This window comes from Coturnix japonica, unplaced genomic scaffold (genome assembly GCF_054131305.1).
Source record: "Coturnix japonica strain WE unplaced genomic scaffold, WE-NBRP24 Scf046, whole genome shotgun sequence".
Classification (NCBI taxonomy): domain Eukaryota; kingdom Metazoa; phylum Chordata; class Aves; order Galliformes; family Phasianidae; genus Coturnix; species Coturnix japonica.
In genome coordinates this window covers 2,258,208-2,398,043 of record NW_028188949.1, presented here as the reverse complement: position 1 = coordinate 2,398,043, position 139,836 = coordinate 2,258,208, and the positions used below count along the sequence as shown (strand labels likewise).

The 139,836-nt window shown below is 44.4% G+C and overlaps 4 protein-coding genes across 6 annotated transcripts; 1 reads left to right on the top strand and 3 right to left on the bottom strand.

The window, feature by feature from the left end:
• Positions 1-3,745: 3,745 nt before the first annotated feature.
• LOC107308840 (uncharacterized) lies at positions 3,746-6,073 on the bottom strand. The gene is made up of 5 exons (XM_015853013.3): positions 5,742-6,073; positions 5,356-5,481; positions 4,868-5,029; positions 4,671-4,760; positions 3,746-4,309 (listed from the first exon to the last, which is right to left on the bottom strand). The coding sequence occupies exons 1-5, from the start codon at positions 5,811-5,813 to the stop codon at positions 3,761-3,763; spliced, it is 999 nt and encodes a 332-aa protein (XP_015708499.2). The 5' UTR covers positions 5,814-6,073; the 3' UTR covers positions 3,746-3,760.
• A 16,558-nt stretch (positions 6,074-22,631) lies between these two features.
• On the bottom strand, positions 22,632-25,046 carry LOC146752367 (uncharacterized). The gene is made up of 2 exons (XM_085531971.1): positions 24,935-25,046; positions 22,632-24,516 (listed from the first exon to the last, which is right to left on the bottom strand). Exons 1-2 carry the CDS (start codon positions 25,025-25,027, stop codon positions 23,170-23,172), a joined length of 1,440 nt encoding a protein of 479 aa, XP_085388097.1. The 5' UTR covers positions 25,028-25,046; the 3' UTR covers positions 22,632-23,169.
• A 951-nt stretch (positions 25,047-25,997) lies between these two features.
• LOC146752365 (nuclear pore complex protein Nup153-like) lies at positions 25,998-114,917 on the bottom strand. Of its 3 annotated transcripts, none has more exons than XM_085531969.1 (15): positions 114,663-114,917; positions 44,278-44,494; positions 41,701-41,943; positions 40,931-41,070; positions 40,720-40,848; positions 38,974-39,087; positions 38,815-38,859; positions 38,673-38,726; positions 36,915-37,061; positions 35,912-35,964; positions 33,067-33,196; positions 31,206-31,332; positions 28,814-29,182; positions 27,237-27,500; positions 25,998-26,685 (listed from the first exon to the last, which is right to left on the bottom strand). In XM_085531969.1, the coding sequence occupies exons 2-15, from the start codon at positions 44,474-44,476 to the stop codon at positions 26,522-26,524; spliced, it is 2,178 nt and encodes a 725-aa protein (XP_085388095.1). In that variant the 5' UTR covers positions 44,477-44,494; positions 114,663-114,917; the 3' UTR covers positions 25,998-26,521. The 3 variants fall into 3 exon arrangements, with proteins under 3 accessions (XP_085388095.1, XP_085388096.1, XP_085388094.1); XM_085531970.1 differs by having other exon boundaries at positions 44,278-44,491; XM_085531968.1 differs by lacking the exon at positions 114,663-114,917 and adding an exon at positions 54,817-54,942.
• LOC146752366 (uncharacterized) lies at positions 77,479-78,716 on the top strand. The gene is made up of 2 exons (XM_085531995.1): positions 77,479-77,582; positions 77,767-78,716. The coding sequence occupies exon 2, from the start codon at positions 77,859-77,861 to the stop codon at positions 78,714-78,716; it is 858 nt and encodes a 285-aa protein (XP_085388121.1). The 5' UTR covers positions 77,479-77,582; positions 77,767-77,858.
• Positions 114,918-139,836: the final 24,919 nt, after the last annotated feature.

Sequence of the window (139,836 nt, the reverse complement as noted above, 5' to 3'; positions counted from 1 at the left end):
TTTGATGAGCACATCAGTATTTCATGCCCTTCATTCCATCCAGACAGAACCTGCCTGAGGAGCAAGCTGATGGCTGTCAGCTACAGGCAGACCTAGCTTAGTATTGCATTTCTTAGAGCAACAACTGTTGCTTTCAGTCACTGAATATGAATCCTTGGGACCTGATGAGGTGCATCCATAGGTGCTGAGGGAGCTGCTGGAGGTCGTTGCTGAGCCGCTCTCAGTAATCTGTCAGAGGTCTTGGAGAACTGGGGAGGTGCCTGAAGACTGGAGGACGGCCAGTGTAACTCCTGTCTTCAAAATGGCAAGAAGGAAGACCCGGGTAATTATAGGCCGGTCAGCCTCACCTCTGTCCCAGGGAAGGTGATGGAACAGCTTGTGCTGGATGCCATCTCCAGACAACTGGGAGAAAAGGAGGTTATCAGGAGTATTCAGCATGGGTTCACCAAGGGGAGGTCATGCTCGACCAACCTGTAGGCCTTTTATGAAGATGTCACTAGCTGGGTGGACAGGGGGAGAGCGGTAGATGTAGTCTACCTTGATTTCTGTAAGGCTTTTGATGCTGTCCCCCTTGACATCCTTATAACAAAGCTGAGGAAGTATGGGAAAGATGAGTGGACGGTGAAGTGGGTCGAGAATTGGCTGACTGGCAGAGTGCAGAGGGTTGTCGTTGGTGGTGCGGAATCTGGCTGGAGGCCTGTAACTAGCGGCGTCCCCCAGGGGTCTGTGCTGGGTCCGGTCTTGTTCAACATCTTCATCAGCGACCTTGATGAGGGGATAGTGACCACCCTCAGCAAGTTTGCTGATGCCACGAAGTTGGGAGGATTGGCTGACACGCCTGAAGGCTGTGCTGCCATTCAGAGAGACCTGGACAGGCTGGAGAGCTGAGCAGTAAGAAACCAGATGAGGTTTAACAAAAGCAAGTGTAGAGTCTTGCACCTAGGGAGAAATAATTGCATGCACCAGTACAGGCTGGGGGAAGAGCTGCTGGACAGGAGCTCTGCTGAGTGGGACCTGGGCATCCTGGTGGACGACAGATTGACCATGAGCCAGCAGTGTGCCCTAGTGGCCAAAAAGGCCAATGGCATCCTGGGGTGTATTAAAAAGAGCATGGCCAGCGGGTCGAGGGAGGTGATCCTCCTCCTCTACTCTGCCCCGGTGAGGCCTCCTCTGGAGTGCTGTGTCCAGTTCTGGGCTCCCCAGTACAAAAAAGACAGGGATCTCTTGGAAAGAGTCCAGCGGAGGGCCACTAAGATGGTGGAGGGCCTGGAGCATTTCCCCTATGAGGAGAGATTTAGCAAACTGGGTCTGTTTAGCCTTGAGAAGGGAAGGCTGAGAGGGGATTTGATCCAGGTTTATAAATACCTGAGGTGTGGGTGCCATAGTGGCGTGGCTGGTCTCTTTTCAGTAATGTGTAGGGACAGGACTAGGGGTAATGGGATGAAACTTCAGCATTGGAAGTTCTGCACGAAGATGCGGAAGAACTTCTTTACGGTGAGGGTGACGTAGCACTGGAACGGGCTGCCCAGGGAGGTGGTGGAGTCTCCTTCTGTGGAGATATTCAAGATCTGACTGGACGCCGAGCTGTGCGACGTGGTGTAGGGAGCCTGCTTTCCAGGAGGGTTGGACTCGATGATCTCTAGAGGTCCCTTCCAACCCCTGCAATTCTGTGATTCTGTGAGGCAACCACAGCCTCACTGGGAAGACTGTTCCAGTGTTTCACCACCCTCACAGTAAAGTTCTTCCTGGTATGTATTCTAAATCTACCCTCTTCCAGTTTAAAACCATTTCCCTTCATCCTGTCACTACATGCATTTATAAAAAGTCCCTCCCAAGCTTTCCTATGCACTCCCTTCAGATACTGGGAGGTTGCTATAAGGTCCCCCTGGAGCCTTCTCTTCTCCAGGCTGAAGAGCCCCAGCTCTCTCAGCCTGTCCTTCTAGGGGAGGTGCTCCAGCCCTCTGATCATCTCCATTTCCCTCATCTGGACCTGCTCCAACAGCACAGTGTCCTTGTGTTGGGGTCCCCTGAGCTGGACGCAGTACTCCATGTGGGGTCTTACGGGAGCAGTGCGGAGGGGCAGAGTCGCCTCCTCGACTCGCTGGTCACACTTCTCTTGATGAAACCTGGGATATATTTGGCCTTCCAGGCCGCAAGCGTACACTGCCACCTCGTGCTGAATCATCTGAGACCCCCAAATCCTTCTCCTCGGTGCTGCTCTCAAGCCATTCTCCACCCAACCTTTATCTGTGCTTGAGATTTCCCCAACTCAGGGCACTTGTCCTTGTTGAACTTCATGAAGTTGACATGGGCCACCAAGTTTGTCACGTCTGACTTGCCCATGGTGAAACCATTTTGATTACCACCAGCCACCTTGTCTTTATTTTTCCGTGTGGTGCAGTAGGGCCTTCAGTTGGATCTACCCCGCGATCTTACCAAGCACAGAGGTGAGACTGACTGGCCTGTAGTTCCCTGGATCTTCTTTTTTCCCGATCCGGAATAGGGGGGTTATGTTTCCCCTTTTCTGATCAGTGGGAACTTCACCAGACTGCCATGACCTTTCAAATACGATGCACAGCGGCTTGGCAAGTTCATCCACCAGTTCCCTCAGAACCTGCGGATGGATCCCTTGGACTTGTGCAGCTTCAGATTCTTTCGATGGTCTAGAACCTCATCTTCACTTACAGCACTTACAGATCCACCTTCTCCAAGTTTTACTGTTGCTTTCTGCAGTTTGGGCTCTGGGCCTAGAGCACTTGCCAGTGAGGCCTGAAGCAAAGAAGTCATTGAGCACCACAGCTCTCTCTGTATTCCTCATGACCAGGCCTCTAGTTGCCTTCCAGAGAGGGCCCACATCCTCGCTTACCTTCTTTTTAATCACTGATATACCTGTTCCCCTTTCTGTCCCCAGCTAGATTTAGTTCTGCCTGGGTTTTAGCTTTCCTAACCTGATCTTTGAGGTTCCCATACTACTTGGAAGAGGAAGTTATCATCAGCACATTCCAGAAACCTCTTTGATTTCTGGTGCAATGCTGTGTTGTCCCTCCCACAGATATCAGGGTGGTTGAAGTCCCCTGTGAGGACCTCATCCTCCATGTCCTTCTTGTAGTGAGGAGCCCAAAACTGAACACAGTACTTGAGATGCGGCCTCACCAGAGCTGAGTACAGAGGGATGATCACCTCTCTGCTCCTGCTGGCCACACTGTTTCTTATACAGGCCAGGATGCCCTTGGCCTTCTTGTCCACCTGGGCACACTGTGGGCTCATGTTGAGCAGAGCATCGACCAACAGCCCCAGGTCCCTTTCCTCTTCACAGTCATCCAGCCATTCTGTCCCAAGCCTGTAACACTGCATGTACCCCCAGCAGAGAACAACTACATCCCCCAGAGGATTGCTTGCTGCTCTGTCACCCTTTATGTTCAGTGCAAAAGATAAAAGCCATCCGTATATCACTTGATCTCCCCTTTCCTTTTTGATCCCAGCAGCACGAGAACTCCCTGGGTTGTCTCACCTCGGCTTTAGAATAAGGACTTCAGTTTTCGGACACACTTTGTAATGTTATTTTTTTAATTTTTTTTATTGGTTTTAATTCTAATTCTGATACTAATTATGATATATTGTACTGTAGTGTGTTATCTTGCATTCTGGTATCATCTTTGGTCAATTAATTAAACAAATTAAAACGAATTAAACAAATTAAAATTAATTAAGCCAATTAAAACTAATTTGTTGCCACTGTTTTGGTTTTTGGCCAATCTCTCTACTTGTTTTCCCCTTTTTTTCCTTTTCCCTTCACTGGGGCCTGGATGCTTCTAGGGACTCTGGAGTTTGTTTTTGGGTCAGAAGCAGTACGAATGCTTCTGGGGAGTTTGGAGTTTGTTGTTGACGCAGAAGTAGTCTGGATGATTCTGGGGACTCTGGAGTTTGCTGTTGGGTCAGAAGCAGTACGAATGCTTCTGGGGAGTTTGGAGTTTGTTGTTGACGCAGAAGTAGTCTGGATGATTCTGGGGAGTTTGGAGCCTTCCCTGCCCAACGCAGGTTTGGGTGACTTCTCAGGCAGCTTCATTGCACGCCCTGTGCTCCATGAGTCTCCCTGAAGGCCACGCTCCATCAAAGCCACATTCCTTCTGCATTGTCCAGACAGAAGATTATAGCATGAAGGAGAGGGGCCAGCTGGTTTATGAAGCATTGTGGGTCTGATTTTCGAACCCGCAATGTAATCCACGGGACCGGGCTGGAACTTGTCCCTGGCCATCTGTAGTCTGTGGATCGATTTCTTCAAATTGGAAATCTCCCGAAGAAGCTCATCCTGGAAGGGAACAGAGGGTTTATGCTTGGTCTTGTCTTAGAGAGTGCTTCCCACCCTAAGTACTGCTGCTTTACGCAGAAGAGGGCAAGCACACTGCTTCAGCCTTGCAATGAGGGCAGAAGAGAACGGCTGCCACAGTGCTCTGCTTGTAAGCAAGCAACTTTCCAGGCTGCCTTCACACCAGCACGCTGTGCTAGCTCAGCTCTGAGCTGAGCTGTCCTTTCCATGCCTCAATGCCTAGACCACCAGCCCGCCCCTCACCTTTTCTGCTTTCCCCATCTCCCTCAGATCCATCAAGTAAAGCCCGTGCCCTCAGTGCCATGCTGCTGACACGTGCCTACCAATACTGGGCTTTGCCTACCTCTTCTCGCCTCTTTGCTTGCTTTTTCTCCAGCTTCAGCCTGGTCAGGTACTGCCTGTACTCGTTGAACTCCTTCAGAGTGCAGACAACCTACAGAAGAGACAATGACAGATGGCTGTAGTGTCAGGCCCCTGCCTGGCAGACTGGAAAGCCCTCCTGAGGAGACCCGTGTTGGTCAGCCCAACAGCCAAACTTACGTCGCCATCCTCGGTGACCAAGCCCCGTTTCTTCAGGTTCCGCAGGTTGTTTTTGCGGTTGTGGAACTCCCGCAGATGCGGGTCATGCAGGCTGTTGTACTCTGTGCACAGATTGCGACTGTACGGATCTCTCGGGTCAAACTGAGGAGAAGGCTGGTGGAGCTGGAAGAGATGTGTTGTAGAGTGTGAATGGGGAAGGAGAGAGCAGCAAAGAGACAGAGACACTTCCAAGCTGCTCACACCCACAGGCTGGCCTCTTGCCTCTTTCCCAAACAGTCATGTCTGGGTTTTCCTAAGTCCTCCAAGAGGGAGAGCAGAGGGTTGCACCCTCCTCCAGGAACGACCCAGTCTCCACATTTCTGTGCCTGATGGATGCCTGGCCCCAGCATCCCAACACATGGGATTGGCATCCCAACACAAGGCCTCCTTGGCATGGCGGCAACCCCAGGAAACAAGAGCCCTTTTTGACGCTTCCTTACTCCTCTCACCTTTTCCCCCAGCTTTCTCCTGGCGAAAAGGAGCTTGGTGCCGGGCTGCACAGGGATTTTAACCCCGAGTGGAAGGTCCAACAGCCAGCTACCTCCTGCTCCAACTTCCTGTCCTCTGGGTCGGAGCTAGAAAGACAAAGACACGCTTGGACACTCAGACACTCCATTCCCCTCTCCAGCCCACCTCCGCTCCCTTTGGCAGCTCCCTCCCCACTTCTGTAACCGATGCTGGGATGTGCAGAGAGGTGCGATTCCCTGCAAGCCTTCTCCAGCACCAGCATGAGGAGAAGTGTCCCTCAGCCTCTGGAGAGCATCTACAGCCCCAGAGCAGCCCTGCATACCCCAGGCTACTGCACTCAGCCCTCTCTTGATGTAGCAGCGCTCACCTTTCCGCTCTTCCCCGCTCTGCTCAGAAATTCATCTGGATTTCGGAATCCAGCACTGCAACAGCACTCCATGGCTCCTGGTAGGAACTCTCTGAGAGCTGCAACCCTCCGCTACCACCTCTCGCTCCAGCAGCAGCGAACTGAGGCCACCCCAGCCGGAGTTCCAGCCTGCAGCTTTATGTCACGCTCACCCACTGTTGCATCACAATGACATGCAATGACATGCGGCAAGCCTGCAGCTGCATGGAGGCCCTTCTGGGTGCACTCGTGGTAAGCTGCTCCAGCTGGCCCTGCTTTGAGCCAAAAAGGCTTGCTGAGTCCTGAGGCCTGCTGTAGGCTTCCTTGGTTTCTATCACAGGTGATGCTGCACGTGGAACAAATACCTTCTCGGGTTGTCCCAGAGCTTGTTTTATAAGTAAATGACACTGAAACAATGTGGGAGAGCTGGCCTGTTTTTCTGTCCTAGAATCTTAGAATGGTTTGTGTTGGAAGGGACCCTTAAGATCACATCGTTCCAACCTGCTATAGACAGGGACACCTCGCTGTAGACCAGGTTGCTCACAACACATCCAGCCTGGCCTTGAGTGCTTCCAGGGAGAGGAGGGATGCTGAGGAGGTGGAAATAGTGAACGCCTTTTTTGCTTCTGTCTTTAGTGAAAGGGCTCTCCCTCCGGAATCCCAGGCCCTGGAGGTTAATGAGAGAGTGTGGGGAATGGGAGATTTCCCTTTAGTCAGGGAAGAGGTGGTCTGTGAGTGCCTAGGAAACATTAAGGTCCATAAATCCTTGGGACCTGATGGGGTGCATCCACAGGTGCTGAGGGAGCTGCTGGAGGTCGTTGCTGAGCCGCTCTCTGTAATCTATCAGAGGTCTTGGAGAACTGGGGAGGTGCCTGAAGACTGGAGGACGGCCAGTGTCACTCCTGTCTTCAAAATGGCAAGAAGGAGGACCCGGGTAATTATAGGCCAGTCAGCCTCACCTCTGTCCCAGGGAAGGTGATGGAACAGCTTGTGCTGGATGCCATCTCCAGACAACTGGGAGAAAAGGAGGTTATCAGGAGTACTCAGCATGGGTTCACCAAGGGGAGGTCGTGCTCGACCAACCTGTAGGCCTTTTATGAAGATGTCACTAGCTGGGTGGACAGGGGGAGAGTGGTAGATGTAGTCTACCTTGATTTCTGTAAGGCTTTTGATGCTGTCCCCCTTGACATCCTTATAACAAAGCTGAGGAAGTATGGGATAGATGAGTGGACGGTGAAGTGGGTCGAGAATTGGCTGACTGGCCGAGTGCAGAGGGTTGTCGTTGGTGGTGCGGAATCTGGCTGGAGGCCTGTAACTAGCGGCGTCCCCCAGGGGTCTGTGCTGGGTCCGGTCTTGTTCAACATCTTCATCAGCGACCTTGATGAGGGGATAGTGACCACCCTCAGCAAGTTTGCTGATGCCACGAAGTTGGGAGGATTGGCTGACACGCCTGAAGGCTGTGCTGCCATTCAGAGAGACCTGGACAGGCTGGAGAGCTGAGCAGTAAGAAACCAGATGAGGTTTAACAAAAGCAAGTGTAGAGTCTTGCACCTAGGGAGAAATAATTGCATGCATCAGTACAGGCTGGGGGAAGAGCTGCTGGACAGGAGCTCTGCTGAGTGGGACCTGGGCGTCCTGGTGGACGACAGATTGACCATGAGCCAGCAGTGTGCCCTAGTGGCCAAAAAGGCCAATGGCATCCTGGGGTGTATTAAAAAGAGCATGGCCAGTGGGTCGAGGGAGGTGATCCTCCTCCTCTACTCTGCCCCGGTGAGGCCTCCTCTGGAGTGCTGTGTCCAGTTCTGGGCTCCCCAGTACAAAAAAGACAGGGATCTCTTGGAAAGAGTCCAGCGGAGGGCCACTAAGATGGTGGAGGGCCTGGAGCATTTCCCCTATGAGGAGAGATTTAGCAAACTGGGTCTGTTTAGCCTTGAGAAGGGAAGGCTGAGAGGGGATTTGATCCAGGTTTATAAATACCTGAGGTGTGGGTGCCATAGTGGCGTGGCTGGTCTCTTTTCAGTAATGTGTAGGGACAGGACTAGGGGTAATGGGATGAAACTTCAGCATTGGAAGTTCTGCACGAAGATGCGGAAGAACTTCTTTACGGTGAGGGTGACGTAGCACTGGAACGGGCTGCCCAGGGAGGTGGTGGAGTCTCCTTCTGTGGAGATATTCAAGATCCGACTAGACGCCGAGCTGAATATACCAAGGCCAATTGCTATGCCAGGCACATTTATGGCATCAGTGAACAAATAATGCCTTAAAAATTGTAATAGACAGGAGCCATCTATTCTTTTAAAACTAGGTGACCAAAGAAGAACAGTCCCTCTAGAGTCAAGCTGTTAAGAACTAACAGCATCAATCAATATCACATAGATAGATTACTTCCCTGCCCTAAGACCATCTTGTGACCATTTGGTGCTCCTAATTAAGCCCTCTTGATGGCATTTTGTCTGAGCCATGTGACATTTTGTGATAGGAGTTACTGCTAGTGTTCCCTTCACCCTACACCAAAGTAGGAGGTATCCATTCTCAGGGAATCATGCAGGCTTCCTCTGTATCTGATGCTCAGAGACAGCCCCAGAACTTTTTAAATCTTAGCTTAGCTCTCATCCAATAATGTTCATCAAACAGTGCAACTTGTCCTTTGGGGATGCCTTTGTTCTGCATCAACCAGTTCCAACGGAGTCTTCTTGGCTTGTTTTAGATCAGTTTGTCAACAGATAAAGCCAGGGTCTTTGAATTACAAAGTGAAATTGCAGAATGCATGATTCTCAACCAAACAGAACAGGAGGTGGGATGCAGGGTGAATACCTGAGCCAACACCACCTGCAAGCAATCCTTCAATATCTTAGGAATCTCTAGCCATCCCAAATCCAGTGTTGTGCTTGATCTATCATCTCTGCTGAGTTTTTAGCTAGCTGATGGTGAGCATCATGGTGGTGATGGGTGAGCAGTCGGACTAGAGGGTCTTAATCAACCTTAAGGATCCTGTGATCAGAGGAATGTGAATGTGCTGTTAAAGGTCACAAGCGCTGCGCTGCAGCATGAGCATACACAGCGAAAGGCTTTCCGTAGAGCTTCAGTTCATAAATGAGGACTGGGTTATGGAAAATAGGCTCAAGATAGAAACCAGAAAACAGATCTTAACGCCAGGTTCTGTGAATGCAGCCAGCTGAATTTCACAGATATTGAATTTCAATGACAATTTCTTGTGTTATTTTACCCTCCAGCTCCACCCTGAACATGAACATGTCAGTGACAAGCATTACTCCTCCAGGCTTGACCTGACAGTGCTTTACTTGTACTATGAGCTAATGCCAGGAAGAGCAGGAAAAGAGTTTCATCCACGTGCCTTCTCCTTCCTTAGTAAAACCAGTGTGAAACTGCAGCCACGTCAGGCTGAAGGAGACGTCTCAGATGTCCTGCCTGGATGCAGGAGCTCACGTGTCAGAGGATGTCTGGCACGTCAAGTCTCATGGCAGTGCAGTGCATGACAAACTGCAACAACACTTTCCTGTGGGCTCCTTTGGGCACGAGGCCCAGCGGGTGACACACCTCTGGCTGCAGCTCTTCAGAGCCTCCCAGCAGCCACGTGATGCCCATGGGAGAGACACAGCTGACCCGCACAGCAGATGATTTACCAGCTAGCTCTGGTTTACAGCAAGAGAAGATACAAGTGGCGATGCTGAATGGTGAAATACTGCGAGTGTGTGGCATGGGTATAAGATTTGTGAGCCTGAGGATGTTCAAAGTCAGGCTGGACAGGGCTCAGAGCACCTGATGGAGCTGCGGTGCCCCTGTTCATTGCCAGGCAGTCCAACTAGCTGACCCTTAAGGGTCTCTTCCCTATCTATGAGATACACGAAAGCTGATTCTGCAGTAACCAAGCTACCAACAGCAGTTGTTTGTCTTACAGCTTGCCAACACAGGTTTTAAAATAACAGCATTGATTACTCATTTGATAGTCACATTACAGTGCAAAGCACATGGAAACGTCCATCAGCTAATTCAGTTAATTCTGGGGGCAGACCTGCCAGTATGAAATATTATGCTAACATGACTGAGAGAAGAAAAGCAAAATTAAGACTAGCTGACAAGCCTTGGCAGGAAGTTCTGCTCTCCATCAATTTAGTCCCATTATTCAGTTCTGTTTGGAGCTTTCTCCATGTCTCTCTGGAGTTTGTTCTTTGAGAAGAAGCAATTAAGTAAGCTCTCCAATGCCAAAGTGAATACACTAGGGCTTTGTTGTTTCTCCATGGATCAACAAGGGTGACAAGCCAGCAGAATATGATGAAGAGCCTCATGCATACTCAGTGTGAAAAAAAAAAGGCAATTGTTGCTGGGAAGAAGGTGCATTTGCATTTGTGTCATCTGCAGAGGGTACTGCAGAAATGGAAAGTCTTCCACTGGAGAAAACAAAGGGCTCTCATTTATTGCAATCAAGGCCCAGCGTGTGGATCTCAGAGATCAGACCTACACCCTGCAGCAAAACAGAGACCTGCGTGGGAAAGTTAAGTTTCTCTCTACATCTGTGCAAGAAAAAGCCCACCATGGAATGACAGCTAAGTAAACATCCCTGTGACTCTTCACAGGTCTCTTCTACATTTGGGATCACTGCTACAAAAAGAGCTGTTTACACCATCTCTCGTGGCCACCCTGGGAGAAGAACAGGAAGACTGGGATGCTCTTTTTCCTATCTTTCCCTTGATTTCCTCTATATCTTAGGGACGAATCACAGGACAGAACACAGAAATCAAATGGCTCTACAAAGCAGATTGGCCAGTTCAAGTCAAAACAGCCACTGAAAACACCCCAGATGCTGTCTGACAACAGCTGGACTGTCGGGGAGTCAGGTGAATGCAGTCTGCTGGCCCTGGGCAGGAAGAGGACAGCCCAGACTGTCACATACCTTTCACTGAAAGCTGATAGAGCATTTTATCCCCCTCACAGATGCACTGATAACTTGCAGCATCATCCATGGAGACGCTGTGAATTTTCAGGGTGTGTTTCTTCCCCACAATGTGCAGTTCCTATTTTTCACTGGCCTTGAGCTCCTTCCCATCCTTCATCCACTCCACAGTAGCACCTGTGTCTGAAAGCTCAGCCTGCAGTTTGGCTTCCTCACGCAGCAAAGCAGAGATCTTTTCTACATCTTTGCTCTTCTTGGTAAATCTCACTGCAGCACCTGTCAGGAGCAAAGGCCTCGTTATTTCAATTGATATCAGGCTAACGTGGTCAATGTTTGCTGCAAGATCTCTGAAAAAGTATCACCTTCTGTTCCTGCACTCATAACTGGGTCAGTGCTGAGCAATTCAAGATATTTAATTTGTTCTTCTTGCCGGATTTACTAAGTAAAAATCAACCAAACATCTCCTTCTACTGATTAATAATGCTCTAAACATGCTTCTGCGGAGGTTTCCACCCAATGACAAACAGCTCCTCCCATAATGAATCTTTATTTGTTTTATTTTGTCATGCAAAGCTGATTGATAGAGATATTATTGGAATGATTGCTCCCCTACTTCTAAACTATTCCAGTGCAATCAGAAAGGCTGTCTGAACCTGGAGCTGAAAGTACTGCTCTATGGTGATGCAGTGGTAAACCTGGTGTCTGAAGGCACTGACCAGTAGCTGTGAACTGCAGACATTCATCAGCTGGCATGGAGCAATCTGGTTCAGATACCAAGCAGCTGGGTAGATTGGCTTACCCTACACTCAGTGCTATCATGTTTAGGTCATTACCAGGACTCACGTCAGTCCATGGGATGCAATTTCAGGTATTTGGTACAGTCAGTGAATGCCTGCAGCCCCAGTTCTAATCATCAGATCACAGCAACTATGCCTTGACTGTAAGATGAAAGGAGAAGGATCAAAGCAAATACCTCTCACTCTCATCTTGGTGCTGACATCAACATTTTTGGCAACAAATTTCACTTCTGCTCCATCATCCTTCTTGGGGACGTTCTTTATGATTAGGCTGTGAGTAGTTTGGGTTCTCTTGATGATCCAGGTCTCGCTTTCCTGTAAGACTTTACCATTGAGGTACCAAGTGCCGCAACACGTTGTTGTAAGGTCAATAGTAAACATGGCATCCCCTCCAGGTACAGCTTCACCAGTTGTTAGGGGGGATTTCACAACCAGGACTGGTTCTGAGGAAGAACAACATGGATGTCTTAATGCTCTTTAGATGCAAGTCTGGTATCTCATTTAGAGATGGAAGATTAAATCATAGGGACATTTCTACTTCTCCCTTTGCATGAGTGCTGGAAGAAGCACTTCTATGCTTAAGATCTGTTACAGATCTTGCACATATGAGATATCAAAAGATAAGGATATTCATGTCCCTGTCACAGAAACATAACTTGTATCACTTTAGTGGTAGCTGGAGGTTGATATGAGATAGGAGAACTAGGAATAAGGGAAAGCCTTTGGTGTGTTAATGCACTACTATCCTTAAAGTCAAAGGAAGCATCTTTAGGGAACCAACACAGCTGCTCAGCACACACTGACCCATTTCCATTGGGGTTTTTGTGCTTACAAAGGTGCACGCTCCCTGGGAATTCCAGAGACGGGCTCTGTCCATGCGCATTGACTGCAGACACTCGGAACTGATCATCAGCTTCTTCAGACAGATTGCTCACCGTGAACTCTGGGACGGGGACATGAGACTCGTGGCACCTCACCCAGGTGAAGCCAGTTAGTTTATTGGGTTCCACATGTAGCCATTGATTGGAATGGGGCAGTGCATCTTCGGAGGGGTCCATGCCAGCATCACTGAGGTTTCTGTTTTATTTTTCACCACGGGGTCAACTGGGGGCTGGGTGGGAGGTTTTCTGGGAGCTGAACAGAAATAAATACAGAAATATTAGCATAAGGTCATGTAGGCTGGAAAAGATCTTCAAGATCAGCAGACTCAACTTTCAGCATGACCTACTGAGTCCCACCATTAACTACTGTGGTACCTGAGGACATACATGACAAGCTTATTCCTGCAGGTATTTGCATAGTGAATATATTCACCCTCTGGTTGCTTTGGAACATTTTAGAGGTTAAAATCCCATCAGACTTTTTCACTGTGTGCAGCCACTGATACAGGCAGGAGGCTGGGAATTACCTGATGGGCTCTAGTTACAGACTACTGACACAGTAAAGGATTGATTTCATTTAATTTTGGCCATCAGAAAGTTTGGTGTCTGGTTTAAGTCACCCAATTATAATTTAAGACTCCAAATATAATCATATGAAGAACAGTGCATTTAGGAGAACTCATCTCATCTTAATAAACCTGAGTGAAATCACAGAATCATAGGATCATGGGAGGGCTTGGGTTGGAAGAAACCTTCAAGATCATTAAGTGCTAGATGCCAAAGGTCCCACTAACACAGCATGAAGCCGAAAGCTAGACGCTGGTATCAGATCTCCTGACCTTACCATCAGAAATTGAGATGTCATATTTTGCTCAGAGGTGCCTGCTTGTAGGAGGGACAGCTTCCGAGCTTTTTCTGCTCCAGGAACCAGCTCGAGCTTCAGAATTTAAACAGCAGTCAGAAATTAAACTGAGCTTTGTCACCTCCATCAAATAGAAGGAGTGGTTGGGTGGTACAGCTTTCCAAATCACTTAGAAACTGTCACAACAATCAGATGCCTACCTTTTCTTTTTGAACTTGTTAATACATAGAGCTTAATAGCATCAGAATGCCCCAAGCACTTCAGATAACAGGACAGCTGTAAACCCTTCTTTAAGGATTCCTTTGTTTAATCACTGAGTAACTGTAATTCAGTGGTGCTGGTGGGAGAAGTGAAGTCTTAATCTTCCCAGATGGAGAGTAGAGTTGATATTCACGTGCAGACTGGTGCTGCAGCAGAGCCAGAAACCACTCATTTGGGAAACACAGCACCAAGAAAATAATGTGAATAGCTTCATAAAATCAGGCAGCTTCACCCAAATTTCATGGCAGGTCCATTATTCTTCCTATTTTCAGGAAGAAATGTTTTCCCTGTTTCTTGTAGTTTTATTTTCTCTTCCTTTCCAGCAAGCAGCTTTGTAGCTTACAAATTGTTTTCTAATCACCTCCTGGTGTGGACAAATCACACAGGTTTGACTCCATGTTTTACATAGTTAGCATTTTATATTTGTTCCAGTATGGAACTGTACAGTCATAGAATGGCCTGGGTTGAAAAGGATCTCAAAGATCACAGAATCACACAGAATCACAGAATCCTTCTGCAAAAGAAAACACAAAAGCTACAGGGACTTGGAACTACTTTGTATATCGAGATCAGAAGGAACTGAGAAGTTTTCAAGTACAAAGAACTTACTTTTCCAGATTGCCTTTTCCAGACTGCTGTTCCAGCAGTGACAACAAGCGCAGGCAGCCCGGAGGACATGGCTGACATCGATGATCGGCTGGCATGGATCAGCGAGGATGAGTTTGGGCACAGCACAGCTGGCAAGGGATGCTGGGGTGGCTGCAGCAAGACAAGAGCTCCTCCAGCCTGAAGATCTCCATCACCAGAAGAAAAAGGACAGGGTGAAAGTAAGGAAGACGCGCAGACGAGAAGAGCAGAAAGGGAGATGAGGAGGGAACTTGGTGCGGTGGCAATTCTGGGGGAGAAATTGTACTCTGATAATGTTACACTCTGAAATTCAGTGTTGCAATTTGGAGGAAGGAATTATTGGGGTGGGAATCTGGGGGGCCATTGTAATACCAGAAGAATTTTACAGAGCAGCAGCCATGCATCAAGAGAAGGGCTTCACAGAGCAGCAGCTGTGGAGGGAGAAACAGCATGAGAACCAAGGACACCTCTAGGAAAAGAATGAGTAGCTCGGGGCTTTCAACGGGGGTTTTAGGGTTGTTATTGCAATAGCTTTCCTTCAATTAGTGTGTGTGGTTTTTAAATGCCCTCGTCTGTCTGCTATAAAAGCATGGCTTTTCGGGCAGTTGATGGACACAGCCATATTTAACCATACTGCTGTCTGGCTGTTTGTCCTAGCGGGCTGACCTTTTGCCTTCAGGTTCGCCAACTACTGTCTCAGGAACCAGAGTTATTAGGCATTATCCAGGTTATCTTGTGCTTCTACTATGTTAATAGATTGGATGTGAATCCAATGGGGTCTGATGTTACAAATGGTGCTGGAATCTGCGGGAATAATCATTGAATGTATTAGTAATGCTCGGTTATGATGCTATTACCTCTCTTATATCCAACTAATTTGGATTTTTCAAATATGACCACGCATCACTTGAGAGGAAGGCGCACGCTCATAGAACTGAATGGGGGAGTTGATTTCATTTTCCAAGCAGGTGTTCCACTTGGGCTCTGTATCACACACTGGCCATGCGGATATGGAGTACAACTGGAAGAAATCCCTCAGACCCTGAATGCAGGAGAGAATGTGTGGTGGGTGAGAGAGGAAAGGTGCACTTTGAAGCAGGGGACGCCCTGCTGGCACTGCCTGCCGCATCCACCACCAACACGGTTTGCTCTTTATCCTGCTCCACAGCTGCTGCTCTGTCAAGTCCTTCTCTTGATCCATGGCTGCTGCCATTCTTCTTGGATTACAACAGGGGGCTGGGAGGTTTTTGGCAGAGGGAGGGAAGTTGATTGGGGGTGGGAGTTTGAGGGGGTGGGATCAGAAAGGATTGTTAGGATGGGAAATGGTTGGGAATACTGTCATTTCTTGACTGTTTGCTACGTTCAATGATTACATGTCTTTGCCATATTTCTGCCTGCCTGCGGCCGTTCCTTCAGTTACAAAGCCCACCTCCCCAGGCCCCCGGGCCCACCTTCAGGGCAATGTGAAAGGGCAGCAGAAAGGGCAGTGTCCCAGATCTGCCACCACCATTGGACCCATCCCTCCCCTCCTCAGTCAGTTCTGCGTGGGAATGGAGGGATGAGAAAGGGGGATGGACGGGAATTCTGGGAGAGCTGAGTGGCTCAGCCTGGAGTGGAGGAGGCTCACTGCCATCCCAGACACAGCCATCAGTCCCCAGGTGCAGAGAGGACTGAGCCAGGCTGCACCCTGCAGCACCCAGCAGCAGGATCCCAGTCTGAGGCCTGCCTAGGTCGTGTGGCTGCGCTGCAGGCTGAGCTATGGAGAAAGCCCCACTTGGAGATTTCTTCGCTCCCTGAATGTTCCCCCCTTTCTCCATCTTGCTCTGCTCCATCCCCAGCCGCAGCCCGGCGTCCCCGACATGTTGCTGTGCTTGCAGAGCTGGACTTGGCCCTTGACCTGTACAGGCCCCTGTCCCCACCTGTCGGATATCCACCTTGCCTTCTCACCCCTCTCTCTAGATCCAGTTCATGCCCCATCTATCTCACCTCCATGTCCCACCTACGTCCTCTCTACGTCTTTTGGTCTCCCCCAAACCACCCTCACGGTGCCTTACCTCCTGGCAGGCTCAGGGAAGGAGCACCCGGTGCCCTGAGCCCACAGGCCCAGCCCTGCACAGCACTGCACACAGCACTGTCATGGCGGCGCCCGGTGCTGCCGCACAGCATCCTGGGAGTGGTAGTTCCTGCGGGGCCTGCAGCTCCCAGCAGGCCCTGCAGCTCCCAGCAGGCCCGGGCGAGGGCAGAGGGGAGCAGTGCTGTCAGCCGGGAGCTCGCCCAGAGAGCCCGATGTTCGGAGCACTTCACACCAGGAACTTTGGACTCGGCTGCTTCTGTCCACAACGTCCCTGAGCTGCTCAGGAAGCACAACTGTCTCACCCTCTGAGAGCTGGGCTGTGCAAAGGAGGCTGCAGTTGCAGGCTCAGCTCTGCCCTGTTCCAGCAATGCACTTCCTTACAACTGGAGCACTGTCACGCTTGCTTCTTGCTTCAACGGAGCAATCGCCCACCGCTTTGCACACCTCTGTGCTCGTGCAAATGGCCACCACCCCATCCCTGCACACACACACACACACACACACACGTACCACCCCATCCCTGCACACACACACACACACACACACGTACCACCCCATCCCTGCACACACACACACACACACACACACACACACACACACACACGTACCACCCCATCCCTGCACACACACACACACACACACACACGCACGCACACGGACCACCTCGTCCTTGCACACCCTCCCACATGCGTGCACAAATCTCTGCAGTGCATGGACACACCCGTGCACACCCACATGTGCAACCCCAGCACTGTCCACAGCTCCGTGCACGCTCATTTGTGCATGAAGACGTGCACAGCGTTGGTCACAGCCATGTGCATACACACAAGTGTGCAAGAAACACAGCACACCTGCAAGCACCTTTTTGCACACATGAATGTGCAGCGCACACCCTGACATTCAGCCCCATCCTTGCACACATACACGTGAAAGAACATCCCTTCACACACTGCTTAGGCACGTGCATCCACATGCTTGCAGACGCTCTGCACATCCACATGCAAATACCATCCAGGAACACTTTTGCGTCTTCACACATGTACAACCCCACCCCTTTGCACACCCCTCTGCTCATACCAATGTGCACAACCCCATCCTTTCACTCCATGCACGTGCATGCACACACATTTCCCACCCATCCCTGCACACACTCACACTTGCACTCACACACTTTTGCTACCCCACTTCTCCGCACACTCCTGTGTACACGCACTTCTGCAGCTGCTTTTCCCATCCAGCAGCCGGCAATGCTCCAACCTGAGGCGTGCCTGGCTGTGAGAGGAACGTCTCAGTGGAAGCGTGGCTGTTCCTCCCCTCTGACGGGGCAGATGGTGTGGGATAGAAGAGGAAAGCAGAATGTGCCCACACTTTCTTTGTGGCTCCTAGTTCCTGTCTTATGGTGGGAAACGAGCTGAGCCTCTCTGCCTCTCTATGATGCTCAGCTCTGTACCTCTGCCATCATCTCTATACACAGATGTTTCTTGATGCAATGCTCCACACAATGAGCCTGCAGATCCCAAAGGAATCCTTGGCTGCTCTCCCCCACATGGAGGTTGCAGGGTGCTGGGCCTCCTGCCTGTACTTCCTTCCTGGCATCATTTGCAAGACCCTGTATGTAAAAGGGATATCGAAAGTTTTCCTTCACCAGACACCAGCCGTACCAGCACCTCAGTGTACCGAGGTACCACTGGGACAAGGACAAATAGGCTGTGTAAACTCCCCACTCACTAGTGGAGAAGTCAGACATTTTATAAAGGAATTGAAATCCTCGACTGAAGATCCTATAAGAGAAGCAGAACAATTAGATCAATTTCTGGGGCCAAATTTGTACTCGTGGATGGAAATGATGTCTATTATGGATATGTTGTTTACTGGAGAAGAAAGAGGCATGATTAGGCGAGCAGCTACACAAGAGTGGGAAAAGAATAACCCTCCTGGGCGTCCTGGAGTGCAAAAATAGCCAGTGGCAGACCCCAGCTGGGATAGTAATAATGCACAACATTGGCAAAATATCGGTGAGACATAATAATGGCTGGGATTAGGGAGGCAGTACCCAAGTCCCCGAATCTTACCTAGGCATTTGGGATTCAGCAGGATAGGGAAGAACCCCCCAGTGATTTTCTGGAAAGGCTTAGAGATAAAATGAGAAAATACTCGGGAATGAATCCTGAGGATCCTGTAGCCCAAGGGCTTCTAAAAGTTAACTCTGTAACCAAGGCGCAGCCAGATGTGCAAAAGAGGCTTCAGAAGACAGAAGGATGGAGTAAGAGGTCTCTGGAGGAGATCTTACGAGAGGCTCAGAGCGTGTACGTTAGAAGGGGAGATGAGAAGGAAAAACAAAAGGCAAAGTTAATGGTTTCCATGGCAGAACAGGTGGTGAAACAAAGAATGGGTAATAGGGAAAAGAAAATTGGAGGAAGGTTGTGCCCTGGAGGGAGGCAGGGAGAAGGAAGATCCCAAGGATATCCAGTGAGGCCCCAGTTGCAACCAAGTGTAGGGAAATGCTTCTGGTGTGGTCAGCCAGGACACATAAAGAAAAACTGCCCAGAACGGAAGAGAGAGGAAAAGTTACCAGCTGCTTTGAATTCAGAATAGGGGGGTCCGGGGCTTTCAAAACTGTGGTCCCACCAGGAGCCCCTGGTAAATATAAAAGTGGAACCTGAGGGGGAAGAATTTGTGTTTTTACAGGGCCAGCTTGTTCATCGCTGGCCCATAAGGTGTCAGGACTCAAATTAAGAAATGAGACCTTAAAGATAAATGGGGTAGAGGGAACTGGGATGAAAGTATCGAGTTGAAACTGGGGTTTAAAGCAATCACAGGACAATTATTCTACGTACCTGATGCAGGGACTAACTTGCTGGGGAGACATCTCATGATGAAACCAGGAATACAAACAACAACATGTAAAGATGGAATTACTGTATCAATAAATGTATTAACTGAGGCAGATGAGAGAGGGATAGACCCTGTGGTTTGGGTCAAAGAAAGAAATAGAGGGGGATTAAAAATAACCCCTTTGAAAATAAAAATGCAAGAAAAATATGAAGTCATAAGACAGAGACAATATCCACATCCATTTGAGGGACGTATTGGCCTTAAACCTGTAATACAGTGATTACTAAGGGATGGGTTGCTGGAACATGGCTGTCACCTTTCAATACCCCCATTTTGCCAGTTAAAAAAAACCGATGGTTCCTACTGATTAGTGCAAGATTTGAGAAAAATTAATGACATAGTACAAAATATAGTGGCTCCAAACCCATATACCTTGATGAACAAAATCCCAAATGGGAACAGGCGGTTCAGTGTTATAGATTTAAAGGATGCCCTTTTGGTCTTGTCCATTGGATCTGAAAGCAGAGACATATTTGCCTTTGAGTGGGAAGATCCTGAGCGTGGGCGGAAACAACAGTATTGGTGGACAGTTCTAGCCCAGGGGTTCACAGAGTCACCCAATTGGTTCGGGCAAACCTTGGAACAAATATTAGAACATTTTCGGCCACCAGAGGGAGCATAACTCCTACAAGATGTAGGTGACCTCCTGTTGTCAGGGTCAGAGAAGGTGGGAGTAAAAAGAGCCACAAATGAACTGCTAAACTTCCTGGGGAAACAAGGACTGAGAGTATCAAAGAATAAGCCACAGTCTGTGGAAAGAGAAGCCAAGTCTTTGGGACACCTGGTCTCTGAGGGAATGTATAAAATAACCCCAGGGAGGATTCAGGGAGTTATCGAGCTACCCATGCCCAGAACAAAGAGGAAACTGAGAAAATTCCTGGGGGTAGTAGGATATTGCAGACGCTGGATAGAGGCATATGCTCAGAATATCAAGGGCTGATACCTTAAGTTATTAGATGAAGAACCCAACATGCTTCAGTGGACTACTGAAGAGAAGGAACTAAGAAAAGAATTAAAACAAGGCCAAATTACAGCCCCAGTCCTAGCTCTTCCTGCCTTGAAGCCCTTCCAGCTTTTTGTTACTGTAGATCGAGGGGCAGCACTGGGAGTGCTAACCCAGGAATGGGGACATAAGCGTCAACCAGTGGCATACCTATCTAAATTGATAGATCCGGTATCACGAGGGTGGCCAGAGTACATCCAAGCCGTAGCAGCAACCGCCCTTTGGGTAGAAGAGAGCAGAAAATTGACCTTTGGAAGGCAATTGGTAGTCACAGCCCCAGACCAGGTTAGAACTATTCTAACTCAAAAACTCATCCTCGCGCTCCCCAGCTGCATGCATACATGCACCACCATTCTTGCACTCCCTGCCTGCACACACACACACACACACACACACGTACCACCCCGTCCCTGCACACACACACACACACACACACACACACACGTACCACCTCATCCTTGCACACCCTCCCACATGCATGCACAAATCTCTGCAGTGCATGGACACACCTGTGCATACCCACGTGTGTGCAGCCCCAGCACTGCCCACAGCTCCGTGCACGCTCATTTGTGCATGAAGAGGAACGTCTCAGTGGAAGCGTGGCTGTTCCTCCCCTCTGACGGGGCTGGTGTGGGACAGAAGAGGAAAGCAGAATGCGGCCACATTTTCCTCGTGGCTCCTAGTTCCTGTCTCACCATGGGAAACAAGATGAGCAACTCTCCCTCTCTGTGATGCTTAGCTCTGTACCTCTGCCATCATCTCTATACTCAGATGCTCCTGCATGTAATGCTGCACACAGTGAACCTGCAGGTCCCAAAGGAATCCTTGGCTGCTCTCCCTCACCTGGAGGTTGCAGGGTGCTGGGCCTCCTGCCTGTACCTCCTTCCAGGTGTCATTTGCCAGACCCTGTATGTCCAGCTGGTTGGAACTGCAGTCAGCTAACACAAACAAGGTGTATGAAAGTAGTCTTTCCGTTCCCCAGGCATTCGTCTTTATAAAAACATGTTGTGCTGTGAAGCACAGCAGGAAGCAACTCAACTGTGCAACAAATACTTGGAGCCTTGTTTCATCCCTCTCTAACCTCACTGAAAGGCTGACTGACACCTGCTTGCCAGCGGTGACTGTGGGTCTTCCCTCAGAGTCCAGAGCACATTAATCTCTTCTGAAACTCACACTCATTCGTGTTTCTTTTGTAGTTGCTGTTGCATTCATCAGGAAGGAAATGCACTGCGCTTATTCTGGTGCATGTGCAGGCTCACTCTGCAGTGCCCAAGATGCCTTCATGAGGAGGAAAGGCAGCAAAGCCCTCTGCCAGCAGGGCCATGGAATCGTATGTCTACGGCATGACATCTCAGCAGAGCACTCACTGCACCTGCTCCTCCCTTCTGAAATACACGGCCACCTCCACAAAGCTTGAGTCTCCTGCAAGCAAGCAAGAAACGCCAGTGCCAGTGGCTTTTCTGTCCCCAGCACACAAATGCTGGCTGAGAGCATCTCGCTGTCTCCCTGCGCTCCCATCTCTTGCCCCTTGCCTTCTCCAAAACCTTCCCTGGAGAACCAGGCTGATCAAGTCCATGCTCATCAGCATCTCCCACAGGTACTGTTCCAGCTCTTGCTGTCTTTTTGGCCTTCTCATCCACCGGCATCCCTCTGTCTGAGTCTCACCAGCTTTGTCACCAGAAGAGATTTCAACACTCGAGAATGAAGAACGCACATCTGGCTCCAAGGAATGTAACTCTCCTATCTCCCAGAGATCCACGCCCTGTGTGTGCCATCTCACCTGGTCGTGAGCGTCCCTCACAGCCAGCCAGAAAAGCAAGCAGAGGCTGAGACCAAGAAACCCCTCCCTGATGTGCAGCTCTCTGACAGCTTCTCTTTACACAGAGTGCTGGCCGCAGCCGTGTGCATTATCAAACACACTTGTATGGGCAGTTGGTGTCTAGACGTGAAGGAGTCTTGCTAAGTGCCCTGCTGACATGTAGGGACAGAAAGAAAATTTCAAGGGGGAGCTGGAGCATGTATATAAAGGATGTACGGACCTACAGTTAAGGATGTGGATTTGCATCTGAGTCCGTGCCCGCAGACGATGCAAGCACTATGCATTGTCACCCAATGGAAATGATCAAACAGCTGCTTTGGGACAGACTGTCTGTAGGGCTCAGGAAGTGCGGCCTTCCAAGGTGCTTAAGGTGTCCCAAAGAACAGAGGCAAGCAGTGATGATTCCTTTCTCTCTTCATTCTAATACTTGTAGGTAGAGCGCTTGAGAAAGACTTTGGAGGCTTTCCTCAGCCTCTACCTTTCCTTGTACCTTTACAAAAGCAGACTGTCTAAAAACAAGAAGACTGGACACACTTTTTGGGTTTGGTTATTTTTATTAGTATTTTTTTAATATTATAATATATATAATATAATATTATTTATCATTGTATTTATTATATTATATATATTATGTATATAATGTATATTATGTATATTATAATATATATTATATAATCATATATTATAATATATATAATATATAAATAACATATAATATATAAATTTTTTAAAATTGTTTTGGTGTTTTTGGTGTTTTTTGTTGTTTTTTGTTGTTTTATTAAAGTCCAATGTAATAAATTCTCAGTCTTACAAGGGATGAATTTTTAAGGCCTTCCTGCTGATGGACCACACTCCACTTGAACATCAAGTGGAGCATGAGGTAGCCTTCATCCAGAAAGGTGGAATCTTGATGGGATGTTGCTGTCTTATGGAGAGGAATCTTGGCGTCCCCCAGGCTGAGCCAACACACGGACACAGATTTCTGGATGGTGACCATCACTTTCTGCCCCTGCTCCTGCTGCCTGGTCTCTCTTCATCATCGGTATCCAGCAGGAGATCACGAAGCCCTGGAGGCACGGTGATATCCAGGTCATCGTCTGAAACTTCTTCCACCAGATTGGAAGGGACCAGTCCTCTTGTGCCGTCCGTCAGCTCTCCCAGAAACCAGCCATCCTCATCCATGTCTCCACAGATGTAAACGTATTGTCCAGCTGTCAGTGGAAGCTCGTTTTCTGGGTCCTCATTAGGGCCCTCATAAGGATTTTGTAGCTGTGACGAGCTATGAATCTTCGTATTGGTGGTGATGGTCTGCGAAAATGTAGATGCAGACTGCCACTGGCCACTCTTTTGACTCCCCCGGCTTTTCCTGGGGATTGGGGCATTCCTGTTTGGGATTTCTGTGTGGCCTCAGCTTTTTCCCCATCTCCTGGAGCTGTGTGCATTTTTCCTCCAGACGCTTGCTGAGAGCTCCAAGCTTGATGTCAGCCTGCTGGAGGTCTCTCAGCAGGTGGTTCTGGGCCTTCAGGGCCTGGCAGTGACTCTCCAGGTTGCTCAGGGCTTGTTGGAGGTAGCTGCACTGCTCCAGCAGCTTGCTGCTTGTGCTGCCTGGGAACCCCGGGTCTTCCTTGGCCATCTCATTCTCCTTTTCCAGATGCTGTCCCTGCAGCTGGTTGATGTCCTCTGCCTTCTCTGTGGCCTCTTTGGATGTGGAAGAGGCCTCCTTGAGCTGCTGGACTATTTCCAGCAGCTGCTGGGTACGGAGGCAGAGCGTACGCATCTTGTCCTTGAGCCACTCCACCTCCTCCCACATCTGCTGAGAGCTTCTGCTCTTCTCTTCAAGGAGGCTGCACCGTCTCTGCAGCTCCTTCAGCTTACTCAGCAGATGGGTGTTCTGCTCCTGCTGCTCCCTGCGCTCAGGTGGGCAGGCCTCTTGTTGCTCTGTAGCCTGAACACCCACCTCTGCTACAGCCCGATGGCAGGCCCTGGCCCTGTTGAAGAAGACGCGTGGCTGCCCCTCCACGTGCTCCAGGATGTACTGCAGGAAGCGTCTTCTCTGCTCCTGCAGCTCACACTGGAGGCGCTTGCTCTCCACGGCCTGCTCTGCACGGGACTTCCAGCAGAGCTGCCGCTGGACTTCCTGCTGCATTCTGCGGTCCGCTCTGCTGCTGTCGCTCCTCAGCAGCGCCTCCGCCAGTTGCCGCTGCATTTGCCATGCCTGGCGGATGGTGTTGTTGCGCCGCTTCTGCAGCAGCTCCTGCATCTGGTGCAGCTGGGCCTCCTTCTCCTGCAGCAGTTGGCAGATCTCTGCTTGCCACTGCCTCAGGCTCTGCTCCTGCAGGCGCTGCAGCTTTGACACCCGCACCCGCTCCCACTTGGAGCGCAGTTTGTCGGCCAGCAGCTGCCGCTCCCGCTCTGCCGCCTCCTGCCGCTCACGTCTCTCAGCAGCGCAGCGGCGCTGCAGCTCCTGGGAGCGGAGCCGCTCGCCCTCCAGCTGGGCCTGCAGTGCCTTCAGCTCCTGCCTCTTCTCCTCCCGCTGCGCAGGGCAGGTGGGGGGCTGTGCCGGGCCCCGGCGGGGAGAGGGCCGGCTGCCCGGGAGCCCCAGGTCTTCCTTGGCTGTCTCTGGCACCTAGAACCAGAAAATCATAGAATAACAGAATGGTTTCTGTAGGAAGGGGCCTTCAAGACTCTCCCGTTCCAAGCCCATGCCAAGGGCAGGGACAACTTCCACTAGGTCAGGTTGCCCAAAGGTGCGTCCAGCCTGGCCTGGGGCACTGCCAGGCGTGTGGCAACCACAGCCTCTCTGGGCAGCCTGTGCCAGCGCCTCTGCCCCCTCATGGTGTCCTGTCTTATTATATCTCATCCAGATCTCCCCTCTTCTACTTTCAGGGCATTGTCCTTTGTTGTATCACTACCCTCCCTTACAACCAGTACATCTCCAGCTTTCCCCAGTTCTCCTTCAGGCACTGGAGGGCCGCTCTGTGGTTTCTCCAGAGCCTCCCCTCCCCAGGCTGAACAATCCCCACTCTCTCAGTGTGTCATCTCACCTGGACATGAGCATCCTTCACGGCAAGTCGACTGGAGCCCTGCTCTGCACGGTGGCAGTGCAGAGCTCCCTCTTTTTCCTGGGAGCAGGACATTGCGTTACGGAGCACGTCTGCCCAGCTCCCCAAGATGTAATAGGTGAAGAGCCTCCTCTCCAGCTCCAGCTGATGCTGGAGGTGGCGGATGCAGGCGGGCTGCTCACCATCCGTCTCCCAGCGCAGCTTGCTGAGGACGTCCTGCAGCTGGGCATGGGCCGCCTCGCTGCTGGGGGGGTTCCTCAGCACCTTGGCCAGCTGCTGCTGCAGCTCCCGAGCCTGGCGCAGGGCTGCATCGCAATCACGCTGCAGCTGCTCCTTTGTCGCGCGCAGCTCGGCCTCCTTCCAGAGCAGCAGCTGACGGGTCCCCGTCGCCCGCTGCCGCTGCTCCCACTCCTTCAGCTGCTGCTCTTCCTGGGCCTGCTGCTTCTCCCAGGCACAGCGCAGTTGGTCGGTCAGCAGCTGCCGCTCCCGCTCTGCCGCCTTCTGCAGTTCACATCTCTCGGCAGCCCAGCGGCGCTGCAGCTCCTGGCAGTGGAGCCGCTCGCCCTCCAGCTGGGCCTGCAGCACCTCCAGCTCCCAGCTGTTCTCCTCCTGCTGCACAGGATGAACGCACATAGTGGTGCAGATGAAGAGGTATTGTACAAGCCATTCACTGTGCGGGCTATATTCATCTCTATAGCCGAACCATGCCAAGTCAGTGAAAGAAGTAACTTGCTGGATTCTAAAATAGTTTTGCTTGAGAACGGTGCTGTTGCCAACTCTAGTTGTTACAAAATGAACTACACCAGAGAGAGAAGGAAAGGGCAGCAAAGTTTTATATTTCTTTAGGCAGATCTGACTTCAGCTAACCCAGCACGAGGTACGATCCCAACAACTGAATAATGCAGGGCAGCAGCTGCTTTGAAAGTTGCTTTACCAATCTGCCGATTACTTTTTACGTCTAATTGCAGTCTTTATCTTCCGACCGGGAACTGAAGATCCGGAGGCAGAGAAAATATTTTTTCCATCAGTCCTATGAATAGAAACCGGTAGCACAGAGTTAGGACAACGCAGAGTTAGCGCAACGACACATCATCAGTAGGGTAAAACTAACCTGTCTCACGACGGTCTAAACCCAGCTGACGTTCCCTACTGTTAGCTGACAGTTCAGTAGCAGCACTGAGCAGATATTCCAGAACAACTGTTTTATCATCTGGCTGCTCACTGCTCAGCAGCTGGCAACAGACAACGTATGATGAACGGGAAGAGAGTTCCAGAAACCAAAAGCAATGAAATCTCTCTCATTCAGCAGGTAAGCAGCAGCGTAACAGCTCAATTCAGATCTTATTTTTCAAGAACACTTCTCATGGCTGCATGATATTTCTGAGAGCTGTGCTGCTATAAAGCCATCGTTGCCTACTTAGCCAGTCACACTAACAGAGCGAGGAGAGATGCTGTCCTTAGACATAAATTCCGAAGTACATCTGAGCACCTCACAATTTAACATCAGTAGAGGCTGCCTGCGCTCCACAGATAGTACCAAAAGCTCAAGTGAAAATCTGATTTGGTCTCTTACCCCACTGTAAACGTTGCAGGTTGGCTGAATGAAAATCCTGAAGAGCCGGAAGGTTGTACTGATGCTGCCGGTGCAGGAGGATTTGCACCAAAAGTAAATACTTCTGGGTTACTCGTGAAGTTGAAATTAGAAGTACTACTCCCAAACTGGAATACGGGACCTGAGAAAGACAGGGTAGAAGGAGAAGGGAATAAGAAAGTTGAAATTTGAGTTTGTTCTTTCCAGGAAAGTCCTCCCCTCCTTCCTCCCACCACCTCTAACATACATTGCTTAGACCTTGCTCAAGGCGGCACAGCTTGGGGTGGGAGGGAGGTTTACCAGAAATGCTAAGTTACAACAGGAACAACACCTAGACAACATCATTTGTTTCAGTAGAGCATCATAAAGAGATTTTTAGACTGCTGGCAAATTGCTAAGGAACTGTCTGCTGCTACCTGTACTGCCATTAGTCTATGGCTGCATGCACACAATATACAACAATGTACAACCTATTGGTGAAGGTAGTGTACCTCTCCGGCAGTAAGGAATCAGATGCAAAATACTTAACCCTGTGTCTACTCCCTCTATGGAGAGCAATTCTTACAGTAGAGTATGTACAAAAGGCAGAAGTAATTTCATTCACTAAACTTCAGCTGCACTTCATGGAAACCAACTCACTGACTAACCAAGCTCTCTTTGAGACCTGAAACGAAAAGGATGGTCAACACTCACCAGCATTGGAGGCGCCGGAGCCAAAACCTGGCTGTTGGCTCGATTGCTGTCCAAACACAGTACTGCTTGTCACAGAGCCGAAGGCAGGAGGCGCAGGCTGAGAGCCAGATGAAAACAGTGATGTCGACAAGGATCCAAAGCTGGGAGCATTTGGCTGGCCAGGGCCCTGGCTCTGGCCAAATGCTGGTAGCTGACTGGCACCAAATGCTGGTCCAGCAGCAGGCGCTGAAGACCCAGACCCAAAGACAAATGTAGAGGATGACCCTAAAGGAAAAGAAGAGAAATTTCAGTATGTGCTGAGTTGTTTTGTTTGTTACAGAGCTTTATGTTTGCAGCCAAGTAGGTAAAACAACAAACAGCACCTCATTCATGATAGGAATCCTACCTTTTCTTGTAAGTTACATGAAAAACAGCATACTTAAAGGAGTCAGACAACGCACACCTCAAACACGGGTTGTCTAGACTCAAATTACTGTTAGCCATTCAGGCTCTAGAAGCAGGCTCCCACAAATAGCACAGGCTGATTTGTATTACTAAGATTATTTATACCACGGGTAAAGAACACTCACTCACTTATTTGTATTATTTTAAGCGTTCAAAACACAGCTCCTGATCTACTAGAATGAGGAGAACACCAATCTTTCCTCTCATAAGCAACTGCACCCCTTCCTCATCCAAATGTTTACAATTATCAATTTCTGGAGACCACATCAGGCTTGCAGGGACCTAACTGAGCTACCAGAATAATTCTGTCTCTCCATATAATAGCAAACAAGCTCATTCAATTAGCTGCTTTGGTTCTGCATGGCCAGCAGAAATAATGAGAAAAAAATACAGGACTGAGCTGTGACTTCAAACATACACATTTCTGCTGAGCAAAAAGAGACCTTCTAAATAGCGCTATTAATCTAAATGCAATTTAAGCAGACGTCACGCAACATAAAAATACCAACTGCTGCAACGTAACTCGGAATGGCTGATTGTTTTTCCAGGAAGGAAAACAGAAGTTAAGATGGACTAAAAGGCATTCCAGTACTTTTATGAAGATTTGAAGATTATGAAGACCAAGAAAATGAAGGACTGGCTATCGTGCTCATTAGAAGTCACGCTTTACAAAGCAGCAGCTGCATATATCAATACTGTGTTTGTAATATACACTTGTGAAGGGTGGATAGTACAAATCTTGATGTTATTTACAACGCTTGAAGAGTTTTAGGTATGGGAGAGAAAAATTCAAGTTAAAACTAACTTTTAACCTTCAGCACTGGATGGATACTGAGAAGAGGGAAATTCATTCTCACAATGACAAGTTCCTATGCAAATGAAAGCCAGTAAAGGATTATCCAATGCACAAAATATCACCACAGCCAGTTGATCCCTAAACTGTATTTCCCAGACTGCCTCAAAACTTGACCTGAGCCCCAAGCAATAGCACTGTTTATATATTGTTGGATGTAAATATTCACTACTTTTCTCAATTTCCACGCATTTTCCCTACCTGTTCTCCAGGAAACACTCTTTCCCTGCTCCACTTTTGTGATCTAAGAGCAAAAACAAAAGCACCTGCTTAAATGTACCTGTTGAACTCGATGTGGCCGTGGCTCCAAAGGTAAAGCCAGAACTTGCTGCATTGCTACTGTTGGCTCCTGAACCGAAGACAAATGGATTAACTGCTGCACCAGTGGTGGAAGATGTGGTGGTGGGTTTGTTTTCTTGAGAGAAGCCAAATGACTGAGATGCTGTAGATTCTGCAGAATTGCCAAAAGCGGTGCTGCTCACAGTGTTGCTGGCTTGCCCAAACACAAAGGGAGTGGGAACTGGTGCAGGGTTGGAGGAAGAAGTGACGCTGCCAAACAGGCTGCTGCTGTTGGCTGAAGTGGCAGGTACGGCTGCGCTGGAGGAACTAGAGCTCAAGAAGCTGAAGGATGGCTTTGCTGCTCCTTGATCTGAGAGGGAGAACAGAACATAAAACGCTGCAAGACGGCAAACCAAGCGCAACAGAGAGACCCTGTTCCAGCCACTGTACAAGGAGAAATGCTGGACGATGTCTCAACTATTATCCAGCTACTGTGGATTACATAAAATCCAGGTTTAATACACTGATCGCTGCCATGTGCAATTAAAGGAATGGGAGAATTGTGAAGAATGATGACACCACCACAGTTCTAGGCTTTAGTAGTTACGGACACCAAGCACTGGCTATAACAACTGGAACCAGAATGAACCAGTACATCTCAGCTCCTCAAACAAAACTATTCTTCAGATGCTCTGAGAAGAACAACATGCATTACCTGCAACACTTCTGTAGTTTGCTAAATAACACAGCAAAAAAAAAACAACCCACAGTGGTACAGCTGCTTTTGTAGCCTCTCCTGAAATTACAGCCCTGTGCCTACAGCCCTAAAGCTGGCTAAGCCCATCATCCTGCAGCCTCACTCTTTTGGCTTAAGCTCACTGTACTTCAGTACTTTCAAGACCTGCTTTTGGGAGCCACAGAGAACAGCCCCCTGTTACAGAACTGTCACAAAGTACTGAGTGCAATTTTACATTTAAAGTTATCTTTTAAAGTATGCAGTTCTTCAGCTTTCCCTAAGCTTCTGCTCTCTCATTATTACACCTGACCCTGTTCTTGATTTCCCACTGCTGTTTTTCCAGAAGTTACGGACCCTTTTCATCTATGCCACTGTCATGGTTTTGTAATTTTGTAATTTTGCTATCAGTATTCCACATCATAACATCATGTAAAGTATGGATACTTCTATTGAATGTGCAGTCCACAGAAGAAGACTACATATCCCAGAGAACAACAGGGTTAATGATAAGTCACGGGACCAGGACGCTGTATAATCTCGTTCCCAGGCTGGAGTGCCCTCCTTCTTCTCTCGAACTTCTCGGAGAGTGGGAAGCGTTCCAGCCGTGTCGCCTAGAGTTCACAGTAGGCCTCTCGGTTTTCGGGGACTCTCTCTCTCTGTTTTGTTCAATTTGTTAGCCTCAATTATATTATATTGTGTTATCTTGTATTTCGGTATCATATTTAGTAAAATAAGTTTTTCCTCCTTAGATTGTCGCTGTTTTATCCCACTCCCTTTTTCCCCCTCCTTTCCGGGCCCCGGGAGGGGGCCCACGGGGTGGCTTCCCCTGTCACGGGCATAGGTAAATCTAAGTAACCCGTGACAGCCACTTTTAAGGGACTCTCTACTGTGCTGAAGAAGGCTCGTTAAAATCTCATTTTTACACAAGGTGTTTCATCAAATTTCCATGGTTAAATCAAACTCCAGAACTTCAACTCAATCATAAGAACCATAACCCCATGCGTTGCTTTTATTCTCTCTGTTCCTTCCCTTATAACTTCCAAAGTTAGTAGAAGTGAGTAATGAACGCTGTTCTGCAAACCATGGCTGATAAGTCATGAAATCAGAATCAGAATTCTTCCACATGGCAATTGTTACTAAAATCTTTCAGCCCGCTCTTTCAGAAGGTTAAAGATGCACAAAACTGTGTAGTACCTATTAAGCAATTTCCACACCTTCATGGCAGTAAATTGCAGCAGCACAGCTGCAAGAACACATGAATGAGACACCTCCTCACATCCCCTTTCACTATGAAAACCATCGCATGAGGCCTCTGTCACCACGCTTAAGACTGTACCACCAACTATGCTGCTAGCACAGAAACCATACAAACCATCCATGCTCATGTGGGATGCAATACAGGTTCCTTAATGTGTGACAATATGTATATATTTTTTGTCTAAACCTAGTCTTAAAACTCACTGAAATCAAAACAGGAATTCTACTAATTGTCTATACGTCAACAACTGGAACACAAATCACACTGCACAGAGTAATTAAGCTTTTTCTAAAGCTCCAGTACATGAACCCAGCAACTCCTACAGATTCTGTAACTTATGACTTCAGAGGTACCATCTGAGGGACTTAGACAACTGAAGACAAAAGATATTCTGCTTACCTGAAGTATTGGCTTGGGCCCCAAATGAAAAAGTTGGCTTTGCCTGCTCAGTTTCTTTCTCCGATGGTTTAACAAAGCTGAAGTTGAACATAGGTTTTGCTGTGCTTTCTTCTTTGGTACATTCAGGCTGCCCAACGGAAAAGACAGGTTGTGCCTTTGACTCTTCATTCTCAACTTTCTTCCCAAACAGTAACGGAGGAGCAGAACTGACAGAATCCTGTTTCTCTTCTGTCCTTCCCAAAACAAACTGCGAGGCAGGAGCCGACTCCACGTTACCAAAAGAGAAGCCTCTCTTTGCTGCAGGAGTTTCGTCCTTTTTCTCATCTGATTTCTTAAATGCAAAAGAAGCTGATGCAACTTCATTTTCTGCCACAGTTCCAAAACCAAACCAGACATTTGCAAGTCTAAGACTGACAATCAAAAAACTGCATTTTTCTCTCCAAACTGCAATACAGCTCTGACTTACTCAACTCAGTATGAACTAACACCAGTTAATTTCATGAGCACCACAGAAGTTAACTTGCAAAAGAGCAGATACAGACTCATACAGGAAAGCATTTATAGCATACAACATAGATTCAACTTGTTCATCACTGATGTTGAAACAGTGCTTGGTGACGATGAGACAGTACTGCTAGTCAGAAAACTAAAGTTGAATGGAGCCAGAGATGCAGTACTGATGGGTAGGGATATTTTTGGGAGTACCGGTTCCTCCACTTCCTAGAGTTGTAAAGTAAAATTTTTCTCTTTTACAAAACATGCTACTTTCTCATCCTGCTCCGCTCTGATTCGCTACAACAACGAATTTGGAACAAATATAACATTTAAAGTATTGTGTACTGAACCCACACAGCAAAACACAAAATACCTACAAAGAAAACTACAGATGAAAGAACATTTACTCTGGTAAATCCAGCCTATACCACATGTAAGGATGCAAATCATATATCAGTACATCTTAAAAACAACAGCGTTTGTTCTTGCCTTTTAAGCTATTTGATAACCAAGACTGAATGAGTTAGGGTTTAAATGAGAACTGCTAATCTAATCACAGGCTGCACAGAAGCACCAAGATCTAAATAGAAATGAATGACTAAGCAGAGGGATAAATTGGTACTACAGACATTCAAGCGTATCCTACGACTTACAAGTGTTTCACTATTATGGTCTGAAAAGTTAATGGAACTTAGCTATTTTTATCTGCATCACTATTTTATTTGAATTACATAAACATACTCCATTGTTTATGATTTCTTTATATTGCATCAGCTAAAAGACCAACATAAAGACTGACACTAAAGATACAGTCATAGGCAGCTCAGATAACATCCAATCAGAAAAATAATCTTGAATATTTGTGGCTACAGTTTGATAAAATAGATCTTTTCCCCTTAAAACAGGAAAAAAAACCTTTCACCACAAGTTCAGTAAGTATCAGCAATCCTAAGTCATCATTAGCAGACATGCAGAACACCATTTTCTAATTCTCTTTTGGACTCCTGGCCCGTACAAGACTTAAACAGGAAAGAATAAATTCAATAAGCTTTGTTTACATACTTGACACTTGTTTCAAGTATCGCTGCATTATAGAAACCATACAAACCTCCACCAAAACATTCCTACTCTTAGGATTCATTCATTTAACTGCTAGTGGGAAACTTCCTAGTACGAGGAATCTCCAGCGTAGCAGAACTACCAATTCAGAACTTCATAAGCAAGGTTCAGAGTAAGTAAATACGAGTTTGCTCTGAAACCCACAAGAAAAAATCCTAAGGCTGCATTCTTATCATTTACTATGAGGCAATAAAACTGATATACTTCAGTCATCTCAAAGACAACAATCAATGCAAGAGTCACCTACCTGTTCTTGTCCAGACTTTGACACGTAGTGCACTCCTCTTACCCTTCTCATCTTGCCAACACCACTTACTCCTGAAGACAGACCATTGGATGCAGGAGTACTGAATTTGGGGTAGGTTGAATTGCTAGCACTGAATAACAACACATGGGATGGGGTTTAAAAAAAAAAAAAAAAGGAAAGAAAAATAAGAAAAAATTGTCAATTTCTTTTTGAGCTATTGTAGCCATCATTAGTCCTTGAAATGAATCCTCTTCATCAGAATCAGAAGAAACAGTTAAGCTGCTTCAAAAGTTCCTAAATGCCGGTAAATACAATTACTGCTATATAGAAAATCAAGTTTTAAAAAAGAACAGGAAGGAAAATGACATACATAAAGTTGCAACATCCATATGGAAATAATGACTAAGCCAGAAGACCTGAAATAGAACAGCTGATTCATATCGATAATTTCTAATGTTTCTTTTAATTAGCCCAGACGTGGACTGGTTCTCCAGTTCTGTGATAAACATTAACTCTACAAGGATATAAAAAGAACAACTCATGAAAATACACAAAAAGTGCACATATGCACATAAGGGAAACACCGCCAACAGCAGAGCAAGCCTTTAAGATGGCAAGAAGTTTGAGAAGCAGCTCAGGCTTTTATGTGGCCATCAGCAGGAACAGCAGAGGTGTTTGGCTATGCCAACATTCCAGAAGTCTTTTCAGACACGAACACAGATCCCTTTTGTAATGCATACAAAGGCATTTCTCTGTTTATTATGAAAGCCTAGATCAAAACCAGAAAGATTTCCCAATGCAAGTGGTTAAGAGAAGAAAACGTACCCCAAACCAGAAGTGAAATAAGAAATAACATCAGAAGTACTGTGGCAACAAAATGAAATATCCCTGGGAAAAAAAAATAAATCATTATATCAATGCTTATCCCATCAGTTGTTAAAGTAATCTATTAGTTGACATTGGAAGACACCAGGTCCAGTTTCTGGAAGACTGAGGAAAAGAATCAGTCTAAACTTGTCAGACACTTGAAAGCAGCTTGATTAGCACTGTAACTGTTGAGGGGAAGCCAGATCCCTAAGGCCATAAAGCTCAGGCTTTTCTCTAAACCAAACTGTCAGTCAATCAGAATTCTGAAAAAAGTCTTATGTCAAAATAGATATTTGTACAGACAACTATAGCCTGCATATAATAGTCTGTTTCCCTCTTTCTCTTAACACGTATCAGCTTCAAGGGGCAAAGACATTTGTCAGGCTTCAAGTAAATCCATCCCACAACCAGGCAAGTTTAAAGAACAAATAGCCCTTTGTAAGTTGAAAATAGTTTAACCAGTATGCCAGCTTATCTACTCTATGGACAAAAAGTAAGACACTGCAACATTGCAATAGTGCAATAAACATTGCGTACAAAATAAAATGCAGTATGTATTCTGAATCTCTACATGGAGGAGTAGAATGGATTTCAACAAAAGACGATTCAGAGCTGTTTGGAATGAAACCACAAGTCAAACTGAACGCCTCTTTTCATTAAGACCAAAACCTTAAAGCCAACCTCTCACACCCCTGACAAGGCAGCTGCTGTGAAGTCATACTTTTAAATGCTAAATCAAAGCGTTGAGGTGTTGTTTTGTTGGTTGTTTCATTTTGTTTTTTATTATGAGCCAAAGAATGCCCCAGGCCACACTGGAATTGCTTGGCAGATGAACAGAGCCCTGTTACTGTTGTTTGAAGAGAAAAATCCACACCCTAAAAGGTAACCTTAGAGTGCAAAGTGCCTTCAGTCAAGCTTTACAGAACAAACTATTAGTCCAGAAAGGAAAGCTATTGACGTTATCTGGAGAACTCATCCTACCTACCTAAACCAAGTAAGCAGTATAGCACAGATCAATCTCCTCTGGACAATTACAACTGTTAACTCCCTGAGAACTTCGTTTTAGGAACAAGCTGGCACTTGGCCTCAAAAGGTTCTGTAAAGCTCCGGGTTCTCATCCTAACTAAAACTAATAGGTCTTACTCCAGAGAATATCAAGATGGATAAATGGTTCCATTGCCAATAAGTAAACTGATAAACTACAGAATATCTGCCAAAGTGAAATTTCTTACATTGTAGACTTCATTGAAGTGAAAACTAAACTGTCTTTACTTCCTAAAGAAAAAAAGGCCTCCAATAGCAAATACTCTTTCTGCAGATACAGCATCGTAACTATAATGCTACAGTGCAATGGAAAACACAGCAATGACAGCAGGGTAGCTAAGTTCTAAGCTACAGAAAGTGAAGATAATCCCAAATGCAGCAGCCATGGATGTAGAAACAAAGTAAAAAAGCTGCTTGCCCTTGGAAGGCCTCAGGCAGGCAGGGATCTCCAGCAAGATACCCTCACCTCCACTGCCAACCCTTAAATAAGGTCTGGCTCCACACTCCTTCTGGTCACTGAGGTGCACTGCAGGTACCTGAGCTCACCTGGGTTGGCCCTGCCTCCCCCATCAGGTGCTCAGTCACTGCTTCAGGCTGTGACTTAGCATTTCCACTACAATGACATACCTTGTTTCCAATCTTCCTATCCTACTAAGGATATAGACATGGGAAAGAAATAATTTCTGATACATCACTGATAATCTAATTTTCTTCTTGTTTATCTTCCTTCCAATCTTAAAAACAAATTTTTTTTTCAAACTTATATTGATCTTCAAATGTGATTTAGACTTTACAGCTCTCAAAATACAGAATTCTTGTTCCCATTACTGAGAACTGTTACTGCGTTTTCTAAGAGACATACAGGCAGAACATAGTGACAAAGGAGACAGTTTTCTTCATACAAGTTAGTCTTAAATTAATAGATCTGTCATACCTTTCAGATGGTTCTACACGCTGTTCTAAAGGCAAACTCTTCTCTTTCATTTCCTGCAAATTATTTCAAGATTTAGCTGAAGATATATACTATATGCAAAGTAAAGACAATGACTCGTATTTTTTTTTGTATTTTTGTTTGCTAGCTTTTTAATTTATACCACTAAATACACCTCTAGCTAATAAATCTCGTTCCCTAATTCAGTATTCTAGGTACAGCTCAGCTACATTTGGGGGCTAAAACAAGTACTGCTGCTTCTCTTTGCATCGAGGATGAACTGACAGAACAGTTAACCACATCTGTCAAACTCTCTACCAAAGAACATAATTAAACAAAACATAACGATAATAGTATTGCATGGTAGGGAATCAAATCAAGTTGTTAATAAAGCTAGTGCTAGTTTACCGACCCTTAAAAAGGGCTTCAGTTATATCATTTATCAAAGAACAAAACAGAACAGTACAACCTTCCCTCCCCAAAAAAACCCAAGCAGTTCCAGCTATGCTCTTTTTTAGAACTCTTCTAAAGAAAGATTATGCTGGCTAAATGATACAGAGATTGAGAGGTTTCAAAGCAGTAATTAATCAGAAATGACCGTCCACTTTCATCTCTTCCCTATAAGGTCCACAGATTTAACACCGGGCCATTTTTACACTCAGACCAATACTGGGAATGCGGTGGTTTTTCAGAAAGAAAAACATAAAGAAAACTTTGTGTACAGGAGGATACAAAAGGAAAATGTCGCTTCTGTCTTTTAATATTCTTTCACTGAAAACAACCTGATCCTACAGTACATCATTACATTGTGAAACAACCACAAGCCACTTAATCATTCCAAAAATGTAATTTAATCCAGAAAAACTCAACCTATTTCTCAGTAGTTCCCACAGTTTTAATGCATATCCCAAATGTACTAGCAGTACACTCTGCAAAGAAAGAACATCTCGGTATAGGAATTGGTCAGAAACATTCCAGGCAGGTAAGGGCTGCAAAATTTACTTACTTTGTGCTTTGTATCTACTCTCTGGTGAATTTTGCTACAATCAGCAGATGGAGTCAGAGATGGCTTGACATAACGGGCCAGAACTCCTGACAGAGAGATTGCCTTTGGTGTCACCACTCTTTGAACAGGTGGATGCTGAGATTCCATCTTAGAAAGGGAAGCGATAATCAATTTATTCTTTCATGCACCAAAACTAACTGCAGTATTTATGGATGAAAACATTTACAGAACTATAAACATCCTATTAGTCTTGGAACTCAACTCTAAATGCATTCAACTCACAGAGGGAAATCACCAGAAAACCAGAGATCAAGTCCAGAAAGCTACACAGAAGCTACATAGAAGTAGCCAAAGCTTGACTAAATCTCATTTCAAACTTTGGCACTTAGTTTCATAGACAAAACAATTCACACTACCATAACCAAAATAACTCATGTTCCTACAATACTCCCCTCTCTTCCTCTGCCTACACTGTGATAGTTTTTACTAGCTTAACCCATTGATTTATCATTCAAAGCATTAAGCAACTGATAGGGCCTTCTGAGCTACATACTACATAGATTTTCCTCCTACAGAGCCAAACAAACAGTAGAGCAAAAAGTAAAAAATGTTGTCAAATAATATTAAATTAATCTCATTCACTAATATGTCATCTAACATTTTAGATTTGTACTAAATAGATTTAAAGTACTTTAACTTCCCTGTTCAAAGTATTGCCCAGTTAGCTGTTCAGTACACCAAGAGCTATTCTGTCTGGTGCAGATCCTTGAAATAAGTGAAATGCCACATACATCACTGCTACCCACTGCAAAAGTTTTGCCTGAGCGTACAAGAGCTCTGTCAACCACACGCTCACTTCAGCAGGAAAACGGAGAGCCATGTCCTTCACAAATAATTGTTTTCATCACGGGCCACCCTTCTCCTGCCAAATATTATGAATCCTAGTATTGTGAACAGACAGTCTATCTCCTTTTACCCAGTGACAGCTGTGTGCAACATTCGTTTACTGCCTGACAACTTCAAGCTCCCTGTTGCAAATTTGGCAGATCTTTCTTAATGCCTTATCACAGGTGTGGTTCTACAGTTTGACTGAGAATTCACACCAGATTTGCTTGCAGTTAATTGGGTAACAAGCTGTACTTTATTTTCAATAATCTTGCAATTTAGCACACGACAAAAAGAAGGTGCAGGAAGTCTCAGATGTTTGGAAACTCTGAAGTGATTGTAAACTTAATTATACACCGATCAAGGGATTGTATAAAGGACAGAAATTAACAGTTTTCTTTCTCGTTATCTGGATGGTGATAGTAAACAGAAGTATTCTTTTTCTGTGCTTGAATCAACACAGAAGCCTGCACAAAATCTGTATGACCACTCAATCATTACTTTGCTATCTGTGATAATTTCTTTAAGATCAAGCTTTCCTAAATAGGAATTTTAACACACAGCTTCACTCCAAGATGCAGAACAAGACAAAACCACTTTATGCACTCTAGGAAAGTTGTTTCTTCATTTGACATATCAAGACACCACCACACAAAGATCACATAAATGTTTAACCTGAGTAATCTTCACAGCTCTTCATTTAGTGCAGGCAGAATGGCACTTTTTAGCTACACAACCAAGACATGAATTTATAACTGTAATGCTAACATTAACTTGTACTCATGCATACATTGCCACCGAGGTTTGTGAAATTTCTTGTGATAGCACTGAAGCAAAGACAATTTCTCAGCTTAAGACGTTCCTGGTTCTTACCTGTTTTCGTGGGGAATGGAAGCCCGTGATACACAGCACGCTTCTGTCCACAGGCTAAGAGAAAAAAAGAACGCCCAAATATTAGAGTTGTTTTTTTTCCCTGAGAGAGGGTTTCATGCAATAGGTTTGGTGGTCAACTTACAGAAGACAGTGGACTGGTAACAGAAGATGGAATTCTTTTAGCATCCTGTGGAAAAAAATAATGCAATAAATTAAACAGGGCTCAACATAGGGAAGACTTTCATTCTTTACTGGCACATCTACTAAGTTTTACTAATATATTAAAAGGAGTGCTGCTTACTGCCAGAGGACTTGACATCTTCTCTAGTGACTGCAGGATGCGCCGTGCTGTGGAACTCGTCACACCATAGGATTGCACGTTTGCTTGTTTAGCTTTCATTTGCCTTACTGGTGTCTGAAAAAACAACATTGTAATTGTCATGCTGTTCAATTATGAGTTAAACACACGTGTATTTTATGGCCCCAGGCTACACGAACAATATAACCAATATTCTCCGATGACAGAGAAAAACGCATTCGCTGGGAGCTCAAGACAATGAAAAAACATTCTGAGTTATAGCAGTTTAACTGGGTCTCCAATACATCTTGCACACGGGATAAAACAAAAACAAGAAGCCCATATGTGTAGAAAGTAAAGATGGAAGATGTTATGACTGCCGGTGTCTCTGAAGCAGTAATTAGGAAAACTGAACTGAAGCAAAGGCTTGTGATCCAGACAGCGCTTTCACTAACAACACAGACCTCAGGAGTTTCATGATGGTACAATACCATCTTTAAATCAGTTTATATAACCGCAACCAGGAGTTTTTAGTTCTACTTCTCTCTTGCCTGCATCCAGACATCTTAGGGAGACCTCCAAGGAAGAGACTCGACAGCCTCTGAATAGCCTGTATCAATGTTCCATCACCTGCACAGCACAGAAGTGCTTCCTGGTATCTACATGGAACCTCCAGTGTTCCAGTTTGTGCCCAATGACTCCTGTCCCAGCACTAGGCAACACTGAAAAGAGACCAGTGCTTCACCCTTTTGGCATCCGCTCTTCAAGGATTTACAGACACTGATGAGATCTCCCTAAACAGGCCCGGCTCTCTCAGCCTCTTCCCACAAGAGAGGTGTTCCAAACCCCTCATCACCTTGGTGGCCTTCTGGACTCTCCTCAGTATGTTGCTGTAATCCACAGCATACAGGAATAAGTAAGCTACTGTCTCCTTTAAAAGCCTAATATTTTGGTTCCTATTTTCAGTATAACCTACAGTTACACTGCAAAAAGTTTAAATAACTGATCATAGAGGGCTCCCAGCTTTCAGGAAGTTTTAAAAACAAGTTTTCAAGGTTTCCCATACATCAGAAACTTGCACTCTAGCTATTAAGAGTTGTCAGCATTCATTTACAGCTTCATTTCAGAACACCAAGAACTCTTATGGGCAAATAACTCTTTTCAAGAACAGTGCGAAACATTAAAAGAAAAAAGAATGCTACTGTTCACCTCGAGATTGGCATTTAGTCCTGCATGCTCCTCTCAGTATTAGAACAAAGGATCTGTAATGCTAATTCTAGATACAGTAAAGAGCAAACAGCCTCATACAATTTATTCATAGCATGAGCATAGATATGATTGTGTAATTTCTACAGATAAATATCAGACAGGTCTGACCACTGCAGCTTTTGCTACTATAAGCACAAGTTTTCAGTGTTGTGCTGTCATTGTTCTAATTGCATGACGTTATTTTAACATGATACAGTTAGAGGTATACAACAGCACTCAAATGGAATATTTTTAAAGACTTAACAGAGGAAATCCCAACTACAAACATCTAGCTTTAACAGTCATTCTCCTTCATTCCAACAAATACTTACATAATAACCATTAAAATAATTTGAATAACAATTGCCATTTAAACTTCTGCTCTTGTAGGCAAAGAGGGAAGAATAGGAGCTGTTGCCACATTCTTGGCTCCCCTCTCAAAGCTACAGTGCTACTTTAATATTTCAACCACAATTTCTTACCACACTGATTTTCTCTTACCTGATAAGGAGCAGCTCGCACTTTTGTCTGCCTTGCAGCTGCAGCCCTTCCACCATAAGTGGTCTTTCCAGGGTAAAATGGAGAGTCTCCAAGCTGGCTTGTCTTAAAGACAGAAGTGTTTCCAAGCGTCTATAGAAACATAGCATGGTAACTGGTCAGTAAAATGGGTATGCATTTCAAATGATTAAAACAAATACTGTGCAGTACTTACAGGAGAGAGAGCTCCAAAAGCAGATAAATTGAATGCAGGTTTCTTTGAATTAGACGCAGAATGTTGGGTGAGGGAATGAGATCTTTCAGCTTCTGCGGACCAGAGCAGTGGTGCTGAATTATTTTTTGAAACTGCGGTATCTGCCAAAAAGACAAACACTGGATATAAAAGCCTCGAGGACAAAAAGAACTCCCGTTATTAAGGATCACACTGACCTAAGCTCTTTAATACAAAAATCATTCCTTAGTGAACTCAGCATAAAACACGGCAGCACTGACAGCTGAAGCCTTCTTTCAAGAAAGGCCAGAAAAGCAGCTCAAAACTTGCACAGTCAGAATAGTTCCTTTATCTGCTCTTTGTGGAACACAAGAAAACAACCTGCATTGCCATTTGTCACCTGTAGTTACTCACTAGCTGTCTGTTGGACAGTAGCTCTTCCTTCTAAGCAATAAACCTAGTTGTTGAGCTAAAGCAATTCACTTCCACTTGCTACCATCCCAGTTCAATATTTACATACAACTAGCTGAGAGTGGGTAAATCAGAACTGATTTTTTTTGTAATACCAAGGTCTCATAATGCACTTCTGAACACAGTTACATTAAAACGTTGACTGAAACAAATACTTATAAAACACTAAAAATAAAATGCAATTCTCACTTCCAAAGTTGACATTCACTTATTTACTAAGTTGATGAGGAATATGAATGGATGCAAAGTATTTCACATGATGTAAAAATTACACTAAAGCCTAAAAAAAATATGAAAATTACCTTTCTCAGATGCTCTAGAGGAGAAGCCACTAGTTGTTGCGATGTTATCATCATCGTGCTGAGAGGTAGAATCTTTTATTTCTTTTACTAGAGACAGTCCAGGATTGCCAATGCCAAGTGAAGAAGATGTAGAGGGCTGACAGGGTGGCACAGTGGAATCTGACACGTTACAGTTCAAATGGCCCCAATGAAGAGATGTTAATACAGATGAACAGTTCAGTGCTGATCTATTCGTGGATGGTTCTAAATACAAACAGGGAGACGATTAGCTTTCCTATAGACGAGCTCATAGAAGACAAAATCTGTTTTCTATCAACAGTCAAGCTATTGCCAAGATCTAAGCACAAAAATAGAGAAGCCAAATTTAACTTCTTCCTCATCCAGATAGAGTTGCAACTGTGTGACTATAACAGCAACACTACTTGCAATTCTGAGTATTAATATCACATTAAGAAGAAGTTAATTACGGGGCTTTACAACACCGGGCCCTGACTTCATGCTCAAGTACTTCAACACTGGATCTTTAACTAAATCAAACATACAGACTCCTTCCTCTTGCATGAAAAGCTTGCAATAAACTTTCCAAAATTTGAGACCATGCAGCAAATTGCAGACAACACTGCCGTTTACATAATCTCAGTACATTAGTTTGAATACAACATGAAAATGAATGTTTGCAGTACTTTTTATTTTTCCTTCCCAAACAAATCTACAAATCAGGTCATGCCACATGTAAACATTATCTCCTATCCATAAACTTTGGAGATTTTAAGTCAAGAAACAAGTAAGCATGTTTTCCTCTGGAACCAAAGGGTCAACAAACACTGCCAGTGGCCTGGAGGGGGTGGCCTCACAGCTCCAAGTTGCTGAATGAACAGGACTACTAATAAATATCTTGCCTGATGAAAGTTCACTCTCTCAGGAATCCTGGGAATTCAAAAGATTCTGAGCCGCTCTCCCCTTGATACTTGCACTGAAGCTTAAACTAGCTAGTTCAATCCTCATTACCACTGCTGTAGCACTAATCAGTTCTCTGAAACATTAGCAGATTATGAGGACAGTATTGCTTGACAGTTTATTGGCCAAGCAAGGAATACATGCTGTAGCACGTAGGTATCTCAGAGCTGAAGAAATACATATTTCTAAAATTGCAGTAATAACTAATCTTAAACAAAAAACTGAAATATAGCAAGTAACATACACAGACAGCAACATAAGCTAGCAGAGGTCCCACACGGTCCACCTGCTTCCGATATTCTGGACTTAATAAGTTTGCTGTGCAGCTGTTCTTACTAACAGGTCCTTTCACACAGTCCTGTAGAAAAGCCAACACACGCTCCTCAGTCATGAAGACATTATCTATCCCTTTATTCATACTTATTTCCTCAGGTCCTGTTTGTCGCCTGGGAGAAGAGGCCAAACCCCTCCTCATCACAACCTCCCTTCAGGAAGTTGCAGAGTGCAATGAGGTCTCCCCTGAACCTCCTCTTCTCCAGGCTAAACAATCCCAGCTCCCTGAGCTGCTCCACATAAAACTTGTGCTCCAGACCCCTCACCAGTTTTGTTGCCCTTCTCTGGATGTGTTCCAGGGCCTTGATGTCTTTCTTGTAGCGAGGAGCCAAAAACTGAACACAGTACTCAAGATGTGGCCTCACCAGTGCTGAATACCATTGTTTACAATTACATGGCATTGTAGGCAAAGATACTTCCTCATTGTTTTTGACTCTGACAACAGAAGCAACCGACTTTCCACATTATCTACGATTACCTTTACATGCTCAGACTAAACTACTTTCCTTAAAGAGGAACCCAACTGAAAGCACACGCAAATTCACACAGCACGACTACAGACTACAGAATCAGGGAGGAACCTGATTTAAAACAAAGATGAATTTTTAACATAGTACAGAGGCTGCAAGTCTCTGCCAAGAGTCCAAATATCTTTTCAAAGACAACAGCCTAGATACTAACACATATCTTAATTTTACTGAATATTCTAAAAATAATGTAATATATCACATGCATGAGTTCCCCAGCTCGCTATTAAGCTAACAAGGAGCTTTACTAAATCGATCAAAGTCCAAAAAGTAATAAACAAATAAAAAAATAAATAAAATTCTAAAAATCAAGACATGAGAAGAAATGTTTCCTCTGCCATTCTGGAATCTACTTTTTGTTTTCAGGACTTCAAAACAAATTAATGTTTTTAACTGCCTAAGGCAGTTAGACAAAGTCTAACAGGTCTTCTAAAAAATAAAACAGAAAATACAATTTAGCACACTTGTGAGTATTTTCAACGTTTCCTCCCTGACTAATAGAGTACATGAAGTCAACGGACAGCTTCCAAGAGTTGTAAGTTCTGTGCTTTACAACTGTATTTACAGTTTAAAGCTAAGAGACAGTTTCACAAACTGTTGTTTTGAGGTTTGGGTGGGTTTTTTGTTCACTTGCGGAGGAGGGGCTGATTTTAATTACATCAAAAACCCTCTTAGCAAATTCCTTTGGTTATTTAGATTTGAAACCAGAAATCTGTGAGGAAATAGAGATAACCAGAACACTACATGATTTTTCACATACCTTCCAGGTTAATTCCTGCTGGTTCAGGCGTGACTCTCCCATCGGTCATTATGGTATCTTCATCTCCACAATCGTGATGATAATTTACTAGATTCTCTTCCTGGTTTGTAGATTCATTTGTATCTGCACATTCATCTTCACTTTTATTAAAATACTTCTGTAGCCATCCTGGTACAATGTTTTTCACCGACTCCGTCATTCTGCTAATGATTCCCTGCTTGAAAGAAGAAATGCTTCTTTAATTACAGAAACAGACAACAGCATATGCTGGGATACAATCTTCCACAAACCTCAAAGACAAGAGTAAGATGCAAGAGTTTGATCCTAAGTGTAGGATTGCTATGCTTCTGGGATGCCTAAAATTTCCCTAATATTAATTTCTGACTAACTATTAATATTCAAAGTTCCGAAGCTTCCATCAGAGTCAATTCACAAGGCCACCAGGAAACTATTTCTACATAACTCCTCATCTACATACTTGTTTCACAACTCTTCCTCCACACACTCCATTGGAAACCACCTAAAACAGAAGCTTAGCAGTTATCTGCAGTGATAGTGAGGATCATTGTATCTGCTATCATTCCCTGAAAACTTTAGCATCCCTTTCTGTCAAATCTCAACCACAGGCAGACAATCACTTGCAGCACTCCTTCTCGCACTGCTGACAACCATGGAGCTGCTTGGCTCCTTACACTAGAAGCAAACATGAAGGCTGAATCAGCAACTCCAACACTGAAAACCAAGAAGTGACACAAGAGTGAATGGAATTTAGCAAAAAAAATCTGTTGCTAATGGGTACATCCAGGTTTTGGCTGGTTCTGTACCAACAGGCCTGCTCTACCACTTTTCTGGGTTTGGGAAATAGAATTCTCCAGCTGAACTTGTTATTTGGGTGTAGAAAATTGATAATATGCTTTGAACGTGCTGAAGCTAGCTACAGTCTAACAAAATTCTGAGATAACAACCATGCACACACATAACAACACAACAAAAAACCCAAATAACCAAAATAAAACCCTGTATCATTGAAGTATTCCACAGAAGACAGTGCAAAAACCGAGATACAAGAATTATAAACACCGATACATCCTTGAATCCAGAGCTGAGAGGGAGGTAAGAGAAGAGGAAAAAGTAGAAAACAAAAAGCCTTTTCGCAGGAAGAAAGTCATCCTAATTCACAATTAGACATTTTTCCTAATGATCTGTAATTCTATTGTTTATTTGCACAAGGACAGAATAAATACCCGTGGACAGTTTGAACCACACAGGATACCATGGAATGAACACATCCATCACAATTACTACCTTAAAATGCACACGACTACGAAATGCTCAGAATGATGCTATTCTCTTATATGCTAAGCCTCAGCTTCCCTGCAGAAACCACAAATGCAGATGATGCCAGAGTTCACAAGCAGTTCAACGCAAGGTGTCAGCAGAGCGGCTCCTTCTAATCCCCCAGCCCCTAATTTACACCCTTTTCCCTGACACACTTCACTTTTTACCAGGGCTACCAATGAAAGAGCATTGGGACAAATCAGATGGGATAATATTTGCAAAAAAGAGCAAATGCTCAGGACACAAACAGCACCCAGGGCTGCGTTCCTTCACAAAAGGCACTGCTTCATGTAGTCAGTAGAAACTGACTCAACAACTTGAGTTCAAGAAAGAGAAGAACTGGGTCCTGCAGAGGCAGGGCAATGAGCAGATTTACCCGCTTCCCTTCATGGCATCTTACTGACGAGAGGGTGCACAACCACCAGAGGCCGTTGTCAAAAACTCTGTTATCTTCTAGAACTCCCTTGCTGAACAGATGTGAGGGACCTGCCACCTCAACGGCATCCTCTAAACGACTGGAATACTTGATGGTGAACACACACATTTTGTTGTTGGCTGAGTCTCCACCCACAGAGCAAGGCTCCAACTCAAGACAACACTGGATCCAAGAATGTGGTGGAAAATCTCTTTCACCTTTGTTTCATCTATTCTTTCACTGTTTCTCCCCTCGATCTCTTTCCATTTGTTTCCATCACCTCCAGGGATAATGACTCCACCACCTTCATGGACAGCCTGTTCCAATGCCTCATCACTATTTTAGAGGAGAAATTTTTCTTAATATCCAACCTGAACTTCCCCAGGTGCAACTTAAGACCATTACCTCTCATTCTATCACTAGTTACCTGGGAGAAGAGCCCAACTCCCACCTGGCTACAACGTCCACTCAGGTCACTGTAGAGAGAAATGAGGTCTCTCCTGAGTAGCCTTCTCCAGACAGAACAATACCCCAGTTCCCACAGACATTCCCCATAAGACCTGTGCTCCAAATCCTTCACAGCTTTGTTTCCCTTCTCTGGATGTGCTCCAGGGCCTCAACATCTCTCTTGTAGTGAGGGGCCCAAAGCCAAACACAGTATTTGAGGTGCGGCCTCATCAGAGAGATGATCACTCCCCTACTCCTGCTGGCAACGCTAGTTCTGATACAAGCTGGGATGCCATTTGCCTTCTTGGCCACCTGGAGACACTGCTGGCTCACGTTCAGCCAGCTGTTGACTAGCACTACCAGATCATTTTCTTCCTTACAGCTTGCCAGCCATACTGCCCCAAGCCTGTATCACTGCATGGGGCTGTTGTGAGCAAAATTGGTCTCAATGAACCTCATACAACTGGCCTGAGCCCATCAATCCACGTGGTGACCAATGCATATGGTGAAGTAAATCAAATACAAGTAAAACGCTACCTGTGTTTATTTAACTTACAACTTCCAAGCTGATTTCATTACAAAAAAAATACATAATGAATCTTACAATTCCTGGAATATACTGGGCAATGCATGCAAAGCAGAAAAAAGGAAACAACCCAAGAAACAGACGTGCTTCATTTTATAACAAGACTTACTTGTGAAATGCTCACCCCTCACCTCTTCACACCACAGTTACTTACCAGGCCCTCCCTTGTCACCTGAACTCACTAGACATACGCCCAATGTGTTGCCGCACAAAAACTCTTCTGGTGCCAGCCCTGTGCTCAGAGGAAGGGCAGCTCTGTAGTTCCTCATTGCTACTGGCCTGGGAGGCTCTGAAACGTGATACGGTGACAGGGAGAATCCAAACCGTGAGTAGCAGCAATTTGGTCAGTGAATACGTTTTGGTCCTTCAGCAGATTCAGAATTAACTCACTGATTTCAGCAGTTTGAAAGCTGCTCTCAGTTCCAGCAGTTGTCTGCTGATGTTAAATGCACTCACACGCTAAGCTCATCTGAAAACAGCAGCGGCAAGAAAGCAGAACAAAACACAGAACGTGGAGAAGAGATCCAATAGCTTATGAACAGGTACCCCCCAAGCACCTGCAGCACTGCTGGGTATGTCTCCACCAACACATACATGCACCACCACAGCAACAGTAACTACAGCTGCAGCTCAGAGGCTCGCTGCCTTGGGATGCAACTCCAAACAAATGATGTGCTGTAGGCACCCAAGAGTAAGCAAGCAGGTGGCCTAATTTACTACTTTGAAACACCATTTTCTGAAATGGTTGATATAAAGAAATAAAAGCCAATAGCCACAGAACTCAGGCTCCTTCCATCCCCCACATTACCCGGTGCCAGCTCTGGCGCAGCAGGCTGCTCTCCTTACTAGCTGAATTTGTTAATCTGGCAAAAAGCGCATGTTTCTCTGCTGGACTAATGAGTTCAGCTGGCGCAGTGCAACGAAAATGGCTCAGGAGAAAGAGAAATATCAGGCAGCAGGACAAGATAAAGAAGCAGCAAGACCTTCCTTTGAGCAAATATCCACAGATACACAACCATGGACAGCCGTACCAGGCCTGCTTCAAACCAACTCAGCCAGAATTTCACCTTCAGCTTGCAACAGCTCACTATTTAGTTACAGTGGTGATAATGCAAAAGCAAGGACAGAAATGGAAATGTGACATGGTTGTCTCCTGCAGCAGCACAGATGCAGAATGGCTCTGAACTCGCCGTGCTCTTTTCCTTTAGGGAGTGGTTTCAATCTGGATGTAGGACAGCAGAGTTTGATATTTCATTTAGAAAACAGACAATAAAACTTATGACTTAATAAGAACAATATGCTACAGGAATGTCATCAATTATACGACAGTAGAAAAAAACAACTATTTAAGGCAACTGGACTAGTACAACTTTACTTCCAAAGACCACGAAGAAGGGTTTACGCTTTCAGATGCCAGTACTTCCTTCTTATAGTGATAAACGAGCCTTTCTTAGTCCAGCTCTAGAATGAACACCCAGGGACACTGGTGCTGTTCTGCATTCTGGCACTGCCTGCAGATTTCCAGCAGGAAGACGACAGCCCATCATCATCACTTCCATCCGAGTGCAAAAAGCCAGTGTATGGTGTGCTCCTGTATGTAAACCAGCATGTAACTATAGCTTAAATCCTAGTGACACCACGGATGCCCCGTCCTTGGAGGTGTTCAAGACCAGGTTGGACGGGGCCCTGGGCAACATATTTCTGGCCACGTGCCTTCTCCACAGTTCATCTGACAGAATCAAGAGCATCTCTCAAACGTAAGTGGATCTCTAAATACTATTATCTTACCACTACCAAACAAAAAAGATTGTCACTGCACAGAGATTTACTCAGTGGCTGTAGATAACAGCATACAGTTCTACAAATCTGTATGTATTCTGCAGCTTTGCATACTATCATAGTGAATACTTAAGGCTGATATTACAGCAGCTGTGATATTAGAATGACCACATGCCTGGTGCAGATGAAGAGTTTTAATCTTTGGTTGATACCTCAGAGACAAGCAGAGGTAGAGCACTAAGAGGGGAAGGAGCCACGAGACCCAATTCACACAAAAAAGAGTTTGTCTCAAAGCAGAGCTACAGCTTCAAAGCAAAGTCAGCTATTTTTTCAGGACACACTTGCACAACTCCTTCCAACAGCAGCGTTATGGAGACAATAATAAACAACCTTACCAAGGAGAAAGAAAATTTTCTGCTGGCACAGGTATTTGCAAAGCAAGCATGTGTGTTAAAACTGTAGCTTTAAGCCTAGTTCCAGAGGTATAAATGTTAACACACACATTTTTTTCTGCAACAAAAGTAGAGATTATCATGAGCCTATGCTTACTTTAAAAAAGATCACAGAATCACAGAGTTTTAGGGGTTGGAAGGGACCTCTAGAGATCATCGAGTCCAACCCCCCTGCCAAAGCAGGCTCCCTACACCACGTCACACAGGTAGGCGTCCAGTCGGGTCTTGAATATCTCCAGAGAAGGAGACTCCACCACCTCTCTGGGCAGCCTGTTCCAGTGCTCCGTCACCCTCACCGTAAAGAAGTTCTTGCGCACATTCGTGCAGAACTTCCTATGCTGTAGTTTCAACCCATTACCCCTAGTCCTATCCCCATGCACTAGATGGCAATCACAACCATGCCAAGCACGCACAGAGACACTATAATTAAATGCCAAGTGCAATTAGAAGATGAGTTACAGAATCTCAAAAGGAACTGCCGCCCTGAAAACGTCAGTGCTACCGCCCCACCACAATAGCTTTAGTGCTGTGCCACTTCCTAGACAGCAGAAAAATGACTTCAGGTCTTCTCTTGTCAAAAGAAGGGGAATATATCTGTATTCCCTCCAATAACAACAAAGAAAAGCAAACGTTATAGTTGAGAGGATCTTTTAATTAATGAGTGTTTTTTGTAAAATAATCTAGAATACCACTATAACAAACACTGCATCAGCAAGTTGCAAAATGACTTACGCTTCAGGCAGTCAAACAAGCTAGTTCCTGCTCGCCTTGGCCCCATTTTCAGATGACCCATCTGCCTTGGCTTTAAAGGGCTCTGTAATCTTCCAGTCCCTTTCACTAACAGAGGTGAGGGAGTAACAGCCTGAAGTGGTGACGCATAGAAGTGAGTACGAAGCTTATGCAGACCAGGATGTCATTGGTGTCCTTGGCCACACTGATGGCTCATGTTCATCTGCCCGTTGACTAACACCTCCAGTTCCTTTTCTGCTGGACAGCTTTACAGCCACACTTTCCCCAACCTGTACCACTGCATGGGGTTGTTATACCCCAACAAAACAAGGTTCCTGTCAGCCCACTACTGTCAAGAAACACTGCAGCCTTGCCCTTCAGCATTCGGACACTGCCCCCTTAAGTTTGCTGTCACCCAGGAGCCAGCTGGGGGTGCATGCCCTTCTCTTGTCCCTGTTGCTTCCTAAAGACCTAAAACAGAATTAGTCCAAATATCAACCCCCAGGAGATTCTTAACAATTGGCTGTCAGTGTCCCTCAGCAGCACAGATCACAACCCTTTAAGGCCAATGGTCAGCTAGTCTGGCCCAACCACCTGGCAGTCTACTTGATGAGCATGTATTTCACCAATCTGTCTACACAAATAATAGAGAAGACCATGCTGAGGTCCTTGCTGATCTCCGGGTGAGCCATGCTGACTGAGCCAACCATCCATCCTGCTTATGTTAAATTTGTTACACAGTGCTGCCGTAGCAGTCGTGCTGATCCAAAATAGCTCCGCTCAAACTTCTTCAGGTAAGCAGAAGAAATGTGGTGCTCTACCCTCAGTCTTCTGAATCAGCAGCTCAGTTCCCACACAGCAGGGAAGCAAGAAGCAATGCTAATTACCGACTGGAGGAATAAACAACACGGAGGAAATGATGAGCCGCTGGCAAATGAAGGCCGTATCAGTGTCCCAGCTAAGGGACCATTCTTTCATCTACTTTAAAATCTTCTGTCTGAAGACACCGCTCACTAAGATTGCTCTCCTCCAACACTTAGCCCCCAAGGCTGTCGTGAAAACACTTTGCAAGACAGAAATCAAAATATTCATAAAATGGGACAGCAATCAGATTCTACTGCTTGTCGTACCACTGACAGCACTGCCAGCTTCAGTGAGGGAAAACTGTCAGCATCTCAGCTAAGGTCTTCCCAACCAGGATACGACGCCGCTCCAAAGCCAAGTATTAGATTTAAACACCTGTTTTGCTAATACAATTTGATATTGTTGGAACAGAGACGAAACATCATTTAAGGATGATGATTCAATTAGTTCTGGAAGTTCACAAACATTGAGCCCGATGTGCTCACCTGCTACTAAATCAAAACCAGCAGAGAGACATACAAGTGTAAACACAACCACTTCAGCACACTTTGCGGTATAATCCTATTGGTAAGAATGAAACCGATAGCCATACTTGCTTAGCTCTCCATGGACATTCTTAATAGATTAAGTATTTTTATAGATTAAGATTTTCCCTCCTAAGATTTACAAGAACTAACTTACATTACTCAACAGGATATTCTAGGAACTTTCTGCATGATTTCAAGATCTCATCCCCAAATAAACCCAGCAGTTTATAAAACTCCTGCCCACTGCTTGCAGGCACTGCACACCATGGAAATCCCAGACATAAATCAAGTGCGAGTTTATAACTGGCCCATGTTCATTATAGAATCTAGTGATAATGCAATGATTCAGGCATTGCTGCAGACAGTGGAAGTTCCCAATCCCATAACTACTCTGTCCTCACGTGACATCGCATGTGACACTAAACTTCATCCATCCAAGCAGAGCTGCTTTACAATCAGGACACACAGAAAATGCACCTCTCATCTTTCTGGTATCATCCCAAGGACGTCAGAATCAGACTGATCACAAATATGTAGCAACTCCTGCTGGTTTCTTCCACGCTAATCAGTACATCTACACAAAACAGCAAAGCTAAACCTAAAACTAACAATAAGAACACAGAGATATCATATAGATATTTAATAAGTTAATAATGTCAACAGATATCCCATTAACACACCCACCCTAGTAATTGCAGTCATCATCCTACTTAAATGACCAGGACAACCCAGCATTTAAAGCACTTCCAGCCACATCCAGGAGATGAAACCCACATGCCAGGAACAACAGGTCCCTTGCTGTACCATACTGAGCCCTCAGAGCAAATACATGACTTTAGGCCAAGTGTCCACACTCTTCAGGTAGTGCTGAATGAGGATGGATGTTTCAGCACGAGGCAGCTGACTGAACAGGTCGTTTGCCAAGTATGGCGTTACCAAAAGTCAACACAAACAGCATGGAGCTGTCGTCATTCAGCCATTAGGAAAACCCAGTCGCTGAGAGGAACTCCTAAATGTTACCTGCAGAATGCCTCACCTAGAAATACAGAAGGGCCCTTTTGGCTCTGAGGACTGCCAACCAGGAATCCTTCACAGTGGAAGAGTCTGTATCCCCTTTACTTAGTAAGGCTGCTACTTCTCATTTGTTTGATAACAAAGCCACTGACGGTGCCCTTTGTTGTAAGGCAGGAGGGAAAGCACCATGGTTTAAGTTCCTTCACTTCTGGGACAATCAGCATCCGTATCTCCATCCCCCAGGACAGCACATGAATTGCAAGTCACCAGCGTTCTTCTCCAGACTGCATCTGCTCACCTTTCCTATTACGGCTGATTTTACAAAGGCACTAGACCTTAAAACAAACAAGTAAAAGCATAATGAAGCATTGTTCGAAAGATTAATCATCAAGCATATGGGCAGGAAATACTAGGCTTTGGATGCTCGCTGCAGGAACATCTAATGTAAAATGAGTAACAAGTTCTGAAACTGTGGACCAGAGCCTGCACACCTCCATTCTTATATATCCTCTTTCTGGCTCAGTGAATCACGCTTTCTTTTTCTGGATAGCAGCACAGCTTCAACCAGGAGAGCTGAAGCTAACACGCAGCTTGACGGCTGGGATATCTGCCTGCAAAGTGGAAGATGTGGGTTGATTGCTCCAGGCAAAAAAAGGAAACTGAAGCGGGGTCTACCACATTTTGAACAAACGCTATAACTAATAGCCTTTAAAAAGCATCAGCACCTCCTCTTGCAAACGCCTTCCTAAGCTGTGACTGTGTTTTGTAGAAGACTGACTGCAGCATATATTGGAGACGATCGGAGAATTCCCACCTGACTAAAGTCCCCAAGAACAACAGTTAAATTACAACACCCAGAAAGTAGATGGTGATGAGCTTGGCATCCCGCTAATCATCCCCCTAATCATCCCCATACAAGTGGGGAAAAAAGAAGGAATTGGATTTCCCAGAGATTCAAAGCTGCCTGCTATGCTGCCCAGAGTGCCCAGTCACCCTCAGAGCTTGACAGTAAGAGACCAAGGGTTTTTGGGGCCACTATTTTGACCGTGAGCATCTCAAGCAGGTCTACTCAAGTGAATCTACTTAATGATAAAAGCTGGAAGGGGAATGATCAGAATCAGGTATGACTTCAAGATAAAATTGCGCTGATCGCTTTCGAGTCCTCCTGAATGCATCACTGAGACTAATAAATCACAGATCCCCTGTGGAGAGCAAACCTTATATCGAAAACAGGAACATATGTTCATTAATTTCACTTTCAACTTCGTTGTCAGTTAGCTACCTACCTAGAGCTCATTCTTTTATGTAATATGAGTTTACACTACTCATACGGTTAAAAAGCTATTCACTATAATAAGAGCATCTCTCAGTCCATCATTTACTAACCCACTACAGCTTCCTGCTCCAACAAGCTACTCTTGATCTAGTCTACACATTGGCTCTGCAGCACCCACTACCAGGGCAGTACCCACAGACATAGAATCACAGAATCATAGAATGGCCTGGGTTGAAAAGGACCACAATGATCATGTAGTTTCAACCCCCCTGCTATGTGCATCCAGCCTGGCCTTGAATGCCTCCAGGGATGGGGCATCCACAGCCTCCTTGGGCAACCTGTTCCAGTGTGGCACAAACCCTCTGCGTGAAAAACTTCCTCCTAATATCTAACCTAAACCTCCCCTGTCTCAGTTTAAAACCATTCCCCTTTATCCTATCGCTATCCACCCTTGTAAACAGCCATTAAACATCCATCTCTCAGCACAGGTTTATGCTTAAACAAACCTACTGAGAAATTCCTCTAGATATCAGACAACAGCAGAGCTAGGAAGCCACCTCTGCCGATTACTTTAAACACAAGCATGAAGCTTATCAGACGCACTATCAGTGCAGGAAATACACAGCAACTTCAACACTGATTCAGTCACAGCTTTCAGCACTGTCAGCGCGGCGATGCTCCACACAAAGTGCTGCCAGCCTCACGTGGACAGCATCGCTCAGTCAATGGAGCACGCGAGACTCAGCGCTCCTTTAAAGAACAGGACGCAGATCGGGCACAACCATACGAAGCCAGCGGGCACTGGACACCCACAGGCACTGGGTACCAACATACTCCCCTCCCGCTCCTCGGGCCGCTCGGAAGGGCTGTAACCTCCCGGCCTTTGTTCCCCGCCCCCTCCATTCCTGGGCTGCACGCGGAGCGCGGGGCGGGCGAAGATGAGGGAAGGGCCGCTCCCGTCCCCGCTCCCTCCCGCCGGGCGGTGAGGCCTCTTCCCTGCCAGTCCCGCCGCCGGCACCGAGGGGAACGAAAGGGGCCGCCCTCCCGCCCCTCAACCGCCGCCTCGCACGTGGGGACCGAGAGAGGGTCGGCCCCGCTCCGCCGCTCCTCACCTGCCTGCTCCTGCGGTATGGAGGATTCGCGGTGCCCAGGTGGTACCGCCGGGTCCGGATCTTGCCGTCGCCGCCGCCACCGCCGCCGGCTCCTCCTCCCGCTCCTCTGCCGCCACCCGAGGCCATGCTGGGACGCGGCCCCTCGGCTGCCCTCCTTTCCGCCAGGCCGCTCCCTCGCTCTGCACCTTCACCACCCGCCAAGCCACACGCCGCGCGGCCTGGAAGGCGCGGGGGCCCCTGTCGGCCTGCCCCTGCTCCTCCCCTCCGCCCCACTCTCCAAAGCTCCGCTCCACCAGCCTTTCCACTCCGCCTCTCCTCAGCCGGGCGCGCCTCAACCCCGAGCCCCGCTGCCTCGCGACCTTCACCCGCTGCCGCCTCGTGCTCTGGGCGCCGGCCGGCCCCGCGTTGCCCGCCCGCCCGCTCGCCCCCACCCCCCTCTGGGCTCCGACTCCGACCAACCACACCAAGCCGCCTGCTTGTCACCGGGAAGCGCCAAAGTGTCAGCAACCGCGACGGACCGGCGTGCACAGCGAACACGGGTGGAGGCGGGGCTGCGTGGGAAAGCACGGCGAGAACGTGGGCGAGTGGGCCGCAAACACACAGAAATTGAAGCGCCTCAGAAAACGCGTCCGGCACGGGACTCGGCCTGAAGTGCGCCTTTCCCCTGTGAAGTGGGAAAGAATAGAACGTTCGATTGTGCCGTTGTGTTGCCGTGGTGTTGGAAGGGCAACGGTGCGGCTCTACCGCCCGTTTAGAACGCTGCTTTGGGGAGTGGGCACAGCAGGGAGGCACGGCGCCTACAGTGCACAGAATTCAACACAGAATCAACAATCTTGATTGAATCAACAAGGTTGATTCAACAGAATCAACCTTCTTCTAGGTCTTTTCCAACCATTCCCAATACTTCCCAGCTAAATCATATTCCTCAACACCACATCCAAACGTTTCTTGAACACTCTCATGGTCGGTGACTCCACCACCTCCCTGGGCAGTGCATTCCAATGCCTGACTACCCTTTATGAGAAGTAATATTTCCTAATGTCCAGCCTGAATCTCCCCTGGCACAGCAGGGGAAGCAGAGGAAGCACTCAAACGTGCTTCCTCGTGCACAGAACACGCTCAAAGTTGTGTGGAATGAGACAGCGAGCATAGAATATCTTCATGTGGAAGGGACACAGAAGGTGACTGAGGCCATCACAGGGAGCCCTTGGATTGCTCGCAGCCGTCCCACCTTTCCCCAGTCAAAGTCCACACAAAGTGAGCACTGAAGGAACTGCTGCAGGAGTCTCAGTCCAAAGCTTTGCAATAAATTCTCGCTTGTAGTTGCATGCTTTTTTGTTGCTGTCATTTTAAACCCCCCTCCGGTGTTTTCAGGGTCATCCTCCAGGATCTGTTAGCTCTCAGTTCTCGTGTACTGCCATACAAAGCACTTTTGAAACCCCTGGTGAGCAGAATTACACCCTGCACTTTCAGAGCTTCCCCCCCACACACACTGTCAATACACGTTGAGCAGCAGCAGGATGGCTCCTATCAACACCCTCCCTGCAGAACATGGAAGGCCTCATCTTTAGTCAATAGTCAAGAACACGACTATCATGCTTAACTCTAATTTCCTCTGTAAAATCAAACGCTGCTTTATTTATTTCACTTCCGTTTTTCCCATTTAGAACAATTTCTAAACAAGTGACCTTGAATGACACTCACGACTCCGAAATATCTGCAGGTGTAGTCAGTGCCCGTTAACACGTGTCACTTCAGTTAATTGTTGCTAAAAGTGAGCCGAAACAAAAAAAAAAAAAAAGGCAAATATATATATGCATCCAGCAGAATGATAGTGATCATCGCCATTTGATCAGTCTTCCCTGTGAGTTATATCTGCACGTTACTTTGAGGTAGCGCTAGAAAGAAGCGGTTGGTCCAGAGCATCCCTGCAAAAAGAAACATTCATGGCTTAAGTACCATTTACTATTCATGCATCCTCTTAAGAACCCTTTAACCTTTCTCCATAGCTGTTTTTTCCTCTCTCATTGACTTAGAGATTAATAGTAGCCCCTCAAACCTTCCTGATCAGAGAAGAGATAGGAAACACCCCACTACTATTCTTGAAGAAACTAGCAGGTTTTGTGTAAAGGTACCCCCTGCTGCAGCTGTATCCAATGGAAAGAGTTTACGAAACCATTACTGGATACTCCTATAGGAAACCTCAAACAATGGGGTGGCCACAGACTTTTTCTCTGAGGCTCACATGCTTTGGTCATAGGCCACAACTGCACCAGACTAAGTGAAATCACATACACATAAAGTGGCAAACCTTGTAAGCTTTTGAAGCTGTAACACTGCCATCCAAATTCAAGAGGCCTACACCTACTGTCTTGAGTTTCTCCCCTTCAACAACTCCATATATACACACAAGCAAGTTATTTCCCTCTAGATTCTCTCTGCTTTATCTCTCACCTCTAGCTCAAGTCATGCTCCTGTTACTAAATCCCCTCAACCTAATCCTTTAAAGATCACCAGCTCACACAAGGGAATGGCCCAACAAATTCCTGTGCCCAGCTCCAGTGCTTCTCTGCTTTAGAGAGAGCCAGCTGCAATTGCTGAAACTGATGCCCCTACCTCACCTCCATATATGTATACCTACATCACACATAGTAGTAGGGAACTGCCTCACCTGGCATTAGCAGCTTCCACAGCTACTGCCACAGCAATTTCTGCTCTTAGAATATTCTGTTTCCAACCTGACCTATTTATCATTATATATATTGTGAAGTAACAAGTAATCCAATACACAGAGGGTTAACTAGATCCAAGGCCTAGAAAATCATTGATACCTTCCAAGATGACTAGTTTAAAGGCACAAGATTGCTAGCTCAAAGCTAAGTTTTCCTCCCTTCTCTCACCTGCTTTGAATACAGTCATCACTTAAGGTTTTGTAACTTCATAACTAAAACACCTAGTCATCAGGAATACCACAGAAATAATCAAGGACAGGCAGGAAATTAAAGCACTGTTATTAGGATATTTGTGTTTATGGTTGCCTCCTTTAAGTCAACAAGTTATCTCCAATAATTTCCAGGTTGAAAAGCATATTGTATACATGCGTATACAATATGTATATTGTAAATGTACAAAGTGTGAGCTGAGAAGTCTAACGCTAAGGAGGGTAAGCAAAAGCTGAATGCTGAGGCTGAGATTGACAGCGGGGATCATCCTTAGTCCACAGAACTTTTACAGCTATGGCAGCTGAAGCCTGCACTTCTGTATGCTTAAAATATCAGATTTATAAACCAATTTGAACTGACTTTCACATTAATAATGGTGCCAGACTCCTGCAGGAGGAAGGGAACACAAGGATTTTCATGACAAAACCCAGGAACAATCTCCCACCTTATGCTGTTACGCTGAACAAGTAGTCTACAAGTGAGTGTTAGGTTTTGCCAGTGTCCTAACACACTCATATAAAAATAAAGATGACTGAGATATCTTTACTACCCCAATTAAATGCCATAAGCCAGAAGAGAACGTCCTACACATACATAAGAGTGAAGTCCCTTGCTGGCAGGTTTGCAGGTTTGTTTCTTTAGAAACAAGAGTAAACAAAAACATCTTTCGTGGCACAATCCAACAAGAACAGAACACATCCACTTCTGCCACAAACAACAACTTCCAACCTTCATGAATCTAAGAATCTTTAACATTCAGCCCACTTTACAACTTCTAGTTACACTTTATAAAGCAGATCTGTCACTGAAAAAAGGACTGTGGAAGCCCAACACTGTCTGCAATTGCTAACATGCTCAGAAAGGACAGATTTAGTATTTGATACCCAAAAAAAGAAAACCTGCACTTCAGAACTGAAATGCTAAAGTTGCAGTTACCACGGGTAAGTAAGGATGTCACTGGTGTATCGCTGGATCCAGAACGCTTTGCCGATTTTACAACAGGAACACTAAAGGTAAACCCAGTCTGCTACAAAAAAGAAAGGTTTTTCAGAGTCAGAAACCTAAGAAACTTTAATGAAATTCACACACAAGCACAGATCTGAAAGCAAGTCTCCAAATTTTTGCTATACATACTGGATGATTAATTATAAGGCAGAAAGCCACATAATTGTTTTCCCCACTAGCACAGCCACCTCTGTCTTAATGGTCCGCAATACTCTACTAAATGTCTGATAAAAATTTGAGCTTTTTCATTTTACTTACAGACAATGGAGGTAGCACTTCTGCCTCAGTAGATTTCACAATTGGAGATGAAAATCTGAACACAGGACTGCCAACGTTACTTGTTGGTTGTACCTGTATTTTCAAAAGAATGAAAGGTTTGTATCTAAGAGCAGCAACTACCTGAATTCAGAATGCAACACAAGTTTTGCAGTGAAGTTCAGAAATCTGGTGTTTTAGTTATTTCTAATCCACAGATTAGAGGAATAATAAAACAAAATGAAGTCTGCTAGTGAGTCTACAAGACATCATCTTTAAAACCAAATCACACAAACCAAGAGAAAAAGATGAGATGCTAATTAGGTCTAAATAGATGGAAAAGCAGGAAATTGAAGACATCTCTAAACTCAGCTCTACTAAAGAACTTCCTCAACAGGTTAAAGCAGTTATTTGCTTCAAAAAATGCAAAACTATTTCAAGTATTCTAGAACAATTAATGTTTTTTCCTATATAGTAATATTCCAATTATTGCACCCTAGGCTCATTCTATGCAAGGCTTGAATGATCACCTTATGCCACCTCTAATTCAGTAACTTCATATCATGGCGTAACCATAGTAGGCAGTTACTCACTCCCTCAAACATACTCCCATTATTCCCCCTTCCCTCCTGGCCCCATGTTTAGTGCCAAGCATGATGCTATCGGTATGGCTCATCCCTTTGGTCACACGGGACCGAGCCCTCTTCCAGCCCTTGTGCACCACAGCCTTCTTGTTGCCAGGGCTGCTTGAGAAGCAGAAATGGCCTTGATGCTGCGTAAGCACTACACAACAACAGCTGAACACCGGTCTGTTATCAACACTGTTTTCATCACAGACTGGCAACTTTTCATAGCTACTATAAAGAAAATTAACTCTATCTCTGACAAAACCACTATGAAGAACTTGGCATAAAACCCCACCTCCCTAAAATTCCATAGTGTTTGACTGACAATCAAAAAACTGCATTTTTCTCTCCAAACTGCAATACAACTCTGACTTACTCAACTCAGTATGAACTAACACCAGTTAATTTCATGAGCACCACAGAAGTTAACTTGCAAAAGAGCAGATACAGACTCATACAGGAAAGCATTTATAGCATACAACATAGATTCACCTAGTTCATCACTGATGTTGAAACAGTGCTTGGTGACGATGAGACAGTACTGCTAGTCAGAAAACTAAAGTTGAATGGAGCCAGAGATGCAGTACTGATGGGTAGGGATATTTTTGGGAGTACCGGTTCCTCCACCTCCTAGAGTTGTAAAGTAAAATTTTTCTCTTTTACAAAACATGCTACTTTCTCATCCTGCTCCGCTCTGATTCGCTACAACAGCAAATTTGGAACAAATATAACATTTAAAGTATTGTGTACTGAACCCACACAACAAAACACAAAATACCTACAAAGAAAACTACAGATGAAAGAACATTTACTCTGGTAAATCCAGCCTATACCACATGTAAGGATGCAAATCATATATCAGTACATCTTAAAAACAACAGCGTTTGTTCTTGCCTTTTAAGCTATTTGATAACCAAGACTGAATGAGTTAGGGTTTAAATGAGAACTGCCAATCTAATCACAGGCTGCACAGAAGCACCAAGATCTAAATAGAAATGAGTGACTAAGCAGAGGGATAAATTGGTACTACAGACATTCAAGCGTATCCTACGACTTACAAGTGTTTCACTATTATGGTCTGAAAAGTTAATGGAACTTAGCTATTTTTATCTGCATCACTATTTTATTTGAATTACATAAACATACTCCATTGTTTATGATTTCTTTATATTGCATCAGCTAAAAGACCAACATAAAGACTGACACTAAAGATACAGTCATAGGCAGCTCAGATAACATCCAATCAGAAAAATAATCTTGAATATTTGTGGCTACAGTTTGATAAAATAGATCTTTTCCCCTTAAAACAGGAAAAAGAACCTTTCACTACAAGTTCAGTAAGTATCAGCAATCCTAAGTCATCATTAGCAGACATGCAGAACACCATTTTCTAATTCTCTTTTGGACTCCTGGCCCGTACAAGACTTAAACAGGAAAGAATAAATTCAATAAGCTTTGTTTACATACTTGACACTTGTTTCAAGTATCGCTGCATTATAGAAACCATACAAACCTCCACCAAAACATTCCTACTCTTTGGATACCTTGAAAATTGTAATACCAGGCAGAGGAGAGACATGGTTAAGCAGATAAATCAGCATATTCTTTCATATAATTTAAACTATAGAAATGAAATTGCAGTGAAATTCATGGCTTCCACAGGAGTTGTTACAAGATTTCCTCTTCTTGTATGGAATTCATGGGAAAAAGAAAAAAAAAAAAAAAAAAGTGTGTTATTAAAAGCAATGGGAGATTTAGTTGAGCAGTGAAAATATTTAGTTCAGCATCTTGTTATGCTACACACTATTTTTGAGTTCCCTCTAATCATTTCCTATGGTGGAACATGATGAAGAACTGGGCCCCCTACTTAACATATTTCCCATTGCTACCAAGGTAAAAGGTCACCAATACACAGGAATGTTCACCTAACAACATGAGTCATGCAAATATCATCCTTTACCTGAAGGCAAATTCCTGCCCCTTAATATTTAAATCCCATCTAGCTTTCACTGATTTCTAAACATCACATCCTTCAAATATTCAGAACACACTGAGGGACAAAAAGTCCCTCTCTTTTTTCCTTCCCCTGTCTAATAGGATTTTTCACTTATTTTACCAAAGCAAAATGTTGGCAGAGAAAAAAAAGTCAATTAAAACAAGTTCCCTCCTTTGGCAAAGATGTTCACACTAAAGACAGAGCTGAAGACAGCCACTACTATATCTGACTTTAGAGACCTCAACTCTACTGAGACATCTTGTCTAGTACATGGTGCATTTAATGCATAATAGCAGTATATAATGCACTCAAGCTCACTAACCAAGGGACCATGTAAAATCCACTCTCCTCCACCCTTAGCTAATTCAGTAAGGATAGAGTAATTCTTAAATCTGCATTCTCCTCCAACTTTGTCATGGCCGTAGTTGATGCCACTGTCTCCTTGGAATTCACAGCTCAAAAATTTCTCTTTAAGACTGGTGCCCTTTCTCTCTCTTCTGAAGAAATGAGACAAGTAGGTTTGATTATTTGTTTTTAAATCGCTGCCAAGTGGTACAACTTTTCAGATGACCTTCTTGGAACAGGACCAATATGGGAAGTTGGTTCAGAGCCTTGCCAGGGTAGTCTGCTCTTAGACAGGTGAGGGAGAGCAACGAATGAGTTGAATTCCAAAGAAATATTCCATTTACCTATATTTGTCCCCAGAAGCTCTGTTCTTGTTCTGACACTGTTAGAAACAAACAATAATACAGCCACAGAAGCCTGCTGGCATAAACACATCAGATGGAGAGCAGAATCAAGCCCACTGAATCTTTTATTGCAGTCACTGAGATGATACAGCTACATGGCAGTGCTATAGCTATCAGCTGCAACAAAGCTACCTGGAACACAGTCATTTTTCATAAAACATTCTCTATCCAAACAGTGGAAGAAAATAGGAACAAAGAACCATTTCTTCCAGATCAGCAGAACTTCGCTTCTACCAGGTCTGAACCACAGTGCAAGTCTGCTTTCACAGACACAAAGGTTAGTCCACAAAATACTAGTCCAGTTTCTAAGGCAGAGACAAAGCTTGCAGTGGTGATAGAGTGTTTAACTTGGGTTTCCAGTATGGTAGCACCACAAAGGTCCAAAGGCTTTTGGCCCTGAAGACCTTTTACTCCATTTTGAGTATAACATACAGAAATCCTTCCTTTAGACTTAACACCAAAACTTTGGAGAGCTCCAAATAGTTCGGGGAATAACAAAACCCAGCAAAGAAAAGTCAGGCCAATTACAAGCACGCCTTGCTCACTGTAGATTCAACCAAGTGCTTGGATCAGATGAAGAAAAAGCAGAACGATACACTTTTCACCGATACTTCTGTCTGCTCATTCCCTCTCTGCCCTGGAGCAGTCAATTACGCATTAAGAGAGCACAGCAAAGACACCACTCTCAGCTGTAACTGCTTTTGCAAGGCCACATCTTCTGTCTCAGAAATCCCAGGCCACAGTCTGCTAATTGCTAACAGGCTGAAGAGAGCTTTGCAACCCCTTAATGATAATAACCCTGACAAGCCAAAGAACAAGGCTGACAGTGAAAGGAAAGAGACCTAAGTGTCACTCGTTTCCTTGCAGAGGCATTGCCAAGGAGAAAGTGTTTAAGAATTTGCAAATGCAACTGAGCAGTACAGCTTGCAGAGGTGTTGGAGAGTGTTCACAGTCAGCCTAAGGCATGGTGGCAGCACCCAGGCAGGCATGGAGGACATGGGGACAGCACCACTGTGCTACGTGGGGCTCTTACACCTCATCCTGAGATTGCTCTAAGGGTCAGCACCACTCATTCCTGCCTTATCCCTGTTTCTGACCACATTTTGCTTTGGTTGTGATGGCTTTGGGATCCTTTGACTGACTTCCAATTGTTTTTCGGCCACTCCATATCTGACATTTTGACTCCTCAGATGTTTGATTTTGGCTTGTATGTTCTGCAATGCCCTATTCCTACATCCACCCTCACTGTGCTTTCCTGTGTTTCTTTGAGTCCTAATCAGGAGGCTGTCTGAACTGATAATTGCCCCCCAAGGCATGGTCCCAGCTGCAGGAATACAGTTCTGCAACCTTTTACTTTTATGTTTCAGCTGCATCCTATTCTGTCTCAACTCAATTTATAAGCCAGTGTTCATGGAACACCTGTGGAATTTCTGAAGTGCATTTACATGTGATTGTTGGCTTGTACTTCAGGCAACAGAAGCAAATAAAAACTGAAATTCATTGCAATGACCTAGAGGTACAGGAAAGCAGACCTTGAGTCTTAATCACTTGAACACGCCATGAATGACTTAACAAATTAATATTAAAAACTGTAGGAAATACAAATCCTTCTCAAAATAATGTTCTAAACAGCAGAGAGTGGTAAAGAAGAGTATTTATGCTTCTGTTCTACACAATTAATATTATTTACTACTTCAAAAGAAAATCACTGACAAAGCTGGCTACAACATAAACATAATCTAAATTTGTTGTCAGCTAATAGAGGCCATGTGCGCCATCACCTGGATGTGAGAAAATGATCAATTTTCCTGTTACTTCTGACTACAATGTCTCAGCAAGATACAGAAAATAAGAAGTTTTCCTGCCTTGTCCTTCTCCTTCAGAGCATTTTCATTTAGTTCATATTCACATTGTTTAAAAACAGAGCAAACTCACGCTGGTCATGCTGGAACCACTTGACCACTCTAGTGTTTTACTGGAGCCTATTCTCCCTCTGCATTGGAGACTTCTGAGCTATAGGGAAGCTGGAAGAAGATTCAAAACACTGAACAAAAACAGATGGTTGAGAATGGTGTGCTAGAATAACTCCCAAACACAAACACATAGGAGAAAAGTCATGTTAGGTTTAAAAAGAGAGAATACTAACCAGGTCCCAGAAAAGTCTGAAAAGCTGTATTATGTTTTTAAGTATAAGAAACAATAATTCACCAAACTTTCCAGACATAATTTGATGATGCTTCTGTCTCAGGTGCAGAGAGAAGAAGAATTTGTTTAAAGTGTGCCAAATAATTCACCATGATATTTAGTTATGCCATCTGGAAATGGGATATAGAACTCAGATTTCTCTCAAGATCAGATTTAGAGAAAGCATCTCATACTTTGATAGGCCATTTAAAAGCAAACATCTTACAGCCGACCCCAGATGCTTCCTCTATTTGTATCAAGTGCTTATTAAAGCTCCTCATCATAAGTAGGTTTTTGTTTTCCAGTCTTTTTATTTCCAAGGGCAAACACAGATGGTGCACAGCAGCATAATGCAGGAAGGACTCAGGCTGAGAATGAGCAGCAGTGTGGCAGAGGGCTGTCCCACGTGGGGTGAAGCTCAGGCCTTGCAAGCAGGAAGATTTCTGGTCATGCAGCATTTGCTAATAAGCAAATGTCCTGTAAGCACAGTCTCGTGGCTTCAAGGTACTGCAGTTTTTCCTCAGAGTCCAATAAAGACCCATCAGGGATAAGCAGCATCAAAGAAAATTCTAGTTAAATAATAGTGAAAAATGTGGATCAGAACTGAAACTGGAGCCCATAAAGGGTATGGAATACTCATCCTTGGAGATTTTTAAAACTTGATTAGACAAGAATTCCAGTAACCTGGTTTAGCTTTGAAGCGTACCCTCCTTTGAGCAAGGCATTGGACCAGAGGACCCAAAGGTCCCTTCCAACCTGAATTATTCAATACAGCTAAACGGCACTAGCTGTACTGATGCAGAGCATTGGGAAAAGACAGGCAGGTAAGATTTGCAAAATCTGTCAGCCTCAAGATATCAAACTTACACTTGCAGGGCAAAGCAACAATGGAAGTAATCATCCTTCCCCACCAACAGCAGTATCACAGGTATCCCACTGATCCTTCTCCCCAGCCTCTGACTCATCCATAGCATGCTCTTTATGGCAGGGCTGAAGTAGAAAATCCATTTCCCTATACCCTTTCTCTGCTCTTTCCTCCAGTACCTCCCCAGCAAAATTTTCACATTCCCACTGCGTTCACCTGAGCTCTGAATGCCTAACAAGAAATGCAAAAGCATCTAGCAATCATAATAGGTGTTAAAATCCTGCACGTTGTTTTTACCTGGTGTAACAAGCAACCATGAGGCATTATGCAACTGACCCAATTTGAGGCATTTAACATACCAAGGCTTAGCAAAGAGTGCCTGCTACAATCTATAGATTCTGTTCCCAATGAAAATCAGTAACCCTGTTACTGGAGGCAGAGCCAGACCCTACACGTCAGTGCAGCCTATCCATATTTCTAAATAAGTTGTGCAGGAAACATATTAGTTTCTAATCTTGGTGCTTCAGTGCCTAAATGAGCCTCATCACCATAGCAACAGATGGCTTCACAATCTTTAATGCCTTTATTTTCACAAGTCCTCTGAGAAATAGAGGAGGACAGCTGTCCCCATTTCACAACTGTGTAACTGCCAGGCAAAGAGGCAAAGTAATTTGCCCCAAATCCTGCAGGGAATGTATGGAGAGCAGGATGTCAGGGCATCAGGTTTCCCAGCCTTCCTACACATGCTCCAACCTACCCCATCCTTACTGCTAAAAGTACTTCCTACATCTATGGATACAGGAGCATGGCCTTTAAAAAAATGTCTTTTCTATTTGAAAGCTTGGGTCTCCTAAAAGGCTGGCCTGTCTCTGCAGGGAGATGACCTACAGAGGACGTCCAAAGGGCAGTGGAAAATGGACTTGGCCAATTCATTAAGCCGGAAAGCAGTGATGCCATGTGTAAATCTCACAAGTTTCATAGCGTTTTAAGAGGCTGCTAAGGGTTCTAATTCTGTAATTCCTTTCTGTTGTATTTGGCAAGCATCTGGCTTTTACTCTGTCCACAGTGTGCACTCCAGGGAACAACACATTAAGGAAGCCAGCAAAACCAATACTTGTCCAGTTGTTCTGGATGTGTCAGATCACAGCAGATTTTCCCAGGCAGGCGCAAACTCTGCAGAAAGCCATATCTCCCCTTCCAATGTCATCTGAACTTGTATTTTGTTTTAATTCAGTCTATTCTCCTTCCCAGGCATAAAACTTAAATTTCCAAATTTGGGATATTCTGATCATGTCCTTCTATGTTGAGCTGTTTCAGCACAATTCATTGCCCAATCAAGATAGGTTTCTAAACCCATTTTACGTTGTTCTGTTTCCTCTCAAAGTTCAGACATTCTCTTGATTCTCTTATTTATAATGGCCTATAGGTAAAACAAATTTAACTCATGCACTTTGTACCTCTATTTTATGAGGGGGAAAAAAAAAAAAAAAAAGAAGAAGAAGAAGAAGAAGAAGAAGAAGAAGAAGAAGAAGAAGAAGAAAAGAAGTAAGACAAGGTTCATTTATCAATATAATCTTTTTCGTTTACAATTAGCATCGGAGTTGTATACAAAACATCTCAGCCCTAAAATGCCTCTACTTATCACAGCAGTCTACACAGTTTATATTTATGAGGCAATTTGCACAAATGCCTTCAGATTGATGCGGCATTTATATTTATTTCATTTTTCTACTTCTGGTATTTTGTGTTCCTCTTCCCTTTATATTGCCTTTTTGAGAAACCTGCTTCATTCATCTCTCAGGAAGAACTGCTTTAAGAGAGGCAGATGGGAGCACCTATAAAGTGAAATATCGAAACTGTCTCTACATGACATAAGCGTCCTCCTGGTACTGCTGAATATTACAGCTTTTAAAAGTCATGTTTTACTTTGGAAATAGAAGCAATTACTTTTAATTGTAGTTCTCAGCATGAAAAACTTGGAAAAGGGATGTTTTTCTCCTCTTCAAGTCAGATCCTTATATTAAAAACAGAAACACTTCAGCACACACTGAGAAACAGGCCATAGTTACCCTAGGAATATACAGCAGCAGCACCGTTAAGCATGACTACATTAAAAAGATATGTTAAGTGTGAAGTTGCCTTAGGTTTATCTTGGCTGTCTTAACTCTGATGAGATTAGAGTTGCAGAAGCAAATGCAAACTGCCTGTCCCTGTTTTACTACAATAAACTTGGAGCTTCTTTAAACTACCAAAACATGTCAGTGCTTCACTGTATTGCCCTGTTCTGAATGTTATAACTTGGTTCTTCAGTTATGGAGAAGGAGTTGAAAACCACGACAGATGCTTTAAACTAAAGATGGATTGCAGAGCTACACCACTCAAGACAACTGATGCTAGGAACAGAGTTCAGCTCAGGCTACGCAATTGACCTCTTCAGTTCAAATATGCTGTGATGAAGTCTATCAAGCAGTCTGCTACAAAAGAAAAAAAAGTCAAGGCAGCACAGAGGACAACACGAGGATGCTGTGGCAAAAATAGACATAGAAACCAAAGGATTCATGTCTATGGTGTGGAACATTTAAACAAATGGACTTCTTGATGGATGTCCCAGCAATGGGGATTAGTGTTGCTTTTGTAACACTAAACTGAAGGTTTAGTTCAAAGGTTGAACGTCCACATGCTCATATACAGAAAGTGTAAAAATGACCTGTCTCCCTTCATAGGGGTGGAAATTAAACAGCATTAACTAGTAACTACTTACTGTGGCATCACACACCATCGAAGAGAGAAAATAGAAGTACTTTAAAACATATGAGGCGCATAACAATTTGATGAACAGGCAAATTCAGCAGCCTTTGCCTGAAGTTGAACAAAACAGGTTTCACGTGTCAGTTTGCATTTATGGTTACTAACAACAGCTATTGGCAAGGATTAGGTCACCAAAAGTAATTTAGATGATAGAGCACGGCTGGAGTGGCATACTCCCAATCCATTTTCATTCCGTGTATTAAAACAAACTTCCCTTAGATTTCTACTTGCATTTCTCTGAAACAGTCTCACTAGAAGATAGCACAATTGAATTAACAACTGCTTATATCAAATGCATTTTTCTTGCATGTTCTACCTGCCCAGAGGTATGTCTGAAAGTGGACCAGAGTTTAATGGAGATGAATTTAAAGAGCACCTAGAGACAAGCAACTACTAGTCACCATTATCCTTCATTTAAATAGGTATTGGAAAACAGTATCAAAATAAATTGCTTATTTGAAAGACCTTGGAATCAGTTTCCTATCCGAATTCTGTACTATTTAATTAAGGAACAATACCATTAAAGTGTGGGTTGTCACCCTCCGACACTGTGTTCAACAGAAAATTGAAAACCAGAATGCCTGCCTACGCTGTTGAAACCCAGTGTCAAACACATTAGAGATTTGCTGATTTATAAAGCAACAGACAGAGAAAAACAAAAAATAATACAATTAGAAGCCTTAGAAACTATCCTATTTCATGAAAATAGTTCTGTGTATCTCAATAAAGAGAAACAATGGTTGTAAAAAGAGATAGTGTCTCAAGAGGTTGCCCTCATTTATATGAGATTGTCATCACAGACGCATTTTATGAAGGAGTAGACAACTTATTCTCACAAACACACAAAGAAAGGATATACGTGGCACTCAGTCTGCCCTCTTGCCTGAATGGGACTGGGAGCATACTTCCAGTATAAGTGGTACAAATATTTCAGCTTTATTACATCTGCTGCTTAGCAATCGGGGAGGTAAAAATCCATGCTTCTTTGGCTTCAGAGTGACTTCGCATGCTGAACTGCCTTCAGTTCTAGTTAGTAGATAGCAAATTTTGCTTTATGTTAATAAAATGGACAGAGTTTAAAGACAAGTAAGACACATGAAGTAAAGGAACTCATCTATAAGGGGGAATTAAGAGTCTCCATAACCTGTCCAAACCACTGGATGACACACTTTTGCTTCATCTGCACTTCCATGCCAGAAACCACTTTGTTAGTCTGCCCTTCTGCTTCTATCTGTCACACAGCAACAAAATGCAATGGAATATTGGTGGGAATTTTCATTCTCTACTGCCGTACCACCACCATCTGCCTCTAATGTTGTAGGCCAACAAAGTAGGAAGCATTATTTTTGAAGCAGACCTCATATTTCACCAATGTGGATGAATTATCATTAGTTTTGTTCAAAATTAATTTTAGGTGGAATATATACAGCAAAATAAGAAACCTTTTCCTCTGATGAGAACCTTCCTGCGAACTCCAGAAGCATGAATCTCAGACTGAGCTTCCCTGTGTCGATGGATCAGCACGAGTTCCATACAGAGCAATTTCATACACTGCTGCATCAGATCTCTTAGAAACAGTACACTTGATATCTTAAGTATTTCTTGATAGTGATTCGTACTAGGCAGTAGAACATCCTCCTGAGAAAAGATAAGGCAGCCTTATTGTTGAGAGCATATCAAACCAGGAGAGCACAATACTAGAAACCATAGTCCAGAGGATAAAACCTGTAACGGCCTTGTTGATGACTGAATAAGGCTTTTCCATCTTTAATATCTCCAGCGATGCACAAGCCCTTAGGAAAGCAAAACGGATTCATATCTAACAAGTCACAATATTAAATTCATATTTTGGAGGAAAGAAAAAAAAAAAAAAAAGGGAATTCTTCTTGCTATCCTAAAGATAAAATGAGGTCTATCTAACTACTAGCACTACTGTGGGACTTTAGGACTAAATTTTAAACAATCTGCCATTCTAATATAAAATATGAACAAAACTACTGAATGCTATTTTTTTCTGAACTAATACTTGACATATTTCTCCTTCCTTTATTCACATTTTTCTTCTCCTTCTTTTCCACTGTAAGTGGACTCACATAAATACTGTTCCATTACCTAAATTCCCAGTCCAAATTACAGCAGTTATTCCTCTAAGGAATTGCTGAGTTCTGAATAATAAGATCTTAGTGAGCTTTCAGCAAGAAACCAGAGAACAAGGTGCTCCTCTAAAGCAATATCAGAATTGATTTCTTTACATTTGTCAGAAACAACTGGAAAGAAAATGTATTAAGTACAGCACTGTCAGCCACAATCGACTGAAAGCCTGAAAGACTGGGGGAAAGAAATTGCTAATCCAGGACCCTCAGAGTCTTCTTGACGCCTACTTTTCACAGAAGATCCAGCTGTTCTAGAATTCAAGCTGACCAAAGCTTTCAGAAAGAAGACTGCGAAAAACTGTGGCCAACCCAATATTCAGAAATATGGAACAAACAGATGCCAAGAACCCAATCTGCCCTTTTCAGAAAACATGCCAAATATTGTTCTCTACTTTCCTGTATTCCCTCCTATATAAACTTGCTTTTTTTATTTTTATTTTTTTTAAGAAGGATAAAGAAATGGTTATATAAAAGCACACAGAAAATGGCTTAATTTAAAGAAAAGCTGTGCTCTAAAAGACCAGGAATACTTCACTTATGCTTGTAGAAAAGTATCATAAGCTACTCAAGTAACTCCCAGACCATTTAATTTCAGTAAAAATCACCTGAAGGAAAAACCTGTGAATGAATATCATGATTCCTAGCAGAAACAGCTGGCTTTACACCAGAGCTAAGCCCTCCATCTCCATCCACTACATAGAGTGAAGCAAGACCAAGGAATGCAGATCATGCCCAGAAAACAACCTCAAAATACAAGCGTGAAATAACCACAGCCTATGCCATTTCCTCCCCTTACTTCAATCTTTTACCAACTTCTGATAAATTAAATTAATTTTAAAAAGCAAGAGAAGTTAAACATCGGAATGAACATACTGAGTTGATCTCTCTCTTCCCAGATGTACTGGTTGCTACCAATTTCCCGTGAACTTATCTATGTTAGCCAAATAGGCACCTGAATAGCAACAGGTTCTCCTTATGCCACAGAAAATGAGAGTGCAGAGTGCATAAAACTGTTATTAAATGGAGCCAGAATCTGTCAAACAGTCCTTAGATAAGTGACTCAAGAGGAAAAATGATTTGGGACAAAGGCTATGACTTTTTTGTTACTGTTGTTCCAAAACACTTTCCTTGTGGGTATTAACAGTTCAACGTGAGTTCCTCCTGTTTCAATCCTTAGCTGTTTTTTTCTTCCTTTTGAAGTTTTGCCCAATCACTTATAATAATAATGAATAATTTACTAAAAGAAAATCAAAGAAAACATAAGTCTGTCTTAATATTGGCATGTCAAATGATGTTTAACAGTTGCTTAGCACCACGGATTTCAGTAGAGCATTTCCTCATCCTCATTAGTGTAAGTCAGAGAAGCAGCAGCAACACAATGAAACATTTGCAGAATTTTCTAAGTGGCTTACTTCATCTAAGAGGAACAGCACTTCACTATAATAGGAATGATTATATGTGGATTTAGCTCAATTAAGCATCACCTTGGTAATGCTCTCTCTTTTGTTATCCAAACATCCTTGTGTATGTTTATCAGGACGACTGAAGTTTGCCCAGGAAGCCAAGTTAAATTTCTAGCTTTATAGTTAAAGGAGCCAAGTTTAAAGAAACATTTCAAACACGTACTGGCTGTATTCCCTGACAAGTCCCTTCCACCTTTTTTCTGAACCTTACCCACGAAATTAAATATATTAGGTTGCATGATCAGAGAAAGAGTGGCTGGTCATGCATTCCCACTGAGCATACAAGGTACCTATAGAAACTAAGAAAGACTTCTCCCAGGCAGCTGCACAGATAAACTCATTTTTCAGAGTTGTTCTGGACTTTATGCTTCTGTAAAAGATAATACACATTTCCAGATAAAAATCTCATTTCCCATCTGTGCTGCATCCGATGCATCATGACAAACATCTTGAATAAAAAGAAATCTAAGGGACTCCTAGAAATAAAGTATAAACTCAAAGGGCATTTGATGGAAAATTCAAGAACAACTTGTGAGTGGTTTTTTCATGTTTTGTATTTGCACCTATGTGGCATATTAACTTGGTACCAGCCTGCACATGCAGACCCCAGAAAATTATGCATGAATGCTCTGTGTCCTATCATTTATAGGGAGCAAGTTCCAAACACACTGCCTACTTTTTTCCTTGTCAAATGGCATACACAAGAGGCAATGTTTACCATATTTATAACACAGTGTTCAGGTTTGTAAGGCTTAAATCCTACCTGTGGCAGCAAAATTATTCTGTGCTCAAGTTACTCATGTCCCCTCGTTAACTCTTTACTACAATTGGTGCCTCATGGCAGACAAGCAAAAATCTAAATTCCTGCATTAAGGTGTCATAAATCACAGTGTGGCAGACTCAGATTACACCAGGATTCATGCAGGCTTTTAAAAAATTGCATAGTCAGAATGAGCAAGCTAACTGCTGGGAAGTTAAAAACCATGGCATCTCTTTGCGGCAGCTTTTCCTCTTCTGGTCTGTGTCCGGACAGTTTCTTAAAGCTGATCACACATTCATGTGTTCAAAACTAATAGTGACAAAAGCAAAAAGATAAACAAAGAGACATAGCAAGTTCTCTTAAAGCATTCTGAATTCATAAAAAATTAAGGTGATAAACAAGAAGTACAAAGATCATGCTCCTTTAAAATAAGAAGGCTCATCACGAAAGAAAACTCAAACGACAGTCACCTCACAACAGAAATATCCTGGTTTTCAATGTTTCTTTGACTATTCAAGTGCTCCAACAGCCAATAAGATCAAAACACTATGTATTTTTAGTAAGGTACCCAAATTAGACGTATTTCATAACAAAAACTCTCAGAGAGCATTCTTGTTCTTCTATGTCAGCTACTGCATTTGCATCAGTTTAAGGGCAAAGTTCTTCTAGTTCAGAAGAGAGCAAGCAGTGCGTCATAGAATGGCTCAGGTTGGAAAGGACCTTAAAGAAAATCCAGTTCTAATTCTCCTTAATATTCTTAATATTTTTTTCCCCACTGAAAAGGACCGTGCTTAGTAGAAAAAGGTTTAGATACCAGTCCCATGAGGTCCTTCGACAGTGCTAGTACTTATTTTTCTCCTTCACAAGGTCATTTAAATTTCAAGCATTAATTTACGTGGTCCTTCATGTCAAAAGAAAACAAACTTGTTGTCACTCAGTCCATAGGTTTCAGATTACTTCTCAATGAAACATCTTCTTAGACATTTTATATACATTCACCCAAAATGGTACATGAAAAGAGGTAGATGTTCCTATCTTCAAGGAGCTTAATTCATCTTGCATTTTATACCCCTCTGGACAGGAATTAAATAAAAAATACCCAAAAAGAAGCATAGAACTTTCATATGACACGGGAGGAAGAAGGCCCAAAATGAAATTATACTCCAAATAGAACAGAAATACAAGCAAGCACTAGCGAGGGGACAGTTCATCTTTTTGCAGTAGAATTTTCATCTTCAGCCAGGAATTGCTGCCCCTGAGCCTTCAAAGCTAGCTGAAAGAGAGAAGCCTCAAAACCACTTGCTGGGAGACAGCATCAATTCAGCCACAACTCAAATAGGACAGTCCTTATGCAAGTCACAAGGCAAGTCTGATACTCAGTAGCACTTTGAAAGCAGTAACAAAACATCCATTCACTCATGTGGGTGCCATTTTCTACATAGTGCCAGTACAGCATTCAATTGGGCGATATTCTGTGACAGTAGATATGCTCTCCATACAAGTGAAGGTGTAAGAATCATAAAGTACCTTTGTCTGGAGATCAGCTAGAGCTGAACTGTTGTTGGTAATGCACTACATTTTCTCCACTGAGTGCTAATAACTTGATGTATGTGCACTTGACTTCTGTTTTGTATCTCTTCCAAAACAGAAAAACAAGACACTGGATGTAAGAAGTAACTTTTTTACTCTAAGATAAATCTACTCCAAGATGGCTTATGAAAATGGCTAAAGCACAGTGTTATGTACAGGAATAAAATTTATTCACTTACTAATAAAAACTTCACTTTACTAAAAAACAGAAAAAAAATATATATTTTTAATCTTGCATAATAAAAAACCATGTAACTTTCCTTTACACCAGCAGCATATGTCCAACTAAATACTTGGATAGAAAATTGTTTCTTATTTTACCTTCTTCAAACTGCTTGATAAACAAATCTTAAAACAGATTCCATACACTGGCAGTGAAAATTCATTAACAAAGGTTTCCCTCAGCGTCTAAATCAGAGTGATCTTGGGTAACACAAAATCATAGAGTCATAAAGGCCGAAAAAGATCTCCAAGATCACCAACTTCAAGAGACAGAGGGAAGCAGGAAATTTTATTGAATAATAAAACGTGCAGCACGTGAGGCTGGCGCATAGTGATGACCAAGCAGTGGATGACTGGAGGGAGGGAGGACAGTCCTGCAGCCAGCACCAGCACCAGCACCTCCCATCAGGAGCCTCCTGCCTCGGGCCCAGGCCGCTCCACCAGCACCGCAGGGCCCAGCACAGAGCCAGGGCAGGCGGCCACAGCGGGTCCCTCTTCCCAGGGCAGGGACCGCTTGTCTGGGGGGCCCCGGCGTCCCCCGAAGAGGAAGGCCCGCAGCAGCCCCCAGGACTCTGCGCCGCCCTGCAAGAGGCGGCCCCGGCGGCGGCACTAGGACGGCTCCGGCGGGCCGGGAGCCCAACATCTGCCTCTCGGCCTGCTGCTTATTTATTAGAATACCTAATAAACATCCCTTAAAACTTAGAACAAAAAGTCTCTCTGTTATTGACAAGACTGCTGGCTTTGCTGTTCCTACCCATGCTGCCCATGCCGCTTTCTCCATATTTCAGTCCTGATAGATAGAGGGTGTTAAATTTCATCTTTGTTGCCATGACCATAAATCAGTACTCATGATATTACTAATAAAAGAGACAAAGATGCCAAAAAGCAGAAGATGGACCAATTGTGATAACATGTGATGACTTTGTGTGCTGACATCACAAAATCAGACCCCGTCCCAAACCATCCCACTGTGAGTAATGCAGGAACTCATCAGAGGAAGGAAAACACACGGAACACTAAAGAATCAAACTCCAACCCAATAGCAGCACATAGCCTTGAGTGATACCCTTGATTTTTGAAACATTTAAGTTACATCATGATCTTTTTTTACTTGAATCCCCTGTTGTTTTTTTTAAATGGAGAACAGCTTCATATGTGGTACCTCTATTTGTTTTTAAAATTTGTCCATTGAAAAACTCCAAATAGCACGAGGTACCAGTGGCTGTTCAAGCGAGCATAGGAAAAATGAGAAACAATCCCAGATTATTCAATGAAGTGAAACAGCGTAGCAAGCACACCTGTAATAGACTTACTGCCTCGTTCCGCAGCCCAACCAGCTCCAGGAGGGATGAGGTGCCAACCATGGCAGAAGAGCTGCATCTATTCCACCTTCATTGTGGATCATGCATCATCTGGTGATGAACTGGCAGAGCCTACGGCAGGGCCCTGTGGCATCAGCCCATCTGGGGGGACCCAGTGAGCCTCCCAGAGGAAGGCCAGTAACTACTAGGATCTGCCATCACCAAAGAAGAGGCCTCCCAACCTGCAGCAATAAACCATTGTCCCAAACCATCCCACTTCAAGTAATGCAGGAATTCATCAGAGGAAGGAAAACACACAGAACAGTACAGAACCAAACTCCAACCAAAGAACAGCACGCTGCCATGAGTGAACTCCTTAATTTCTGAAACACTTAAATTACATCATGACCGTTGCCTTGAATTCTGTGATATCTGACAACAGAGTACAGCTTAATATGAGGAATTCAATGCAGTGAAAAGCTTCAGCAAGTGCACCTGGAACAAACCTTCTGGCACCCCAGTCGAGAAGTCAGCAGAGCCACCTTGTCCACTCAGTGCAGACGTGGCAACAACAGCTGAACAGCAACAGACCAGAAGTTACACATGAAGCACGTCAGGCTTTTATTTCACCACATTTCACAGACTAAGAAGGATCAGGATAGCGATCCCTCATGTGTGTCAAGTCACCACTGCAGGCCTGGTACTGGAAGTGTACGGGCTATGCTGCAAGCAAACCCTGTGTAGTTACTGAACAAAACGAGCTGGGACTGCCCTGCGATCTCGCACAGATGGCCATAGTCAGGCAAGGCACACACACACATCCTACTCACTGGTGGCCAGTTAATTCCACAGCACTCTGACAAGCACACACAGTTGCCCCAGTGGCTACTCAGCATCTCAGTGATGGAAACGTATTAGTAATTCTAGTCCTCTATTCTAGTCAAATGTACTCCCCTTTTGCTACCCTCCCACAGCTAATTAGCAGCCCTATGCCTTTTCTGCAGTGGCTGGCTTTCCAGCAGACCAGAGTACTGCACTTAAGGTTGAAGAGTAAAAACAAATGCTTATATAAAGGAATGGTGACAATGCTGGGGACAGTGACGACCTTATGTTCCACTGAAGTGAACGGTTCGCTCAACAGCCATCTTGGGTAGCACAAAATCATAGAATCATGAGGGCTGGAAGAGATCTCCAAGATCACCTACTACAAGAGACAGAGGGAAGCAGGAAATTTTATTGAATAATAAACCTTCTTGCTGTATGAGACTGGGGCTGTTTGCCATGGCCACGGCCAGAGCTACCAGATGGCGCATGCGGGAAGATGAGGCCCAGGCCCCGGAGATTGGTGTGAAACACGGGTGCCAAGCAACAAAGAGGTGGGGGGTTTCGAGGAGTGGGCAGCAGCGCTGGGGAAAGCCCAGGAACGTGTGCTGGGGCTGGAGTGCTGCTGGCACATGTGCAGCACGCGAGGCTGGCGCATAGTGATGAGCAAGCAGTGGATGACGCCGTCGCTGTGGGACGGGTGGTGATGTCCCCCAGTGAAGGCGAGGCCCGGCAACACGGCCAAGCCCTGGTCTGTGACATCTCCGTGCGATGGACTGTGACTGCTTGGCCCACACTGCTCCAATGCGGGCGCAGCAGCCCAGCCCAGCAGTTCGTGCCTGGCCTCCAACCGAGCGAGTGTGCGAGGACTGGAGTGTGGACAGGGCGAGTTTTGGAGCTGGAACGTGATCTGGGTGTTGCTTGCGCAGCACTCAGGCGCCGTCCCAGAGCCTCTTGAGCTGTACCCCGACCCTGCTGGTTGCAGGCGTCTGGGACATCTAGGAGAGGAGCGTGCAGCAGCGCAGGTGGGCAGCGTGGCAATGCCTGACGCCAGAAGCTGGGGGTGCTTCTTGAGGGCCCCTCCCCAGGCCGGCCTATGCCTGTGGGGACATGGCCCCCACAGTGGCAGGAGGGGAACAGGGATCGGGAGGGTTTGCTGATGAGAGACTGGGACAGTGAGTGACCGTGGCCTCTCTCTGTCTTTTGCAGTTGGTGACACCGTCTTTCTGCCTGCTGCAGCACCTGTGAGGGGAGCAGCTTCCCGACCTCAGCTCTCCCCAGCCCACCGAACAGCCCGGGCCATGGATGCAACATCCGACTGGACCTGCCCCATCTGTGGGCAAGTACGGGAGGATGTGGCTTACGTGACCCCCTGCCAGCACCAGCTGTGCTACGGCTGTGCCGTCTGGTGGGCACAGAAGAAACCGAGTTGTGCCGTATGCGGGCACAAAGTCGCCACCATCCGATACTCGGTGAGGTCGGACGAGGATTACCTGGAGTGTGCTGTCCCGCAGCCCGCAGCGCACTCAGGTGACGGCCTGCAGGACGAGCAGGGGCCTGCAGAGCCGGTGCTCATCCCAGCTGAGCACAACTTCCCAGCCGAGGTCTGGGCTGCCTTCTTCCAGCAACATCCGGAAGACCTCAGACCCCTGCTCCAATGGCTGCAGGAAGAGATCCAGCAGGTGTCCAGCGACGACTGGTGGGAAGTCTACGTGGCACAGTGCACCACCGTGAACTTCCTGTGCCAGCACGGGCTGGACCAGGAGGCCTTGGTGCAGGCGCTGCAGATGACCACCAGTGGTGACGTGGTGCCCTTCGTCAGAAGGCTCATCGGCACCGCTGCAGCCCTGTACGGCCCCACCATCCGCCACCAGCTGGACCACCAGGACACCCGTGCTGCTGGAGGGAGGGAGGACAGTCCTGCAGCCAGCACCATCACCAGCACCTCCCATCAGGAGCCTCCTGCCTCGGGCCCAGGCCGCTCCACCAGCACCGCAGGGCCCAGCACGGAGCCAGGGCAGGCGGCCACAGCGGGTCCCTCTTCCCAGGGCAGGGACCGCTCGTCTGGGGGGCCCCGGCGCCCCCCGAAGAGGAAGGCCCGCAGCAGCCCCCAGGACTCTGCGCCGCCCTGCAAGAGGCGGCCCCGGCGGCGGCACTAGGACGGCTCCGGTGGGCCGGGAGCCCAACATCTGCCTCTCGGCCTGCTGCTTATTTATTAGAATACCTAATAAACATCCCTTAAAACTTAGAACAAAAAGTCTCTCTGTTATTGACAAGACTGCTGGCTTTGCTGTTCCTACCCATGCTGCCCATGCTGCTTTCTCCATATTTCAGTCCTGATAGATAGAGGGTGTTAAATTTCATCTTTGTTGCCATGACCATAAATCAGTACTCATGATATTACTAATAAAAGAGACAAAGATGCCAAAAAGCAGAAGATGGACCAATTGTGATAACATGTGATGACTTTGTGTGCTGACATCACAAAATCAGACCCCGTCCCAAACCATCCCACTGTGAGTAATGCAGGAACTCATCAGAGGAAGGAAAACACACGGAACACTAAAGAATCAAACTCCAACCCAATAGCAGCACATAGCCTTGAGTGATACCCTTGATTTTTGAAACATTTAAGTTACATCATGATCTTTTTTTACTTGAATCCCCTGTTGTTTTTTTTAAATGGAGAACAGCTTCATATGTGGTACCTCTATTTGTTTTTAAAATCTGTCCATTGAAAAACTCCAAATAGCACGAGGTACCAGTGGCTGTTCAAGCGAGCATAGGAAAAATGAGAAACAATCCCAGATTATTCAATGAAGTGAAACAGCGTAGCAAGCACACCTGTAATAGACTTACTGCCTCGTTCCGCAGCCCAACCAGCTCCAGGAGGGATGAGGTGCCAACCATGGCAGAAGAGCTGCATCTATTCCACCTTCATTGTGGATCACGCATCATCTGGTGATGAACTGGCAGAGCCTACGGCAGGGCCCTGTGGCATCAGCCCATCTGGGGGGACCCAGTGAGCCTCCCAGAGGAAGGCCAGTAACTACTAGGATCTGCCATCACCAAGGAAGACTCCACCCCACCAGCAGCAGCAATACAACAGTGGTGGAGCTGGCAAGACTGGGGCTGTGTGGCAGCTGGGACACAAATCAGCTCCCATGGACTCCTGTCATTGCTGTCCACTTCCACCATGGAAATCAAGCAGAAACAGAGATGCAGAATCATGTTGGTGCTGCCAACAGAATAGTGGTCATTGCCTCCCTACCCCAAATGCTTTCTCCCCTTTTTCCTGCTGCTGTGCCACTGTTACATTTCAGGCAGGATCCCCGTGGGTCTCAGTGAAGGGAAGAGCAAATTTCTGCAACTGAGGAGAAAAATCACCAGGCTCTTTCATAGATGGTGCCAACCATCTGGACAGTAAGTCAGAGTTCTGCTGGACACTAGGCAGAACCAGCAGGGAGCCCTGGCCACTAAGGTGAATGGTGTCCTGGGCTACATGAGGGCAAGTGCTGCCAGCAAGTGAAAGGTGGTGATCCTGCCCCTCTGCTCAGCTCCCAAATGCTGCACCTAGAGTTAGGCAGCCTAGCACATGATGGGATAAAGATGCCAAATTCTGTGATGTCTCTTTGTGGATCTAGTTCAGCTTTACAGAAAGAAAAGGCCACAAGCGTAAAAACGAATCAAGCTGGCCTAATTTTATTATGAACTTGCATCAAGAGTGGGAGCAAGACAAGAAAAAGCCATCAAGAAAATGTAAGGAAATAGATTCTGGTAAAATACACTTTTCTTTTTGATATCTGCAACATATGCATGTAGTGCAGAGCCAACAAAATCCATGAAATTCAGAAATGGCTGCATACATGACCATGCATATGTTGATTCACAAAATAAATAAGAAATCCTAGTTCAATTCTGCATCTGATGACGGTACTCATATTAGCAAACAACTCTCTGGATACCGAAAATTGATTATTTCCTTCCTCACATAGCCACCTTGGATATTTGAAAAACATTACCACATCCCACCCTGTCACCTTCCCTCTATGCTGAGAAATTGCTTCATTCAGGTTTGTCTTTCCCACTTTGATTATTCTCTTCTGTGAGCTCTCTATAGTTTGTTCACATCTTTCTTTAGCGTGATATCCAAAACTGAGTAAACCACACCAGGTGAAGAGTTTGGCAGTATCTCAGGTACTCAGCAAAGCAATTACTTCCCATTTCTGAATCCTAGAATTATCTTCTTTTGTTTGTTTGCTTTGTGTGGGGAGGTGACTTTACAAGCTTCCCCTTCCTATTTGTCTGTTTTCCAAAATGCTTATCAGTCTTATCAGTTTGCATAGATCAGCAACTGCAAAGTGCACAGCTGTAAAGAGTGTTTTTCCTACTTTCTCTTGAAACTTTGAGACATTTACTTTAACTGTACAGCTACATGATCTTTCAATGTATTCTCATGCACATTTCTCCCTTTCATTCTCAACATGCAATATGTGGATTACTTTATTATTTCACAGATTTCAGCTGACCAATACCACTTGCAGTAAAAGAATCTCCTTACATGTACATACATAGATACTTATACCTATGTACACACCACATATATGACGCATACAGGTTTTCACATTTATGTATACACGCACTTAGATATTGTGAATGCAACCCTATTCCATACCTTGTATTTGCTTATTATATTATTGCATTGCTGACAGCTCAAATGCAATATTCTTTCCAAAAATTCGCTCGCAATGGCAATTACACAAGACATTATTTGGAGTCCTGAAGGAGGAAAGGAATAGAGCTAAATACGCTTGAGAAATACATCCATGAAAATAATCAAGCCTGGATTTTTCCATGACAGAAGGCATGCTTAACACAAGGAAGAGTGCAGAGGCTGACATAAATTCGCCCCTAAAGGCCACTTTAAACTCCTTGCTCACTTTCAGACTAGGACTCCTGTGGAAGTTATGTTTCCTCTGGGCTCAGTGATGGCCCTCTGCATGAAGGGAAGTTCAGCCACCTAGGATGACCCCTGTACCACTGCAATCATACCATGCTGTAGAAGCAGCCCAAAGGAGAAAGTCCAAGATATGCATCAGTGGGATTGTTGGGAAAGCAGACCTAACTTAATGTCACTTTGTATAATAATGAAAATAAAAGGACTTTCTTATACGTGGTAGCAAAAAGAGAATACAAAAGGGTCCTGTACACTTCAGACACTCATCAGCAGCATGGGGTAAGTGGTTCAGGGCTGCTCTTCCTGGTTTAGAACTGAGGCTCCCTCTCCAGGCATATTTACAGCCAGAGAGAAGAGCTGTAAAGAAACCACCAAATCACTTCTGTTTTGACAAAAATAAACTACCAGAAACTTTCAAACAGCTTTGTTGTATCTTTTCCTTCAATTGCTGCATGCGTCAACAGGAAGACTTATCTCCTCGACTGGGTATTGGATTAAGCTCATATAAGCAGAAATAAAAGAGGAAATCATAATCATGTGAGGCCTAAAATACTTGGCCTCCTGGTCTCTGGAAAGACAGGTCCCATTTATCAACAGGAGGCAGTTTTATAACCCGGAACAAACTTAGGTCAGTGGTAATATTTGTAGGCATGTACCCACACAGCAATAAAAAGGTTAAAATACTTCAGTGGTGCGGCTATAAGAACTCCAACAATTTTTATTTCCCTGGCCTTTCCTTAGAAAGATTCTGGGAGATGTACCCCCTGGAGTATAAATTAAGGAATAAAATCTCTAAGCTTGTACAAGCACTCTCTGGATATTATTGGTACAAGATAGAAGAGGAAACAAGTAATGTTCAAGAGTAAAAACAATGCTGTGGTTAATCAAACTGGGGTGGGGAGGGGAAGAATCCTTCTTGTCTTCAGTATAACTGTGGCATTTACTTTTATTTTAATGTGAAATATGTCTTCCCCACAACAGACTTAGGATTGACAATTATAAGAGGAAAAAGAATGTTTTAACACTTTATATTCTTATAAATCAGTGTTTGTCTGTGATGTTAAACCCCTCCTGCCTTATGAATCACCAGCCTTACAGGTAGAGCAGAGCATTCCAGAAGAACCCCAGACTCATCTTAAATTGGACCATAAACCCATTCATGCATCAACTGTATGGAAAATGTCCTCACATAAAGCAAATGAATGGAATAACACTCATTCGGCCATCACAAAGAGGAACTTGATGCATTTAAAATGACAAGCTAACAGAGCCATCAGCAGCCAAAACTAAGAAGCTTAGTTTCTACAAAGTTTTGATCCAAAGCACAGCTCTGCACTCTGTGTGCATTTTCCAAGGATTTTTGCTTTGTGGGAGCACGCACAAGACCCATCTTCTTCAATGAGACACCTCTGCTCAAGAAACTAATGTGAACTCATTCTTTTTTATTATTCTACCTCTCCATCAGTTAATTGGGTCAGGAGGTGGTTAGGAGGGAGAGAGGAAGAAAAAGACATAGCAGCAAGTGCAGCACAAGCGCACGGTTTTCATTTAGTTTTCAGTGGTCTTCTACAGGAAAAAGAAGAATTGTAATCACTGTCCTTACTTAGCAAACCACAGAAAACTGAGGAACCATGGTCTGAGCTAACATTATACATTCAGTTCACCAGGTTCAATTAGGAAGACCAGAAAAAGTCTCCTGTACGCTGAAAATAGTAAACAGCTGAGCCCACACAATTACTTTCCCTCTTTCTTGCCTTTCTATGCCTTTCATATCATTCACGGAATATCATTTCCATTCCTGCACAACCAGCTGGGCTTTGTGCAGCAGCAGCAGCAGCTCAAGCAGACAGAGGAAAATCAGCCTTGTTAACAGCACAGGACCAAGGCAAATCTTGGTTTTCATTTGCTCATAAAACACCTGAGATTCACTCTGCAAAGAGAGGCGGAAATCTCAGGGTGATAGGACTGTGGGGTCCTATCACCAGGGGAAAATGTATCCTTTTACAATTCATAGGATCTGAACAGATGTCCAGAAAATTAACTTACTAATGTTGTTGGACCCATAGCTGGTTCTTTCACCTCCCTGCAGTCCTACTTTTGCCGTGCCTCTGTGTTCGCCTGGGTAAGGCACTTTGCTTTCCATCTGCAAAGCATCAGTCCCAAGCAGTCCCTGCCAGGCTGAAGCCCTTGCTGTTGTTTCTCGCCACATGAAAAGAGTGGCTGGATCCAGAAGACAGAAAATGGAGCAAAAACACCTGCGTGTGCTGTGTGCCAAACCAAACTGCAACAGAACTTCATTAAAAGTTTTCAGCCTGAAAGGTAACTCCCATTTTACCACAGTGTCAAGAAACATTTTTTCAGTAGGACCACAGTCACAGTACCAGGCACATGGCTCAGTGAAACAACAAAATCCCATTGGATTTTGCTGCTTCCCTTGCTTTTTCATTTTTTTAACCACTTTTATGTTCAATGCGTCTACTCTAAAGGGCAGAGATTTGAAACAGTTGGTTCTATGTCTTACTTATTAGAGTCCTTTAAGTTACACAGTATGCACAGTGAGCTTAATTATGAGACAATGATAGGAAATTAAATTTTTCCAAAGAGCAGTAGATGTTAAAAATGAAAATGTGATGTTTAATTTGCAAATGGACTAAAAATGTGAATTATTAACGGAAGAAGTAACTCAACTTATAGTGGTCTCAAAGATAATGGCTCTATTATTTTTTAAAACCGATATACTATTAGTCCTGCATTGGCTAATAAATAAAAATAAGCAGCAAGACCAGCAAAACCACTAACAACCTCCCATTACAGGAAGGAATGCTGCAAAAATAAGATGCATAGGCAAGGATGATTAATACCAGCGTAAGGGAGCATGCACTTTGTGTAGACCTCCACGTTTAGAAGAAACTCTGAACAGTATGGACACCCGTGATATTCTCACCCCAGACAATTAATCAGACCAATGTACTTCAAGAGAAAAATTGACCAGATGTGAAGGGGTCTGGAGCACCAGCCAAAACTGAGAGATTCTACATACCCAGCAACAGTGTTTGTGCTCACTGGGTCATTCTTGCCAAAAGTTGGAGTGCAAAAGAGCTTCTAATACTAGCAAATAAAAGTTGGTTCACCATAGAGTAAAAAAATATATATATAACAATGACTGGGGAATCTTTGTTGAAGCTGAACATCCTGGCCTCCTTCCCTGTGTTCCACAGGAAAAAGATTGTTATCAGAATGCCTTTATAAGAAGAGTCATAAATTCATTACAACCATGCAAGAAATATCTCTATCACATCACTGTCTGTAAGCTAATTGTACAAGACTCCATTCATGTTAAACACAAGGAAGACAAACCAAGAAAACACTGAAATAGCTTCAAAAAAGAAACAGAAACCCAGTCGCGCCGCTATGCAGTAGAAATTCCTCCAAATCTGATAAGGTACTAAAATCTCTGATAAAAACAGTAATGGCCAGAAGGGTGACAGAATTTCTGATGCACCTCATCCACTGTCACAGTGCACTGAGACATGAGCAAACTACAACCCTGCTCAGTTTAAGACGCTTGGGAAGCAGATCACAAGATAAAAATCCAAGTACATAACGTCTTTTTGTTACTGTTGTCAATCAGACTGCATCTTTTAAAAAGTACATGTAGCTGGTCACAGAACAATTATATCCAATTTTATTAAAATAAAGAGAAAATGCTCCTCAGAATAACACTATCTATAAGCTCTTCAAAAAGTAGTAACATAATTCAAGGAAATACGACTTTTACTATCTTACCTTCAGAGAAAACCAATGTAGATGTTACTGCTTACTTTGTCCTCGATAAGGAAAACTATGAAAGCACAGAATCATTAAATGCCTTGTGTTAGAAGGGACATCAAGGATCACCAACTTCCAACGCCCCACTGCAGGCAGGGTTGCCAGCCACTAGATGCTGGTAAACGCTTCAGTATCACCGAATAGGTTTCACACATAAAATTCTTTCCAAAAATTTCCCAGAATTTCCAAGGGGAAAGCACTGGAAGTGTCTGCACCAATACTGGCAGAGTTTGATTTCAGTAAATTGTTTCTCCTCCCTGTGTGCTCACACTCTAATAAAACACATATGGAAAATAGTGAAAATATTCAGAGAAGCAAAATTTTCTTTGATTATGATGATTCATTGAAAGCAAAATCAAATCTGTTATTAGCCATTAGAGTCTAAACGCTACGATGAATGTCTGGGATTTACATGGCACTTTGCATCTTCAGAGTACTGTAATTAATTACTCTTACACTGTGAGGCATTGTTTTCACACAAGGCTCTCTCCAAGACCAACTAGATGTTAATTATAAGGGCCCCTCTCCTCAGATGGCATAATACAGTAAGACTCTGTTCATGTACCTAACACTGATATCAAACAGTGCTCTACTGAACCCTGCAATGACATAGCAGCACTTTTGATGCTTTTTATTAAAATCTCCCTCTAAATATGTTTTAAAGGGTTTTCTTTCTTTTTTTAATAAGAGAAAGCTCCAGAGGGAGCCCATGCACAAAGAATATATACATAAAATAGCTTCCAGACTAACAGTAAAACTGTGTGCAGAAAGTTCTTCAAATCTATTGTTGAGGTTTCAAGGCAATCTATATAGGGAACTATAAATTCCAATATATGGAATAATGCTCCAAAGAACTTTTACAAAACAGGGCTTAACATTGTTTTATTTAGTGCACGTATGTCAATAAACAGAAAGAAAAAACACTACAGAGTTGTAATGGAAAGAATCTCCAATATCAAAGATATTAAATCTCTGCCTCAGATAGAGAAGAGCTCAGGATAGCCTGTGGTTAGTTACTCATGGGAGATGAGAGACATCTAAAAGAAATATTAAAATAACAGTAAGAGATTGGGGGCTGAAGAGGAATGGCTATATTGCAGCACCCCAGGACAAGTATCCAGAAAGCCATCCAGCCAGAAAGCCATCCAACAACAGCCTGCCACAGAATACATCAAGGTAATCAGGTGCACAATGGACTGCTTTTCCACCTCGCCTCTGTCAAGAACTGTTCCATGAAATATATCTTACATTCTGTTCTCACATATACACAATTCATCAGCTTTCTCTGGAACTCCTCTTTCTTCTCTAGCCCTTTCTGACACTGCAGATTAGGCCCTCTCCTAAGGCCTCTTCCTCTCTGTTTCAGTCCCCATGGAATTAAAGAACCAAACCCCTCTACTAGCATTTCACTTTAAGTCTACAGAGAATTTGAGCCAGTTTGGAGACTTAATAAAAAGGTTAACCCAAAGGAGAAAGCGCAAGAAGAGTAAAACAGTGAAGACGAAGATATTTCAGACAATGCCACAATGACATTCCTCTAAGGACTGGTGTTGAGAAGGAGCATCTCATTCCCTTCTCCTCCAGCACTTGCATAACATTTCTCATCTTAATCATTGTGAACCTTCACATCTTCATTTTACAGCCAGGAAAACCCAAAGCTAGAGGTTCAGTAATTGAGTTGTCCCACATTAGAACACACGTCAGTGAACAAATCAGAAGAACTCCACAGTTACTCTCTCTAGATCCCAGCCTGAGCATTGTTGATCTTAGTGAAATTTGGGCTCCTTCTCTTCAAAATATCCACTATTGCTTTGCTTTGGCTAGAAACTACAAATCCTCCAGCAACTAGTCTTAAGACAATTTACCATATGGGTTCCCTTCTGATATTAAGTGTTCTTCTAGCCCCAGACTCTCCAGTGGACTTCAGTTTACAGTTACTGTGGAGTATCAGGCAGCAAGGGCAATAGCAACAGTTCCTCAATGGACATCGATTTTAGCACGCTCTTTGCTAAGAGCAGAGATGCACAAACATACAGATGAACTAAAATAATGCTATTGCTTTGTCTCGTTTGGAAGGGCTACAGGGAAAAAAACTACCCGAGTGAAGAATGGAAATATTTACTATGTTTGACAGGGGAAGCATGATTAAAAAGCACTGACGCTGAAATAATGACTAAACTCTATCAAGACTAACACACACACCAGCTCATACCACAAGTACGTACCACAATTTGTAATGTGGATAAGAATATATAAAAGCCATCCTGTCTCAAGGCACACCTTATAACTTGTGGCTATTACCATTAAAAAGACATTTCCCAGAATATCTCACAAGACTCAAAGAGGTAGAGTTGCCTATCAATGCATCTCTGGAAATGGGCAGGAATTTAGCCCTGCCAGCAGACGCCCCTACATAACCATCACTTCTCTGCTTGCTTGCTCAGTACTCTCTTGAAATTCCCACCCTACACGAACTTCACTAAGAGTACTTCAACCAGGTGTAGCTTGGGTCAGAACATATTGGGATCCTCCCTTGTGCCTAATTCAGTGGCAGATGAGAGCACTGTCCCTGTAACTCAGGCCTGAAAGGGTCTTGTGGTCTTTCTGTCAGGTTTCAGAAACACACTGCAGAAAATGAACTTAACAGCCCCATTCAAACATGTGAGGTCCCAGGCAGATCAGCAGCAGTGAGGTGAGTCTGGCCCTCCTGGGATCGTTTCAGTGCCCCTCACCTCAAGGCAGCACCTACTGCATTATCCATGAGGTGCCAGCATGAACATCAGAAACAATGTAATACAACTTTCTGATCATAGAATCACAATGTTGGGAAGGACCTACAAGATCATCTAGTCCAACTGTCCTCCCATTACCATTGCTACCACAAGCTACTAAACCATATCTCATAGCTCCTCATCCAGACGCCTCTTGAACACTGCCAGGGACGGTGACTCCATCACCTCCCTGAGCAGCCATTCCAGTGCCTGACCACTCTTTCAGATAAAAAGTTCCGTCTTATGTCCAGTCTAAACCTCCTCTGGTACAACTTATGGCCATTTCCTTGGGTCCTGTTTGTTGCCTGGGAGAAGAGGCCAAGCCCCTCCTCATCACAACCTCCCTTCACGATGAAATCTTCAGGCTGGAATCAGATAACCCCCCTCTCAGAGACAGGCTCCCAGGTCTGCATATAAGAGAAGAGATGCTCTGCAATTTGATATTCCCCCAATCAATGACATTTACATGCCTTTATTCACAGACTCCTTCTGATTGTTTTTTTATAGCCCGCACCAGTGCCCATAAAACCCCCAGCCGATCGCTGATCATCATTTATCTTCCCTTTCGCTCTGCCAAACACCAGAGGTAATTTCTTAGTCAAAAGATAACCTGCTTCTCTTTTTTTAATTTTTTCCCTTCATTTCTACATAGTTTCTGAACACCTGTGCTTTATGTTGTACTGCAAAACATCAGGCAATTAAAAACTTAGAGAACAAGTGAAAACAAAGCTTGTCTGTATACAGAGAATTATACATTAGACAGTAATGGCTACACTGCAGCCATGAGTTAAGACATTAATTTACATGTGTATTCAGTGCTAAAAATTGTTGGGATATTTTTTATGTTTAGACTTTAAATTCCAAAGTAAAGAAATTCAAAAGTGAAGTACCCATGGCAACCTTAATTCTATTCATCTTACCCTCGGATGCAGCATTTGTTCAGCAATTACATACTCCTGAGTAAAGCTGTGCCTCCCAGATGATGGTAAAGCAAGGTTAAAGAATTCTCAAAATTAATAAAGTCCTCCCATACACTTGTAAGATTTACAGCTAGGGGCATTCTAAACATTAAAAAGGAAGAAGAACTTTCTTAGTCTTGTGTAGGAAAAACATGTTAATTGCCATCAAATAATTTTCATCTCCACTACACTTTTACTTTTCTTATTCCTTTTCACATTGCCCTCGGTCTCTCAGTGTGAGAAAGAAGCAGCATCTTAGTCATCACAGCACTGGACGCTGGGTTTCTGCGTCTTGGTATGTGCTCCAGTGAGAGCTGAAAAGCAGCATTTGCCATGATCGTTAGGGGATTTTTCCTAACTTCCCCCACTGAATGTTTTTATAATGATTTGTTTAAGTGAGTCAAGTATCATGAGGATGTTTAAGATACAGAGAACCATATCATAAATTCACAGGAATTTTACTATTTATTTCTAGCCTAGTTTTCTAATAGTAGTGTGCTGATATATTCATGCTGTCTGTCCAGCAAATGTGCAAACTGCAAGTCCTCCCCTATCATTTGAGTTCAGTAGCTAACTTCACCCGAATTTGAAAGGGGAGGGTATAGCCTCTAACATAACTGAGTTCTTACAAGTTTAGTGGATGCGTAGGCAGAGTAGAGAAGACAGAAATCAGCACAGCCAGCAACACTCCAGAAGAGAGACAAGCAGAGCAGAGCCGTCTCCCATTCTGCTTTACAGCAGCCAGGTGGCATTAACATACTGACAATGCAAGGCTGCAGGTCAGCCATGGGGTTACTGCAGTAGTGCGGGCAGGAGGGACAAATCACGGGTTTTCCTATTGGCAACATTCTCCAACGCTGCCAATAAGCAAGATTTTTCAGCCATACTGTTTCCTCAGAAAAGTCTAATGCCTCAGTGGATTGAGGTGTTCTCAGCTAAGGGGCACCGTGCTTGATGGAAAGATTTATGTAGCCACACAACAAAGGGCAGCAGAATGAGAATGTTAGGGCAGCTGATACACTTCGAGAAGGGGCTACAGATTACAGAGTTACTGCAGCATTCATCCCAGCAGACACACAAGGCAGCAAGAGGAGACCACTACTCCAAATACACTGCTAAGGCTGAACAAAGAGTTGTATTACTCAAAAAAAAGTGCATTACTAATATCACAATCATATTAGATAAAAAATAAAATAACAGGATTTTCACTTCTCCCTGCTGGGAAAAAAAAAAAAAAGAAAAAGAAAAAAAAAAAAAGAATAATATTCAGCATTAACTCTGACAATGACAAAATGCATTGGTAATAATTAACATAGTCCTCATTGTAACTTTAGTGACAGTGTGGGAAGTTGCAACTGAAAAATACTCCTCAGCCACCCAATATTCCACAGGACTCTGATCGCAGTTTGGGGCACATAGCAGCACTGCTCCAGAGTCTCAAGGAGCTCTTAGATGGCCCAGTTCCTTGAGAAAGAGCATCTGATACTGAGAAGTATTTTGTGGAGATCTTACACATGTAAAGAAATTTCAGTCGTGCTCAGAATCTAGATAGGTCACATCTACATCTGTCTTCTACAGTCAAAGCTACAAGCTCTTTCTGTGGGCGGAAAGAGCTATGAGCAGCCCTCACTATACACCAAAGAGTAAATGAGACCAAGGAGTACACAGAGAGAAACCCATCTCCCTTGCTTCAGCCCAGTGCCACTCAACAATTCTGAGCAAAGGTGTCTTCCAAGAGGACTGCAGGTAGGAAGCAAAGCAAATGAAGTTCTGTATACTCGGACACATTTCTCTCCTAATAACAAGTATTTGAGGCCACAAATGCCCATCTCTTCCCCATCCCTTTATCCTCATGATGGGTTCCCACCTAGTGGGACCAGGCTGTGCTACTCTAAATTCTGCTTCAGCCCCCTCAGGCCCAAGAATTGTTCCTCTTGGATGAGAGGGACATTTCCCTCCTGAGCCTTCCCCAGCCTCCTCTCAGCAGCAGCTAAATCCTACTATTGGCCCAAGGTCAAGAAGGACCTGCTGGGGATCTGTTGTGCTAACAGGAGGCTGCTGGACCATTATCCTTGTGATGTGAGGGACTTCCTTGCCTTTAAAAGCCATGCAGAGCCCGGAGACTGCTCGCAGCCTCAAAAAGATGGGTAGTTGTGTGGGCTGTTTCACTGGAGTAACCAAGGAGAGGCACCGGAACCCTGATGCAGGAGAGTAAACCAAAAAGCATGGAGATCCTTCTGAAGGTAGACAGGTCAGCTAGGAAGGGCATACAGCAGAGGAGGGTGGAAGGCAGCAGCAGGGAGAAACTTAGAGGGCCAAAGCCAGGATAGGATGCAGAGCATTAAATGTTCAATGGAGTTTCAATTTGAAACCCCCACTTCCCATTGTGGTTTCTTCAGCCATGCCCAGAGGTTGTCCATCAGTTGCTTCTCAGGACAGGGTACATAAGCACTCTCCAGGCATACAAGAAAATGAGTTTCTCTCACAAAACACAGAGTCCATTACTCTCCAGCAAACGCATAAGACTCAGAAAACGCTACCTTGGCTCTGTTAGCAAGTTTATCAGTTTCAGCTCTCACAGAAGCCACACCATTCACATGAGCAGCAGTGCCATTCTCAGACATTTTGTTCTCATTTGAAAAGGGTGATGCTACAGGCAGCTCCAGCTGATGACAGTTGCCAAGCTCTGCGTGCATCACACCTGTGTTCTGAAAGAAGCAGCACTTTCCCCAAACAGGTGAAGAGAGGGAAGCTCACACATCTTCTCTGCTAGCCATCTAGCTGTTAGTGTAGCTGCAGCCCATTCCTCTAAAGTTCCAGTAAAGAAAGCATGTTGAGAGATGTCCTACAGATGAGGCAGCACCGAAGGGGGCCGCCTTGATTAAACCAGGTTGTTCTGCTGAGAGTCCTCAACGCACGCTCTTGGTTATGGCTGTTAGAGCTGCAGCAGGGTGACATGAATTGCCTTTTATCTAATTGGAAAACTCCCACAGAGTTTAGAAGTACTCATTTAGACAGGCAAATCAATAAAGGAAATGGTAAGTGTGAGAATATAGTGAGACTATAGAGTCTATGTGGGTCCTGTATGCTTCTGCTTTAAAAAGGTTAACTCTTGCCTTCAAGAGTTTACTGCAATGCCAGCACTTGGAAAACAGCAAAATGGGTAGGTTCTACCCAAAATTTCAGTGAGTAAGTTGGTGGCTGTATATAAGGGCAAGACAACAAGTTTTCTGTTAGAGACCAGAAATTCAAGAAGAGTCATAGAAATTCAGAAGACATTGCAGAGAAGGAGGGAGAGAGGGAAAACTAATCTTAAATGTTACAGCTCTGAGGCTGGCAATGAGATCAGAAGTTTTATTAAAAGGAAAAGGGAGCAAAACCTGATTTGCAAAATAGTTAAGGGCTAGAGCTGCATTTCTACGGAGTTCTGCTGTCACAAGGAACACTGGGATAAGGGAAATGAGCAGAGAAATTACTCCTGCTTTCTCACCTAAGAGCTTTCCTTGTCCTTTCACATCCACCTTCATCAGGGGCTCTGCAAATCCCCACCCACAGAGCCGCTCCAAGACTTCAAAACCATTAAGAATAGTTATTTAGTTGCTTAAAAACTCTAGGTTTCAAGGAAAATCACAAGAAAAAGCCCACAGTTCTTACAGTTGCTTGGTTTAGAATTAGTTTTGTTTTTCTTATTTCTCTCTGGCATTCCTTCTAAATCTCCAATCACTTTCACAACAGGCTTATGCTGAGTAGCTTCAGGCAGCTGAGGAAAAAAAAAAAAACCAACCTGTTTAGCAATGTAAGTTATCTCTTCTCCCACCAATGCTAATAGGAGTTTTGTGCATAAATCAGGCACACACGGAAGGGAGGAGAGATCGTGAAATCTATGTCTGTTTTTTTATCCACTGCAGTGAGGGTTTTATTCTCCTCTAATTTACACCAAAATATTGGTCTCAGGAGGAATACTTCTGACACACATGGTATAAGACAGAGGAGAACTAGGCCCATGGGGTGATAGCAGATAATTCAACATCCTCATCCAGTGACAAAAGGCAAGTATATTAGAGTACCACAGACTGACTCACAGTGGCTTCTTAGAAGCCAACAGCATGGGATAGGCTGGGATTCATGGTCCAGCCTCATCCATCCTTGCCTTACCATCCCTCTTCTCCACTACAGGCTGGCAACCACACGTTCAGCCCTTCCACACATCACAGACATACAGATAGCCTGGTACTGCCTCACTGGAGGACAACTGGTTAGAAAAAAGGTCTGAGAGGGAGTAGACAGGACTGACAACCACTTCAGACTGAGTATGAAACCTCTGCTAATAACCACTGCATGAGGCACGATTCCACAGAGCTCACTGTGTATTTTTCATTATAGGACTACTAAAACAGGACATCCCTTGCTTCCTTCTTGCTCCTACTTAGAAACATCAAGAAAGTCTTCATGCAGTGACCTCTCCAAGCCAGTTCTAGGGAAAGAGAGTGCACAAAACAAATGTAACACTGACCATTTTTATCTGGCAAAATTCTGATGCCTCTGGACTGCCAATAGCATCTTTTAACATTGGCTTTCATGATGCCCTCCAAAATATCTGGTAGGTCAGAAGGCAGTCACCTCTGCCAAACACATATCAGGGTTTGCAGCATAGGTCACTGAGGCCAGTATTTCTTTTTCCCTAATGTGGGTAACTGGAGGCAGAACAAATGTCTTAAGAGAGAAATATCATGACCAAGAGAGCCTAATGGAATACAACTATAGCTGGGATGATCAGGAGCTTCCTAATTGGCATATAAGTGCACAAAAGTAATCTTTTGGGGAGAAGGACTACTTTCATAACAGGAGACCTACTAAAGATTGTGAGAAAACAGTCTGTTTTTTAAATATATATGTATATTCTCAGGATTTTATGTAAGGTTTTATATATGTATACGATATATGATAGCTTGAATTCCTTTGTTCATGTTTTCTTTAAAGCCAAAGTTTTATTGATCGGCATTAACAAGCAAAAATAAACAGACTCTTTTAAAAAAAAAAAAGGTACTTTTTATTGTACTTATGTTCAGTTGGAGAAGGAAACACATAATAAAATTAATTGATTTTTCATGAGTTTCGTTTCTTACTGACAAAGTGCGTATTTTAATAAGGACTTTATCTCCCCTTCCTTGATCCTACACTGAAGTCATGATCCCGTACTTTGGACATCAGTCTGTTGCCATGGAAATGATCATAGTATCGCTCAAAAAAATGAAGTATTATGATTTCACTGCAGGATCAAGGAGAGATAAAATGATAGGCTGCAAGGGATCAAGTCTTCAAGCTGCAAAAGCCTTAGTTACTAACAAAAAGAACATTTACGAAAAACATCCAATGTAAATTCCCTTACATCTTGCAATGTTCAAAAATTATTTTTCCCCCTATTTATTTTTTAAAGCACTAATTTCAGAGATCATAAGCACTCCGTTTCTCTTCTTTTGATCTGCGGTCCCACCCTCAATTTGAAATGCACCTTTTCTATGAATTAATCCTGGTCATCTTTCATTCCATTCCTATTCAGTGCCCACATAGAACCTTCCCACCCAATGTGTTGTACCACATTATTACCTAAAGGACTAACATTTTATTCAGAAAAATTAATGCAATTGAAAACAATCATTTAGTTCGGGTGATGTGTGTGATGGGAAAGGTTGGCACGTGCCAGATCTTACTTCGAAATGGAAACAGTACACGGCTAGCATAACACAGATATCATTAAGTTCCCTCTAAACCTCAAAGCACATACTTTTAGACACCAAGTATTCCCAGTACTGTAATTTACCTCTAAAGAGGTAAAATGAACCCTCCTGTTCATTTTCACCATCTGCCACAGCACTTCTTCGTACTTGTTAAGAACAATGTTAGATCTTTTCCGAGAAGTTCAGGGAGCCAACCCGAGAACACACTCTTCAGAGATGTCCAGGCCACTTTCAGATGTCACACAAATCCAAAGGTCCAGACTTTGAGGCCTTCTCTTGTATCAAACACTTACTGAAACCTGAAGCTTCATCCCCAAAGGCCTGCACAGATGAATTAAAAACTCAGAATAAGTTTTCAAAGTCTCAAATTTTAATGGCTCACAAGGGGACCTGCAGGAAGGTAGGTTCTACTGTACTTCACTGATGTCATTCCCGATAGGAGCAACAACATCACAAGGGCAACAAACACACTTTGAAAGACTCCAGAAGAGAGTTGTGACCTTAATAATTTGCTTTCAGGCCTTATCTGTTTTGACGAGCTCTGTTCTAGTGACCACTTTGAAGGGTTGCCAAGAGCCAGAGAAGGGAAGAGAACAGGTGCTGCTAACAAAATTCAACTTTAGACTTTGAGCTTTAACAAGCATGACTTTCTCCCAAAATCTGTCAGCTTTGGCAGCTCTCTTAAGAGCTCCTTTCCACATATCCCACATCAAACAGTTTCTCCTACAACCCTGTCACAGGAAGAAAATAGGATTTGTAGTGGTAACAGACAATACAAAAGGTGCTGGAAGAAAGATTAGGGAGAAAGGAGGAAAAGAAATGGTTGAGATAAGAGTGTTCTCCTTCATGGGTTCTCTCATTTTCTTTGGGATGGAAAAAAAAGTCTTTATTTTGAACCCCAACATAAACACTTAAACATAAGCATAAACAAGCTTATGAGCTTGTGATTGCTTCTGAATTCACACGAATACAGCTTGAGTTTCTCAACATTACTAAATCTTCCAAGTGAGAAAGCCTAGAGCATCTGTATTACATACCAAAAGACTATTCACTCCCATTAAGAAATCACTGATTTTTTCTGCCTCCAGATGTGTTTTAAGCTGCTGGGAAGCCTCAGAATTGAGCAGATTAATGCATTCTAAATGTCATTTGACAAAGGGCACTGCTGCCAATGGTTCATTCACACTGTACGGATTTAATTATCTAAATGAAGTACACTCCAAGAAGTGCACGTTGGGCTTTTTTTGTTCTTTGCAGTTGTGTTTTATTGTTGTTTTTTCTGTTATCTTTTAAAACAAAAAAACACTCCACTTCAGTTTGTATTTTTCCATTCTAATTGAAATTAATTTCCCTGGCTGTTTTATTTTTGAAAACACCTGGAACAGGGCTATTATTTCAAAGAGGTAATTATGAAATTAGAAAGATAACTACGATACTTACTTCTTTAATTACAGATATAAATAGGGACTTTAATGCAGAAATTGCTTACATACATCTTCCTGGATTGCGCTGGAAGAAAACTGCAGAATCTGCTGCTCATCTAATTCCAAGGAGATACGAACCAAGATGAAATGAAGAGGTTGCTATATCTGCTGGAGTTCTGTCTGAAACTCTGACAAGGCCCTTGCCTCTCATAGTTCTGCTTTGGCAACCAGAGCAAAAATTGCTGGTTTTGGTTTTGCCACACAGGAGTGTGCTAAAGGAAGGTGACACTGGTGGTGTTTAAGAGCAGGTGAGATAAGCCCACCCCAGGCACAAAATGGCCACAGTTGGTGTGGGGCTGCCCAAGGCCTTTGGGTCTTCTCCCAGGCCCACAGCACTGTGCATTTGGGTCTCCAGACCAGGAACACCCAGCATAGACCTGAGAGACAGCAGCAACACAGCCAACAATCAGAGCTAAGTGCAGTTATTCACCAGTCCTGTTCAAAGCCCTCTGTTATTTTAGCCGGCCGTAGCAACAGCTATAATTAGGCACTCTTAACACAGCACAGTGCTTTTCAGAAATCAAGGCCCTTTCCTCCTCCACAAGAGCCGTGTCAAGGGGCAGCTTCCACAAGTGCTGGCTGCTGACCCCCCTCTCTGACATGACTTGATCGTTTGCAGTTATTGATCTCAGCTCTTTTTTCTCCCAAGCCACCTGCCAGGTAATAAAAATCTGCATCAGAATGCAAGGCACACAGGGTGCTGAGAGCCAGCAGCAACATTTGTCTTACAGACCTGGAAACCTGGCAGTGTCGATAGGGGCCAGTTATCACAGCGCTGTGTGATCTTTCTGCTGAGGCTGTAAATAACTTCCATCAGCATCCGAATAGGGACAGAGAGAATCTGCCACATTAACTACAGAAGCGAAGTGCTGCTTTGTCAATGGCAGAAGACACTGTTAAGCAACATAAACAGTGTTGACAAGATCTCTAAAGACTCCCTGAGTTTAAAAGGGAAGGTTTAGGATGCTGAACTTTTGATGCACCATCATTAATCGAGCCTTGCCTTTCTTCTGAATGTGTTTGTATGCATGCCCAATGCAAGCATTTCAAAATGTTTTAATTGAGTCCTATAAGGGTACATGACATTTCAATCCTAGTCTCACTCAGATGGCAAAATTCTGGATCCTTTTGCTCTCCAAAGCACCTCCATATGCCAGTGGAAACAAACAGATCCACTGTTTGAGATAAAAGCATGTGGGCGCTACAGGGATCTGCCTCTTTTCCTACTTACTCTTTCCTCCAGTGTGCAACCCCAGCAAGTGCTTTACATGGCTTTGTACCTGCATTAAACCCCACCTTCCAAAAGCCCACACTGTGCCAATTTTACACTGAAAAGTCAGTGTAGTAAGCCAGCATAATGATGTAATAAAAGTGATGAAGAACTAGAGTTAGTGCCAATGTTTTTGCCAAAGAAGTAAGGCTTACAGATCTGACTGACTGCTTTTCCTATTCCCATTCCAGATCTCTAGCCCTGAATGAGCTAAAGTAAGCTGCAAGAGAAGACAGATTCAGTAAAAATTAGGCAGAAATATAAGGGGGGGGGGAAGGAGAGAAATAAAGGCAAACTCACAACAGCTGTTCTTCAGCGTGGCACACAGATTTACACAGATCCAAAGTGTGGAAACCAAAGCAAAACAAAGCGAAGGTCCATGCTTACAGAAGAAACTAGTTAGTCTGGGTCTTTGAGGGACAAACTAGACCATACATTTTACAAGGAAAACCCAAACTCCAAATGCATTTTGCTAATCCTCAGACCTTCAAAGATCTTTCCTGCAGTTCTGCCTGTCTCATCACCTGGAGTCTATTAAACATTGTTCACTGAAGAAACTATTGGTCATGAGGGTGAAATTTGCTGAATTTACTAGTGTTTTATGAATCTACAAGAACCACAATCTAGAAGACACATCAGGACACCTTTGATCCCATTTTGCTACCTTACATAAATCAGCTGTAAGCTCAAAGGTGGAATGGTTTTGTACAGTCTCTTCATTTTCAGCAAGATACATTGAAAGTAAGCCTGGAATATGAACGTATTTTTATGCCAAGTGTATTGGCTAGCTTTGGGAACTGATAACACACGTACCAGACTTCCATTTCATCTCAATTTCTTTTATAGATAGTGATTAAAGCCTGTTGTAGTTAAAGGGGTTTCTGAATGCACATATAGAACGATTCAGTGGTTTCGCTCAAGTTTTTGGATGACAGTGGTCCATTCTAATACCACTAAGCTCAGGAGGGATGGGGCAGGGGAAGAGGGAAGTAAACTTATATTTAATCTCCATGAGTAACTATCTCTCAGTAATTGTCACCGAAGTATCCCTGGTGGTGTAGACACAGAAGTTGACAAGACAGTGGGCTTTTTCCTTATTAATACATTCAGATCTAGAGGACCTTTTCTTGCTATCCCAATCTAGTCCCTTTAATAAACAGTAAATTATCTGTTTAGAAATAATCTTTGCTTCAGTCTAGTTGTTTAAAGCATTGCATCAGGAGACATTTTACTCATCTTCTTACTTCAGATAGATCTACGATGCACAGATAAATGGATGGTCATATATTTAAGGAAGATTTTAAATGCATTTTTTAGTAGATGTCAAAAAGGATAGCATTTTATAACCAAAAAATGAACACTGGAAAAAAACAGAAGCAGACATGCTGAGAAAAGTCCAGTCTGCTGTTTTTGTAGATCACAGAATAATTTGACATAGGTTAGGAAATTTCTTTTAACCACTGTCTGTGCCGCCCTTAAACCTTAATGGAGTACAAAGATTACCTTCCAAAACTTAGGACCGCATATTACTTAAGCTTTTCTGGCCAAGTTTTTTCCCCTTTTCTTCAACGTGATTAGAAATATGAAAAGATTTGAACCACTGGAGCTAAGGACTGAGTTCTCCTTTACACAAAAGTAAAATGAGGCAGAACTCCAAAGAGAACACATCTCCAAAACTGAATAGATTGCACCAAACAATCCTTATCTTGAGGTTATGTTTTCCTACTGAAAAACAATAAAAAAACTCACTTATCTAACAATTTCAAATGGGTAGCTTATGAGATCCAGCACTTTGGGGCCACAGAATATATATATTTTTTAAATGAACTGAATTTATGAAAGTACTTACATTGCATCATTACTCTCAGAGCTAAAATCCTTAACTTAGAATAGAGACTTGAAGCTAGATTTGCTCCTAAAAGCAAGATTTTTCTGGGGAATGTAGTTATTAGTTATCTCCCTGGAAAGTTGCAACTCAGAAAACTTCACTCAATTGCAGCCTTTTCCTGGAAGAAATTAAGCTCCTTATTCATTTTCTTATTTGACTGGAAATTGTCATATCTGAAATTCTTCTTCAGAGCCTGCCCAGGAAGGCCACAATGGTAATGGTGCAAAGCCAGGCTGGAATGAGCGCAGCTAAGGCTGCACCCCAGCTCTTCTTTCCATTGTCTCTCTTTAGGGAGATTCAAAACTAATTCTCCAAAATGAGTGTTGCAGACACCTGCTTAAATGGAAGGCACCCAAAGCTCTGCCTCTTGAAGCTGTGATACCATGCAGGAAGGAACCCTCAAGACATCAAGGACTCAAGTCCCTGCCCTGTCCTCCACAGAACCTAAGAGGGGTATCTTTTCTGTATTCTGTTACAGAGGCATGCAATGCCAGTTTTTTTAGTCAAGAATCCTCCCACCATCATCCCCATTGGGAAAAATAAAATAAAATAAAATAAAATAAAATAAAATAAAATAAAATAAAATAAAATAAAATAAAATAAAATAAAATAAAATATAAAAAAAATCACATATAGCATTAGTGGAGGCCTCTCCACCAAGTACCCAATCCAGAACCAGTAGAAGCAAAAAAAGCACCTTCTCTCCTAGACTTTTTACTCAGATGTAGCAAAGGAGTTTCCTACAGCCTGTCACCTAATGCAGAACTCAGCAATGATGAAGTAACACAAATCAGTATCACCCAAGGATTCTACCTTGTTTATCATACAAGATCTACAAATTCTGCAAATTTAGACCGATTTCAGTAACTGCATCTTCAAAAGCCAAGATGGTACACATACTACACTGTCACATTGTTGCATGACCTCTAACACCCATTGTATTTCAAATTATTTTCCAGCATTACTAATGCTGAAGAGCACATATTTTCAAGTTCTCATTCCCTTTTTCTTTTGAGATACTTTGATGACTCATATTACGAAGTTTTATTACAACACAAGTATGATTCTGCTCTATCAACACTTGCATTCAAACTGGATCCCCAGTGAATTAAAAGTCATATACTTCACATACAGCTGCAGAGCCTGATACAGCTCCTCTACTGAAAACTGAGTCACTTCCAGATGAGACTTGAAGCCAAGACAGTGTCAGAAGACTCGCTCAGTCTTCTGTGCACACACACACAACCAGACACAAAGCTCTCCCAGTTTCAGCACTATTCTTTTTATAGGCATTTTATAAAATCATTGAGCTTTGTTTTTTTTTAAGTGACATTTCTGACACCAGCAGCCAAGAAAAAAAAATAAAACTGAAGTTAAAGCTGTTGTTCTACATTTAATGTGCTGCATTGTGAGGCAACACGGGTCACACATCTGCATCTGTCACTTTGAAATGCGTCTGGCAGGTCTTGACAAAAAACAAAGATCAATAAGGTAAAAGGCATAGCTGGACATTACAAGCAGTGCTGGCCATCACCGCCTGGTCCCCAGGCTGACAACACTTGTGCACTCTGTGAAATGTCCTAAGTTGCAACAAAGCCTCCTATGCAAGCATGGTTTTTGTTTTAGTTTGGTTTTCTGTCTTTGTTCACTTTTCAAAGCTCATTCTAACATGGTTTCATAACCAAAAAAATAAAAAAGATAAAGTTTCTTGTTTTGTATAATTTGGCTTCCTCAGATTTGCTAATTCTGCTGAATTCTCCTAGTAACTGCCTCACTATGTAGCACGCAGCAGAGGTCTGATACCTTCCCTACTGAGACAAGTAGCATTGCCTTCTCCTTTGGGCTCTCCATACTCTTCCAAATTATTCTGGTCGATATAGACCTCGATCCACGCTAATTATGCAGAGCTTCCCTTATAAAGTGTAGTTGCCATAGGAACAGTACCGGGTGAACAGGTGCGTGGAAAGCTGTGATATATTAAATGACAGCTACCCTCTGCCACTGCGATGCAGATTGCCATTCTCAGGGTTTATTTATAGCAGGTAGTAATTAATCTGTGTGAATCTCATTTCATTGAGAAGGAAAAAACAAAAACGCACAGAATCATTAGCAAGATTCCTAATTACATCCATACCTTTGATTCTCAGAATTTTGTTGCCATCGGACAACCCTAACACAGAACTACTGGATTATTATTTGTGTGGAGCTGTCATTATGAGAAACTCTAAGCTGTCACCTGTAACAAATACCTTCTTACAGCTACCACATTAAAACTTGCATTAGCGTTGCTGCAGTGGAGCAACAAAATAGTTTTTACCCTTTAAAAAAGTAAAGAAACAAAAAGGAGATATAAGCTTTAGTTGGCTTTTAAATGGAGGCTCCTAATTCTGGAATGGGAATCAAGTGTACAGAAACCTGAATTTAGCCCAGACACCAACTGTTTCTGTGCCTGAAGCAAGCCCCTTAACCTCCGTTTCTCAGTCACTGTCTCTCAGGTGTTAGGTGAACTAAGAGCAAACAGTCTGAAAGCACTTCAAAGATGAAAAAACGACTCGTTATGCTATGAAAGGGATAAGCACTGTAATTTAAATGACTGCATGAAGTAGACTTATCTACCAGGCATACCAGGCATGACTCAGCCTGGTGTCTTAGAGCTGCTTGCGTAAAGTAGATAAGCTTGAGAAGACAAAACTAAACTACATTTTCTGTGGCGGATGAGAACAATGATTCTCATAGCGAGGCAATACTAGCACCAGGTAGAGTACGTGGATCTTGCCTGTGTCTCAGTTTTCATCCTCTTGCTTTCTTATTATTATGCTTATGATCACAGCAAACACTCCAACAAAATAGAAGTGATAGAAAATGATCACATTCTCAAAACACTCTTCTAAAAGTTTTGTCAGTACACATCTCAGATGAAAACATACAGTGATTCCCAGTCGCTGTTAGGGATGCTGTTGGAAACATTCTTACAGGCAAGTGTTAGAATCACAGCAGTGTTATGGGATACCCTGCAGAACATTATTCTAGAAATCATGCAAAGGATCCACATCAAGATTTAATTTCAGCTACATTCCAAAACAGCCTTTCGTTCGTGGTTCACCAGGTTCACATTAGAACCCTGTAGGCAACAGGTAAACTTGCAGTTCTAAGATAAAGCAAAAAATCACAATGATGTAGCAATTACTCATTTCTTGAATAGACCCAGTTAAATCACAGCATGAAAAATGAAGGCTACATTGGTATATGCCTAACCTGCTGGGAAATCCTCCCATGATAAAATCCTTCTTGAGAATATAAATATTTCACAGAAATGGGTTACACATGGTCTGAACCCTGATATTAATCACTGCCTACTCAGACCCTGACCTAGTTTTTAAGCTAAGCACATTCCACCTTTGCAACAGGCTCTACCAAGCTTAGTTCTGATGCTGGATAATACAGGGCAATAGAGAGAACGTAACTCCTGCTATTGAGAAACTAAATCCCCTTTTACTGAGTCTTATACTAGACCTGCCTATATTTGATCAAATCCAAGAGATCTGATGAACATGAATTGAAATTCATTAGCAGTGTTTCCACATCATTATAGAAAATGAGGTCTCAGAACAATGGAAATGAGTTACTCTTGCAGACGAGACTGTTTCCACATCCAGGCTTGCGTGCTAAAGCTTTCTTCCAACTGGCCAGGAAGACCCACACCATTCTTAGTCTCAAGCAGATATTGCCCTGTTAGACCAGGCATAGCTGGAGAATGGGATGCTGTAACTTTAACTGCTGCTTGTATCCAGCATGAGTCAGGGACACTGAGCAGCCTGCAGACAGTTTATATGTGCTTTGTACCAGTTAAAATGTTGCTAAACTGGGCAAACCCAAACAGATTTCATCCTACTTCACGCAGCAAGAGAGGCCTGAGTATTAATGCAAAACTTTAGTTGGCAGGATATCAAACCTGAACCTCTCAAATCAGCTCATTGCTCAAAAATCCCCATTCAGGCCAATTTTTTTCCTAAGTGTTCCCTGCCTAATTAAAGATCCCAACCTAATTCACAGGTCAGAATTCCTCATGTTTTCCTACATCTGCCACAGGCCTCAAAAAATGAAAGAACACAGAGGCCAGCTTGGCAATTGGGAGCTCACATCTACTGGATGTTAACATGGAACCTCACAAGTTTCATCAGTTCCTTCAAAATCACTTCTTTTATCCCCAGTACCTGAATTGTCAGCTAGGAGAAGCTGCTGATAGCTTCTGAAGCTTACTGCATTACGTACTTGGTCTTCAAAACCAAAACCACATGGAGAACTGGCCTTTGTAAACATGCTTTTTTCACTGTCTCTTCCTGATGCTGCTCCTTTGCTTACTGCACCTCACCATGGAGTCTAGTCCCAGTCAGACTGCAGCTTCCCCCAATAGGACCTCTCTCATTTTTAATCACACAACCACAGAACAGCAATAGTTCATAATGTAGTATATAACAGAGTTATGGTCAATCAAGGACATGGGCAAGAAAAGCACTGAATGGAAAGAGAAAATACTTCATTCTCCCCACCTCTCGCTAAGAGATGTTGAGGGAAAAAAAAAAAAAAAAAGACAAATTCTTTTACACCCAGGAGCTTGTCTTTTTTTTCCTTCCAACTCTACCCATTAGTTTAATAAAAGACAGTACTTGCTTTGCCTAATAATTATTAGGTCTAATGTCAAGAGAGTTAAGGTCTTAGTTAAACTCTATTTAAGCAGGATTTTAAATTTAAGCATGCAAACTTAGCACTCTTTACTGTGAGAGATCCCTTGTGTGCCTGTGTAAAAGAAGAAGGTGGACTGTATGGGTCACTGCTAGAACTCATTTAGAAATAGCAACCTGGATTATTTTTTTCTCCTCTCCCTTAGCAAAACCAGAAATATTAAAATGCAACACATGATTTCCACTAAGGCATTGGTTTTTACATGAAGCATATCAAGTACTCCATTTTGAACGCCTCCTCAGGGTCTCCCTTCTGAAGAAGCATCATGCAGTTCTAAGCTAAGGACCATACAACAGCCCTCTTCTGCAAATTCACATTCAGCTTGTGATTACTGTGTCACTTTTTCTAGGTGACATGACGTTTCTGCATCCAGAGGACAAGAGGAAAAGTTTTTCTGTTCTGCTAACGCAGGTTCCAAAGGTCTGATTCCTTATGAATCCATAAAAACAATCTCACAAGAGTTAACGCAGAATCAAAACTTATCACAGACTGATTACACCGCTGGGAAAATTGTCAGTAAAGGAAAAAGGGACCCACTATAATAACCCACATTCAAATTCCACTGCATGGCTGAAAAAGTCAGCTAGAATGACATCCAAACTAAACTTAGATTTGTGCAATCTGTGGAAAATACGTAATAACCATCAAGGTTTGGGTCCAGCAAACTTCTGGACAATTAAGGAAACCTTTTGTTGTTGTTTTGTTTTTAAATCAACAGGATTAACAACACACAGGAAATGGTCTTTATGAAGAAATCCAAGGCCTGCCTATCCAACTGTCTGTACAATTCATTGTCCGGTTTACTTCATGCTAACTTTGTCTTTCAGCCAAGCCAGCAAAGAGTTTCTCTATAATATTTACAAGAAAGCTTCATTTCATTTCAGTCCTTTCCCCCAATCCCAAAAGGAAACTTCTCTTTTCTTCATTGAACACACTCCCCTTTTACATTGCTTTGATAATTCCCACTTCATCGGCCTTTGTCAGAACTGTCATCTTTTCACTTCTGGAAAACCTTACTGGGATGTATCTCGGGACATGGCATCAGTGACACTTTAGTGACCACAGAGTTTGCTGTTGAATGAGCCCAACCTGCTGACCCTCAGATTAGAAGTTAGGTACCACAGCAGGTCTCTGCTAGAGCTTCAGAGCAAGCAGCAAAACAGTAAAACATTTGGTAGGGAAAGGAGAGGCATCATCAAATAGCACAAACTTTCAATATATGCAGAGACAGGAGGAAAGCTATCCATTGCAAATATTGTATCATTTCGGTTTATTTTCCAATCAGCCTCATCTTTCTCTTGCTTACCAGATTACTGCAAGGCACGGCTGCAGTTGTCCCAGGGCTCCCAGGCTCTGAAGGCAGCTTTCACTGAAGAGAATGGATTTTCCTCATAAGGATCCTCACCCTGCCTGGAAACTCTCAGTCAAGCATGCTCTGTGTGCCATGCACCCTGAACCAACTAGTTTAGACCATGCTTGTTTAGACAAAGAAAAAGGAAAGATCAGATTTCACTGGGATGTTTGAAGCCACTGAGGACTGCCAGTCCCACAGATGGCAAGCCTAGAAGAAACAACCAGCAGAAAAAATTAAGGGCACAATTATCTCAGAAGATACAATTGTTACAAGGTACGAGTGCACTGTATCCTAAAAATTTATGAAGAAACTTAAATTTATATTTATATACATGTATGTATGTATATATATATATACATACATACATAAAATAGATATTCAAAGAGAAGAGATGAGAATTCAGAGCCATCAGCTGCTATGGGACATCGATAGTCCATTGTGATGCAATTCCTGATCATTTTAGCTAATAAGCCAATAGATTGATCTACCCATGCAATCCCTGCAAACCCAGCTCTGTGCTCAGCAGGCATTTTGCAGAGGATATTGCATCTTTTTTACTGCAGCTTGAAGTAGATCAAAATTCAATCTCAGCAGAGGCACAACCAACAGCTGCTGCTCCCTAGCACAGAAAAAAGCCATTGGAGTGCTTTTCAAAGCTAACCTTCTCAAGCTTGTGCCTGTGACCTGCTCCCCTCTCCATTCTGACCTCACCCAGGAAGCTTGCCTTCCTTGTAGCACATTCATTTTGTCTCTTTTGCATGGGTTGTACAGGCTGCTGTGTTTTCTTTTCCATCCACATCTTCACCCTCATCCTTCCCCCTACCTTTTTTTTTACTTCTTCTTTTATACTGTGCAGGCAAGCTGCCAGCATTAACACTTTGGTTAAGGACTAAGCTCAATCACTGGCCTGTTTCAATACAAATCCCTGAGCTGCTCTCCTGGGGGAAACAGGTTCTTCACTCCCCACTCCTCATTCAGTTGTCCCTCAGGAAACACCCGGCAGGGAACAGGCAGGGACTGGCACTGTACCCCGGAAGGACAGAGGAATAACTGGCTCAGACACTGCCCTCAGACCCAATGCACCTTCGTTCAGTGAGAAATAAGGTAAGCAAATAAAAAAGCAGGGGAGAAGTTTCTCACCGCTTGCCCTACTCTGCTTTTGGGACATGCATCCAAATAGCTCAGAACTGTTCATACAAACACCTCATAGTGTGCACATCTCCATTAAATCAACACAGAAGCTTTTCCAGATAAATCTTCTCTGGAGAACAAACTTGGAAAACACGTGATTCTATTTCTTTCCTCACCTCATTAATTAATGTGGGAGCGTTGTCTGACTCCCACATCCAGATCTGCTGCTGAACTGGTCTCTCTGGGCTGCTCTGCACATTGAGGCTCTTCTCACACATTACCACATGCCTCCTGCTCATCGAGATTCAAGTGCAAAACTCACACATCTATTTTTTTGTCTGTTTACCGATCAAGACGAAGGTATCCTAAATTGACCTTTTCAGGAATTGCTGTCTTTAATACAGTTACTCCTCTAAGAAGCCCAGCCCTACACAACCCTATCAGAGTAGAGAAACAAAACAAAAAAGGGAGAGTGGTGCCCAAGGTTCATGTTCTCCTCCACCTGCATACAAACCATTCTCACTGGATTCTGTCCTTGAAGCAGCTTTTACGCCAGCCTGCAGCCCGCTGTCTCTTGGGCAGAGTGCTTGTACTTCCAAACACAAACACCTTCCAGCAGGAGAGCAACTCTCAGCAGTTCTCCTCTACTCTTGTTGTCTCAAGCATAGCAACCTTGTTTAGTACGACTGAATATTAAGACAGTCTTAAAAACATGTTCTTATCTTCCTCCTTGCCCCACAATTGCTTCTAACTAATGTCTTCACTGATGTAGCAAAGTTATAAGCAATTAGTAAGTTCTAAATAAGGTGATTTGGCTTGCTGCAGGTTTTTGTTCTGAATTTAAAACTTAAGCATTTTTTCAGTGCCAGCCCGTTGCCTCCAACAGTCAAGACAAACAACCAAGGAGCGAGTTTTAGGACTGAGTCTCCCCTCACCTTAAGAATTCTAATCCACACCTTTTCACAGCACCCAGGTATACCTTGCCAGTGCCTGATTATTCCAGGTCACTCAAACCCTAGTTAGTGTGCGCACAACTCACCAAGGCAGACTGCTGGCTTCTTGCCCCCTCAAATCATCTTCCCAGCTCCAAGGCAGTCACAGGACACACTCAAGATGTGTTTCATGAATAAACTTGTTTGGAGTCACAATGCCCAAACAGGTCACAGAATTAGTCCAAGAAATAAACTGATGTGGGGCAGAGGGAGTGACGTCTTCTTTTTCACCCAGGTCATCTCAAGAGTCAGCTTTCCAGCACAGACCTGCAAACTGCAGCACAAGGCACCTGAACCACATGCCAGCTTTCTCCCTGAGGAAAATAGATAGCAGAGCCAATCCGACTCCTTCAGAGAAGAGCAGCTAGTCAGACAGAAGGAGAGAAGGGACTACTAAAAGCTGAGCCAATCCAGCAATAGGAAGCCAAGTCAAATCCATAAAGATATGTCCTTGGTTTTGGATTTTGGCTTGTTTTAAGGATTTTTCTCAGTGGTGTTCATGTTTGGTGAACTTTTTGTTGCTGTTGTTCTTGTGTTTTGTTTTTTAAAGATAGTGTTCTTGAAGAGTTAAACTCACTCAAGTTCATTTTACAATGAAATCGGAATGTTTTAGATGGAAACAACCTCTTATAAGTGTAATCCTATATTCCTAATAAGCAGAATTAACAGTTCTAGGACCACTGTTCTCTCACACACTGTAATGGAGAGCATTATACCAGCAATGGACCATCTGGAACAACAGGCAGGGAGAGCCTTGGAGGATCAGAATGGATAACCATTTGCAGACTACATGGTTTTGGGGGAGTGAGACTTTAATAGCAGAGTGCAAGCATCTGTTTTCCCAGATACATGATCTGATTTGAACCATGACTCTTTGATACTGGTACCTACTGTTTTACTAGAGCCAAGTGGCTCTAAACAATGTCTATTCAGTTACTGCTAGAGAGAAATAAACAAATTAACAAGCTTATTTTCAATAAAGTTTAGAATTGGAAGAAGAATTTACTTATGTTGTGTAAATCTCCAGCTAGAAATTAAAATATCTGGACTTGGTTTAATTACATTTTGAATGTGGCCCCCAATAGGACTCTGTAACCTTTAGGGTTTAATAACTTCAGCTCATTTAATGTCCTTTCATTACATTACTGTAGCAATCCAAGAGTAAGGTTTGAAAACTAAAACTCTGTGCTTCCTCCTGGGCTTTCCCATATGTTCACCATCTTTAGCTTAGACTCCCAGGATACTCACGCCAAGTCTTACAAAATTGCCTTAGCAGAACAGAAAAATATCTTCTTTCACTTTATTCTATATACTTATTCTTTGTAGAGGAAGGAAAGGGGAAAAAAAGTTTGCCAAGCAATGCTCTGCTGAGTACCTACAGAAGATCCTGCCTAACTTCATGGAGAAAATCCAGGCAGCTCTCCTCATCCAGCCCCAGGAGTAGGTCAGATAGCAAGGTACAGGCCCAAGACTGGCTGCTATGTTATGACCTGTTAAAAGACAGATTGCCCGACTTAAAACCTGCCACTAATAACCATGAATTTGAAAAACTCTGGATGAAGAGTCATAGAATTAACCAGACTGGAAGAGGCTTTTGGAGGTTGCATAATCCAACCATGCTTAAAACAGGGCTAACTTGCCCTAGTTGTAACAGCAAAGGACCCATTTGACAAAGTCTCCTACAGCACCTCCACTTCTCTCCTATGCATTATGTCAAATGAAGTGTTTTAGAATGTGGTTCTTGTGCTGACAGGCAGAATTAAAACATCTGGAGACTACATTTTCACATCTATGAACTCTAATGTCAAGGCAAAAATCATACTGGTGTGCAGGAAAGCAGAACCACAGAAATGCAGAGCGGGAGGCCAGTAGATGGGAAGCACCTCACTGCAGGAACCACTCTGTGCTGACACCACAGGTGGGATGCACATCACTGAGCTTCAGAGCTGATGACTGTGATACAAACATCTACTCTCCCTCCATAATCAGTGGAAAGAAATAAACCTCTCAGGCACAATTAATCTGACCTATTTAAGTGTTGCTTTAAGATAGCAGGAATTGCACTCGAGAATCTACTGACTGTCCTGATGTGATCTCCACTGACTCTAAAGAGACATAGTTGTAAGGAGATGAATCCTACCCAGTGATTGCTTTTACTCACAGCAAACCTTAAAATAGAAATAATGTGCATATGTGAACAAAGCAGGGGTGGAATATACCTTTCAAAGCCAATACCACTCAATGGAGACTGTAAAAGGATAGCGTTTCTCTTACAGTGAATAGATACAAATCTGTACAAAAGACTATCTAAAAATACATAGACATACACTTATAAGTGTTTCTCAGAGTTCCTTTCAACTACAATTTCTGCATCTCCAGGCAGCTGTCCCCCTTCATTAACAAGTGCGAATACATATCGAGATGCCTCTGACTCCACAAACAAACTGAATTCATGCTTTTACTTTACAGGGTGCTTTAAGAAAAAATATATATGTGTATATATATATATATATTTTTTTTTTTTTTAATGACACTTCATTAATTTTTTTTCCTAAATCCTGTTCATAATAAACTAATTTCTCATGGCCCAATAACAGTGTGGATAGGAGGATGTTCTCTCCATGGATTAACATCAGGACTGTAAGTCCCAGTGCCACAATTTGGCCATGCCCACACAGACAAGTACTCTTCCCTCATTTGCCACTAAGGAAAGATTAGGACATCGTTTAATTTCTAGACTGTTCTAAATCCAGAACTGCTAGAAACAGAAAAGACCAAGATTCTTTTGATTCAGAGCTACTAGATATTGGAAAACACTGTGAAATTAATGCAACAGCCCAGAAAGGGAATGCAGTACATGGAGTGCTAACGCACAGATATAGAGTCTGCTGGCATATTTTTTCTTGTCTAAAAGCAGCCATAAGGAAGAGGAGCTCTTCAAAGCTCAAAGCCCAAGAGGACATAGCAGTTGCAATGCTCCACTACGAAATGAGAAATGCATGCAGGACATTTCAGCCCTATTGTGAACCTATTTCCTAAGAGAAGGTCAACTCAGAGAGGCACGGAGGGTATTCAAAAGGCAAAAGCTTTTGACCCACAGGAGCTGTTGCTATGCCTGATATGGCTCTGAACAAAGACAACTGTTAAATCCAGGTATTATACACATATAGAGCACTTATACTTGAGTGCATAAAATAGCCACTAGGGCAATTACCATTTAAAACCATAAAGGCAATGTTATAACAGAAGTCTAGTGTTGAACATCCTCTAAATATTATGGATATAAGTTAAGGTTTTAAGCCTGATACCTACTCCACTACAAAATGAACGTGAAAACTGCAGCACCAGACTATAATCCGATGTAGGTTTAATCAAGACTGAAATTTGTCACTACAGACCTACATTTAATTTAACAAATACATAGGAGAAACATCTGTGAATCTACCACGGCAAGTTTCAACTTGATGTTATGCGCCCCATGTTTAACACAGGCCAAAAAGACAAAGCTCTGATGATGGAAAGCCTCAAATCAGGAACTAACAGCTCCAGATTTGTATGGCTTTGTACTGCTGCCATAGCACCCATATATGTCATTTATGTATACAAATCCACTCATACACACTGCTGAGCTATTACCAAATCTTGAAAGGAATTTCCCAGCTGCACAAAAATGAACTACCACTTGGGCTAGCAAATGAATTTGTATGTGCAGCAATAACATCTGATTGATGTCACTGTCACATTCTCTTTAGTTTCAGAGAATTTGATAACCCCATCAGATACTGCTGCTGTGAGGAGAATCCCTATTTGTTAATCCAAATGGCATCTGTTACTGGAAAAAAGTAGAGACATCATTCCTCAAAGATGCAGTTCATATACTGTTGTTCATATATTCCCAGCTAGACATGATTTCAAGTACTCTGAAGATTAAAGAGGAGCTGTTTTGTGTTTCAATTAAGAAACAATTTGAATCAAACAATCAGCTTGCCTGCTCCTAAGGAATTATATTCTCGGTACATATATTTATGCCTACACAAATTACCTTTTGTGCATTCTCCTGAGTGTGTGTGGCATGTAGCTGTGTGTTGAGCTGCCCAGTGGGTGCTGGCAGACACCATACCTCTGTACTCATATTTGGGAGGAAGACGTACCAGCAACTGCCCCTAAGAAGTGTATTTATTGATGCTTATACGCAAGTATGTCATGATGACCCATCGCTTCAGTTTTTCCTTCTGATCTCTTCCCCTCCCCTGCAAATCTCCGCTGAAGGCATAACAGTCCTTGAAGTATAGTTTTAAAGCAGATAAATGATTTCATTTAGGACTCGCCATAGATCCCTTTTTGTACCCAAGCTATCAAGACCAGACACTATCCTCTTCAATTCTGCTAAAAGAGCAGAATGATACAAGTACAAGAACAGAGGTAAAAGTTGAATATGACAAGATTCATGTTATAGTCAGACATCAATTATATTACAAAAGCATTTTCATTTGTGTCTCTAACAGCTCTAGAAATAAACAAAAGGAAGGCACATATGATTTGAAAGTTACATCCGATTTTTAAAAGCCAGCTTTAAAAGTTCTGATTCCTATAACATATGTAAGAGCATTGAAAGTGGAAGAAGCACATGACTCTAAATAAGTACACAAAGGTTCAATGCAATACAGGGTAGGCAGTGTAACTGCCATTAGTGAAGTTGCAAGAGCAATTGACCTTATAGGACAATGATATTTTAAGTGTCTATAAACTGGTAGTAAAGATGTTTCAACATTAAGTGCCCATATAAGACTTCAATAATGTTTGCGGGGTTTTTTTTGAGTACTTCATGTTTTGCTACACTGCATTTCTGGTAATAACAGAGCAAGTAAAACACAGCTTAAGATTTATAGCTTAAGATGGTCAAGAAATAAAGTCAAAGTTTTCTTTAAACGTAAATTATTTCTGCTCTCAAAAAATAACCTTAAATATCCATTGTTCACTATGCTCTCAATAAAGCAGTCTTTAATGAGACACTAAAATTTGTTTGTGGAGACTTGTTTTGTAACAGCACTGAGGACAAATCTATTCTAGCGTCATGTACAACCGTAACAGTGTTCCCTTTAACTTATCATCTTACACTACATTTTTAAATTAGAAAGACCAGATTATCTTTAACTAGCTAGTCAGCTGCAGCTGATGCACTGAGGACCCCACAACTTCAGGTTTCTCACTCATATTGTGAGAATGGCTCTTCCTTACAGTTTCAAGCACCCAGGACTGACGAATGAAAGCCTAACATGATGCACTCTGCCACAGCTACTGAATGAAATCTTGAGTGTGCAAAGCATCTGACCCAAAGCCCAGATGTAGACATGAGAGGCGTGCAAAGCGTTTCCATTCAGAAATGAGCATAACAAAGCAACTTTGATTTCCCATGAATCTGACGTCCAGGATGATCAGAAGGGTGAGCGAGCACAGTGATTTTCAACCTGAGATCCATCATCCAGAGACACTGAGCCTGTTGGCCCAAGCCCCATCATCAACTAATGCAATGTGGGTCTCTTACAGATGCCATGAATTCTGCAGGTTTCATTAAATGCCAGCAACTGACCAAAACATTCATAGGACTGCTCGTAAGTGTGGAATTTTGAAAGGCACAAGTTTCCCAGCCAATCAGACTAGTTTTCATATCTCCTGAGCATTATGTACCAGCATTTCCTATTTCCCTCTGATATTTTTATAATAGAAATTTATTACAAGAATTTAAATTAGCATCAACAAGATTAGTTAAGAGGTTTGTGACTTTACTAGTTTCTAGAGCATCCCCCTCATGTGATTTGACACGTGGCTGAAATTGGTTAAATTAAGTCAATGAAAAAGGGCTTGCATTACATATTTTGTTCAATTGCATCTATGCAGATTCACAAATTCTTCTTGCTTATAAAATGAAAGAGTCTGAAGTTAAATTGGATTTTATGTCATTTCCTTTAGGTTCTGCCCATAGGTTAGTACAGTGAGGTTACAAGAGTGTTCATGAAGAGCAAAACTGCTTTCCAGTTATGATTCTATGAGACTGGGCTCTTCCTACCTCCTCTCTTCACAGCAACAATGTGAAATTTAATTTAATCTATTTCAGAACTGCAAAGACAAGTACTTTTTTAGCAAAGCATAAGAGGGTTATCACTTTGAAGAACCACATTAGGCACTATAGTTCAGTCTTACACAAGAGATTAATTGACATGTGCTGTAGATTAATCAGAATAAGGCTTTTCATTATGAGTGGCCAAACATAACCAAATCACTTTGGAAGCAAATTACTGACTTGCCTAGAAATATATATGCAACAATTGCAAGTTTATTATTGCTGCTTGATCAAATGAAACAGCCTTTCAAAACCATTTACCTTGATTCTACATGAACCTCCTCTCACCTGCAGAATGCCTACATTAAAACTAAAACTAATCAAAAGCTACTCCACACTCAACAGAGTACTAAGTTGTCAAGCACAACTGGCATTCTCCTCTCAACAGCAGTGCTTGAGTCAAATTTCTGGCTGAAAAGGCTGCATCCTTTCATATACATCCAGTTGATAAACTATGTTCTACAAAGAGAAGTTTAATGAACAGGAAGAAAAGAAATGGAAATAGGAAAAAGAAACCACAGTTCTCCTTTTGTAGTATAGCCTTGTAACAAATAGTGCAGCGAAGAATATAGAAATTCTGATCTTTTGTCACCTGTCAAGGAATCCAAAGGAGGCAATACGTGTTGTTGACACTGTGAAACCCAAACTTTTTCGTCTGACTCTCACACCCACTTTGCCCATTTTCCATTTGTTTTTAAATAAGGTCTGGAAAAAGCCCATAGAGCTACCACAGACTAAGAGCACAATTCAGGGCTGTAACACAACAGAAAGCACAACTACAACAGCAGAGGAGCAAGATCACAGGCTGCAACAAGTGAGGATTTGCTCAAACACAGCAGACACAGAAATAAAGAAAAGTAGCTACTTACTTTGAGAAGGCCTCAGGTATACAGGAATCTCCAACAAGATATCCTCACCTTCACCACCAACCCTCAAATGAGGTGTTGGAAAGGGTAGATCTTGGCTCCAGCCCTTCCAATCACTCAGACACATTACATGCACTTAAGCTCCCCTGGGTAGGCCCTGCCTTCCCACCAGGAGCTCCGTCACTGGTGCAGGCTGTGACTCAGCAGTTCTGCTTCAAGAGTATCTATGGGGAATGAAATAGAGAGAAACTTACCAACCACTGCACCGTGAAATTCCACAACATGAAGAGTATTTTCCTGAGTGCCACACCACAAAAGAAAAACCTTCATACACGTGTCCCATTTTTTCATAGGCTATTACTTTTGTTACATGCTGCACCCACCAGAAGGCAAGTTCTAGTTCAAATTCATTTTGATTCAAGTTTAATTAGCATCCTTTTCATGGAAAATTATCCTGTGTAACTGCTGACATGTCAGTGCATCACATACTTGTTGATTTTTGTTTGGAAGTGGAGAAAATACATTTTTATGGCATTTCAAAAGAAAAGTACATCCACGTGGAAAAAAAAAAAAATCACACACTTGACTATAAAACACAAAAGAACTTCACGTGTACCAAAGCAGCAGCATCTGTACACTCAGCCCAGAAAATAATGTTTCTTTCCTGTGTTAAGTGCAAGTTTCTAGCACAAATTTACTTGGTGCAATTTTGTTCTGGGGGAAAAAAAAAAAAAAAAGTTAAAAACTGTTTGGATACACAGTGAAATCAGATGCAGTATGTCATCAATTTATAAGCAATACGCCAATGAGTCAACGATATTCCAATCAGAAAATTTTATTAATTGTAGCGGGTAAAACAAAAAGGCAATTCAGCGCTAGGCGACAGGGGGATTATCGTTCCTCCAACTGCCGCGCCGTCCCGTCCCTTGCAACTTCTTTTGTAAAGTCCATCCCGAGCGTATTGTCCTTTAATTGGTCGGTCGTGATCGTGCGACTTGGTGTGTCGTTCCTTGGTTGGTCCTTCCGTGGAACTTTGTATCCATCGGGGCGCGCTTTGCCTGTAACTATGCAGAGTACACAATCTACCCATAAAATTAGAGTGTTCTGCAACCCTTGTGGCCTCCATATTCCACCATCACATCCCGGTCCTAATGAACAAGCACTCCACCACAATGCTACCACATCCCGGTCTTAATGAGCAAACATTTTATCACAGTCCCCCCTTTTCTTTTATTGTACTATTTTGTTTTGCTCATTAAACCGTTTTAGTTCTTGTTGACTCCATTCTAGGACGTCTTCTTCTAGTTCCCCATCAAGGGGTTCATATCTTTCTCTAATTACCATTAGGTGGGCTGCCTCTAGCCTGTTCTTAACGATAACGATTAGTCTATTTAAAATACAGGGTCCAAAGGTCAAACCTAATATTATCATAATAACTGGTCCCATTATTGTGGATAATAATGTAGTGAACCAGGAGGAACCATTAAACCAACTCTCATACCAACTTCTTTGAGACTCCTGGGCTCTTTTTCTTTGTTCTAACTGTTTTCTTAGTTCAGCCATTGTATCTATTGCTACCCCCGTTTGATCAACGTAGGTGCAACATTGTTCTTTAAGAGCCACACATAGTCCCCCTTGCTGCAATAGGAGAAGATCCAAGCCCCTTCTATTTTGTAACACTACTTCTGATAAAGACCGTACCGATTTTGTAAGCGCATCGATGGCTTCATCTATTTTCTGTAGATCTTCATCCACAGATTGTCTAAGGGTTTTCAGTCCTTGTGGCTGGTTTATTAAAGATGCTACTCCAGTCCCCAGCCCGGCCCCTCCTATAGTTAATAGCATTGCAACGGTTAGGGCTGTGAATGGCTCCCTTTTAATCAGGTGATGTTCAGAGGTTTCTTGTTGACTGATCACATAATCTTTAGGGTGATATATGATTCGTGGAACTATAATTACTTGTACACAGTAATTGGTGGTTTTATTAAATATCTTAGTCGATAAGCATGTTGTCACGGGTTAGTTAGATTTACCTATGCCCGTGACAGGGGAAGCCACCCCACGCCCCCCCCGGGGCCCGGAAAGGAGGGGGAAAAGGGGAGTGGGATAAAACAGCGACAATCTAAGGAGGAAAAACTTATTTTACTAAATATGATATCGAAATACAAGATAACACAATATAATATAATTAAGGCTAACAAATCGAACGAAACAGAGAGAGAGAGTCTCCGAAAACCGAGAGGCCTACTGTGAACTCTAGGCGACACGGCTGGAACGCTTCCCACTCTCCGAGAAGTTCGAGAGAAGAAGGAGGGCACTCCAGCCTGGGAACGAGATTATATAGAGTCCTGGTCCCGTGACTTATTGTTACTCCTGTTGTTCTCTGGGATATGTAGTCTTCTTCTGTGGACTGCACATTCAACAGAAGTATCCATACTTGACATGATGTTATGATGTGGAATACTGATAGCAAAATTACAAAATTACAAAACCATGACATTCCACCCCTTATTCTACATTATTACATCATGGTTAATATATACATATATATACATATATATACATGTATGTAAAATTGTGATAGCTAAATAGTAGAATTGCATGTAACATAACTAAATGTACAACTATAATAACTAAAATACACTACACATGCAAACATATATATATATATAGATAGATACATAAAATTATTGACTGCACTCCCCCAGCATCAAATTCCCTTGTGGCACACATTGAACATCCCCATCCTTCTGTATTACCCACCAAGTGCACCCAGGTCCCTGGGCGAAGACAGTTCCACGGATAGGTTTGCCCTTTCCAGAAGCTGGAAGGACCCAAACAGCTTTTCCCAACATGTTCTTTACATGTATAACAGGGACCTTATCTCCTTCTACAGTGTGTAGGGGGCTAGATTTACTAGGACCATCACGATTGACAGATCCTCTAGTATTGACCAACCAAGTGGCTTCTGCCAGATTCTTCTCCCAGTGCTTAAATGTTCCACCACCCATTGCTTTCAACATAGTTTTCAACAACCCATTATATCGTTCAATTTTACCAGAAGCTGGTGCATGGTAGGGAATATGATAAATCCACTCAATGCCATGATCTTTGGCCCAAGTATTTATAAGAGAATTTTTGAAATGTGTCCCATTATCAGATTCAATTCTTTCTGGGGTGCCATGTCGCCACAGGACTTGTTTCTCAAGACCTAATATGGTGTTTCGAGCAGTTGCATGGGGTACTGCGTATGTTTCAAGCCACCCAGTGGTTGCCTCTACCATAGTGAGTACATAACACTTACCACTGCGAGATCGTGGCAAGGTGATATAATCAACCTGCCACGCCTCCCCATATTTATACTTTTGCCATCGCCCTTCCTCCCAGAGAGGTTTCATCCTTCTGGCTTGTTTAATTATGGCACATGTTTCACAATCATGAATAATCTGCGCAATAGCGTCCATGGTTAAGTCCACCCCTCGGTCTCTGGCCCACTTATATGTTGCGTCTCTTCCTTGATGGCCTGAGGTCTCATGAGCCCATCGAGCTAGAAATAATTCGCCCTTATTCTGCCAATCCAAGTCGATTTGAGCCACCTCAATTCTAGCAGCTTTATCTACCTGATGGTTGTTTTGTTATTCTTCAGTAGCCCGACTTTTGGGCACATGTGCATCCACATGACGCACCTTTACAACCATATTCTTTGTTCGGGAAGCAATGTCCTTCCATAGTTCAGCGGCCCAAACAGACTTTCCCCTCCGTTGCCAGTTATTTTGTTCCCACCGCTGTAACCACCCCCATAAGGCATTTGCCACCATCCATGAGTCAGTATAAAGATACAGCATTGGCCACCTCTCCCGTTCAGCAACATCTAAGGCCAGCTGGACAGCTTTTACCTCTGCAAACTGACTTGATTCTCCCTTACCTTCAGTGGCCTCTGCAACCTGTCGTGTGGGGCTCCACACAGCAGCTTTCCATTTGCGATGCTTCCCTACAATGCGACATGATCCGTCAGTGAATAGGGCATATTTCTTTTCATTTTCTGGTAATTCGTTGTATGGTGGGGCCTCTTTAGCACGTGATACCTCTTCTGCTGGTGATGTTCCAAACTTTTTATCTTCAGGCCAGTCCATGATTACCTCTAGGATTCCTGGACGATTGAGGTTTCCCATTCGCGCTCGCTGTGTAATCAGCGTAATCCACTTGCTCCAGGTGACATCGGTAGCATGATGGGTGGAGGGAACCTGTCCTTTGAACATCCAGTTCAGCACTGGCAGTCGAGGTGCCAAAAGGAGCTGTGTTTCAGTCCCGACTACTTCGGAAGCAGCCCGAACCCCCTCATACGCGGCTAAGATCTCCTTCTCAGTTGGAGTGTAGCACTCTTCAGACCCCTTATATGATCGACTCCAGAATCCCAGGGGTCGGCCTCGGGTCTCTCCTGAGGCTCTTTGCCACAAACTCCAAGTGGGGCCTTTCTCTCCAGCAGCAGTATAGAGGATGTTCTTTACATCCTGTCCAGTCCGTACTGGCCCCAGGGCTACAGCACGGGCTATCTCTTGTTTAATCTGTTCAAAAGCCTGCTGCTGCTCAGGGCCCCATGCAAAATCATTCTTCTTCCGCGTTACCTGATAAAGGGGGCTTACAATGAGGCTGTAGTTTGGAATGTGCATCCTCCAAAAGCCCACTGCACCCAGGAAAGATTGTGTCTCTTTCTTGCTAGTTGGTGGAGACATGGCAGTGATTTTGTCGATCACATCTGCTGGGATGTGACGACGTCCATCCTGCCACTTTATACCTAAGAACTGAATTTCCTGGGCAGGTCCTTTTACTTTGCTTCTCTTAATAGCAAAGCCAGCTTGTAGAAGAATCCGGATTATCTGCTCTCCTTTCGTGAAAACTTCTTCTGCTGTATCGCCCCACACAACAATGTCATCAATGTACTGCAGGTGTTCAGGAGCACCACCCTGTTCCAGTACAGTTTGGACCAACCCATGGCAAATGGTTGGGCTGTGTTTCCACCCCTGGGGCAAACGGTTCCAAGTATACTGAATGCCCCTCCAGGTGAAGGCAAACTGTGGCTTGCATTCTGCGGCCAAAGGAATAGAAAAGAAGGCATTGGCAATGTCAATGGTGGCATACCATTTGGCTGCTTTTGACTCCAGCTCGTACTGGAGTTCCAACATGTCCGGCACAGCAGCGCTCAATGGGGGTGTGACCTCATTCAGGCCACGGTAGTCTACTGTCAGCCTCCATTCTCCACTGGCTTTACGCACTGGCCATATGGGACTGTTAAAAGGTGAGTGAGTTTTACTGATCACTCCCTGATTCTCCAACTGGCGAATCAAATCATGAATGGGGAGCAAGGAATCCCTGTTGGTGCGATACTGCCGTCTGTGCACTGTCTTTGTAGCAATCGGTACCTGCTGCTCTTTTACTCGTAGCAGCCCCACAACAGACGGGTCCTCTGACAGGCCAGGCAAAACAGACAGCTGCTTAATGTTGTCCATGTCTACAGCAGCTATCCCAAAGGCCCATCGATACCCCTTAGGATCCTTGAAATGCCCCCTTCTGAGGTAATCAATACCCAGTATACATGGAGCCCCTGGGCCAGTCACAATAGGATGTTTTTGCCAGTCTTTGCCAGTGAGGCTTATTTCAGCCTCCAGCACAGTCAATTCTTGAGAGCCCCCAGTCACTCCAGAAATATGGATTGATTCTGTCCCTTCATGACTGGAGGGCATTAGGGTACACTGTGCACCGGTATCCACCAGCGCCTTATATTCCTGTGGTTCTGATGTGCCAGGCCATCGAATCCACACAGTCCAATAAACTCTATTATCCCTTTCCCTCCCCTGACTGAGGGCAGGGCCCCTCTATTGGTTACCTGTGATGACTGGAGCAACTCCACTGGTGGTTGGTATGTCTAGTAGTTCTTTCACCCGTGCTCGTAGTGCAGAAGTGGGCTGATCATGCCACTTCCTCATGTCTTCTCCACGGTCACGTAGGTAGCGCCACATGGAAACACGCGGTGCAATCGTACTGTTGTTCTTTGCTCGAGCTGGGAAGCGTGTGCGTTTAACAGCTGAGACTTTTGATGATGCAGGTGGGGAGTAGGACTGGACTAGTTTGATCAGATCCTTCATTAGACCTGGTGGCCCGTACGAGGATTGACCTTCATCAGTTGTTTCTGATACTATTACGGGATCATTACAATTAGTTGATGGAAACAATTTCTTGCACATTTCATCTACTCGGTTTTCTAGCCGTGAGATGGCAGAAACTGCGGCATGCAGTTGGGGGAGCTGCTGATCGGTGGTTTGAAGCATTATAATCAGCTCAACAACTCGGGGCCATCTGTCCACGAATCCTTTAGATCCTGATACCAATGACTGTGCAATTCTCTCTGGTGCTGTACTTGTGATTTTCTGCCACATGTCAGGATCGGCCCTCACTCTCTCAGGGTCAAGTTCGCTTGGATCAGGGCTGTACAACATTTTCGCCATGGGCAATTCCCTCAGGCGCTGAATGCCTTTTTGGACAGTATTCCAACTATCAAATTTAGGCTTCAAAGCATCCTTATAGGGGTACCTTTCTCTCACGGCTTCTAACAGCCGCAACCAGAGAGTGGCAGCTCCATCCGAACATCTGCTAATCCCTCTGTCGATACCTGCATCTTGGGCAATGCTTCCTAGTTGGCGAGCTTCATTACCATCTAGAGACAAGCTGTTGGCCCCGTTGTCCCAGCAGCGAAGCAACCAAGCAAGGATACCTTCATCTTGACGCCGTGTGAACTCCTTTCTTGAGCCTTGGATTTCAGTCAGCTTCAGAGGTCGACAGTAGGTGATTTCCTCCTCATCATCAGTCTCTTCTTCATGCCTCTTGGTTTTTGCCTTTGCTTTTTTTGGTACTGCTCCATGCCCGGCACCTGGGTCTTCTGCAGCCCCCCCCTGTGCTTCTCCTTCTTTTCGTTCTAGACGCATGGACACCCGTTTCCATTTCTTGCCTTCCACAGGGGCAACTGATATTGCTACTGATGCCTCCTGTGACTGATCAGAATTAACTTGGGCTTGAATCTCAGATCGGAAACTCTCTCTCTCCAGAATAGTATGATACAAAGCACGGTATGCATAAGCCAAACCCCACATAAGGTTTACCTCCTTAGATTTCTGACCCAAATACTCACTTAATTTCTTAGGGTCCCTTAGGTGTTCAAGAGTGAAATCCCATGACACTGCGGGTCCCCATGCTTCTAAGACTTTTCCTAAACCTTTCCATATTCCCTGCCAGTCATCATTCTCTGGTTCTGGAGGAGACTTCCGCATAGAACGAATGCATAGGAACATATATGCATGCATTGATAGTGATAACATGAATGCAAGTATGAACCCTATCTCAGTTATTGAAAAGCGTGTGGAAATCTGAGAGTACAACCTAAATAAAAAGGGTTTATTTAGCCTGTACAATGAATTAAACATGGTGGTGTTTGTAAAATTGCCTGTTCCATCTGGGATGCAAGTATTTGTAAAATTGCCTGTTCCATCTGGGATGCAAGTGTTTGTAAGATTTACAATTCCGTCTGGGGTGTAGATGCCAAAATTCTGACCATACCACATCTCGTAAAAGTACCAGGCAGGTGTCTCCATCAGTATCCACCTTACTAGGCTATATATCTGCACAATTCCACAACTCCAAATTATGGTGTTAATAGTTGACCAATACTTTAAGAAGATCATAATTGCTTTCAATCCCTTAAACAGAGCAACTGGGATGAAGAGTGGATTCATAGCTGGCAGGCTCTGTAAAAGTCAGAGCTAGCTAGCTTTGCTCTAAGGGAGAAAGAAATCCCTTTGTTTTCTACACAAAAGTTAGATAGCAGTGCTGAGAATGTACAGCAGCCCTTAATGTTGACAATTTGTCTGGTATTTCAAGGTCACGTTCTCCGTGAGCAGCTACGGAAAGATAACACTCCCAACACTCTCGTAACGAAGCTCTTTAAGAGCAAAGAGAGAGTTGTTCTAAAAGCTAAAAAGCTCTTGCCCGCATTCTCCACCAAAAAATCTGTCACGGGTTAGTTAGATTTACCTATGCCCGTGACAGGGGAAGCCACCCCACGCCCCCCCCGGGGCCCGGAAAGGAGGGGGAAAAGGGGAGTGGGATAAAACAGCGACAATCTAAGGAGGAAAAACTTATTTTACTAAATATGATATCGAAATACAAGATAACACAATATAATATAATTAAGGCTAACAAATCGAACGAAACAGAGAGAGAGAGTCTCCGAAAACCGAGAGGCCTACTGTGAACTCTAGGCGACACGGCTGGAACGCTTCTCACTCTCCGAGAAGTTCGAGAGAAGAAGGAGGGCACTCCAGCCTGGGAACGAGATTATATAGAGTCCTGGTCCCGTGACTTATTGTTACTCCTGTTGTTCTCTGGGATATGTAGTCTTCTTCTGTGGACTGCACATTCAACAGAAGTATCCATACTTGACATGATGTTATGATGTGGAATACTGATAGCAAAATTACAAAATTACAAAACCATGACACATGTAGTGACCCCTAATTTGGCACATATCCATTTAGCATTGACTGCGGGTAGGAGCCAGTCTGAGGGTTTCTCCTGACTTTGTAGTTCTATAGTTTTATTACATAGATGTCGTTTTTCTAGAGGTATAGTTCCCACACACACACCATTTCCAGTAACATGTGCTAGAGTTATCCCTGGAACATTAGGCCTTCCCTTTTTCCATAGGCACTCTGCTGGGTTAGTCCCATTTCTTCTCCTAATCTTCGCTACGGATCCTATTGCTTCATAAAAAGGGGGTCTTATATCATAGCATAGCCAACACTCCTTAGTTAATTCTGGGTGGGTGTTGTTTAACACCTTGAAACTAGACTGAATTATTTTCCAAAGGGTGCCATATTCGGTAATATAAGGGCTTGCTTCGGTCGGGCCTACGGTAACAGCTTCTGTCTTATTCTGATTGTTATTTATTACTACGTTAGGTCCTATACCTATTGGGGGGTCTGGCGGAACTCTTTCTTTTTTAATAAGGAAATGGTCCCCTCGGTCTCTTCCAGGCTCCCACATTCGTACCCCCCAAGTCTTTCCTATCCACCACACTGTGTTTTCTGTTTTAAGGATTTTTATCTCTAAATGTTGGCATGTTCCTTCACTACCGATACCAGAGTCAGTCCCATAAGTCGGAGGTGTACAACCTGAGGGACCCCAACTAATTGTTATATATTCATCTCGTCCCCCCCCTGGCAGAAATCCCAGTGAAACCGTTTCACAACCCCAGTATCCACAATAATATTCCCCTGGGTAATTACAATAACTTTTCCCTGGATTTGATGCTGGGCAAGCATAGATTGCCTTGCGATTCATGCATGGTTGTGTTGGTACTAGGTCACATACTTGACTTTTAAGGATGGGAGCGCCTGGGGTCACGTCTGTGCTTATCACCTTCTGATCTTCCCATCTGATTAGGGACCACTTAAATGGCTCATGTGTCTGTACCTCTGTACCCCAACCCTCATTAATGAGACTTAATATTATTATCAATTGAGCTAGTTTTAGATAGGCAGTTTTCCCACTGCAGTAGTGAGTCTTTAATTGTTCAGGGGAGTTATTTCCAGTCTTGGGGTATCTTCTGGATCCTAAATCTTTGGATTCATTCATAATGGAGCAGACCCCTCCACATGTTTTATCTCCTCTGCCTCGCCCATCGACTCGGTTGCCTCGAGCCATGGGGTGTATAATCTTCTCGGCAGCAGGAGTATTCTTCAGGAGGGGCTGGTTTTGGTTCCCTTTTAAGTGGGTCTTTGGGGTACTGCACCCTATTCTTTTTCCCACTGGTTATACACTTAAGTGATGCTGGTAAGGATCCAAATTCACCCCCAGGTTTACCCCCTTCTATTAAAATTTCCACGGCCACTCTGAAGGCTAATAACCAATTTGTGTATCCCTGTTTCTGCAGTGGGTCCACTACCTTTCTAAAACATATCCCAACAGTTGCATTCACAATAGTCAAAATATTCCCTTCTACATATTCATGTTCTCATTTTCCTTGACGGAGGGTTTCGTGACAGTTTTACTTTCAAATCACCCCGCTGGACTAGTGACTCTCCATTCGTGATTTTGTACTGGACCCTTAACACGACTAGCATGTGTCCATCCTTTTTCAGCAGTTCTGATGGCAGTATTGGTAGCCAATAATACCAGATAGGGACCTTCCCAGCGAGGCTGCAGTGTGGTTTCTCTCCAGGTCTTTATCAGAACCCAATCTCCAGGCTTTATCTGATGGAGGGTAATGTCAAGAGGGGGTCTTTGAGTCAATTGTCCCTTTTTCCACAATTCCTGTTTATACTTCATTAATTCCGTGATATAAGCTTGAATGTTCTTATCTAACACCCCCTGGTGATCTTTAGGGGTTCCTGCACCATATGGCATCCCATATAACATTTCGAAGGGGGATATTCCTATATAGGCCCGGGGTTGGGCCCTAAGGTTTAAGAGGGCAAGGGGAATGCATTTTATCCATGAGAGCTTAGTTTCTAGTGTTAATTTGGCCAATTGCTTTTTTAGTTCCCCATTCATTCTCTCTACTCGCCCTGAACTCTGTGGGTGCCAGGGAGTATGTTCTTCCCATTTTATTCCCAAGGCTTCAGCTACGAACTGTGTTTTGAGCAGAGCCTGGCCTATCGGTGTATCGGGATCCAATCCTGAATATAGTTGTAAATTCTTGCGTAACCTTTCTAGCCATTCAATGGGTGTTTCCTCCTTCTTTTGTCTCTCATTAAAAGCTTTATTGATATTTTGACCTCTTGGGACCGCCTCCCTAATGCCCTGGATAATAATAGTCCGTAGGTCCTGCATGTGAGTCCTATGATTCTGGTTCTGATGGTCCCAATGAGGATTTTGTAGAGGCCACTTATCATCTGCAGCAGGCCCATGGGCATGTTGGGCATCCCAAATGCGCATCCCCGCACGCCTAATCATGCCTTTTTCTTCCACTGTAAATAATATACTTAAAATAGACTGTAGTTCCTCCCAAGTGTAAATATTTGGCCCTAAGAATTGATCTACTCTGTCCGCCACCCCCAGGGGATCTTCCAGTATGTTGCCCATTTCTTTCTTAAAATCTCTAACATCCCCTGAATTTAAGGGCACTGATATAAACCCCATCTGAGGTTGTGGACCTCCCATGGGCATTTCTCTTAAAGGGTAGAGGTTATTTTGTCGTGCCTTTGCCCGTGTCACAGGCCCTCCCCCTTCTATCTTTTGTACTTCTCCCTCTCTCGAATCCATCTGCCCATGATCCAACTGAGGAGGAGAAGGTAGGGGAATTGCTGGTGGTAAAGCATATGGTGGGGGTCCCACTAAGGCCTCCTCTTCCCTTCGAGGCTTACGTTTTTCGACATCTTTTTCTGTTCGTGTCAAATTAAAAATGGGGACTCCTAAACCCTCCGGGCGAGTGACCCATACTGCTGCATAGTCACTTTCTTCTTGATTGAAAGGGGTTTTGGAGTTTACCCAAAAATTTAATTGCTGTTGTACCCAATCTTCATTAGAACCATACTTAGGCCACCATACTGCCGGGCCAATTTGTTGTCTGCTCCAAATTTCTACACAATAATAAATCATCTTTGCCTTATCTTTATTTCTTGTTCCTGGATAGTGGGTCCAGGCACTTAGCATGAACCCTAGAGGTGAGTCCTTAGGAATGGATGGTCGTTTAGAAGGGGCGGATGGTTTAGTTTTACACTGCCCCATCTGGTTCTTTACTTCTTGCTCTCTTGTTTTGTTCAACGTCTGTAGCTCCCCCTAGTGCCCGTAGCTCTAGGATGCGATCTTATACTATCCCTCCCTAGTGCCCGTAGCTCTAGGGGTACGATCTTATACTATCCCTCCCTAGTGCCCGTAGCTCTAGGGGTACGATCTTATACTATCCCTCCCTAGTGCCCGTAGCTCTAGGGGTACGATCTTATACTATCCCTCCCTAGTGCCCGTAGCTCTAGGGGTACGATCTTATACTATCCCTCCCTAGTGCCCGTAGCTCTAGGGGTACGATCTTATACTATCCCTCCCTAGTGCCCGTAGCTCTAGGGGTACGATCTTATACTATCCCTCCCTAGTGCCCGTAGCTCTAGGGGTACGATCTTATACTATCCCTCCCTAGTGCCCGTAGCTCTAGGGGAATATCTGATAGTAACCCTCCCTAGTGCCCGTAGCTCTAGGGGAATATCTGATAGTAATCCTCCCTAGTGCCCGTAGCCCTAGGGGTTGTGGTGGTGAAAGGGTCCTGCTTATACCCTGTACCCACCCTTCGGCGTGCCCTCACTCAGTGTTGCGTTCACTCACTTCCCCCAGGTCGTGGCCCACGCCCTCGCGGGCAATGGGAACCGCACTACTGTGGGGTCCGCACTCGCTTGGGTTGATGCCGGCTACCGGCTCCCCTCTCACTCACACACAACACTCGTCACAAGCCGGATTCCCGACCCAGACCGGACTATACTCACCTGTCCTGCGTCTTCGTCCGGACTTTCGTGCACGAAATTTAAAGGGTTAACCGGTTTTTCCTTGCCTTTGTGTTTTAAATTTCGGATCGTCGGCGGGAGTAGGGCGGGAGGATAGGAGCCGAGGCCGCCTATTTAGGCGGGGCGCCCCCTCAGGCTCCTTATACCTACGCCAGTATTCCCATCCGAGTCACGGCACCAAATTGTCATCAATTTAGAAGCAATACGCCAATGAGTCAATGATATTCCAATCAGAAAATTTTATTAATTGTAGCGGGTAAAACAAAAAGGCAATTCAACGCTAGACGACAGGGGGATTATCGTTCCTCCAACTGCCGCGCCGTCCCGTCCCTTGCAACTTCTTTTGTAAAGTCCATCCCGAGCGTATTGTCCTTTAATTGGTCGGTCGTGATCGTGCGACTTGGTGTGTCGTTCCTTGGTTGGTCCTTCCGTGGAACTTTGTATCCATCGGGGCGCGCTTTGCCTGTAACTATGCAGAGTACACACTCTACCCATAAAATTAGAGTGTTCTGCAACCCTTGTGGCCTCCATATTCCACCATCATATCCCGGTCCTAATGAACAAGCACTCCACCACAATGCTATCACATCCCGGTCTTAATGAGCAAACATTTTATCACACCGAGGCTCCTTGTCAGGATAGAGGCCTGTTGTCCGGCCTGTGGGGCCTGGGTTACCTTGCATTCCCTTAGCATAGTTAGTGAAATAAGTTTTCCTCCTTAGATGGTTGCTGCTGCTCTTTGTTTCCTTGTGCCCATCTCCCATCTCCCTACCCCTTTCCCTTTTCCCTTCCCATTTGTCGGGGGCCAGGGGCCCCATGGCCCTACTGCCCCTCCTCCCCTACCCCTGGCATGGGCAGATTGATCCAGATAAGTCCAGGACAGAGATGTGTGTGTTTCTGAAATCTCTGTTCCACGTGGTTGCCATGCGACAGATGGCAGCAGAGGGGCACTCTGACCAACTGCTGTCTGACACGGAAGCGTGTCTGAATTAAAGGTGTGGGACTGAACTCCTGTGTGCACAAAACATGGTACCCGCTGACATCCTTTGTGCCCTGGGGACAGTGCTGGCCTTTCTGACTGTGGCTGTGGCTTTAGGGCCTGAAGCTGGTGCCGGCCTGTCTGGCTGTGGATTTAAGCCCCATGGCCGGTGTCAGCCTCTCTTGTTGTGGTTTTCCACCCCAGGGCTGGTGCCCGTCCCTCCAGACGTGTTTTTATGTCCCAGGGCCAGTGCTGGCCTGTGGGGCTGTGGTGGGAATGCAATGTTTTTTTCTGCATTAGAGTTTGAACAGGGCAATTAGCAGCATGTTTTAGAAATACAGCTGCTGAATTATGGGATCAATTCTTCCTTGCCAAACTGCAATCATTTTTAAATGTGCCAAACAGAACAGAAAGAGTATTACGGACTAGAAAAGCTTATTGTAAGGCTGTTCTGTTAGGATAGGAGACTCCCAGCAGAAGAAGACAGTTTTCACAAACAACAAAGCCAGGGCCTCCAACAAGGCTGGACTGCCTCGCTGTGTGAGAAGGTCGGCACGCAGCAGGCAGGCAGCACGATACTCCCCTCTACCCTCCTCCTGTGCTTGTCTGTATGCAAGGACCAGCATACTGACTTTTGGAATCAAACTTCATCAGCACCAAGTAGCTGTAAAGCAGGTATGTTTAATGAGCAATGCTCACACACCTTGGTGCAAGGGAGATGGCTGCACCTCACTTGCACCCCATTAGAAGAAAGTGTGCTACAGATGTAGGCTGAACTAATACATCTTCAGTAGCTGGCAGGAATTGGGATACATATTCATGACATTCCTGAGACCCCATTAGCATGCAGTCCCTCCCCCCTTGTGCACGCGTGGTGAGTCTTGGGGGTGGTGGTGGGATGAAGGCTTGACCCTGCAGGAGGGGCACCCCCCAGACTGGTTCCAGTTTGCCCTGTGGCATCCAGTCACCTCACTGTTCTCGGGCTGTTGCATCCTTATCTTTATGGCCTTCATCCCCCTTGTTATTCCAGACCCAGTGTCTGCACTCCCCATTCTTCTTTTACCGGACTATCTTTTCACTCCCCTGTCCCAGTTTCTGTGACAGTTTCTTTCTCTCCCTCACTGTGGGGCCCTTCTCTCATCCTTCATATCAGGTAGATGGAGCTGCAAGATTTGAGGTGGTTCAAATAGACTTGGACTGGCAGAACACGGGTGAATTATTTCTAGCTCGATGAGCCAATGAGAGACCTCAGGCCATCAAGGAAGAGATGCAACATGCAAGTGGGGTAGAGACCCAGGAGTGTGCTTAACTATGGACACTATTGTGCAGGTGATTCGTGACTGTAAAACATGTGCCATGATTAAATAAGCCAAGAGGATGAACCCTCTCTGGGGGGAAGGACGATGGCAAAAGGATAAATATGGGGAGGTGTGGCAGGTTGATGATATCACCTTGCCACGATCTCGCAATGGTGTTATGTGCTTACCATGGTGGAGGCAGCCACTGGGTGACTTGAAACAGACGCAGTACCCCATGCTACCACCCAAACCACTGAGTGGGATTATCGTATCCCCTACCATGCACCAGCTTCTGGTAAGATTGGATGATACAATGGGTTGTTGACAGCTATGTTGAAAGCAAAGGGTGGTGGAACACTGAAGCACTGGGAGAAGCATTGGGCAGAAGCCACTTGGTTGGTCAATACTAGAGGATCTGTCAATCGTGACTGTCCTAGCCAATCCAACCCCCTGCATACTGTAGAGGGAGACAAGGTCCCTGCAGTGCATGTAAAATCGTGTTGGGAAAAGCAGTTTGGGTCCTTCCAGCCTCTGGAAAGGGCAAACCTCTGGGTGGAACTGCTTTTGCCCAGGGAGCTGGGTGCACTCGGTGGGTGCTGCAGAAAGATGGGGATGTTCAGTGTGTACCACAAGGGAATTTGATGCTGGGGGAGAGCAGTCGGTAACTCTGTCTATATATATGTATACAGACCAAAGCGCGTAATGTGTTTTGATTGTTTATTGGTGTGTATATTAAATATATGTATGTTAAGTATATTTGTGTGTATATTAAGTATACGTATATTAAGTATATGTATGTTATTTTTACGTATATTAAGTACGATGTTGTGATGTTAATGAGCAATAGCAAAAATTAGCAAGCCATGACAGTCTTTATCCCTTGCCTGGAACACTTCCAGCTGTAGGGTTTTGTTCCTAAGCGTCTCCCAGAGGCAAGGGGTCTCGGAAGAGTCCTCACTCTCTCTCATTGTTCCTTTGATTTTCTGCAAGGAGATGGCATGCAGGAATGACACAAATGGGTCTCAATGGCACTAATGGGATTCAGCAGCTGTTTAGCAGCCTCCAGTGGAGTTCTGTCTATCCTGGGCACCCCACGCCCGCATCAGCGTGGGTTGGGTGTTCCCTTCCTGCGGGGTGGGGCTTTGGTCTTTGGAGACTGACTCCTGGGAGACCCCGTTTCGTTCCTTATGGGAGGCAGCAATCTGGGTCTGATGGTGGCAGAGTCCCTGGGTGGGCTGGACTCAGCACGAGATGCTGCTGCTGCCATCTCTTCTGTGGGAGACCCCGTTCCTTCCTTTATGGGTGGCAGCAACCCAGATCTGACAACAGAGGGCTCCTCAGGCAGGCTGGGATTGACACGAGATGGTGCTGATGGCATCTCCTCTGTGGGAGACCCTGTTTCTTTCCTTATGGGTGGCAGCAATCCATATCTGTTGATGGAGGGCTCCTCGGGCAGGCAGGTCTCACCACAAGATGATGATGCTGCCATTTCCTGGGCTTGTTCCCGCTCTTCCCTGATCTTCCTAAGCCTCTCCATGTTAATTGTCATTGAGTCGTGGGCCAGAAGCCCCAGCCTGGATGGTCTGCATGGGGTCTCCGTGGACGGGCTGGATGTGGCCCTCGAGGAAGTTGTTGGCTCTTGGCTGCAAGCTGTTGTCCGCTTCAAGACCCCATGGTGGTGTGAAGTCTTGGCTTCCGGCAGCTCGGGCAGCGCACCCTCACGCTGGGCTTCCCCTGCTCCTCCTTCTTCACTGAGGAACCTGACCTGTCTTGTTTGGCCCAGCTCTTCTAGGCTCTCTGTTCCTTCCTGGCCCTGCAGCTGGCAGCTCATCGGCTGCTCTGGGGCTTCAGGCGCTGCCCGGATGGGTGGCAGAACTCTGAAAGGACAGAGCGGGAAGGGTCCGCCTGAGTGGCTGATGGCTTTGGGACTGCATCCCACCAGCCTGATCCAGGACCCTGGGCTGTAATGCAGCCTTCCCCACAGACAGCTGACCGGCTGCCCCAGGGCTCTCTGGTGATGTGGAGAGGGGCCAGCCCTGTGAACTGGGGGGATCCTAGCATCCCTGTCCCAGCACACTCAGGCGGCCACAAACAAGCAGCGACCCTTTGGCATTAGGGAATGGGCTCTCGTTGGGTCACCCCTATGCACAGCCCAGCCCACAGCCTCCAGCCTCACCTTTTGGCAATGCTCTCCCTCTGCAGTGCGTTCCTTATCCTTCGCAGCTGCCCTCTATCGAGACTTGCAGTGCTCAGGTGTCTGATGAAGGTTGGAGTGTTGTCAGTTCTCACTGCAGTTGGGAAGGAAGAGGAGATTTGCTGTCAAGGCTTTAGATCGCTAACAAGCAGCACTCAGGCCTGTTCCCAGAACCCGTCCTGAAACCATCTCTGTCCCCACTCCTCCTCTCTGCAGTTCAACTCTGTTTTGGGGCTTCAGGATGGATGTTATCTTTGGGAAAGAGGAGCTGGCTGGTGACAATAAGGCAGCAGGGTGACTTTTGGGGTCCCTGTCCTTCCACTGCGGGAGGGCAGGGCCTGAGATCCCCCATCCTCCTGCCATAGCCAGGGATGGGGATAGCCAGCACTTTCGTTTTGGACAGGCCAACCAGAACCTAAGGGGAAGAGGCCGTGCTGAGCTGTCACGAAGGTTTGATGTGCATCAGAGCCCTGGGCTGATGGTCAGCAAGGGACTGCCCACCTCTGGTTGGTTGCCCGTGCCGTGGAAAGGAGCTGGAAGCCACTTTACCTTTCTTGCCCTTGGAAAGAGGTGGCAAAGTTGGTTTCCCTGCCCCAGAGAAGCTCCTGGAGGACTTGTGGTGTATCAGGGGCGGCGGTTTGGGGACCAATTCCATTTGAAACCTGTAAGTGAGGAGGAGGCAGTGAGCGGCGTGATGCAGCGCAACAGCAATCCTTGCTGCTCTCTCTGCTTGTTTGCTCACAGGCACGTTTTCATGCTGCATGAAGGCTTTCTAAAGCTGTTAGCAGGGTCACTTGGGATAGGAGGAGGGGAAACAGCTTCAGGCAGGAAGAGGGAAGACTGGCTTTGGATGGGAGGAAGAAGGTTTTGGCTGAAGGGTGGTGAGGCACTGGGATGTCTTGCCCAGAGAGGTGCTGGGTGCCCAGACAGTTATTCAAGTCCTGGCTGGACCAGGCTCAGAGCGACCTCATCTGGAGGTAGGTGTCCCTGTTCCCCGCAGGGTGATGGGACCGGGTGCCCTTTTCGGGTTCCTTCCTGCTCCAATCGTTCTGTGATTCTCTGGCACATCCTCCTGGGCAGGACACTGATGGACACGAGGCACAAGCGCTACGGAATGAGAGCTGAGCAGCTGCATCAAGCAGCAGAAAAATACTCACTTGGGTAAGATGATAAGGCAGCCAGAGAACACCAGGGAAGCCACCAGTGTCACACGGGACACCCCCATGTCCAGCAGCGAGGGGGCCTGCAGGGGAGGAACAGGGAGGTTGTGGGACATCCTGGTCATGGCTGAGGCACTGGGGACACGAGGAGCCTGAGGCAGGGAGAGCTGCCAGCACCGCAGCACCTGCACAGCTCAAGCAGCTGCCCAGGTCCTGTTGGGCCGTGTGCGGGCTGAGTGAGGCTCACAGCACTGCCCAGGCTATGGAGAAACCTACGGCTCACCTTGCGAACGGCTCTCCTGAAGTTCTCTTTCCCTGACAGCTCCTCCATGAAGTCGTAATAGAACTTCATTTCAAAGGTCAGCCCATCAATGAGGAGCACTCCGACGTCCTTCAGGACAACGGCAACTTTCTCCCCATTCTGCAGGCAGCTGGAGAGCAGGGACTCAGTGTTCCGGATAGAAGCCTGTGCTCTCTGCTGGCTCACAGAGGCAGCTGTGGCCACCTGGCTGCACTTCAGGGGCTCCATCTTCCTGTAGGCTGAAAAAATACCAGGGACGGTGTTGATGATACGGTTGCTGTTCCACCTAGAACTGCTTCTAAGGGACATCACTTAGAACGGCCCCGTTTTTGGACGGGCTCCTCAGATAGTCTGCTTCTGAGAAGGGAAGTGGTGGCCCTCTTTGCCCCATCCACAAAGCCAGCAAGGGTTTAATCCCCCCTCCTACCTGACAGGGACTCCCTGCAGGACTTGAGGTGGTGCACAGCTATGAGGTTGCTGGCCAGGTGAAACACGGGCCAGCACAGGGTCACGGTCCTGTCCTCCGTCTTGATCTCCTTGGAGATGATGTCAAAGGAGCCGAAGGTGGGAATCCAGACCCCCTGCAGGGACAAGGCTCCTCCTTGCCAGTGCTGCCCTCCTGGTGCCCAGTGAAGACCCTGATATGATCAGCGACATCCCATGATGATCAATAAATCCCTCAGCAAAGCTACACGCTGTGTGTCTGTGTCCTTGTTCTCATGCTCAGCAGGGACTGCTGGGATCTGTTCCTGCTTGGCTGTGGCCACCTCAACGTGCTGGGAGGCTTCCCCAGCTCCATGCCGTGCGCACTATGTCCTGCACCCCTGTGGGCTTCCCCACGCTCTCTCTCATCACCTGCTCCAAAGTCCTAATGGATGGAGCTCCTCTGCTCTCTTTCAGCTTCTCCATACAATTCCTCCCAAATCCTTCACCCTTTGATGCAGCTCTGCATGGACACAGTGTGACCACATCACCCTCCTTTTAGCCCCTCTCTTACTGCAGCCATTTGTCTGCTTTAGGCCTCTTGCCTCAGTGCCCCAACCCCATTACCCAAAGCAAAGTCTGCATATCCCCTCCCATGGACACCTCCAATCTCCCGATGACCAACGAAGCCCTCTGATGACCAGTGACATCCCCTCTTGATCAATGGAGCCTTCTGATGGTCACTGAACATCTCTGACAACCAGTGGAGCCCTCCAACAACCAACAAAGCCTTCAGATGACTGCAGTCACCTTCTGCTGGCAAAACAAACCCTCTGATGGGCAGCAGCTTGCTGCTTCGTGTGCAGGGAAGGGAAGGGTGGGAAAGGGAGATGTTGACATCTCCTTGACAGACAGCATGGTTCGCTCATCATAGCATAATGATTTGTTCCTGATTTGATCATAGAATCTGGAGAGCAGTGTGTCTGTTTCTGACTCCCCTGAGAGACACTGCTGTGGTTGAAGAGATGAGGCAGGTGATGATCTGCAGACAAAGCCGTACTGCCTGATGCTGCTGTTGATCAGGTAGTAGGGAGCGTTCAAAAGGCTGCCTGCCTCCAAATGATGCATGATAGAAAGCTGCAGCCATACAGTGAATCACCCGTTGATCCTGAGAGGATGACTCCTTTCATCAGGGGGCTTCCAGAATCACTGAAACCCATAGGCATACAACTGCCAGGGAAGATACAGGCTGTGTCCCAGGGAGAAAGAACCCGGGCAGTGTTAGAACGAACTATAATGTCCAAAAATCTGCAGTCAGGATACAAAGTATGGACATGGGTGGAGGTTGCCCAAGAGTTAACTGTGGGAGAAAATACAGGCCGGTGATTTCTTCCACCAGTTAATCTGAGCCGAGGGGAGTGAGGTTTGCAGCAGTCAGCCTTGCCCCTGTGCCACCCAGCCCAAAGCTCAGTGGGGCTGGAGGGGTTTCATTTGCACTAAGAGCAGGTAGGTGAAATATAAACATAATTGTCTCTGGACACTGGGCTGTCAAGAGGGCATTCCATGAGATTTGATGGAGGGATTACCCACAGTCAGGTTAGAGAAATCAGTTAATTGGTGGCCAGAACAAAAGCTCAAAAAGCTCAAGGAAAGCTGCTGCCTTCGCCCCCCTCCAGCCTAAGGTGGGGGGAGGGCAGTGAAAGGTGGATGTATCAGAAAGCAAACAACAAAAGGAGAAGATCCTCGATTTAACACCTTCTGTCCCAAGGCCTCACCCACCACCCTTGCCATTTGCCCCTGTGAGACACCATCCAGTTGCCGAGAAGCCAGGGAAACACTTCTCTCCCTGGCCAGCCTGTGTGGATTGATCCAGCCAACCTGAGGCCAGCTTCCCTAACCTTAATGAAATCCCTTAACAAATACCCTTGGAAGGTTAAGGACACCCCCAAAAAGGAATATAAAATTAACACTTGCTGGATTATTCCCTCATTTTAACCATATGAACAAATCCCCCAAAGGGCAAGTTGGGGTCTTGTTTTATTTCACAGAAGATCCCCGTGGGACCTTGATTGAACACAGAATGGCTGAGAGCTGCCTTTACCCATTTGTGTTTCGTGACAGAAATACTGAAGATGTGACCGTGCCGGAATACTGAATATACCTCTGTGTCACATGTTCTGTTTGTAATAGTGTTTTGTCTTGATTTGTTGTGGTTGTGGGTTGTGATTTGATATCAGTCCTTGGATCTGCTCAACTCCACCATTGGGCTCAGGGTGTTTTCAGCTCATCCTGTCTTTCTGGTGCTCCCTGCACAGTGACACCATCCCTTCTGAGCCCTTCTGTCACCCCTTTGGTCTAACTGGTGATGATTTGCATGGAACTCCTCCACGGTGCTTCCAAATTGCCAGCCAACTGGGAAATGAGCCAAGGGACCCACCTGATATCTGTTAGGTGTGCTCAGAAAAGAAACGCTTCGTAAAGCCCTTTGCACTTACGCTGTTCAGTGTCACGTCAGTCCAGGAGCAGCATCCAAAACATGGCTGTTGGAAATTGTCTGAGTGTTGGTAAGAGATGTGTGTGTTTGTGGGATTACCCTTGATGGTTCTTACTGTGGGGTATCCTACACACTGCCCTGTGACAAGTTCAGCAGACCGTCACAGTTCTTGAACTTCCAAACCAGCATTTCTATCTCTCAGCATTTGAGCTGGTTTGGAAATGTTCAAGTGGAAAGTTCTTGAGACACTGAATCACCTTTGAGAACACTGCATGGTGTCACGGCGTTATCTAGATCAGTCTCTGTCCATGACAGGGGGGCAGTAGGTCCATGGGACAAACCGCTGACAAATGGGAAGGGAATAAGGGAAAGGGGTAGAGAGATGGGAGCTGGGCTCAGGGAAACAAACAGAGAAGCAGCAACAATCTAAGGAGGAAAACTTATTTTACTAATTACAATTTAATTGAAATTGAGGCTAATAAATCAAGTAAAATAAAAAAGAGAGAGGTTTCACACTTGCTGCCAGGCAGTGAGAGAGAGAGAGAGCTAGCGTCACTTTCGTGACGTGCTTCCCTCTCTGACCGTGAGATCCTCTGGGAGGTGTAGTTCTTCTCTGTGCTCCACATGATGTTATGATGCGGAATACCAATAGCAAAGATGACAAAACCATGACAAGGACTAGAAGACATACTGAGCAAGTTTGCTGATGATACCAGTTTAGGAGGAGCTGTTGCCTCCACCGAGGGTGGAGAGGACTTGCAGAGAGAAGTGAGTCCCAGTTGGTGCATAAAGCATAACAAGAACAAGCGCCTGATTGTGCACCTGGGCAAGTGCAACCCTGGACATACACACTGACTGGATATGGGACACTGGAGAGAAGTCCGACTGGAAAGGATTGGGGGTCCTGGTCAGCAGCATATTGAATGTGAGTCAGCAGGGTGCCCAAGCAGCCAGGAAGGCCAACAGTCCCCTGGAACACAGGAAACAAGTTATTACTAGGTGGGCGAGGGAAAGGACCATCCCTCTCTTCTCTGCACTGCTGCAACCTCACCTGGAGCACTGAGTGCACTTCTGGGCACCGCAGAACATAAAGGACGCCAAACTATGTGAGGGTGTGCACGGGAGGGCACTGGAACTGAGAGATCAGAAGTTCAGAGTTTCAGTGGGATTGACTGCTTGTTCAGACTGAGCCCTTCTCACATCCCACATCCTGCAATGAAACACAGGGCACACATGGGACATGAACTTCACAGCATCCTTGCACCCCATGCAGAGCCTGGGATCTTCTGTCCCCATCTTCCATTTAACATCATACAGACCTCCATCCCACTTCCCCAGGAAGGTCCCTGAGCCAACATGAGGGACAGAATCTCCCTGCCAAGGGTCTGGGGATCAGGACTTGGCATCGTAAGGCAAAGGAGGGGTTTCTTAGCATCAGAGCCACCATGCCAGTGCCTTTGCCTGCCTGTAGTCATGGCTTCCAATTATCTTCTCTAACAAGTCCCTTGGGAAGCTTGCTTGTTAATGGCCCTCAGTGGGCCCATTAATACTCCAAGAAACTTCACTGTTACTTCTGACTTTGTCTTGTTGAGCACTTTGTGCAGTCTTCTCTCTGCACTGGAGGTTGATGGACTAAGCAGCAAATGCCCCCTGGGGCTGATTGCAACTTAAAGAGCCCTCCTGTGTCTTGTGCCCTCCTGTCATCCTCTTCAGGTTTTCAGAACTTTTCAGCAAAATGGAGAGGTAAGTGGAGAGAACTTAAACAGGAAGAATCCAGCAGACATTTATTGTCTATTTATAGTTGGGTTTAATCAAGACATTAAAGAAGCACTGTGCGACTAATATCAATCCAGGATGTCCCCAGTGAGTTCTATTCTGTTCCTATGTGTGAACAAAGGCCCTTGTCTACCTCCCCACTCCACTGCAACTCACAGTGACCCCATGGGACTTGCATCACTTTTCCTCACATCACTCTTCTCCTCTGCCGTCACCTGCCTCAGTGTTAAACCTTCTTTGCACCAACGTCCACTGGCTTTCCACAGAGAACCAGCTGCACATGGAAAAGGAAAGTTTTCTCTTTTATTTTGGCCAGCAAATGGAGGGAAATGTGATGCAATTGAATGAACAGTAAAACACAGTGATCATCTGCATGCCATATCCAACCTGCTTCTATTGAGGTTTGTCTTCCACAGGGAATATTTGTACAAGAAATGAGATAGACACAAATAGGATGGGATAGATTGAATCACAGTGAAGGAGTTGTCAACAGAGTCCATCAGACTTTTGAGGAATTGAGCAAATTCCAGTATTCTCCCTGGGATAGATCAGGCAAGTATTTGGGAGGTATCAATTGATAATTGAACAGGACTCCTGACTATTTCACATGTTGAGAAGGATGATCACATTCTCATTGATTTCTATCTTTGTCTTCAACTCTTTTTTTCACTTTTATTGACATTAATGAACATCTTTCAGACTTTGTGCTTTAAAACAAAGAAAGAGAAAGAGAAAAAGGAGGAGAAAAAGAAAAAGGAGAAGAAGAAAAAGAAAAAGAAAAAAAAAAAAAGGAAAAGAAAAGGAATAGATAGGAAGGGATAGATTGAATCCCAGTGAAGGAGTTGACAACACAGTCCACAACACTTTGGAGAGATGGAGCAAATTTGAGTAATCCCCCTGAAAGTCAGAAATCAGCCATATAACTGGGAGGTATCTGACTGAAGAAAAAGCAAGGGATGGGGAAATCTGGAGGGCAGTGGCAGGAGCATGTGTACAGATGGCCTGCTGAAAACATGCCCATAACCATGGCCATTTATTTAGGAAAGCTGGAGACACCTGGAGGATGAGGGACATCAAATAGGCAGCAGGGAAGAGCAGTGGTAGATGCCAAGCTTTAGTCACAGGGCATTGATTGGCACTGGCACCACTGTCTGTGTCCCTGATCATGAAGGCATCTGTGTTCTGCAAACACGGTTCTGGAAAACATCATAGTTTCAAGAAAAACAAAAACAAAACAAAACAAACAAACAAACAAACAAACAAAAACCAGAAAGAAACAAAATCTCATCAAAGACACATATTCACACCTTAAAATGGATCAGGACTCATGAGAATTTCTCATGTTGAGTATGGTTAACACATTTTAATTGACTGTGATCTTTGTCTACAATTATTTGTTTCCGTTTTATTGACATTAATGAATATCTTTTAAGCATACGGCCTCAAAATAAATAAATAAATAAATAAATAAGAAAGAAAGAAGAGATCCATTTGCATCTTGCGCATGGCCTGATGCCCCTTTGACCTTCACTATTTCCAGCAGACCTTCCATGCCGGAGAGTATGAGATCCAGGAGAGCACCTCTCCTCTTTGGTTCCTCCATGGCTCGGTCAAGAAGCTGCCATCTGTGCTCTCCAGGGATCTGCTGGATGGCACATGCCCTGCTGTGCTGTCCCTGCCACAGATAATGGAGTGACAAAGGCCACCAAATGGGGCAAGGGCCTGACAACATCAGGCTTCCGTCTGTCTGCAGAGGGCACCTTCCACTTGCTCTCTCTGATCAGGAAGACAGAAACAGGCACTGTTGGTCTCCTCTGTTTGCCATTTCCATTGTCTCTGACCTGGCTGCTCGTCCATCCCCAGGCAGAGCTCAGTGCACTCTCACAGAGGTCAGTTGCCCTTCCTTGTATCCTCGCCCATCCATCCTAAAGACTCTGTATTCCCCTTGTGCTACAGAGCAGTTGTGGATGCCATTTGACCGTGTTCCTGTGGTCCAAACAAGATCTCAGG

What these genes read in the sequence shown, in the direction of transcription:
- LOC107308840 (XM_015853013.3), bottom strand. Translation starts at nt 5,813, where the DNA reads ATGGAGTGCTGTTGCAGTGCTGGATTCCGAAATCCAGATGAATTTCTG. An exon ending in TGGTCACCGAGGATGGCGAC is followed by an intron (nt 4,761 to 4,867) that starts GTAAGTTTGGCT and finishes TCTCTTCTGTAG; the next exon opens with GTTGTCTGCACTCTGAAGGA. An exon ending in AAGCAAAGAGGCGAGAAGAG is followed by an intron (nt 4,310 to 4,670) that starts GTAGGCAAAGCC and finishes GTTCCCTTCCAG; the next exon opens with GATGAGCTTCTTCGGGAGAT.
- LOC146752367 (XM_085531971.1), bottom strand. Translation starts at nt 25,027, where the DNA reads ATGTCCTGCTCCCAGGAAAAAGAGGGAGCTCTGCACTGCCACCGTGCA. An exon ending in TGAAGGATGCTCATGTCCAG is followed by an intron (nt 24,517 to 24,934) that starts GTGAGATGACAC and finishes TTCTGGTTCTAG; the next exon opens with GTGCCAGAGACAGCCAAGGA.
- LOC146752365 (XM_085531968.1), bottom strand. Translation starts at nt 54,942, where the DNA reads ATGGCCTCGGGTGGCGGCAGAGGAGCGGGAGGAGGAGCCGGCGGCGGT. An exon ending in TTACCAGTCCACTGTCTTCT is followed by an intron (nt 38,727 to 38,814) that starts GTAAGTTGACCA and finishes TTTTTCTCTTAG; the next exon opens with CCTGTGGACAGAAGCGTGCT. An exon ending in CAAAGTCTGGACAAGAACAG is followed by an intron (nt 31,333 to 33,066) that starts GTAGGTGACTCT and finishes TCCGTTGGGCAG; the next exon opens with CCTGAATGTACCAAAGAAGA.
- LOC146752366 (XM_085531995.1), top strand. Translation starts at nt 77,859, where the DNA reads ATGGATGCAACATCCGACTGGACCTGCCCCATCTGTGGGCAAGTACGG.